General features: G+C 38.4%; 1 protein-coding gene across 1 annotated transcript; it reads left to right on the top strand.

Moving 5' to 3' along the window:
• The first annotated feature begins 43,220 nt into the window (after window positions 1-43,220).
• On the top strand, window positions 43,221-122,875 carry LOC308653392 (actin-binding protein WASF3-like). The gene is made up of 9 exons (XM_081301973.1): window positions 43,221-43,292; window positions 66,856-66,998; window positions 102,859-102,993; window positions 105,463-105,543; window positions 109,439-109,602; window positions 114,612-114,787; window positions 119,210-119,476; window positions 121,063-121,430; window positions 121,877-122,875. Exons 2-9 carry the CDS (start codon window positions 66,866-66,868, stop codon window positions 122,032-122,034), a joined length of 1,482 nt encoding a protein of 493 aa, XP_081158099.1. The 5' UTR covers window positions 43,221-43,292; window positions 66,856-66,865; the 3' UTR covers window positions 122,035-122,875.
• Window positions 122,876-144,179: the final 21,304 nt, after the last annotated feature.

Below are 144,179 nucleotides of genomic sequence, written 5' to 3'. Positions count from 1 at the left end.
CCACTGTTTTTGGTGGAAGCACAAGGTAGAAAAAACTACTTACCTCACGGTGGTTGGGAGGCAAAGAGAAAGAGGGAAAGGGATTGGTGTCCCAATCTCCCCTTCAGGGACATACACCAGGGACCTAACTTCCTCCTGTAGGCCCCACCTCTTTAAGGTTCCCCCATCTCCCATTGGAGTCACAGCCTTGCAACCAGGTTTTTAGCCCATGGAACTTTGGAGAAGATTTATCCAAACATAGCAAACAGCAGGAATGGACACACAGCAGAAATAACCAACTATTTAAGACATCATAACAATAATGTCATTGAAAGTTTAAGATGATTATAAGACCCTGAAAGGTATGAACAGGGAGTGCCGCAGTCTTGGCTGGGCACAGAATCACGAGCCACCACACAGCTTTGTAGATTCAAACAGCAAATCTTTATTCCCGAACTCACACCGGCCTCCACACACGTTCTCTGGCAATCCCAGTTCTGCTGCCGCCCAATTCACCTACTCCACGAGGCTTATTTCCCAAAATGCTCTCTGAATCTCACGAGAGTTCAACAGGAGCTTAGGCAGCAGGAACGCCCTAATTCCAGCAGCAATAATCCTCAACATCGAACTTCCCTAAAATCCAAGGTCTTAAACTGGGAACGCCTTGTCTTAAACCGGGAACGCCCTAAACCCAAGGATTGGGATACTTCCTCAAACTGCAGGATACACCCTAATCCTGGATCCACCCTCGTCCTTGGGCAGGGTCACCTAACATGCAATGTCAACAGCGAAATTAACATGGGGTACGCTGGCAAGGAAATTTCCTACTTGGTAATGGCCCTCAGCATCGGGAGTGCTATGAATATGTGTTAAACAGATCCCTTGAGCTGTCATATGGAAAATGGGATGGAAAGGTCAAGGCTGGAATCAGGAAGACCAGACAGGAAGTACTTGTTATTCACTAGGCGAGAAGTGAGGAGACTTGAGGTAGGCAAGGGATGAGGATAGGGGCTAGCATGGTGGCTCAGTGGTAGAGCACTTGCCTAGCGCATGTGAGGCACTGAGTTTGATCTTCAGCACTGTGTAAAAATAAATAAATAAGATAAAGGTATTGTGTCCATCTACAATTAATATAAAGAGATGAGGTAGCCACAGATCCTGGGTCATCTGGTTTGCCTAGAACTGGCCCAGCTCACACCTGTTGTCCTGGAGCCCCTTTCAGTCAAAAACACATCCCTTTTGAAAACTCCAACAGTGACAGGGAGACTGAGAGAAGCCAGGCTGGATTTGAGAGGTCTTTGGTACAAGAGCCCTGGACCCCTTCAGGCTTGGTGACGGGTAGATGTCGAAGGGCAGGTTGGCTCCCAAGGCAGTGGCATGGGCAGCTGATAAAGGGCTGCACTGCTGTCTAGGGTCCAAGCAGCACCCTGCACCTTGCTGGCTCCAAATCTTTTAGGTTTACTACTTTAGGAGATTCCCCACCTTCAGGGATGAGCAGGAAGGGGAGGAAGAGTTTTCCAGAAGAGAGAATAGCAGGTGCAAAGGCAAAGAGAATGTTATTTTGGGGGAAAAGTCCAAATAGATATTATGTAATATGTTACACTGGGTCCAGGGCTGTTTTGATGAAGGAGGAGGAGGCAAGGCATGATTAGGGCCAGGAGCACAATTTAGCATGGCTGTGTAGCCTGAGACTTGCCTTCAGTTCCCTGTGACTCTGTGATTAAGTCTTGCATTGCATTGTGATTGGAAGTGATGCATATAACATCCTTGAAAATGACTGTGTGAGTTCTTCCCCTATCTCTCCTTCCTCCAGGTCTTTAGTGAGAAACTTTAGCACCCAACGTTTCACCAAGCAAAGGATGGCAGAGGTGTCCCACAAGCCTGAAGCACCTTATCTGAACAATTACAATAAAAAAGAACTTCTAAGTTATTTTGGTCTCTGGGTATTTATTGTTATTATTGTTGTTGTTGTTTTTGATTTTTTTTTCAACATCTTTATTTTATTTTATGTGGTGCTGAGGATCAAACCCAGCGCCGCGCACATGCCAGGCAGGCGTGCTACTGCTTGAGTCACATCCCTAACCCCGTTGTTGTTTTAATTTTTGTTGTTGGTACAAGGGGTTGAACCCAGGGTTGTTTAACCACTGAGCAACATCTCTACCCCTTGTTAGATTTTATTTTGAGACAGGGTCTTGCTGAGTTATTTAGGGCCTCACCAAATTGCTAAGGCTGGCTTTGAACTAGCAATCCTCCTGCCTCTGCCTCTGCTTCTGCCTTTTGAATTGCTGAGATTACAGGCTGGTCTTGTTTTAAAATCTTTTTGTTACAGCAAGTAATCTGTGTGTGCAAATGAAAGAGGTGTTTAATAAACTGTGTATAGGTTTTACTTATAAGTACCTGCTCATCACTGACATGTTATCCTTAAATAAGTTTAATCTCTTAGATTTCTCAAGTCCTGGACCAACTATAGGACTTTTAAAAAATTTATTTTTGTAGTTGTAGATGGACAGCATGCCTTTATTTTATTTGTTTATTTTTATGTGGTGCTAGGGATCGGACCCAGTGCTCACACGTGATAGTCAAGCTCTCTGCAACAGAGCTACAGCCCTAGCTCTTTTGTCTTGAACTTTTACCAAATGATCTATAGGACATTTGTATGTCCTATAGATCATTTGTTAAAAGTCATTATGTCCTCAGGAAACAAAGACGGGAGCCTGTATCAGTCAGATTTGCAACACTATAATGAAATACCCGATACAAGCTACTCGTGAAGTAAAGAGGATTTATTGTGGCTCTTGGTTCTGAAAGTTCAAGACAAAGACAAGGCAGCTCCATGGTTTGGGCCTCTATTAAGGGCAGCAATCACTGTGGGAATGAGTGTTAGGGAAAGCAGTTATATGGAGAGAGAGAGAGAGAGAGAGAGAGAGAGAGAGAGAGAGAGGAGAGAGACAGAGAGACCATGGCCCCACAATCCCTTTTGAGAGCATTCTCCCAGCAGCCTAAGAAACCCCTACTAGTCCCTACCTCTTAAAGGTCCACAGTACCTAATACCACTAACCCTGGGGACCAAGCTTGTACATAAACACCTTTGGGGGATACCAATTCAAATCATAGCAGGACTTAAATGCTGAGATTAGCTAGAGGTAGGAACCACTTGTGGGGGCTGGCTGAGGGCAGCTACAAAGCTGTGGTTGAGCCAGGTTTCCTCATTAGGTGTCTGTGAATGTGCTGAGCCACATGGTATAAGCCATGGTGGAAAGTCGGTCAAGTTTGGTCATCCTTGTGAAATTAAAAGGGCAAGTAAAATAAAGTGATGAATGATGGATGGGCTGCAAAGATCTTGGGGGGTAGCGCAGATGCCCCTACCCACCTTGCAGATCTTCAAAGAACAGTCCTTTTTTGTGATGAAGACTTCATGACCTATGGGAATCAAGAGGCTCCTCAGGGAATGAGTGTTTTATTCACTGATTACTGTGTAGTACTCCACCAAGTAGTACTCCGCATGTAGTATTCACTGAGTACTGACTGTGTGCTAGGCAGTGGAGCTGGCATGAGGAAGTGCAAAGCTGAATAAGACAGTGCCCTGACCATCAGGTAGCACACAGTGCAACGAGGAAATGGGAAGATGAATAACTATCTGTGGCCAGCTCTTTCAGTCCTCCTGATTGATGGAAAACATCCTGGGAATCCCACCCTCACCCACAGTGACGTCTGCTAGCCCATATAAGACTCAAGGATAAGATTGCTGCTCCACTCTGTAAATAAATTCCACTATTAGAGATAGTGCACTCCCCTCCACTCCTACCGCACAACTCAGAGAAACATTGGCTGTGTTGACTCTGACTTCAGGCACCTAGGATAAACCAGTCTACTCCTATCATCTTTCACCGCCTTTCCATTGACAAAGCATCAACCCTCAAATTCAGTGTCTTGCATGTACCGTCCAATGGGTTGATCTCATGGTTTTACTTGATTGTCACAGAACTTACAACAGCACATTTTTATACTTAATGGAACATCTTTATTTCAGCCTTTCAGTCCATTTTTACTCAAGGTTCATTTCTTGCATTTTCTGATGGTAGCCTGCCAATTCACAAGGCTAGGATTTTAAAGGTGCAATCTCTGTGGGTCACATCAGGAGTAGGCTACATTACAAATGCTCGGCTTTCATCCCAGCATATTCCCCAGCAATCAAGAAAAATATGTAAAATGCATTAAAAGAGCATCCCTCCCCTTTGGCTTGTAATAGATGACTATGAAAATAAAGAGGAAAAAATAAAAGGAGGAGTCCTGAATGTATATGTGTAAAATACATACATGTGCTATGGACTGAATATTTGTGTGTCCCTCCCTCAAATTCATATGTTGAAATCCTATATGGTTGAAATACTCCAATACCGTTGTATTGGTAATTGTATTGTATTGTGCCTTTGGAGGTAATTAGGTTATGAATAGGATTGGAACTCTTATAAGAAGAGAGATATGAGAGCCTGTTTTCTCTCTCTCTCTCTCTCTCTCTCTCTCTCTCTCTCTCTGCCATTTGTTGATATAACAAAGAATTAACCTTTTGTTTTGCTTTGTTACTGGGGATTGAACCCAGAGGGGCTTACTCACTGAGGCACATCTCCAGCCCTTTTTTGTATTTTATTTAGAGACAGGGCCTTGCTGAGTTGCTTACAGACTCACTAAGTTGCTGAGGCTGGCTTTGAACTCATGATCCTTCTGCCTCAGCCTCCTGAGCCCATGGGATTACAGGTGTGCATCACTGTGCCAGGCCTAAGAATCAATCTTCTGCTAACCAGGTAGAGGACTTACTGAAGAACCCAATCACGGCTAATCGGATCTCTAAATTTCAGCCTCCCAAACTGAGAAATAAATCTCTTGTTTAACATACCAGTCTATGATAATTTTTGTTGGTGGTGTTTTGAGACAGGGTCTCTCTATGTTGCCTATATTGGTCTTAAATTTCTGGGTCAAGTGATCCTCCCACTCAGCCTGCAGAGAGGCCTCCTAAGAAACTAGGACTATAGACAAGCACCACTACACTAAGCTTTCTGTAGCAGCCTGAGCCTATACACACACACACACATACATACATATATGTTATATAGTATATATTCTTCATTCTATATAATATATATTCACATTGCATAATATGTATTCTGATTCATGTATTCTTATTCACTCATTCTTATATGAATTAAGCCAGTCACAGAAAAACAAATACAATCTATAATCCCATTTGTATGAGGTATCCCAAATAGTCAAATTCATAGAGATACAAAGTGCAACGAGGGCTGCGAAGCTGAGCATAGTGGCACACACCTGTAATCCCACTGTCTCAGAGGCTGAAACATAGGATAGTGAGTTCAAAGTGAGCCTCAGCAATTTAGTGAGGCACTAAGCAACTGGTGACACCCTGTCTCTAAATAAAAGACAAAATAGGGGGTGGTGCTGCGGCTGCCCTGTTTTCTGCCAGCTGGGAGGGGTTGGGTAGGGGTTCTGTGGGAGCCCTAGGAGGTTCTGAGATGATTGAAACCCAGGAAGATATCTAGTAGGCTCTATTGAGACAGATCAGGGAGTGCGGGAGCAGGTGTGTTTCTAGGACACCCGGAGGCTTCGAGATGGGGCTGAGCTGCCCCGGCACTGCTTCTCCTGCACGGATGGCTACCTCCTGGTCTACAGCACAGATAGCCGAGGGTCCTTTCAACGTGTGGAGCTACTCAAGAAGGAGATTGACAAATCTAAGGATAAGAAGGTGGTCACCATGGTGGTCCTGGGCAATAAGTGTGACCTACAGGAACAGTGGCGTGTAGACCCAGATGTGGCTCAGCATTGGGCCAAGTCAGAGAAGGTGAAGCTGTGGGAGGTATCAGTGGCTGACCGCGGCTCCCTCCTGAAGCCCTTTGTCTACCTGGCCAGCAAAATGACCCAGCCCCAGAGCAAGTCTGCCTTCCCTCTCAGCCGCAAGAACAAGGGCAGTGGCTCCTTGGATGGCTGAAGAGTTACCATTCCTTCTTCACCCTCCCAACCCTTCTGGAACTCTAGTGGATAAGCTAAGTGCAAGGCCGGTATGTAGGCCATCTGTTCTTCCCAGTTAGCAGGGGGAGCACCCCAATAGCCTAGGCATCTAGGCTATCTCAGGCCCATGCCACTTCTCTCTCTGAACTCTGAAAAAATGCAGATAATTTTGATTAGTGCCCTCTTCCCATACTCTCCCCTCCTTACCTTCCAATTTATGTCAGATTTTTCTCTGCTGTTTGTTGCCTTGAGTTGTGGATCAGCATCCCTTCTATTTGCCCTAGACAGGAAATAGAGCTATCATACTAAAAGTGTCCAGTTTAGGATTTGGGTCCTATTATAGGGTCCCAAATTCCTGAGTTTCCTGCAGGTAACACACACACACACACACATACACACACTTTCTCTCTCTCTCTCTCTCTCTCTCTCTCTCTTAAGGCACTATTCTGGACTTTGAGAATGGGTATCCAGGTATTGTATGCGTGGTGTACATGTGCTTACATGTGTTAGCATTAGGAGAAGCTCCATCCCTCACCTAACCTTTTTCCCGGCCTATCCTTGGCTGGAAGAGGCTAGTCACCTAGGAGTATCATTTTCTGTATGAATTCTTCCCCTGCTCCCAATTGTTTCACTTCCTCTTCCTGTTTGGAGAGCAGATGGGCCACTTTGGTTGAGGATGAATGGAGAGATGACTGGGCTAAGCAGCAAGCTATGACCCAGCAACGTCATTCCCCTCTAGGTGTTGGTTTTCTCATCTGGAAGTTGACAGGAGTTGCTTAGATAATCTACATCCTTTCCAGTTGGATGACTTTCTAAGGCCAGAGGCTTGAGCCACCTGTGACTGGCCCCCTTGCTTCTCCCTCTTCAAGGTGCTATGCCTGCCAGCCCTGGAGGCTGGACACATCTCTTCCTCTAACCACCAGGGGGCAGGAGTACACTCTCCACTCTCAGTTGCCAGAGTGGCCACTCAGTGCCCAATCTACCCACCTGCCCTTGAGGGCTGGTCTTCATCCCTTCCTCTGGATATTTTCTGCTAGTAGCTGGACTATTTATATCACCTATATTTATATGCTTGCTGCCATGGTGAAGGCCGAACAAGGTGCTTCTCTAGCCCTTCTTACCTCAGATGTCTGAACAGAACCAGGCAAATCACTAGCAGCTTCCTAGGAGCCCCCAGGCCTTCTGCTGGGGCTGGGTAGGGTAGCTACTCACGCAGATGTGCTATCAAGTGAGCTTAAAACCTCCAACCTTCCAGTGCCCTCTTCATGCTTCTGGTATGCACACCTAACAGGTGAGACGCTAGCCAGGTGACATCCAGTACACGCCCCTTCTCTCCAGAATGGGAGAGGTAAGTAGGGGCAGGTGTCTAGGGTTGGGCAAGGAGAGGGCATCTACAGGGTCAGGCTCAAAGTTCATTTATTGATATGTTGGACACAATAAAACCATAATTTCTATTATAAAAAAAGACAAAATAGGGCTGGAGATGTGGCTCAGTGTCGAGTGCCCCCGATTTCAATCCCTGGTATTAAAAAAAAAAAAAGGATGGGAGTTGCCAGAGGCTGAAGGGAGTTGTTATTTATTGATTACAGAGTTTCAGTTTTATAATATGAATAAGTTCTGGAGTCTGCTTCGAAACCGTGAGAATATACTTGACAATACCAAACCGTGTGTTTTAAAATGGCTGAGATTATAAATTTTATTCTATAGTTGGGCACAGTGGCACACACCTATAATCCCCAGCTACTCATAAGACTGAGACAAAATAAAAAATAAAAAAGACTGGGGATGTAGCTTAGTGGTAGAGTGCCCCGGAGTTCATTTCCCAGTATTTAAACAAACAAACAAAATTTCTAAGTTATGTGTTTTTCTAAAATATTTTTTAGTTGTCAAAGGACCTTCATTTATTTATTTACATGTGGTGCTGAGAATAAAACCCAGTTCCTCACACATGTGAGGCAAGTACTCTACCTCTGAGCTACAGTCCCAGCCCTATGTTTTCTTTCTTTCTTTTTTTTTTTTGTTGTTATTTTTGGTTTTGGTACTGGGGATTGGAAGTTATAATAAAAATAATGAACTCAGGGGCACTTAACCGCTGAGCCACATCCCAGTCCTTTTTGTATTATATTTAGAGACAGAGTCTCACTGAGTTGCTCAGTGCCTCACTTTTGCTGAGGCTGGCTTTGAACTTGTGATCCTCCTGCCTCAGCCTCCAGAGCCATTGGTACTACAGATGTGTGCCACTGTGCCTGGCTCCTGTGTGGTTTTTTTTTAAACCACAATTTTAAAAAAAAGTTCCCAATACCTAATTATTAATTCTTGATACCTTGTGGGGCAATTAATATCATGTGAACTATTATCAGTTCACCTACTGTTTCACGTCCTGATTCCATATACCCAGAGTTGTTTTAAATTTGAAGATAACCAATACAGTGTAGTCATCATCGTAAAGTACCCTTTAATTCTTCACTCAGTGAAACAATTTGAGATTTAGAATGGTTTTACTCGTTGTTTATGATTTGTCTCTCTCTTGTATTTAATGAAATCTCAATTTTATATTGTTTTAAAATAATCAAATATGCATAGAAATCTAAAACCATAAATATGGGTCAAATTTACTGTTTTGGGAGTTATAATAAAAATATAGTATTTTTGGTTAGTTTTTCAAGACTTTCACTTTAAATTTTAAAGTTGTTCTCATTTAGTGTCACTCAGATGTGTGCACATATAATCCAGTGGAAAGAGATGCAGGATGGCTTGGAGACCATCAAATATAGTCTAGCAAGTTTTAATATAGATACAAATAACAGTTTTGGGTGTTTTAGACTGACACCTGTAAAACTCAGAGGTTGTTTTAGTCAGATTTTTTCACTCCTATGACTAAAGAACTAAACCCGCACAATTGTACAGGAGACAAGGTTTATTTAGGATTCACAGTTTCAGAGGTCTTAGAAGGTAGAAGGCTGCCTCCATTCCTTGGGGCTTGACATGAGGCGAAACATCATGGCAAAGTGTGGCAGAGGGAAGCAGTTCCCACGGTGATCAGGAAGCAGAGAGAGAAAGACTCCACTCACTGGATACAAATATATACCCCAAAGCCAGCCCCAAACACTTTAATAACCACAATAAATCCCTCTCAGGAGATTAATCCACTGATTGGGTCAAGACTCTCAAAACCAATAATTTCTCCTCTGAACCTTCTTGCATTGTGTCACACGTGAGCTTTTGGGGGACACCTCACATTCAAACCATAACGAGTGAATATAAAAAAAGGTTCTTAATGGATTGGAAAAATAAAATAAGCTGAAATTACACAAATGCATCTTTTCTTTGTTTTCTTTTTTTTTAAGAGAGAGAGAGAGAGAGAGAGAGAGAATTTTAATATTTAGTTTTTAGTTTTCGGTGGACACAACATCTTTATTTGTATGTGGTGCTGAGGATCGAACCTGGGCCGCATGCATGCCAGGCGAGCGCGCTACTGCTTGAGCCACATCCCCAGCCCACAAATGCATCTTTTCTTGAGAAAATGGTACATTGATGTCTTTATAGTTTCAAAGACTGAATTGTTTTATATTATGATTCAATGGTGGGAAATTATTTCCCCCCGGGGTTTCTGGTTTTATTTGGCTTACTACATTTATTCTCAATTTCTTTTATTAGTTAAATATAATTTGAGAAGTCGAATTTGAGATGAGTATAATGGCACACGGCTATAAGTACAGCAGCTCAAGAGGCTGAGACAAGAGGATTCCATGTTTGAGTTCAGCTTCATAACTTAGTAAAACCCTGTCTCAAATTTTAAAACATAAAAGAGACCTGGGGGAGTAACTAAGTAATAGAACATTCCTGAGTTCAATCCCCAGTACCCCTCCCCCCACAAAAGTGGAATTTGGATAAAATAAAAGCATTTTACAAAAGTATATTTGTAAAATATACTCTGTATAGGTAACTACTACATGTCTAAACTTGATCTCTCACTAAGGCTCTGTGATAGTCCATGTTACTTGGTTGCCCATCACAAACTCAAGCCATTTAAAACAGAAGTATCTAAAAACTCCTACAATAGATGTGCCTTGACAATTTAGCTGAAAGGAGATCAAAGAGATTAGCTTACACTCAGGTCTTTGAGTCCCTCTATAGCTTGGATCTGGAATGTCCCCCAAGACCCATGTGTTAATGACTTGGTCTCCAGCCTGTGACTCTATTGGGAAGTAGTGGAATCTTTAGGGGGAGGAGCCCAGTGGGAAGAAGTTAGATCATTGAGCACATGCTCATGGAGAAGGTATTGGATTCTGGACCCTTCCTCTTTCTCTTTCTCTCTCTTCTTAGATGCCCTGAGGTAAGCTGTCTCATTCTATCACCTGCTGCCCAATATAATGTTCTGACTTGCTCCAGTTCCAAAAACATAGCCAACTTACCATAATCTATGAAACTGTGAGCCAAAACCTTTCCTCTTTTCAAGTTATCTCAGGTATTTTGCTACAGTGATGAATAGCTGACTAACACTAGTCCTTGACTTGCAGGAAGGAGACTAGAATTCCCATATAAAGTCAGTTATTAACCAGTAAGACTCTAGAAAAACCTTCTAACTCCTTTGGGCTGAAGTTTATTCATCTATAAAATTAAAGTGGTTAGACTATATGATCTCTAATGTCCTGTCCTGATCTAAAATTCTATGATTTAATTAATTAAGAGGACTTCTGGTAGGTCTCTTTCCTCCATCTCTTTACCCTTCCATTCCCTACACCCATACTCCATTCTGCCAGTTTATCATTCTCATAGTTTTAACTGTACCCTCTGTGTAGGTAACTACTACATGTCTAAACTTGATCTCTCACTAAGGCTTCTTTGATAGTCTGTCACTTGGTTGCCCATCACAAACTCGAGCCATTTAAAACAGGAGTATCCAAAAATTCCTACAATAAATATACCTTGTCTTTCAGCCTCCCTGACCTAGTTCACTGATCCCTCCCCCTATATAATTGTTCTGCTTATTGGGCTTTTAAGGGCACAAGGAAGTCAGCTGCCAGTCCTCATTATTTACCCACCAGTCTCTGAAGGAAGACCATTTTCTTGTTCAAGTACAAGTGTGATTGAGAGCAACAGTGCTTGAAGTTGAGATTCCTCAGGGTCTCAAGCATGTAGGCAAGTGCTCTACCACTCAACCACATCCATGGAGATTGAAGTTAAGATTCTATGTTGTAGAGTGCAAAGAGTACTAATGAGCAAATTCAGAACCTGGCTCTGTCTTTAATCAGTTACTAGGCATATTAGGAGTCTGGCACACAGGAGAAATAAAGCCAATTCCCTTCAGTAAAATTTTCAGAGCATTTCCTGTACCTAAAGCCCTACTTGTCCTTCCCCTTCCTCTCTCTGCACTCAGAGATCTACCCTGCCTGGTAGATCTCCTATTCTCTGTGAGACTTACTGGGCCAGTGAACTAAAGCAGAGGCTGGGTTATTAATAGATGAGAACAAGGTATTCTTCTCCACCTAGGCTCAACAGTGGAAAGCCCAAAGTGTGTAATTTTGTCAAGGGGGAGCTAAGTGACCCAAAAGGAGCAAACATCATTCAGAAGGCAATAGGAGGCTTGACACAAAAGAGAAAGTCAAGACTAAGAACTAGATAAAACTGCAAAATAGCAGAACAGAGTCAAAAAGGAACCGTGGCCTGGAGTCCCAGAGGAGAGGTCCACCCATGACACTGTGGCCTGGACATCTGGAGGAGAGGCCTGCCTGATGCCCAGAGATACATGGTGAGCCACCCTGTGCTGGGGTTCCTTATTCACCAAAGCGTGGCTCCACAGCCCAACATCAAGGTACATATAGGCTTGAGGCTGCCACCACCATGAAACTGGGATATTGCCGCTTCTACCAAGGGACAACAATAAGGATCTGGTAAGACATCACCAAGGTCCCTGTGGGCCTGGCTCCACCAGAGGTTTCTCTGTTTGGGGTGCTAACAGTTATCCTGTTGCTGAGGTAACAGGGAATCTTGCATGAGGCTGCATATCTCTTGTTTCTCCTACTAATAGCCAACTTCTTATGATTACCCTCTCACTTGTCATATAATCTAATACATCCATATTCTCACATCCTACCCCATAAACATCTCAGCCAACCTCCAACCCCCCTTATACCATTAGAAACTGTAAACCATTATGCAAACCTATTGACTATAAGGTAGAAGATAACCCAACTCATCATTTCTTATTATAGTGACAAAACTGTAAATGTAAAAATAGAAGCTAATGGATATATGACTTCACATTGGGTACATTGAATGCTGTAATATTGATCTCTCCATTAAAAGTGAGGTATTGGTAACCTCTAGGGACACTATAAGACAATAGAGCAGAAGCTGTAATACCTCAGATCTACACTGCACGAGAAGAAAACTCATACATATCATGAAAAATCAAGGGAGAAAAGTGCCCCAAACAAACCAAGATACTACAACAATAGAATCCATAGATAGCACTGTAGGTGAAATGTCAGAGAAGGAGTTCAGAATATACATAACTAAAATGATTTAGGAATTAAAGAATGACCTAAGTGAGTAGATACAGGCAAAAATTGATCACTCCAACAAAGAGATAAGAGAACAAATACAGATTGTAAGAGATTACTTCAAGAAAGAGATAGAAATACTGAAAAAAAACCCAGAAATCCTTGAAATGAAAAAAATAATACGCCAATTAAAAAACCCAATAGATAGCATCACCAACAGAGTAGATCACTTTGGATTCAGGATCTCAGACAATGAAGACAAAATATACGATCTTTTATTTATTTATTTATTTATTTATTTATTTATTTATTTATTGTTAATAGACCTTTATTTTATTTGCTTACTTATATGTGTTGCTGGGAATCGAACACAGTGCCTCACACGTACAAGGCTCTACCACTGAGCTATAACTTCAGCTCCAAAATATACAATCTTGAAAATAAAGTTGACCTCACAGTGAAGATAGTAAGAAACCAGAAACAGAATATCTAAGAATTATGGGATACCATCAAAAGACCAAATTTAAGGCTTATTGGGATAGAGAAAGGTTCAGAGATTTAAACCAAAGGAATGCACAATCTATTCAATGAAATAATAGCAGAAAATTTCCCAAGCACAAAGAATGAACTGGAAAATCAAATACAAGAGGCCTATAGGACACCAAATGTACAAAATTACAACAGATCTACATCAAGATACATTATAATGAAAATGCCTAGCATATAGATTAAGGATAGAATTTTAAAGGCCACAGAGAGAAAAATCAGATTACTTATTAGAGAAGACTAATTTGGATCGTAGCAGATTTTTCAACCCAGACTCTCAAAGCCAGGAGATCCTGGAACAACATAAACCAAGCTCTAAAAGATAATGGATGCCAACCAAGAATTTTATATCCAGCAAAATTAAGCTTCAAATTTGATGATGAAATAAAAATCTTCCATGATAAACAAAAGCTAAAAGAAAGCCTGCACTACAGAACATTCTTGGCAAAATATTCCATGAGGAGGAAATGAAAAACAACAATGAAAATCTGCAAAGGGAAGAACTACAATAAAGGAAAAGCCAACCAAAGGAGAAATCAAGTCAAGTTAAATACCAAAAATAAACAAAAATGACAGGTAATATAATTCATGTCTCTTTCAACCCTTTTGGGTGAATTTTTACACATAAAAATTTTAACTAAAATATCATATAATTTTTCAGGTTTCTGTTTATTTTGTATTTTTTTTTTTGTTTTCCATTTATCTCCACAAAGTTACACAAATATTTTCTTTAAAAGTTTTAGCATTTTCTATGTTATATTTTAATATATAATTAATCTGGTATGTGTATATACATTGCCTGAGATATGAGATGAGGTATATTTTACTCTCTTATAATTAAAGATCCATTATTCAAGATTCAAGGGTGAAAAGGATCAATCAGAGTAAAAATTGTTTAATAAGGTATTTATAGAGTTAAGGGCAAGGTAGAGGGAAAATAACAAATTTTGTGAAGCACCTTTCCTTTCATAAACTTGGAGAGGTAGGAGGTGAAGTAAGAGAGAGCCATTATGAAAAACTTGTAGGAGAAGGTGACCTAACAGAAGCTATTCCCACCAAAAGCATGTAGAAACCAACTCACAGTCTAATAGAGTCTTATACGGAGGAATAAACCACCTCGCTCTACTCTTGTATACTCTAAGTTCATCTCTTTGGTGTCCCTTTCTGATGGAACTCAACAAGAAACCACATAACGAGGGACTTATCATGCAGCCTACAGCATATGTCTCACCAAAAGGTGAAAGGTGGAGAAAGGAGCCAATATGGCAGCCATTGGATACATGAGGTTACTGAATATTTGAAAAGTGTCTAGTCTGAATTGAGGTGTGATATGTGTTAAATAGACATTAGATTCCAAAGAATTACTAGGACAAAGAAAATGAACATGAAATATCTTACTAACAATTATTTTCTTTGCAAATTATGTTGGTAACCCATTGGGTTAAATGAAAATATATTAAAATTAATTTCTCCATTTGTTTTTAAAAAAGAAAGAAGTAAAGGAGAATAAGGTAACATACTCTGTATCTTTGCTATAGTACTATATATCCATATTTATATGTTGTCATTTTTTATATTTGTGTTATCAAAGTTCATGTAACTATAAAACTAAATAGGGCAAATGATACCATATATAAATTATGTCTCAACAAACATGACTTTAAAAAGAAATCTAGTTCACGAAATGTTTTAACAGTAATATTGGGCACATACTAACCACCTAATAAATAACGGCTATTATTATAATTCATTAAAACCACCGGCATCAAGCTGTTTCATAGTGGGGTAGGGAGGCAGAGCATGGGAGGAATAGACAAACTCTAGATAGGGCAAAGGGATGGGAGGGAAAGGGAGGGAGCATGGGGTTAGAAATGATGGTGGAATTTAATGGACATCATTATCCAAAGTACATGCATAAAGACATGAATACAACTAGAAGAAAAAAAAAGAATCAAAAAGAAGAGTCAATAAATTTAATGGATTCATAAAGTTTATATCTGGGTACTCTTACAATTCAATTAAAATCCTTAAAGAGTTTTTCCTATTCAACAATTAAAAACAAAGTAAAAGAAAAAAAAAAGAAGCAAAGGATATGAAAAAAATCTAATATAAAAGACCAATATGCTTTTTATTTTATTGTATTTTACTTTTTGGTGAAACCTAGTTTTATTTTAAAATTAAGTGCATAGCACTCATCTAATTTCATTGGTGTAGACTTTAGCACATAAGTAATATTCTGTTTAAAATTAACTTTATTGATATAATTAACATGATGTACCCATCTAAGTGTACTACTCACTTAAAATAATGAACATTTAAATCACACCAAAAACAATCCATATTAATCCCTTGAGATATAATCTCTTTATATCCTGGTTCCAGACAACCACTGATGTATTTTCTGTCATTTATGCTTTTTCTAGTATTTCTTATAAATGAAATAAAAAGATTTGTATTCTATTGTTTTTGGTTTTTCTTTACCTAGCAAAATATTTTTTGAGATTTGTTCATGTTGTTGTTGTATCTAAGTATATTTCATTGTATGAATATACTTCAATTTATTTATCTATTTGCCTGTTAATAAATATTTGAGGTCTTTTTAATTTGGATTTATAAATATCTGTGTACAGCCTTTGTGGACATACATTTTCATTTCTCTTCAAGTGGAATTTTATAAACAAACCTGATAAGAAGCTCCAAGCTGGTTTTCAAAGTGGTTGAATCATTTATACCTCTCTAGCAGTGTATGAAAATCATAGTTACAACATATCCTTGCCTTGGTATTTTGTTCTTTTACATTCCATACAGTTTTAAAAATTCAAGACTGGAGATACAGCTCAGTAGTAGAGCATTTGCCTAGCCTAGCATGCATGAGGCCCAAGGTTTGATCATTAGCATTGCTTAAAAAAAAAAAAAAAAAAAAAAAAACAAGCCAAAAAAACCTAAAAATCTAATATGTGTGTTATTTTAATTTGCTTTTCCCCGATAATTAATGATGTTGAATGTTTCTTCACATGCTTATATCTTCTTTTGTAAAATGTTTATTAAAATCCTAGCTGGGGGGCTGGGGATGTGGCTCAAGCAGTAGCGCGCTCGCCTGGCATGCATGCGGCCTGGGTTCGATCCTCAGCACCACATACCAACAAAGATGTTGTGTCCGCCGAGAACTAAAAAATAAATATTAAAAACTCTCTCTCTCTCTCTCCTCTCTCCTCTCTCACTCTCTCTTTAAAAAAAAAAAAAATCCTAGCTGGGTATGGTAACACACGCCTAGAATCCCAGCAAATTAGGAGGCTGAGGCAAGAGTATCGCAAGTTCAAAGCCAGCCTCAGTAAATTAGGGAGGCCCTAAGCAACTTAGCAAGAACCTGTCTCAAAATAAAAAATAAATGGGCTGAGAATGTTGCTCAGTGGTAAAATGCTCCTAGGTTCAATCACAGTACCAATAAATAAATAATTATCTTTTGCTCACTTTTCTATTGAGTTTTTCATCTTGTTTAACTCTCTTATAAATACCAGTATTTTATCAGTTTTTAAAAAATGTTCTACAAAGACCATCACATCATTGACAAATGATTACAGTTTGGGCTTTCACTTTCCAATATAACTCACTTATTTTTCTTACCTTATTTCATTATCTACAACTTCTAGCAAAATGTACTCTCACTATAAATCATAGTAAGTATGTTCATCATGTTTCTGACTTTAATGAGAAAACTTTATCATTTTATTATTTTGTTTATTTATTTTTGGGTAGTGGGGATTGAACTCAGGGGCACTCAACCACTGAGCCACATTCCCAGCCATACTTTTTCTTTTATTTAGAGATAGGGCCTCACTTTTTGCTGAGGCTGGCTTTGAATTTGCGATCCTCCTGTCTCAGCTCCCTGAGCCACTGGGATTACAGGCGTGCACCACGTCACCCGGCTTGTCTTACTATTAAATATGATATTTCTGTATGTTCCTGATGGCTATGCTTAACTGTGGGAGGCCTACTAGCATGTGACCATGTCTGACTCCCCTGATGAACAGTGTGGCATCCGGTGGTCATGCTGTGATCTGGATAGCCCCAGTCTTCTAGGAAGTGAGCAACTGTGTCTTCGTGCATGGGTGTGCCTTCCTAAAGCTATGCTCACCTGTTCCTTTGTAATATTACCCCTTACCCTGTTTAGGATAGAATGTTCCATGGAAACATTCTTTGTGTGTCCCCTTCTCTTACTCTGCCCTTGGGTGTGTCCTACCTAGGTGTCAGTCAACCTGCTGACAGCAGACATGAAGCTAGACTCAGCCCCCTGAAATCTGAACACTTGCCTCATTTGAATAGCTTCTGCTCAATAAAAGGGGTCAGCACACATGGGCTCTCTCTCTCTCTCTTTCTGCGGACCCTTAAGGTCAGAGACGCCGTCACAGCACCCCCAAAGGAAAAGGTATTTCTGTCTCTTGTGTGGTTATTTAGCGAGGCCCAGTTAGCCCAGTTCCCCTGGAGTGACCCCTGAGTGTTTTAGTTGAGTGCAACCCAGCTCTTTACTAAACTAATATGAAAACTTCTTTCTATTGTTAGTTTGATAAGTTTATCAGTTGGGAATTCTTACTAATAAATGCAAGTAGACTCTAAATTTCTCTTTAAACACAATCTTGGAGGATTTCTTAGGATATGATTTTATTTTTAAAATAAAGAAATGTGATGTTATTAAAAAGATATATAGGGGCTGGGATTGTGGCTCAGTGGTAGAGAACTCGCCTAGCACATGCAAGGCCCTGGGTTCGATCCTCAGCACCACATACAAATAAATAAGTAAAATACAGGTATTTTATCCAACTACAACTAAAAAATAATTTAAAAAAAGATATATAAACTGTGACATGTGATGTTTCTAATTTGATTTATAACATAAAGAAATGTGATTTGGGGGCATAATTTATTTCTGTTACATGTCATAAAAAGCAAACAAGCAAAAACCTCAAATCTAATGGCTACAGATCTATAGAGGAGCCAGACTCAGTGGTGCATGCCTTTAATCCCAGGGACACATGAGGCTGAGGCAGGAAGATTGCAAGTTCAAGGTCAGCCTCGGCAATTTAGTGAGGCCATAAGAAATTTAGTGAGACCTTATCTCAAAATTAAAAATAAAAAAGAGCTAGGGATGTGGCTAAGTAGTAAAATGCCCCTGGGTTCAATCCTCAGTAACCTCCCACCCCCACAAAAAAAGTAGATTTATAGAAGCACAGAATGAAGAAAATACATTTAAACTTGTTTCCTGGAGAGTCCTAGTAAGAGAAGATCTTATAAGAGAAGCTGCAAGTTCTGGAGATCAACCAGGTCTCAGATTATACTTGCTTATAGTAATGGCTATGGATGGTCAGAGTGGCAAATCCTATAAGGGACTATGAACCTTGAAAACATCCTGATCTCTTAAAAGGAATATCTGCAGGACACAGGATTTGATGGTTGGGCTGCAGGGACGTTGCGTGCCTTGGTAGAAGCACCCAGGTCCATCCCATACAGATGCTCAGGTGCATGGGTGCATTCATGCCCAGCAGCCCAGAAGGCATCACACCTATACAGCATCACCTTTCTTCCCTGCAGTCTACCCCCTACTCCTACCCTCCTGCAGTTCCTGACACTTCTACCACAAGGGTGTTTACTACACCCAGACACTCCCTAATGCCTCTCACTAGCCAAGGAACACATTTACTCAATCAGGAAAAGGCCAGCCTTCCTTCAGAACCCTTACTGCCCCCTGCAGGAAGACTGTCATGGTCACAGTACCACTTCCTGGTGATTATGAGAACTGAGCTCATAAGAAACAGCCCAAGCAGAGGTCATACAACTGAGGGCAACAGATTTTATGGAATTTATGCAGGGATTTTACTCTGTAGTGAATCTTTCTGAGATACCCAAGTTCTGCCACTTTGACTGACTGACAATAGACAAACTAGTGGATCTTTTTATTGAACAATATGATATTAATGCCAATAAGCAATCAAAACTAAGCTCCTAAAATTATATCTCACACAACTGCTCTCAGAAGTACAAAAAGTAGTTCCCCTGTGACCCTCATACCAAAAACATATCACGTACAAGCACTAAGTGCCAGGCACTGTGCTTTGCAAATATTACTTCATTTAATTATTATTCCTCCTCCTCCTCTTCCTCCTCCTCCTCCTCCTCCTCCTCCTCCTCTTTATTGGTGTTGGGGATTGAATCCAGGAACTTGTGCATAAAAGGCAAACACTCTACCAACTGAGCTATATCCCCACCCCATAATTTAATCTTCTTAGTTGGTATGTTATCTCAATAATACAGAGGTGAACTCTGAGGCACAGAGTCTTAGTTCATTTTCTGCTCTCATAAAAAATACCTGAGACTGGGTAAGTTTTAAAGAACAGAAATTTGTTTTCTCAAAATTTTAGATACTAGGGAATCTGAGAACAAGTTACCGACATTTGGTTTGCTGAGGAGGGCTTATCCTCTGGAGAGCAGGAACACTGTTTCCTCATACAGAAGAAAGGGGAAGCGCAAGTGAGTCTTTTAAACAAAAGCCTCAATCCCATTCATGAGGGAGGGACCTTCCTAATCATGTTTTAGTGGCCTCTCCTCTTAATTCTGTCACATTGGCAAAACCTGAATTTTGGAAGGGACACATTCAAATCATTATACCAATTAATTTTTCCAAGGCACCCAGGGCTAGAAAGTGTCAAACCATGAGCAAATCCAGGCAACTGGCCTAGTTTCTTATCTTGAGTACTGCATTCTGCTTTCTTTTATTTAAAAGAAAAAGAAATATCATTGGGTGGAAATATACATAAGTCCAAACCACATGTTGCACAGCTGTGCCATAAACAATTCAGAGAACATTCTGGGCAGCTTGCATATGCAGCCCTGGTCAGATGATAGGTCACTGTCCAGGTACAATCTTACACCAAAGAAGATTACCCTACACTGAGATCTGAAGCCATTGTCTAAATTTTCAGAACATAACTGTTCCTGCATACACAGGGTTTGGGGACAGTAGCCAAGTGCAGCATCATATGTATCAAACCTAAATCATTAACAAAGCCAAGGTTGAAATCATGGGAAGGAGGTCAAGCATCATATTCAAAACTTGAGGCAAGAGGGCTGGGGATGTGGCTCAAGTGGTAGCGCGCTCGCCTGGCATGCGTGCGGCCCGGGTTCGATCCTCAGCACCACATACAAACAAAGATGTTGTGCCCGCCGAAAACTAAAAAATAAAGATTAAAAAAATTCTCTCTCTCTCTCTCTCTCTCTCTCTCTCTCTCTCTCTCTCTCTCGCTCTTTCTTTAAAAAAAAAAAACTTGAGGCAAGATAAAAATGAGACAAGAAACATCCATCTGCCGTAACCAAGAGACTCTAGAAGTGAGATGGAATTGCTTAGGGAGACCAAAGAGTAAGTGTGTGTTGGAGCTTCTCTACTTAGGTGTCTCTGTAGAGCTGACTGCTGAAACCTAAAGTGTCTGTGGTGAGTCTGGAAATAAAGGATATGCATTCATGGGGCTGGAGGTATAGCTCAGTAATAGAGGATTTGCTTCACCTGCACAAGGCTTTAGGTTCAAAGCTCAGCAACACACACAGACACACACACACACACAGAGACACACACACACACAGAGAATTTGCATTAAATGCATTGCCAGAGTTAATAGAACTTTGCTACTCCCAGTGGACAGCAGCAGCAGCGTTGTCTGGGGGAGTTTCAGAATCTCAGACCCCGACTAAGACCTACTTATATCTACCTGCATCTTAACAAATCTCCCCAGGAGATTCATGCATGCTAACTTTTAGAGTTGGAGAGCATTGTTTGGAGACTGGATCAAAGAGGGACAGGTTTAAGGCAGGAAAGAAAGGATGCTTAGCAGGAGAAAGGAGCAAATGCCCTATGTGGGACATCTGGGATAGCTACTGCCACAAGCATCACTCACTTTGAGCCAGTGAGTTTTCAATCATCCCAATTTTTTGGAAAGAAAAACTAAGTTTCAAAGACAATACCCAAAGTTACACAAGTACATAAAAGAGTTGTAATTCAAATTCAGCCTTTAGGGACTGGAGGTGTAGCTCAGCAGTGGGTAGAGTGCTTGTCATGCACAAGGAACTGGTTTTGAGCAGCTTTGTACCACAAAATACAAGCCAGTAAACAAACCAAAACAACACACAGTGTTGAGGATTTGCTGGCCTGCACAAGGCTTTAGGTTCAACACCCAGCAAAACACACACACACACACACACACACACACACACACACACACACGCAAGTGCACAGAATTTGCATTAAATTCATTGCCAGAGTTAATGGAACTTTGCTACTCTCAGTGTAGAAATGGGTGTAAGTCTGCACCCAAACCTCTCTCACAGGTCCTTCTATCTTCATGAGAAATTATGAAGGCACAATCTAATGTGTACACCTAACTCTGGGACTCCTGGTGACTATTAACTCATCGTAACTCATTTCTTATTTCCATTTTTATTTTATTATTTCTCTTCTTTTCATTTCCATATAATGAATATAACCAAGAGCCTAGAACAATCTTTATATAGGCATCATAAACAGATACAATTTTAAAAGTTTAAGTCAATACAAATGGTCTTGAAAATTTTGCAAATGGAAGCAAAACTAAAATGACTGAAAAATCTTACTTTTGTATAAACTAGATTTGGAAAGTCAAGGTGTGGGAATATCAATATAGTATCTCTTGTCCCTGAATTTCTGCCCTGGGACCACTTACCTGCCCAAGAATGAAGATTGTCACCTGAACTTCCCCTTTGGGCAGCAGCACCTCTCCCACCCAGCTGCTGCTACAAAGATGCAGTCTGGCTATGCTTCAGTCAGGGAATTCCAGTTTTGCCTTATGTTTGTGGCAGCCCACCAGAATCCAAGGAGGACCAAAGTCAACTGTCCCTTGTAACTACTCTTTTTAAGGAACTATTTTACCTGTAGCAGTAAGTAGAATCTCTTAGGGCTTCCCATTAGAAGTCATTCTGTTTATCAGGCTATGATGACATCATGGTCTTATCAATGACAGATTGTGCACACATGAAAATTGTAATGTAGATCTAGGTTTTGGGAATTTTGTACCTTGCTATTAGTAGAAGTTTAACTCAAGACTTACCTGAAACAATCACTTTTTCTTTATCTTTACTTTCCCTTACATTGTTAAGTGTATTAAGTAGGACCACTTTGTCAGTCGCTCATTCATTCATTCATTCATTCGTTTGTTTATACACAGTTTCAACCACCATTTGTCAAATGTTGGATCTCAGCTACAAGCTAACCCATAGGACATGAGGAAAAACAATATAAACCCTACCCTCTAAGAGAAGGAAATAAACCCGGTGTGATGGCTCATGGCGGCATATGCCAGTAATCCCAGTCGCTTGGGAGGAGACAGAGGATCATGTGTTCAAAGCCAGCCTCAGCAATTTAGCAAGGCACTAAGCAACGTAGTGAGCACCTGTCTCTAAATAATACACCAAAAAAGAGTAGGAGATGTGTTTCAGTGAAATGCCCCTGAGTTCAATCTTGGTACCAAAAAGAGAGAGAAAGAGAGAGAGAGAGAGAGAGAGAGAGAGAGAGAGAGAGAAGGAAATAATATTTAATAAGTGTCATTTATTTCATGCCTGGTGTTGGCCTAGAAAGACAGACTTGGTTGCATATAATTAGAATAGCGTTTAAAAAGTTCATAAAGTCACTATTCAATATGGGCACATCAGGAAGGGAATGATACAGTGTCCTGGTACCTGAAAACACAGGCAATATTCAGTGGTAGAGCACTTGCCTAGCATGCCTGAGGCCCTGGGTTTGATCATCAGCACTGAAAATAAAACAAAAGAACAAATCATAAATAACAGTTTATCTGTTCTGGAGCCCCTCAGTGAGCACTGCTTTCCTTCCTTCCTTCCTTCCTTCCTTCCTTCCTTCCTTCCTTCCTTCCTTCCTTCCACTGAGCCACATCCCCAGCCATTTTGTATTTTATTTAGAGACAGGGTCTCACTGAGTTGCTTAAGGCCTTGCTAAGTTGCTGAGGCTGGCTTTGAACTTGTGATTCTCCTGCCTTAGCCTCCCAAGCCGCTGGGATTATAAGTATGTGCCACAGCACCCGGCTTTGTTTGTTTTCTTAATTACTTATGTTAAAACTTATTTATCTCTTGCTTGAGTGGTTAATACACCTACATGGTTCAAAATAGTATACATACACACATAAACAAGGTATACTGTCTCTCTAAGTAACTAGTTTCTCGCTGGTCTTTTCTATGTTCGTGCATTTACAAATAAATGCAAAGGCTCTTACTTACCCACCACTTCTTTTATGCATAAAATGTAGCACATTATCTACAATACTCTGTATCCAACTTTTCATTGTTTTCAATATATCCTGGACAATGACAGTGTCTGCGTTCTTTTTTAATTGCCACATTATACTCCTTTTTGTGAATGGGCCACAGTTCATTTAACCAGACCCTTACGGATAATCATTTGGGTTATTAGTCTTAAGTCTTAGTTCTTTAGTTTATAAATATAGCCTTTTGTGTGCACACACCTGAATCTGAAGATTAATATTCAGAAATGGGGGTGCAGGGTCAAATGCATTTTTGCTGTAGTGGGGAGGGAATCCCTGGCCTTGTGGATGCAAGGTAAGCACTCTACCAACAAGCTACATCCCTAGCACTTTTTATTTTGTTTTGAGACAGGGTCTCATTAAGTTGCCCAGGCTGGCCTCCAATTTGCAATCCTACCTCTCCTTCCCCAATAGTTAGGATTACAGGTGTGTACTACATAGAATGCCTTTCAAATGAATTTTTTTTTCAGTTTATCAATGAACCTTTATTTTATTCATTTACTTATAGGTAGTGCTGAGGATTTTGAACCCAGTGCCTCATACATGCTAGGCAAATGTTCTACCACTGAGCCACAACCCCAGCCCTCAAATGCATTTTTAATAGGACAAAATACTGTATTAATAAGGCATCCCTCATGGGGTTAGTACCACTTTATAATCCCATCAGCTATGCATTGAAGTTACTGATTTCTTCAACACTTAGAGGTGAAAAGTGAAATCTCAGTTGTTTTAATTTGCTTTTTTCTGATAATGGGAGAGGATGAGCACTTTTTCATTCTTTCAAGGGCCCTTTGTATCTCTTTTTCTGTAAACTCTTCCTGTCCTTTGCCTGTTTTTCTTTTGGATTTTCCTTTTCTATTTCTAAGAACTTAGTATATGTTAGAATAGTACTGTGTCTGTGGCATAGTTTCCAACAATTTTTTTTCTGGCTTGCCCTCTCTCTCTCTCTCTCTCTCTCTCTCTCTCTCTCTCTCTCTCTCTCTCTCTCCCTCTCTCTCTCTCTCTCTCTTTGACTTCACTTATAGTGATTGTTTTATATATAGTGAAAATTGCTATTTTTTTACTTTTGTAGATTTTTAATCTTGAGTAATAATTAAAAAGGTTTTTGCCATTCTGAGGATGTAAATGGATTTACTGGACACCATTTATAAAAGAGTCAACCAATCTTTTGTCTCTAAGAGACAGGAAGCCTGTACCTACTCTACCTGCATGTTATAGACAATGCTCAGCTGGCACTTGAAAAACCTATTATTCTTACTTTAAATTTTAGTATTTTTTTAAATACATCAGATAGGAAATTTTAGTACTCTTTAAAAAATTTTAGTACTCTTTTTTTAAAAAACAAAACCAAAAAAACCCTATGTCTTCTAAATCATTTAAATTCCTGTCTTCAGTCTGAGTCACTTGCAAAAGCCATAACTCTCTCTCTCTCAGACCAACCTCTGTCAGCCTCAGCAATTTAGTGAGGCCCTAAGCGACTTAGTGAGGCCCTATCTCAAAAGAAAAAATAAAAAGGGCTGGGAATATGGCTCAATGGTTAAATGCCCCTGGGTTCAATCCCTGGTACAAAAAAAATATTTTTATTTGACAAAAAAAAAAAAAATCTACTTATGGGGTATTGTATCTACTTATTGTACTTATGTGTGAACCACATCTTTTTAGAATTATTTCTTTGTCACTACTGCCTAGTAGTTATAAGAAAGTTTTTCTTTTTTCTTTTTTTATTGCTCTTGATCTATTTTTCTGAATTAAATTTTTTTGGGGTACTAGGGGTTTAACCCAGGGGTGCTTAACCCCTGAGCCACATCCTCAGTCTTTTAAAAAAATTATTTATTTTAAAATTATTTTTATATATGCTTCTAGATGTTGATGGACCTTTTATTTTATTTTGTTCATTTATTTATATGTGGTGCTGAGAATTGAACTCAGGGCCTCACATATGCCAGGTAAGCACCTTACCTCTGAGCCACAACCCAGCTCCAATTTTTTTTTTTTTTAAATTTTGAGACAGGGTCTCCCTAAGTTGCTCAGGGCCTTACTAAGTTGTTGAGACTGGCTTTGAACTTGTGATCCTCCTGCCTCAGCCTCCTGAGTCTGCTGGGATTACAGGTAAATGCCACAGTGCTCAGCTGAAGTAAAATATTTTTAAACTTCCCACCTGATCAAAGTAATATATGTCCATTGTATGAAATTTGAAAGTTACAGAAAAGAGTAAAGAAGCAAGAAAAACATCATCCATAGTTCTACCAACCCGGGGCAACTACTGCTAACCCTTGGCATATTACTTTAAATTCTCTCTCTTCTTTTTCCATAAATTGAATTACCTCTTTTTTTTATTGGTTGTTCACAACATTACAAAGCTCTTGACATATCATATTTCATACATTAGATTGAAGTGGGTTATGAATTACCTCCCCAAACCCACCCCTCCACCAGGGATTTAACCTAGCAGTGCTCAACCACAGAGCCACATCCCCAGCTTGTTTTTTTATTTTTTATTTTTTTAAGACAGGGTGTTGCTAAGTGGCTGAGGGCCTCGCACAATTGCTGAGGCCGGCTTTCAACTTGCAATCATCCTGCCTCAGCTTCTGGAGCCACCAGGATTATAGGTGTGTGCCAGTGTACCTGGCTTGAAATACCTTTATTATTTTTACAGATAATATTAGATCAAAGATTAAAACATGAAAGATAAATCCTCCCTTGGACTAGTTTTTGATTCCAAGGAGACCAAGAGGGCCAAAAAGAAAAGTACAAATCAAGGAGCCATCCCACTAAGAACTAGGGAGGTACTAGAGTCCCATGATAGCATAAGACCCTCCAGAGCCAAGGCATGCACATCTTTGGGCTCAGACCTTCCTGCAGCTTGGCCAGTAGGTGTCCAGGGGCATTGTTGGTTTTTGGCTGAGAGAACCCCTCTCACAAGAACGTCAGGGCTTTCCAGGAAGGACTCAGAGGATTGTGAATGGTTCCAGGTTCCCACCAGTATTTCACAGACTTCTTGCTCTCTGTGGATAACATTTGAGCCCACCCTTGGGAGTTGCCGATTCTGATCTATAGTCTGGAAAAAATGAGGAGATGGGCTTAGTAGATCTTGAGAACATTCCCTTAAAATGCATCAACCTGAGATGATATTACTCAGGGCTTCAAACAAGGGAGAATACATCTCCCCAGACGAGAGAGGAGAGGCTGCCACAGCTGTTAAAAAATAATTAGTGAAAGTGAGAAATTTGGAGTACCCACATCCATCCAAACGTGCCCAAATGCCCCATCTCAATTCAGAGTCCCTGCTTTCTTCATCAAATCCACGAAGTTTACAAACAACTGGCAGGCAGTGAATTCAACATATTCCATACTTCTATAATCCACTGGTTCAATTTTCAGGTCTTTTGCAGGGGCTATTGGAAGAGGTATTAGCTCTGCAGCTACAAGAAACAGAAGGTTGCCGTTCTCAGGGGCTCCGGAGGTTGAGGCAGGAGGATCATGAGATCAAAGTCAGCCTCAGCGATTTAGCCAAGACTCTGTCTCTAAATAAAATATAAAAAGGGCTGGGGATGTGGCTTAGTGGTTAAGCATCCCTGGGTTCAATCTCTAGTTCAAAAAAATGAAAGAAAAAAAAAAGCAAGAGTTTCTTTTAGGGTAATTATTGAAGAACTCTGGTTTTCTGATTGTGCCTCAAAAATTACAAGCTCTGAGCTTGAAGTTTTCTTTTTCTAAGCTTTTTGTGCAGCCTAAATAGGTGTCACATGCAGGGGCTCAAACCCAGTAAACAAGGTTGGGGCTCAGCAGGTGGAGAAAGATGCAACATGCAGTTAGGGTAGTAGGCGCACTTTATTCAGAGGTAGTAACAGCCTCCAGCTTCAGCTTTAGCCCCGAGGCAGTTCCATTTTAGCCGTCTTTTAGCCCTTATTTTGTCCCTAAATCTTTTCCATAGGCCTTTTTAAGAAATGTGTTTTTTTTTAGTGTAGATGGACACAATATCTTTGTTTATTTATTTATTTTTATGTGGTGCTGAGGATTGAACCCAATGCCTCACATGTTTCAGGCAAACATTCTACCACTGAACTACAACCCCAGCCTCTCCATAGGCCTTTTTTATATGCCAAAGGCGGCATGCTGCCAATAGATTACATAAGGGGGCGCATGCTCACAGGTTAATGTTTATGACCTTGAGTCTATAAGCTGAATCAGAGTGTTTCTGGCCTTGAAACCATAACATAACACAGCTGATTCCAGCCCTGGCTATACACTATAAACATCACACAGCAAAGTCTCAACTGAAGCTTAACTTCAGCCATGGGGGGCCTGCCCCAACAATAGGCAAGCTTACTCTCCAGTCCTTGTAGGCCCCATTCCCCTCATTGTGTCTTTTGGAGGTAGAATCTTCGTGCTCAATAAAAAAGAGCAGTAACCATTCTAGATGTTTTAAACAGGAAGGGATGTCACTTACAGAATCAGATACTTTAAAAACTGTTGGAAGCCAGGCACGGTGGCATACACTTGTGATCCCAATGGCTCAGGAGGCTGAGTCAGGAGGATGGCAAGTTCAAACCCAGCCTCAGCAACTTAGTGAGGCCCTAAGCAACTCAGCAAGACCCTATCTCTCTAATAAAATATAAAAAAAGAGCTGGCGATGTGTCTCTGTGGTTAAGTGCCCCTGGTTCAATCCCTGATTCCCAAAACAAACAAACAAAAAAAGTGTCAGAGGCTATCAGCCAGCAGCTTGGGAAACTGAGGCAGAAGGATCATAGTCTAAAGCCTGCCTTAGCAATTCAGCAAGTCCATAAGCAATTTAATGAGGCCCTAAGCAACTTGGTAAGACCCTGTTTCAAAACAAACAAACAAACAAACAAACAAACAAAGGGCTGAGGATGGCTCAGTGGTTAAGCACCCCTGATTTCAATCCCTGGTACCTGCCCCCCACCAAAAAAAAGAAAACATGCTGGAAAGACTAAAGAAACAAAAGGCAGGGAAGCAGGTGTTAGTTAGCAGGTTCATCATGGCAGCTGAGACCAGCTCAGGAAACTGCCTTGAGAAACCCCTTGTTTCCTGGTCAGGACCCCTCACAGCGGTTACACCCCTAACAGCAAGAGCAGGGTGCCTCCTCGGGAAGCCTGGGGCTGCAGCAGAGCCTCAGAGGGTCTATGCTCCTCACAGTACCCCTGCTCCTGGCTTCTGCATTTCTTTGCTTTTCAAATAACTCATGAGTACCTGTCCTTGGCAGAATGAAAGTCCTAGAACCCTGGCGGCAAGGGGACCTGGGAAATGTAGTACCCAGGCATCCTAGGAAAGCAGCCATTAATGGTGGTGGAAGATAAAAAGAAGGAGAGAGGCTGGGGGTGTGGCTGGGTTGTAGAGGGCTTACCTCGCTCGCACAGGGCCCTGGTTCCATCCCCACATCCTAAGCACTGGGGGTGGGAAAGACAGTGGGGAGGGGAGAGAAAGCCCTATAAAGTCTCACACACCCCATCAAAAAAACCTTTATAAGTCAGGAATTCGGCTTTCTTAACTCGCTCTTCCTGTGGAAAGCCCCTGCCCTGCCCATTGTCTGGTGTTTCTCAGTCATTTGTCCACAGGCCAACTGCATACCACCCAAACCTATCAAAAAGTATTCTCTGGAGGTGACCTTATAGGGACTTTAAGTACATTTACTACCCAAACTAGTGGCAGTCCATGCTGTCTCTGAGAGGCTTTCCTTTTCTTTTGATGGTAAAGCTCAAGTTTCAGAAGTGTATTGTTTGGTGCAAAGTCCCCGAACTCACTGAGCATGTGTCTGCCCACTCGGGGGCTCTGCCCAGAGCAGCAACTTGAGTGGTAAGTGTGTATATGTGTGTGTGTGTGTGTGTGTGTGTGTGTGTGTGTGCATACAAAGCAGGAAGTGCTGGCTGCTGTCTCTCCCTCTGTCTAAAGACAGACACACGGTTCACAGTAGGGTCCCAGCTGCTACCTAGTCACTCACAATTCATATCTTCTGTGTAAATTATGAATCACTCTATATACCATAACAGAGCAAAAAAAAATGAGCTGAGTTACAAACTAGATGTTATTAAAGACCCAGAGATTATGGAAGAATTATAAAGAAAAGCATACTCTTTTAATTCTCAAGCTGAATCATTTTTCAGGACATGAAATTAAAATTTAAAATTGTAACAACAACAACAAAAATAGAGGCATTTTATCCTACCCACCAAAAGAGAGTAAGTAAAAAAATGGATCTTAAAAATTCTTGAGCGTAGACCTGGATAAATAAAGAAGAGGTAATGTGCAAGGCCTTGGTAGCCTTACACAGAAATCACCTACCTTCTCCAGGTATAGTGAAACAGGTCTGTAATCCCTGCAATGAGGGAGGCTGAGGCAGGAGGATCAAATGCTTGAGGCCAGCTTTGGAAACTTACCAAGTCCCTATCTCAAAATTAAAAATAAGTGCTCGCTTCGGCAGCACATATACTAAAATTGGAACGATACAGAGAAGATTAGCATGGCCCCTGCGCAAGGATGACACGCAAATTCGTGAAGCATTCCATATTTTTTGTTGGAAAGCAGTATGGAGATTCCTGGGAAAGCTGGGAATGGATCCACCATTTGACCCAGCTATCGCACTTCTCGGACTATTCCCTGAGGACCTTAAAAGAGCGCACTATAGGGATATGGCTGCATCAATGATTATAGTGGCACAATTCACAATAGCTAGACTGTGGAACCAACCTAGATGCCCCTCAATAGATGAATGGATAAAAAAATGTGGCATCTATACACAATGGAGTATTATGCAGCACTAAGAAATGACAAAATCATAGAATTTGCAGGGAAATGGATGGCATTAGAGCAGATTATGCTAAGCGAAGCTAGCCAAGCCCTAAAAAACAAATGCCAAATGTCTGCTTTGATATAAAGAGAGCAACTAAGAACAGAACAGGAAGGAAGAGCATGAGGAAAAGACTACAGTAAACAAAGACGAATGGGGGGAGAGAAAGGGAGAGAGAAGGGAAAGCATATGGAAATGGTAGGAGACCTTCAATGATACATAAAATTATAAGAGGATATGAGGGGCAAAGGGAAAAAAAAAGGGAGAGAATTGAACAACAGCAGAGGAGGTAGAGAGGGAAGATGGGAGGGGAGGGGAGGGGAGGGGAGGGGGGATAGTAGGGGATAGGAAAGGTAGCAGAATACAACAGTCACTAATATGTAAAAATGTGAATATGTAACAGATGTGATTCTGCAATCTGTATTTGGGGTGAAAATGGGAGTTCAAAACCCAATTTGAGTCAAATGTATGAAAGATGATATATCATGAGCTCTGTAATGTTTTAAATAATCAATAAAAAAATAAAATAAAATAAAATAAAATGAACTGGGGATGTGGCTCAGAGGTGAAGTGCCCCTGGGGTCCATCCCTAGTACAAAATAAATAAATAAGGAAAGAAAGAGAGAGAGAGAGAGGGAAGTTGCCTAACTTCTTGCATTTAAAAACTTGTACTTTCCCCAGTCAGTGAGCATGAAGCTTGGGTAGTGATTCCCAGTCCTGGGAGCTCATGCAGCTGCCTAGACCCAGGGTTTCCCCCAGATAGTTTCTTTTGTTCAGCTGGTTTTTATTGGTGTTGTTTAAAGTTTCTTAGGTGATTCTGTGGACAACCAGTATTGAAAGACCTCTGGTTTAGAAGTTACAAAAAAAAAAAAAAAAAAGCATCTAAATGAAAAATGCCACTCACTGTTGTTTAGATAAAATAGGTCTCTTAATCATTTTCCTATTACTACTTCACTGCAGGTACAACTCCTAGAAATAACCTGGTGACTCTTTCTGGTGTCATCACCCTGGTGCCAATTAAAGCTGTTTTCACGGGGCCTCTAACTACCACCTGTTGGTCTCCTTTCAATAGTCCAGGATTACAACTGATCTCTGTGACTTTCCTTAGTAAACAGCAAGTGTGCCCATTAGAGTTATTGTCTCTCCTGGTTGTTCGTTTCTAAATGTATTCTGCATACAACCTCTTTCCTTTCTCCTCTCTTTTCTTGGCTCAGAACAGAGTGGGTTTTGTTGGTTGCTGTTGTGTTGCTTTTGGGGAGGAGTTCTCTCTCTGTTACCCAGGCTGGCCTTGAACTCCTGGGCTCAAGTAATCCTCTGCCTCAGCCTCCCCAGCAGTTGTGGGACTACAGGTGTGTAGTCCAACTGAACTAAGCATTTTGGAAGAAATTGTTTGAAAGAAATATTTGTCTGAATTTGTACTTGGTTGCCACAAAGGTAAGTCACAACCCTAGAGAGAAAGACTCAGCAGTAGAGAAACCAGCTCAATGGAAGTGAGTCCTCAGATGTCCCTACCAGAGCACATTTCCATCCAATAGGTAAGCGACTGCTTCTGTTCTAAATAAATTGTCTTCTTTCTATAACATGCAACATTTTAAAGTGTGACATAATGTTTAGTCATAGAATAAGAAAACACTGTGACCACCGGTTTGGTATTTAAGATATGAATATGAACAAGGGCACTCATAGCTGTTTTCCATCGTCTTCTGTTCACTGTCTACAAAGTGGATAAATGACTCAAGTAGTCAGTGCATCATGATTGGCCTAGTGTAGTTGTAGTTATGCTTAAAATGCCCCAGAGGCACCTTGAACACAGAGACACCAAACTTTTAGCAATCCTGTGTTTGTAGAGTCTCTGGGCTCCAGGAGATGTGCATGCCAACCCTTTGGAATTGATTCCGGTGCCACAGCTGCGACTTTCTGCTCTTGTTCTGGGAGACAAGTCTGTGTATCCTGCCCAGCCTCCCTGGGTGATTGCTTGTCTCCCCCCTAACCCCCCTGCACTTCCCCACCCTAACCCACCCGACATCTGGATCTTTAGATGCACAAGTTGTTCTTGAATTCACCATCCTCCTGCCTCAGCCTTCTGAGGAGCTGGGATTACAGGTGTGGCCACCACACCCGCTTGATGGCACATTTTTCAAGCTGATTCAGTCAGCCTTTGTGGCAGTTTTGTGAGTTTTAACATCTTTTCAGTCAATGGCTTTTCTTAAATGGACCAGAGTTTTTCCTTGTTTGTAGTAAGAATCCCAACTACTACTACTGTCGTTCTTATTCCATCTAAATTTCAAACTCACACCAGGGTCTCTATCAGGCAACCTGGTCTCTGCCCACCTCCCAGGTCTCAGCTCATCCTTTGTCCTCCCTGCTGCACCCACCTGACTATTTTTCATCTCCCCACATTCAGTCTTGCTCTAATCAGCCCCTACCCAGAGATTGATCACCTTCTGCCTGCAACCAGCATCTCTCAGACCTTCTCCTGGCTTCCCCTACTCAGCACACATTGCCAGGGCTGGGGATGTAGCTCAGTGACTTCTTGCCTAGCATCCTTGAAGCCCTGAGTTCTATCCACAGCACCGACACCCCCTGAAAAAAGAAAACTCCAAACCAAAAATCATTGTCCTATTTGTTCTGTAAAAGGTACCCTGGTTTGAAATTAAACACATGCACACTGTGTGTACATGTATCACCACTGATTAATGATGGGGCTATATTCTGAGAAATGTGTCATTAGGTGTTTGTGTTGTGTGAACATCATGGAATATACTTACCCAAACTGGAATAGCTGTGACTCCATAGGTAATATAATCTCATTAAATCACCACTGAATGTGTGGCCTGTACTTGACAGAAACAGTCCTTATGTCACTGGTTGCATGTACAAATGGGTGTGCTGTTTATTTTCTGCCTCCTTGACCCAAATGTCCTAACCACAAGGGCAGAGAATTTGTCCTTTTTTTTTAAACCTCTTAAGCATATCATGTAGTAAGTTGCCGCAGTCCAGCTGGGCAAATAACCAGGAGGTGACAAGCAACTTGAAGGTTGAAACGGGAACTACTTTATTGCAAGTGAACTCAGTGGGAACTGAGCGAGAATTCAAAGTAGCGGGCACTGGAGGTAGCAGGAGCCCCTTCTCTGCTGGTCAGCAGAGGTATATATACTTAACTAATTACACACAGCTTAACTCAATTAACATCATCTAGATACAGCAATCAGCCAATAAGGAATCCTCACCATCTTAATGGCTCGCTGGTGTTGCTTCACAAACCACTCCTCCTGGCAAAGTGCCAGACACCATCTTGACTTGATTTGCTTCCCCAACATCTCCTCCTTTTTGTTTTATTAAACAACAAGTATATGGCTTAGGGACTGTGCCTGTTTTAGGTTGTCCAATACTACATATGGTCCTTACCCATCATTGGATGGTCTGACCTCAAATCGTCACCCTCCTGTCTTAGGTTGGTCCATTGTAATTGGATCTTACCCATCTTTGACTACCGGCCCAACACACTTAGCCATACTTGTGGATAACAACCATAGTGGTTTTCACACCATAAACAACCTGTTACAAGCAGAAGGAGGAGGAGACAAAATGCCATGATATCAAGCCATTGACGGCTGCAAGTGAGAAACCCCTGGAAAAACTGTACCACCGATGACACTGTCAGCAAAGATACCCTGGTACTATTACAATTTGTTGTATTAGTTCATAATGCATATAAGTGATACACATTCCAGGTGAGTTCTGTAAGCAGCTCAAAGCAGAGAAGTCCATTAATATGTCTATTTCTTCTCAAAGCAAATCAACTGTTTGATTGAGCATTACTTGTTGAGTTACATTATTCATTGATGCATCAGTTTATACAGTTTGTGTAATAGCTATTCCAAAAGTTGTAGTGGCAGCCGCAAAACAGCAACAGCTGTGATGATGGTAGCTGTAATTCCGAAGTCTCATTTAGTTTTTCAGTAATACTGGAAATTCTTCTATTTTTGTCTTAAGGTAGGAATTCTGGCAATAATGGCTAAAGAAAATTGTGCAGCATTCCAGCAAGCATTAAGAAAAGAATTTTCTGAACAATTTAGTACATTATTCTGAACAGAATTATTAGATATAATGAAAATGAAAGGTGGAAGTAAACAAACAGATCTGTTAACCTCCTTTTTTGTTCACATATTAAAACAATACCCAATTTAAATTAAACTATTTAAATCATGTGAATAAAAGATATTTGGATCCAATTTTTTTGTGAGCGCTCCTGATATATGGACATACGCACATACAGACATACAACACATAACACAAGTGTGCACACATAACACAATAGTAAAGGCCTTGTAGCTTTTCACAGGTGAAATCTCCATTGCAATGTTTAAAAACACCACAGTTGATTAAAAAATAAAACTGATCAGAAAAACATTAACCTAGGTCTGTATGAGCTCACAAAATAAAATAGAAAAATTCTTCTTATAACTTGCATATGGGTTTGAAGGTATTCCCACAAGTAAGCCTCAAGGTTTTTTGCATTTGAAATAGGCCTTAATGGTGCTATTATTCATTAGCCTCCAGGTGTGAGAACCATTGTCGCAGATGTAAAGATAGCTAAGCTGGAGTTCTGGATATCAGCTGTTATGGATTTTGAGCCAAATCATCTTCTTTTTGGTCTGTAGAAATCACTTTAGTTAGTCTCTCTGGAATCCAAATCGGCTGCTGTTCTCCCTGTGGAAACACACAAACAGACCCCCGACTCCAGACAACCACTGGGTCAGGACCTTTCCATTGTCCAGTTAGAATATCCTTCCAAAGTACCTTTGGCTTATGTACATTTTTTGGACACATATGCCTTTCCGCAGCACTAAGTCCTGATGAATCCAAATTTAAAAATTTTAAAGTAAAAAGGGTTATGTTAAGTTTATCTTTGGGGGATTTATATCTTTTTGCTTTAGTAAGTACATTTTAATAGTTTGATGTGCTCTTACAACTATGCCTTGTCCCTCTGGATTGTATGGGATTCCTGTTATATGAGTAATGCCAAATGATGAGCAAAATTGTTTAAAAGAAGCAGAAGTATAGCCAGGGCCATTATCTGTTTTTAACTGTTTTGGAACACCCACAGTGGCAAAATTTTTTAAACAATGAGATATAATATCTTTAGTTTTTTCTCCGGTATGAAGGGAGCCCATTAAATATCCGAAAGAAGTATCAGCTGTAACATGTAGATATTTTAATTTTCCAAATTCTGGCAAGTGTGTGACATCCATTTGCCATATATGATTAGGTATCAGTCCTCTAGGATTTATTCCAAGATTAACTTGTGGTAAAAAGGTCACACAGTTTTGACATTGTTTTATTATATGTCTAGCTTGTTCCTTAGTTATTTTAAAATGCTTTCGTAAAGTATTATTATTAACATGGAAGGATTTGTGAAAATTTGTAGCTTCTTCTAGTACAGAAAAAATATGTATGTCATGTGTTGTTTTATCTGCTAAATCATTGCCCAAACTAAGGGCTCCAGGCAATCCTGTATGTGCCCTGATATGTCCTATAAAGAATGGATCTTTTCTGTCCCAGATTAGAGTTTGTATAGCAGAAAACAAAGAGAAAACGGTAGAGGAAGGGGAAATCCTACCAGCATCTTCAAGGGAATTTATAGCATTAACTATATACAAACTGTCAGAAAATAAATAAAATACAGAATCTTTAAACATTACAAACACTTGTAATACTGCATTAAGCTCTACATTTTGAGCTGATTGTTTGGGTACTAAAAATGTAAACGCTTGATCAGGGGTAATTACTGCTGCTGTACCATTATTTGATCCATCAGAAAATATATTTGGAGCATTCATGATACTTGTTTTTCTTGTCATTTTTGGAAAAACTACAGGATGCAAGGACCAAAAAGACAAGAAAGGATTAGATGATAAGTGGTTATCAAATGAACAAATAGATTTCCACATAATTATTGCCCAAGTATTTAACTCATTAGCTAACTCCTTAATTTGATCCATAGTATATGGAGTGATGATTTTATTAGGAGAAATTCCAAACACTCCCTTTGCTGCTTTTATTCCTTTGAGTATTAATTGTCCTATAGCCTCAGGATACCTAGTAAGAATATCGTTAGAAGAATAAGATAAATGTATCCATAATAATGGACCTTCTTGCCAAAATACTCCTGTAGGAATATTTTTTTGTTGGTAGTACAATAAATAATAAAGGCAAACATATCAATTCTATCCAAATGCATATTTTCCATATATGTTTCAATGAATTTTAATGTCATTCTTGCTTCAGGTGTTAACATTCGGGGTGAATTTGGATCCGATGGACCTTTTAGAATATCAAATAAAGGTCCTAACTCTCCTGTTGGTATGCTTAGATAAGGCCTTATCCAATTTATGTCTCCCAATAACTTTTGAAAGTCGTTAAGTGATTTAAGTTGATCTACTCATATTTGAATTTTTGGTGGACGGACCATTGAGGATAATAGAACTCCTAAATAATTAATTGGAAAATTTAATTGTACTTTATCTATTGCTATCTCTAGATTATAATTTTTTAATAAGTTTGTAAGTGTGGCATAACATTCTAGCAATCTGTTTTTATCTTTGTGTGCTAATAATACATTGTCCATATAGTGAAATATTTGTAGTTCAGGATTTTGATTTCTAAGTGGCTGGATTGCTTTGTTAACATAAATTTGACACATAGTTGGGCTGTTAGCCATCCCTTGAGGGAGTACTTTCCATTCATATCTCTGATCAGGACCTTCATGATTCAGCGCAGTGACAGTAAATGCAAAACATGGACTATCCTCAGGATGAATTGGAATTGAAAAAAAAAACAATCTTTAATATCTATAACTAACACATACCAGGTTTTTGGCAAAGCAGACAATTGAGGAATCCCCGATTGAGCAGGTCCCATGATAACCATCTCATTATTAATGGCTCTTAAATCTTGCAATAATCTCCATTTACCAGATTTCTTTTTGATGACAAAAATGGGAGTATTATGGGGAGATACAGAAGGTTGTATATGTCCCTCCGCTAATTGTTGTTTGACCAGGTCATGGGCTGCTTGTATCTTTTCTTTAGTCAGGGGCCACTGAGGAACCCATACTGGCCTTTCTGATTTCCAAGTAATTTTGATTGTCTCAGTAACCCCTCTGAAAACCCAATCCATGTCTATCTGTTCCTTGATCTATTTGTATTGGTGCCACTATACCTTGTCCTTGTTCTCCTAATCCTTTTCCTTTCCTAAAACCTTGTCTAGCCATAATAGTGGGTGCATTTGAATTGATGTTATTTTTTAATGCTAATCCTAATTGATCTAGAACATCTCGTCCCCATAAATTTATAGGAAGATGATCCAATACATATGGCTGTATAGTTCCTTCACATCCTTCAGGATAATTCCAATCTAATACCATTGCACTTCTATGGGGATTAGTTGCCACTCCTAGGCCTTGAAGCATTTAAGTGGCTTGTTGTAACGGCCAATGTTTTGGCCATTCTTGACTAGAGATGATGCTAAGGTCTGCACCTGTATCAAGTAGCCCATTAAATTCATGTCCTTGAATATTTAGTTTTAGCATTGGGCGAGAATCTAAATTTAAAGACAGCATAGCCCAATCTACACCTGTGGAGCCTAATCCCCTGGAACCTCTTTCTATAGTACTACTGGAAAATTTATCATGCAGGCTGGGTATTATTAATAACTGTGCTATTCTATCTCCTGGTGAAATTACTGATATACCCCTTGGAGAACTGGCTATAATTTTTATTTCCCCTTCAAAATCAGGATCAATTACCCCAGGACTTATCATAAGTCCTTTTAGAGTAGAAGAACTGCGTCCTAATAATAAGCTTACTGTTCCTTGGGGAAGAGGTCCTTTTACCCCTGTGGGAATGATTTGAACTCCCATCTCTGGAGACTGAGAAGGGTGAGGGCCTTTCCTGCAGGCCTGGGTGGTAAGTGTGGCTCTGAGCAGCATCTAATGGGACCAGCTGGAGACCACTGGGCAGTCCTGCCTCAGATCCCAGGAAACTGGTAAAGTTGTAGGGTTCCACAGAATCTGGGAGACCAGGAAGTGCTGGTTTGAAGTTATAAGGATGTAGGCTTTCACTGAGTACAAAGGAAGCCTTATTTCAGATAGTGACATTTAATGACTGTGGCTACAGATCATGAACTTCCTCTGCCTCCACAGTGTTCAAGCAGAAGTAGGTGGGCTGTTGTGGAGGGGAGCCTCAGTACATGGGGTGTATGGTTCTCAGTCTCTTTCACTATGTGACATTGTTTCAGTCAAATATATGGTCCTGTGCATTTCCTTGAAGATGGATGGACAATACAAGCACTATTTTAAGAGCAAGCTCTGTATCTGTCACTTGATAGCACTGTATTTACATGGTGATGAGCATTTATCTTTACATTAACTTTGTATAATCTGTGCATCTGAAAAGACAGAAATCAGTCTCTTGATGTCACTGTTCTACATGCAAATTTTAGATCTTTCTTGTTTATTGCAGATGGAATCAGTTTCTGCATGCCTGTCCCTGACCTCACACTTCACACTCTCAGGTCTGTGTGGTATCTTCCTGTACATAGCTTCATCTTTGTGAGAGTCATGGCTACATTCTGCAGCATAGTAGGAGGCCGGTGTCAAAGAGCAGAATTATAACAAATTTAAAGATCTAACTGGATTTTATTTGTGATTCTAGAATCAGGCAACATTTCATTGTATAAAGACAAAATGACTGTTTTCATGAGCTGAGCAGAGGAGGCAGTCTTATGGACAAAAGTGGGTTGAAGACTATAGAAATAAGAACGGAAGAATGGGTTGATTGCTTCAGTTACTTTCCTTATAGAGTTAAAACAGATGGAACTTTATTTTATCATGCCAGCCCAAGTAAACTGGGCCTTTTTTGATTGGTTTCTGTGAATCTGTATTTAGAAAACTGGCACATTTCAGAGTTCAGTTTGATCACATGGCACCTAGCATGAGTGACTCAGTTCTCAGATTCTCATTTGGTTTGATAAGCTGGAGCCTACTGTAGAAGCTCAGTCCAAAATAATGATCTCCCATAAATTTTGTTTAACACTACTAAACATTTGAATGAATCAGTGCCCAGAACTTTATCTGGGCTATTAGATTATCTGTCCAGGAACTGTTAACCCAAAGATATGAGGCAGGCATAATACATCTCTGCAGAGTTATATTACATCAGGAATTGATTGCCCTTTCTTCACATCTTTCCTAGGCATTTATTGTTCTTTAAATGAAAGAGGAAGAAAATGTTGTTGACCCTTGTATTTAGGTCTGTGATAGACAAGTTTTAAATGCATAAAATACTCAAAACTGGGAGAATTATGTGGTTTTATTAATAAAATAAAAGTGCACATAGTGGTTTAGTAAATGTCAGCTAACATTTTTATTTTAATTGATAGTGGTGTTCCTTCTGTTACTTATTTTATTTGTATTTGTGTTTGTTTGCCACTAATTAAATAAAGGGTTCTAAGGGCAAGGACCTTAACTTATTACCTAAGATTGTTTTTGCCTCACTTCCTCTTAAAAGTTTATGTATGTGTTGACTAGGGTGGTGGTGGGGTCTGTTACATGTCTTCATGTGGCTCTGCTGTAAAGATGCAGGACTGTTCTTGGAATGGGAAGTTGAAGCTAAGATAATCAGAGAGGGGTGGGGTGGGGGAATTGCTGTTATTTGTGCTACTCATATGCTTTATACCAAAATTTTGTATTTAACATTTTAATAAGATATGTTTCTCTGAAGTTCATAGTGGCTAAATGTTCTATACAGTTTGAGAGTCTTGTAAGTACATAGAACTTAATGTGTGAATAGTTAGGATTTGAAGAGAATGTAGAATTTGAGCCTGGTTAAAGAGGTGGTTCTAGGGAATGAAGTACGGAACAGTCTTTCTGTAGAGAGCCTGTGTAAACTCTGTATGTGCTAGCTTCTGATTTCTGGAAAATTCAGAGGCTTAAGAGAGATGGCAAGGACCAAAATAGTAAACAAATCCAAATACAATCAGATTAGGAGAATATCGGTAGATTAACAGTCTTTTTGACACAACCTATTCTCAGGTTAAACATTTTCACATCACAAGATTCTTTATTTCATATTGACTCTAAATGTAGTGGATAAGTAAGACTATGGGCTTATTACTAGGGAAAACCTTAATATCATTGACCTTATAAAATGCCTTCTAGAACAAAATTAAATATTTTATGAGAAAAATTTAGTTGTCTTTTGTGTCACTGTGCAGAGAAACATAACCAGAAAGTAATTTGTATGCTTCGGAGGCGAATAGTTTGTAATGCAATTGGAATTTCCTGAACTCATGTTATTATTACAAACGGTCTGGTCCTTCCACCTTACTTTTAGAATTTTTTTTTTAATCAGGTGGTATTATCCTGGCTTGGCTTTGGTCTATGGTTGTTCCCTAAATTATGATTTAAGGTCAGGGTTAGTTGATAGCATTGTGCAGAAAATATAAGTACATCTTTGGTGGGATTTTTGAGGGAGTGTTTCCTTAAATATAAGTTTGTTCCTTCATTCATTCTTCTAATCAACAAATAGCTAGAAGGGAGGTGGGCCTTATTGTCTGATAGAGCATCACAAACACAAGACCAATTTAGAAATTACAGGGCAGGTGTGTTCTTGTTCCATAGGGGGGCACTGCCAGCACAATGTAGAGATTAAACCACAGATGTGAACAGAATTGGAATGATGGTGTTTCATGGAAATGTGCACCTCTGAGCTGGCAGTATTGTACCTCTTAGTAGAGATGTTGTGTTTCATACTTTATAACCTTGATCTATAACTTCAAAGGACTGATGCTTGTCACTTGGCAATGAGGCTACACACTTAAAAAGGGAAGTTAAATTCTTCAAGACCTTTGTGGTGCCTGACTTAGGTATGTTAGCAGCTGGATAAGAAAGGGGAGGGGAGCATCTTTATTTATCCAAAAGGAGACAGCCCAGTATAGTTAAAAACAGTGACTCTAGTTGGACAAACTTGTCCTGGCACTTCTTTTTCCCCCTGGCTGTGTGATCCTGGGCAAATCACCTTCTGTTCCTCAAGTTCTTCATTTTTAATGGAAGAACTTGCCTCTCAAGACTTAAGTTAAATGTATGTGAAATATTAGTATTATGATTGGTCCTGACTACAGCATTTACCAAATAATAGCTAATAACAAAAGTAATAATTCTAATAATAATAATAATAATAATAACAATCCAATAACAATAATAATAATCTAATAAAATTATTTATTTATTATTATATTAATTTATTATTAGATTATAATAATAATAATAATAATATTAATAACAACAACAACAAAAGTAATAATGGAAGAATTCCTAAACATCCAGAAAACATAGCCGGCATTGAACACTTTCCTCACTCTTAGGCACCATTAGCTAGTTGTAGCCACATTAGCTAGATAAAACCATCTCTAAAATAGGTTTTAATAGGGCTTATAGTGCTGGTTACTTTCAGAATCATCAAATCAGATCAGCTGATTAATGGAAGACAAATGAGGCCTGAGTAATCTAGGACCGTGTATTATTCTGTATTTATAAATAAGGTGATGATTTAATGCAGATTACCTAGGGAAAAGCTCCTTTTTCCTTTTACTCTGTGTAATCAAGAGCATGGTGTACAGCTGCTCCTAAGAATGAGAAAGAAAGATGTGTGATGCTTTTGATTTTAAATAAGCAAAATAGGATACGTGTAAAACAGAGTAGAATTGAACAAATATTCATTCTGAATTATCAAGATACTTTTGAAAGGATAGTGGCAGTCGGAACTATCTTCTCAAAATCTATTGAAATAAATAATTCATACATGTTCTTATAATTATTTCTAGTAGACTCGGGAGTGTATTAGGCTCTTTTTTTTTCTCCCTATGGAAATGGCAGTTTCTACTTTTTCTTGCCTGGCCTGCCTTTCCCAAACCTCAATCCTCTCTATCCTTAGATTCTCTGAAGCTATTTGACATATTCCAATACATTATTATTAGGCTGTCATGTTATCACTTTTTTGCATCTACCTTATAACATTAAAATTGCTTGCATGTATCTGACAGTTTTCTTTTTTAAAAAATATCTTTTATTTATTTATTTATTTTTATGTGGTGCTGAGGACTGAAGCCAGTGCCTTGCACATGCTAGGTAAGCACTCTACCGCTGAGCCACAACCCCAATCCCCTGTCAGTTATTTTCTTACTCAATTTTGTTTAAAGGGGCTGACTTATACAAGATGCTTGATAAAGTTTTGCTGAGTGAATTAATGCCTATTCACTAAATTTTTTTTATTTGTATTCATTCCAAGTAAACTATAACTCTGAGTAGGAAACCGCATTTTACGGTTCACTACCTAATACTATAGCACATAGGTAAACATTATTTGCCAGATTGCTGCATAGCCTGGCTGCTAATACCCAGTATCCTGGAAATATTTTTTTGGGTTCATTCAGCAGGTATAAAATCTTTACTACTTTATCCTTAGGTGTACTATTAAATATTTATGATATGATCCCTAAGGTGTTTATTAAGTTTAAATCTTATTGTGGGAAACATTACTACAAAGGCTCTCATCAGGTACAGGTCTTCCATCAGTGATCAATATTTGATTGATTCTGTAGGCAGTAACAAACCCTAAAATGCATGTTGTGGTTGAATAAAGGAATTGAGTGGTTCAGTTGAACGTATCTATAATATACCTTTAGCTCTTATTAACTATGAGTCCCTGAAGTTAATTTCAGAGTTTATTCCAGGATAGGGAGTTGAAATTGTACGGGAATTCATATACCATATCAGCTTCTTGCTTAAACCAATTAGAAAAGAACTGGTTCTGGGATTAAGACTCTTGTTAAAATTACTGAAATATGAAATTTTAATTTAAGGCTTTTTTGAAGACTTGAAAGCTTTTGCCTATTGGCATTTAATTTTGTTTTTATTTTTTTTCCTTTAGTTTTAATTTTGGTTGCTGTTACTACTGATATCTGAGCCAAAGTGGTGCTGCTAACTGAGGGAATCTCTGCAACCTGTAAGTCAACAATTACATGGTAAGAATGTGTGTCTTTACCTTTAAAGCCATTTCATTTCTATAACATTATAGTTTAGAAATTTTGTTGGAAATAGGATAGCATAATGTTTTTGAATATTTACTATTCAATTTTAACATATTTTAATATAATAGCATAACATTTTAGAGCTTTTTATCCTAATCGATAATTAGGACATTAAAAGAGAAAATATATAACTTGATATATTTATTTCATGTTAATTTTTTATGGCCTAGTAAACTGAGATCATATTTACTTCCCTATGTTCTTTGCTAGTTTGCTTTTTCTTTTCTGCAGTTTAGCCAATTCTTTGTTGTCTGAATCTTGCTAATAATAAATCTGTTTAAGAAGTCAAGATTTGGGCTGGGGATGTGGCTCAAGTGGTAGCGCGCTCGCCTGGCATGCGTGCGGCCCGAGTTCGATCCTCAGCACCACATACAAACAAAGATGTTGTGTCTGCCGAAAACTAAAAAATAAATATCAAAAAATTTTCTCTCTCTCTCTCTCTCTCTCTCACACACACATACAAAACAAGATGTCAAGATTTAAAAACAAACTAGTCAATTTTACTATAATTCACTCTGAACTGAGGTTGTGGTAATTCCAACTATAGCTAAAATGAGATTTTTAAAAATTATTTGTGGATTTCATTGATCTATATTGCTGTATTTATTTATTTTATTTATTTATTGTACCAGTAATTGAACCCGGGGCGCTTCATCACTGAGTCACATCCCAAGCCTTTTCTTATTTTTTATTTTGAGATGAGGTCTCATCAAGTTGATTAGGGCTTTGATAAATTGCTGACGCTGGCTTTGGACTTGGGATTCTTCACCCTTACCTCCCAAGTAACTGGATTACAGGTGTGCACATCCACACCCAGCTATATTGCTCCATCTTTGAGAGCAATATCTTTGAGAGATAAGTGAGGAGTAATGAGACATTTGAGAATAGTAGGGCAAGTCATTCCCTTCAGCTCCAACTTCTCCATGTGCAAAATAATATCATTTGTCTTGCCTACATATAGAGTTGTAGTAATCAAATGAGATGCTACATGTGGAATACTTTTATTTATTTTTTTTCTTTTTAAAGTGAAGGGAACGAATAACAAGTCTTTTGTTTTGAGACACAGTTGAGAAAAAACATGTTAGTAGAAAGGATGCCATACAAGAAGCTGAATGACTCTAATTTGGGCATGTCGTTATAGTTATTTAACGTAGGAAAATTGAGTTTGATTTCTCTTCTTTCTCTTTAGAGGTATTTTTTAAAGAAATATATCTATGTTCTCTACTACAGTAGAATTAAGCTAGAAATCAGATTCAGATAATTGGGAAATCCCCAGGTATTTCAAAATAATCATCATATTCTGAAAACTCATAGGCCAAAGAATAAGTCATAAAGGAATAAAAAAAATGAAAATGAAAACACAGCATATCAAACTCTGAGAGATACACCTAAAGGACTACTCTTAGGTGAAATTTACAGTGTTAAATGCTTATATTAGAAAAGTTTTGAAGCAGTCATCTAAGCTTTTACCTTAAGAAACTAAAAACTAAAGAACAAATTAGACCCAGAAAAAGAAGAGGAAGGAACTGGCAGAGAGTAAAGTCAATGAAATGGAAAACAACAACAAAAAATGTGGATTTAAAAAAATTCAGTGAGGGGCTGGGGTTATAACTCAGTGGTAGACCACTTTCCTAGCATGAGTGAGGTACTGGGTTCGATCCTCAGTACCACATGAAAATAAATAAGGGGCTAGGATTGTGGCTTAGTGGTAGAGCGCTCACCTAGAACATGCAAGGCCCTGTGTTTGATCCTCAGCACCACATAAAAATAAATAAAATAAAGGTATTGTGTTCATCTATAACTAAAAAATTATATTTAAAAAAGGAGGAGTTTTTTAAAAAAGGTAGTGAAACCAAATTGGTTATTTGATACAGAGTAAAATTGATAAGCCTCTAATCAGACTAATAAGGAACAAAGAAACAGAAAACAGAAATTCCTATTACCAGAAAAGAAAGTGACACATCACTACAGATTCTATAGATATTATAAGGACAATAAAGGGATATTATCTTGTAATGCATTCGATAACTTAGATAAATGGGCAGATTCCATCAAAGACACAAACTTCCAGGGGCTGGGGTGGTGCCTCCGGATAGAGCTCTTGCCTAACATGTGTGAGGCACCGAGTTTGATTCTCAGCCCCACATATAAATAAATAAAATAAAGGTCCATGTACAACTAAAAATTATTGGGAGAAAAAAAAAAGATACAAACTTCCAAATTGCTGTTAAGAAAACATGGATAAATCTCTATTAAGGAAGTTGAACTTGTACTTTAAAACTCTCCTACAAAGAAAGCTCTAAGGTTACATGGCTTAACTGGTGAATTCTGCCCACCTTTGATACTAGTTAAGCACAAACTCTTCAAAAAAATGGAAGGGAGAGAACATAATGTTATTTTAAAAGACCAGTATTATCCTGATACAAAAAAATATGTTATTTAATAAAATATTAGTAAATTGAATACAGTTAATGTTACTAAACTAAGTCTAGCTGCTCACCTAACAGCAGGGTAATTAAGTCAAGAGACAAAGTGTTAAGGCAAGGAAGGCAAATTTATTTTGAAAGTCAGCTAAAGGAGAAGATAGAAGACTCTTGTCACAAAGCCCATCTCTATAGAAGCTGATGTAGGGTGCTTTTTGCAGGTGCTTTATAGGTATCTTCCCATAGAGGGTGGGCCAGATACTTGCTATCTAATCCTTCTTGCCTAGTCATGAAATGTTTTTAAGTTCTTCAGATCTCAAAAACAGATATCATTTTTTCCTCAGGCTAATTCTGTCACAAATTATTTATGTGTTACACATTGTATAAGCTAGAGGCTGGGTAGTTTCCTAAAGGCCATCTTGTTGATTGCCAAATTACCAATAATGAAAGAAAACATCCTTAATGCTTGGTCTCATTAGTTATATACTACAAACTTCTGGTAATGAATAAAACATCCTGAATGCTAAATTTCATTAATATGAAAAGGATAATCCATCCTGGGTAAGTGCCATTTATTTTATAAGTGAAAGATTGGTTCAGTATTTGAAAATTGTAGTTCAAAATATTAACAGAATGAACAACAGAATTTTAAAAAACTGTATGGTCATCTTCATAAATGCAAGGGAAAAGGCATATAACAATACTCATTATCCATTCATGATAAAGCTTAGAAAGATAGGAATAGAAGGCAAACTCTCACAAACTTAAAAATAGGAGCTTTCTCAACTTCATATATCAAGAGATCTATGTAAAACTGTAGCTAATATTGTAATTATTGGTAAAAGACTAATGCTTTCACCTAACATGAGGTGCAAAGCAAGGGTGGTCACTATCATTACTATCCAATATAGTACTGTTAATATAATAAAGCAAGAGAAAGAAATGGCATTCTGTTAAGGAAAGACAAATAACAAATCAAAGTCACAATTCACTTAGCAAGGAAGTCTAGGAAATGTTGATTTAGACTTTAAGTCTCATGTAAGGAGGCACACAGAAGGAGTTGGGAATTGATGCTGAATGCTACAGTTACCAATCAGTCAGGGGTTCTTTTGCTTGGTTTGGATGGAAATCATGAAAAGGTAAAGTGCATCTCCCTTAGTGTTAGCAGCTCTGAGTGCCAGCATCCCTTTACCCTTAGAGTAATCTTATCCTCAAGGTGTTAATAGCTGTCCCAGCCACTCCTGGCAGTGCCTTTGCAACCAGGGTAGTATCCCCTGGCAGCTTACGGGAGCACATCTAGTGATCAGAGCTAGCAGCTTCTAGCTGTGTTTTCTCACCTCCTCCACAGCTCTCCATTGCTCTCTAGAGCTTTAAGCAGCTCTCTCTGTTAGGCATTCTATAGGGCTAGTAGACCTTGTTACCAGCTTTTAATGCAAGCAGTTCAATCTATTTTTTACCCCAAATCGAAATCATGCACAGTAGTAGAACCATCTCAACAAGGCTTTATTGGAAACTATACTCCAGCATAGGGAGTCCATACACAGGATGCAGGTCTCAGACTGGCCTGATGAGGAAGTCTGCTTTTTAGCCAAATAGGGGTAGGGTAACACACGTGCACAGTCTCCTGTTGGCTGACCTGCTTAGTCAGGCCAGCCTGCACAGGTATATTAGGCTCACTTGTTCTGGCTGTTGTGGGCTGGAGAGGTGCTCCTTTTCTGCCAGTATGGGGGCAGCTGAAGGTGGGTGGAGGCATCCAAAGTGGCTACAGGTTGGAGACCTCCTGGATGACTAACTGTAAGTTGTCTGAAGCTGCTATAGCTGAAGCCACATCTCCTGGAACCTCTTCAGGACAGCTGAGCCTGCAGCCATCCTGATGACAGTGGGGTTGGACCACTGAAGAAGTAGCTGTTTGATTGACAGCCCCATGGCTTATGTAGTAGTGGCAGGGCTGAAAGTCTGATGGGACCTCAGGAGCAGTGGCAGCATTCATTATAACCCAGTTAGATGAAGCAGCAGCCCCCAATCTCTACCTTACCAAGCCAACCATCTGTCCTCCTTCCAGGGCAGTGAGAATCCAGAGGATGGGCTACTGTAGCTCTCATTGGAACAGATCCAGTGGGGCATGATGGTTTCCCTGGTAACCAGGAGAGCTGTGACAGCTTTTCTGGCACTTGCATAATTGGGTTAGATTGTGCTTTCATGGCTAGTCATGCCTCCATTTGATGGACAGGCCCTGTTGCATTTGCAGAAGCTTTGGTGCTAAGTCCCAGTAACTCCCTCTGATGAGAATCCAGGAGTGGGGCCATTGATACTAGTTCACCTGGGCTTGGGGGCCCCATCTGTACCCATCTGTACCCCAGTATGGCCCTATCTGTACCCAACCTAGGGCTGCTGCCTGTTTGTGTACCAGGGTAGCATCAGCTGCAGTTATGAATAGGGCAAGGATTTGACAGTTGTCAGTCAAATACCTGGGTAGTTGTTCACTTCCACCAGCTCAGGGCTTGTCTGTCATTAGCAAAAAGTCAAGTCAGAAAGGAAGTTCCTTTGGGGAGGGTCAGTTGTGCTTATTCTTGCTCTCCAGCAGACCCTTCCCACTTTTTTTTAAAAAATGGACACAATATCTGTCTTTATTTTATTTATTTTTATGTGATCATGAGGATTGAACCCAGTGCCTCACTTGTGGGAGGCAAGATCTCTACCACTGAGTTGTATCCCCAGCTCCCTCCTGACTTTTGATCTGAATCTGAAAGTCCTAAAAGCACTACAACATTTTTATCACTGTGGTTTTAAATTGGTATTTCCTTTAAAGTTAAAAGTGGGCATCATCTGGAGGAAAAGTTTCATTTAGCATTTTCTTCTTTATGCTAATGTAACTGAGAAAATTGTGTATAGTCCTTCAAAGGTATGCATTGGTTTAAATTCCATTAAATAGCTTTTGCTTTTAACTTAAAGAGGATTGCTAAAACAATGTTAAAATGTCCTCTTAAATTGTAAGATGGCAAACAAATTTGTTAAATATATTACAGTCATCGTTTAGCTTCAGATGAGTTAAAATTTAATGAAGGTTTTGTAGCTGAGTAGAATGCTTAGAAATTTAAACAAATACATGTTTTAATAATTGTGTGACTTTCTTTTTTCTTTTTTTGGTACTGGGAATTGAACCCAGAGGCATGTAACCACTGAACCATATTCCCAGTCCTTTTTAATATTTTATTTAGAGACAGGGTCTTACTGAGTTGCTTAGCGCCTTGCTACATTGATGAGGCTGGCTTTGAACTCACAATCCTCCTACCTCAGCTTCTTGAGCCATTAGGATTACAGGTGTGTGCCACCCACCTGGGTATGACTTACTTTTTTAATGACATATTATATACCTTACCTTTGTTCCAAGAAGATCTTTGCTGCAGAAACAGCATAAGACTTTGATGTTTGATAGAGCTGATTTTGAATATAGGTTCTTTAATTTACTAGTTACATTAATTTGGGTAAGCTAGGTAACCTATTTGAATTTTGTTTCTTTATCTGTTAAATGGGTGCAATACGAGACTAAAGTTGTAGTGAGATATAAATGATACAATGTATATAAAATGTTTATGTGAAATGTTCTCCTATTTCATTATTTAACTAATTCATTACCATTAGCTTTATGATTTTGATATTTTAACTGATTTTCTATAGTTAGCCCCCTTGACTAATGCTTTTTGATGGTGATCCCACTGTTATTCAGTGGAATTTGTTCAGAAGAATGGAGCTGATTGGATGCTAAAGTTGGATGTTTGAGAAGAAGTACATAGTTTGTACACTTGAGATATTTTATGGTTTAGTATTTCTCTTCCTGCTTTTGATGGCTTAGAGAATTAGGAATATTTATTTAAAATAACCATTTAACTATTTTAAAAACTTTATTTCATGAGTGCAGTTTTAGTTGCCAGAAATAATGCTATCATAAAGCTTTTTGTTATAAAAAATAGAAACTCAAGGTTGGTAGCATTCACACTGGGAACTGCCAAGTGAATTACACAAATTTACTACTTTTTTAACCTTATCCTGTTTTATTTTGTCCATGCATATAAAATTGTAAATTTTTGACCAACATTAATGAACAACAGTGGTGATTTGGGGGTTGGGGTGTAGTTCAGTGGTAGAGCTTGTACTTAGCATGCCTGAGGCCCTCATTTCAATCCTACCATTGAAAGAAAAGTCATCTCCTATAATTCAGTTTCATAATTGGGGTATGGCGACAATGTTTTCTTTACCTACTTGGCAAACTGTCCAATTTTGTATTTTATAATTCTTTGTTTTCCTTTGGAATTCAGATTTATTTTGGGTTTTGGGTTTTTGGCATTTTGGGTTTTCTTTTGTGATTTACATAGTCAATGTCATTTTCAAGTAATTGATACCCAAAAGTTAGAGAAAAATATGTGATAAATATATCATTCTTAACCAAAAGAGTTAATGCTAATGACAAGACTTATAATTTTATGGTTAACTACCTAATTAGAAACAAAAAATAGATGTTTTTGAGAATTAATTGGATTGGAAGAGGTCATAGGGCTTTATAAGTCCGAATATCTAAATATCTAATAAAAATTGGGAATTTTTCAAATTCTTTGAAGTAAGTATTTTTCAGAAAGTCAGATCTCTCTAGCAAGTGTTAAAATACTTTCAATGGTTTTAGCATTAGAATATTTATTGATGTATTTTAATTGTAAAAATAATGCAGCTCTAGCTAAATTTTGTGTTTGTAAAATGCTTTTAAGTTGTGTTTTTATTATATCTTGAATAAGGAGCTAATGATTTTATTTAAAAGCATTAATCTGACAAATATTTAGTGTACATTGTAAATAATAATAATGTAGTGAATCACTTATGAGCTTTTCATATACTTCACAGTATGATTACAGACTGATTATAATGTTGATAAGTAGCTTCTTCCTTTTCCTATGCTATTAATAAGAAAAGGAAGGTAGTTAAAAATTTTAATTTGTAAGGCAAACATTTATTTTTTGAATACCATATAGTATTTATATTCCACTTTATAACTTTTAGGGGGATTTTAGATGTTTTATCTCATTGCAGCCCTTTCAGATAGCCAGATAAATTATTGTTTCTATATTTTAAATAAGGACTTGAGGTTCATCAGGGTCTTAAATGGCTTACCCCAGGCAGTTATAGCTCCTGAAGAATCTTGAGGCTTCTTCCTGTATTACCATCTGCTTATTTGACCACTGGGCTGGATTTCCAGGCCTCTTACAGAGGAGCTGTTTAGGGATCAGGCTGTTTTAAGACATATATTCTGTAAATTGTTAGAACAAATTCTTTTCAGATGAGGGAATTCTGTATAAAGAGGAAGACTTTTGTTAGGAATTTGGTTAGCATTTCTTTTTATTGTTCTTGTCATATCCTTTAACTGTGGCCCCATGTATGTACACTTGGAGATGTGCCTAATTGCTAAATTTATCTTTCAGGTTTGTTTTTTGTATCATAATATCTAGTGTGGTGTCTGGCGAATAGTAACCTTTTTACTTGGCCTTCATGTTAGCATGGAAAAATTAAATAAATGTACATTTATCTTCTAATTTTCACTCAGGAATACCTCCACTGATTGAATTTTAAGACTTTTTATTGAGGCATAATTGATTTACAATAAACTGTGCTTATTTAAAATGTACCATTTGATAAGCTTTGAAATGTATATACAGTGCCAGTCTGACTAGGAGTCTTTGCTCAGTTAATGACAGAAATGAAGAAAAGGCAAAGCAGTACCACCCAAAAGAGGCTTTTCTGGGGCTTATGCTTTCTGAGCACAAGGAAAACAGTACATGGCATAGGGCTCTGGGACTGGCTTCCTGAGGATGTAGTGAGTGAAGCTTATATAGCCAAAAAAGATGGTCTCACAGAGGCACACAGTCTGTTGTTACACATTTCTACACTTGTTTAGTCGGATCTTTGCTGTGGGTACCAGGAGTTGTACTTGACATGGTGATCTATTCATGTGCTCTTGGCTCCCAAGAGATGATGGAGGTGCTTACTACTGTTATCCCTGGAGGCTGCAGGAAAATCCCTTTATGATTCATATGCTGGGTCTTAGCAGTGGTAGCAGAAGCTCTCTTAGTGGCAGCAGTTTGGCTGGAAGGGAGACTGTGGAGGGTGGGGGGGCTGCCTTGCAGAGTCAAGTGTCCAAGCTGGGCTGGAGGCAGGTGCACTGGGACTTGTCCAGTTCTGGACAGACATGCTCTGTGGGGCCAGAGGGACTTGTGATCATTACCTTCCTCTGCACTTGCTGGCACAAGTTGTTGCCACAGCTGGTTGCTGAGCAGGAAGATGGTCAGGACCCCATTGCAGGTCCACAGGGAGGACAAACTTTTCCAAAGTGATTGCATGGCACATGAGAGTACCATTTTCTACACATCCTCATCAATATTTGATATGGTCATTATTTTTAAGTTTGGTTATTCTAATAGTTATACAGTGATATCTTGTGACTTTGATTTTCTCTGTGTGAGGACTATTACTGGTGTTGAGCATCTTTCATATGTTTATGTGCCGCCTATGGGTCCTCTTTGGAAAAGCATCTGTTCAAAGCTTTTGCTCACTTAAAAAGTAGTTTTTAAAATTGAGCTTTGACAGCTCTTATGTATTTTCGGTATAAGACTATTTCAAGAGTTATGATTTTTACTTTTCATTTTATTACCCCCTCCCCCACACCCATCTTTTTACCTCAGAAAGGAATTCTTGGGAGAGAGATGGTTAAAAAAAAAAGTTAGAAATTAAAAAAAAAGACTGTCATTAATACCATTCACACCTAAAGACTGAATTTTATCTGTTGTGAAAATGAACTTCTCTCACTACACAGAAGTAATAAATATGGTAGTCAGTTTTGTATTTAGAAATGTATTGGTAGCAGGGATGTTTTCATAATTTTCAGAGATTATGCATTCTTCATGAATACTTTTGTATTGCTGCTTGCAAATATGCATTTCCAAACTTGAAATATAGGTGTGAACAGTGTGTACCAGTTTAAAGCTTTCACTTCATTTGTGTTTTTTTTTAATTAAGGATTTAGATGTTCCCCCAATTAAAAACTGGTTTTAAATATTGGACATAATATCAGTTTTAATACCTGCTTTGCATTTTCACACATGGTCAGCTGGAACCCCCACCATAATTAAGCTTCTTGTCAGCAATATCTTACAAAGGGTATCAGTGGGATTTCACAGGAGTTCTGTGGCGAGCTCAATGTGGTTTGAAGCTTCCTCTTTCTTATAAATGCCAGGTTTGCAGACAAAAGGTATGCAGATTCTGTCTCAAAGAGAGTTTGTTATAAAAAAATTTACTATCTCCGTTTTTAAAATTTTTTTGTAGTTGTAGGTGGACAAAATGCCTTCATTTTATTTGTTTATTTTTATATGATGCTGAGGATCAAACCGAGTGCCTTATGCATGCTAGGCAAGTGCTCTGCTGCTAAGCTACAGCCCCAGCCCCCTATCTCTGTTTTCCTTGGCAAAAACTTGTGAAACCTCTGTCTGACCTGAAATATAGGACAAAGAGTAACTGGAAAATAGCCACCCACTGTCACGTAACCACTCCATAGACTATAAATCTAAAAGAATTTCCAGACCTGGGATGCAGAGAATTTTAGGCCTTAGCCCCTCTGGACTGCTACAGTGTAATTAAACCTGCTTCCTGAAAATTCCTCTGGTATCCAGCCTCATCTGTCCCACATCAATAATTTCCCTTATGTTTAATTAATTCAAATGGTAATTAATTATTCAAAACCAGTAACTATTTATTGTGGGTTTATAATATAAGAAGTAAAATATATGGTAGCATAATACCAAACATGGAGGGAGAAAATAGAAATATAATGTGTGTATTAGTAAGGATTCTCCAGAACAAAAGAACCAATAGGATACAAGGTTATTTATAATGAGAATTGTCTCATGATTTATGCAAGCCAAGGAGTCCCATAACTAACCTGAGGTGAGAAGGCGGTTGTCGGTCTAAGTCTTGTAGTTTGAAGGTCTGAGGGCCAGGAGCTTCAATGTCCAAGGGCAGGAGAAGATGGCTGTCTCATGTCAAGAAGAGAGAATTTGACCTTCTTTCACCTTTTTGTTTTATTTGAGCTCTCAAAGAATTGGATGATGACCATCCACAATTGGTGAAGGCATATCTTCTTAAACTGTTCTGATTTCAGTGTTGCTCTCCCCATATACCCTCACACACATTCACCAGTAAGTAATAGCTTATCAGTCATGTGTGAACCCCTTAAATCTACCAAGTTGGCTTATAAAATTAATCACCAAACTCTTTTAAATTATGCTAGTAGTTCAGTATCCTTTGAGGGTAGATGTGACAAGTTAAAAATGTTGATTTTAAATTCTAAGGAGCCTCTTTGGGAAAAAAAAAGTGAAGAAAAGTCTTAAAGTGACATCATGAAAATAAATAAATAAGTAAAGCAGAAAAATAGCTTTTGGAACAAAGAACAGATGGCCTTAATAAAGAACCAATAGCAAAATGAAAGGTTCAAATTCAGTTGTATTAATAAGTACATTGAATGTTAATGACATAAGTACTCCAGATAAAAGTCAGAGATTAGAATATTGGATTGCTATCTCAATTAAACTTAATTGAAATATAAGATTAAAATAGAGAAAAAGTTATACACTACAAACACCAATCAAAAGGACTGATTATATTAATATCAAAGTAGACTTCAGGATAGGAGTTACTACCAGAGTAAATGGGACATCACCTCATTATAGTGGGGTTCTTTCACATAATCTTAAGTGTGTGGATACTTCAAAAACAGAGCTTGGAATACATAAACAGAAACTGCTAGAACTTAGAGAAGTTGATGAATACACAATTATTATTGACATCTTCATCTATTCTCTTAATAATTCATAGAATATGTACCCTGAAGATGAATTAAGGACCTAGAAGATAATCAATGACACTGTCAGCACAACGGAATGCATATTCTCTTGAAGGGCATGTGGAATTCATCAAGATTTTCTAGGCCATAAAGCAAATCTCAGCAGATTTAAAATAATTTAAATCATACAAAGCATGTCCTTTAAACACAATGAAATTAAAATGATAGCAACAGTAATATGTTTGTAAAAAATCACTGATTATTTGGGTTACCAAGATGAACCAACATATCACAGGATCTTCTGGATGGTTCATTGTGGACAAGAGTAGACATGGAAAAGGACATTTAGAGAACTTCATACTGTTGTAAACATGTTAGATACATGTTGGATTTTTTTTAACCTTTTCAGGGAAAAACAGTTGCAATTAAGTCATGCTATAATAGAATTGAAAAGTTTCACTACTGGGATTTTAAAAAAAGGATAAATAGCCAGGTGCAGTGTCACATGCCTATAATCTCTGTGGCTCAGGAGGATGAGGCAGGAAGATAGCAAATTCAACGCTAGCCTCAACAAAGTAGTGAGGCCTTGACAACTCTGTAAGATCCTATCTCTAAATAAAATACAAAAAAGTACTGGGGATGTGGCTCAGTAGTTAAGTGCCCCTGGGTTCAATACCTGGTTCCAAAAGAAAAAAAATGGATAAATGAATTATTGGGAGATAGGATAGTTGACTTAGAAGTAGAAAGCACATTGTTTTTTTTTTTCCTATTCTGTAATCATCTGACTTTAATTATAAGAGTATCATTTGGAGAAGTGAAATGCCAATCTTTAGGCAGTTAGTTGCATAACACATAACATTAAAGGAAAAATTTGGGTTTAATTGTGCAATAAGAATTAGAGGGAAAATATTAGTATTTTGTTTTATTAGTGAATAATATTAATTAAATTAGTAACATCAGTGTCTTTTTAAAATTTTTTTGTTTGGTTTTTTAGTTGTAGATGGACACAATACCTTTATTTAGTATTTTTTATGTGGTGCTGGGATTGAGCCCAGTGCCTCAGGTGTGCTCTACCACTGAGCCACAACCCCAGCCCAATATCAGTGTCTTATAGTGAACATTTTTCTTGGCCCAGCACACATATTCTTTTGTGCGGGATCAGGGAAAATACTGGAGATTGTACCCAGAGGCACTCTACCATTGGGCTACATTGCCACTTCTTTCTATTTTTTATTTTGAGACTGAATATCATGGCTTCAAACTTGAGATCTTTCTGCTTCAGCTTCCTGAGTAGCTGGCATTACAAACATGCACTATGATGCCGAGCCTAGCATACATTTTCATATGAGTGTCTCCATAACCTATAAAGAAGATAGATGTGTAAGTGATATTACTCAGAGGGATTTATTGGGGGTATTTTGAGTAGACATTTTCTGATTTATATTCAACACTGTCTACCACATTTTTTGTGACTAATATCCTCAATATCTTTCTCATTCTTTGTTTGTTACCTTTCTTCTTTTAGGTTTTTTGCCTATACTGAGTCAACTATTGATATGTGTCACTATTTCTTCATTCAGAATACATTTCATGAGACTGTAACTTGTGGTGGTTGTTCCAGTAAGGAAGAGATGGCAGGAAACAAAGCTAGAAATTCTTCAGATTCCTCCCAAGTTACAATAAAAATTAGCTATTCAAGTTACTATAAATACATGAATATTGGATAAAGTATATCAAAATATATGTGTGTATCTGAGTATATTTTAAAACATTGCCATTCTTAAAAAAAATCAGGATGCTGATCCATAATATGCTGGGGGGTGGGGATAGGAGGATTAAATGAAGTCTAGATAAGGCAAAGGGGGAAAGGGGAGGGAGGAGAAAGGAGGGGGATTAGGGGTTGGAAAGATGGTGGAATGTGATGCTTATCATTACCCTAAGTACATGTAAGACACAAAGGATGTGACTCTACTTTGTGTACAACCAGAGATATGAAAAAGTGTGCTCTATATGGGTAATATAAGTTGTAATGCATTCTGTTGTCATATACAACAAATCAAAATTTAAAATTAATTAATTAATTAAGGAAAAAACAGCAATCTGACCATAGGTGTTAGGAGCTAAAGGAGTAGAAGGGATGCATACTGAACTGGGATTGGAAAGTAGGGTCATACAGAAATGGGTGTTGGAGCAACCTAAGACAGTGAGCTAGTACTGAGTCCTCAGAATAAATGCTGGGATTTTTAAAAGGAAAGCTGAATAGGAAAAAATGTGCTCAGCAACCTAGAGAAATAACTTGGCCATTTGCTGCCTGGGACTCCAAATAGTAAGAAACAAACAAGCACCCCACCCCCGGAAAAAAAAAAGTTTTTAAAGGAGAAATGAGAAACTCAACTCTGTGCTAGAGTCTCTGAAGAAGAAAACAAAATTGTTCTGTGAGAAAGCCTTCTTTTAAAAGGTACAGAGAGCATGAGAAAGGGTGTATTATTTATTAGGTCATTTAGGAAGTATCAGCAAATGCAGTCCCTATCTCATATGCCCACATGTGCAGTACACCCCCCCCCCACACACACACACTCACACACAGCACAGCAAGTACTGGAGTAAGTTATCTGAGTCCTCTCAGGAGCAGACTCCAGGGTGTGTAAGGGTAGCCAAACATCTGTGTTCCTCCCTGCTGCTTCTTACCCCTTTGTGTAATTGCAGCCCTGCCTCTTCTTGCTGGTCAGAGTCAATTTCCTCTGCCATTATCTGACTCATTTTCATTTTCTGTCCCTTGGTAAAATGAGTCCAAGTGTCATGGTGTCATCCAGAATTCACAGTTCAGTGGGACCCTTTTGCTTTTTTCCCCGACAAGAATGAGCCATGTTTGAGAACCCCCATTCTGCAAAGTCCAGTAATGCTGGACTGGGAACCACAGAGTACCCTGGTGGGCTCTTGGCATTAATGTCAAGTGGGATCACTCCTGTTTCCACCTCTCAGCTCCTAAACCCATCTACACTTCTTGGGGACACAGTGCCATATTACTGCATCCATCCTTTCAGGGTGCCTTTTAGCTGGTATTTTAGTGTGTCTTGAGGCATCCCCAGCTTTTATTGATCCAGTTTGCTTCTGGATGGTCTTAGGCCTTATGGACATTGGCTCATACCATGATGGTTTCTGTCAGCTTTCCATCACTGTAACAAATACCTGAGATAAGGAGAAAAGTTTATTTTGGCTTATGGTTTTTTAGTTTCAGTCCATGGTTGGCTGACCCATTGTTTTGGGGCCTATTGTGAGGCAGCACATCATGGCAAGAGCATGTATCAGAAGAAATTGCTCACTTCATGACAGCCAGGAAACAAAAAGAAGGGGTTAGGTCCCAATATTCTCTTCAAAGGCATGCCCTTAGTTACCAGAATTCTTCCACTAAGCCCTACTTCCTAAAGGTTTCACCACTACCCAATAGGTCTTTAGTGTATGGGCCTTTGGGGCACACCTACCAAACCATAGCACAAGCCCACTCCCAACCTTTTTCTTTTATAAGGTGGGTCAGATGTTATGTGTGTGAATCCATCAGGTCAGTTCTGAGGATACCAGTGAAACTCAGGTTGGAAATTTTGTCTATGTTTTTGTTTAGTGGGGATTAATTTGTCCTATAGAAGTCTTTACACTAGTCAGACTCTCAAATTTTGACCCACCTGCCTTTTATGAAGTTTCCTATTTCCTACCTCATAGTCCCCTGGCCACACAACTAGGCTATTGGTCACTGATCAGGCATCTATACATGTCTTCAGCTCCAAATACTTCTCTGTAGGACCAAAGTGGATACATTAGTTACTCTCTACAGCACCCTACCTGTTGTACAGATTTTCCCTTATTGTCTCCAAGAATCTTTCTGAATGCTGCTGTACTAGTACCCCAGTTGTTTTTGATAGGCACCTACATGCCAGTCTCACTCATCTGAAAACCAAGCTTGGACTTTTCTTACTTTTCTAACTAGATGTGTGGGGCCTATACCACCCCTCTGGGTAGGAGAGGGGCACAGTAGCAGTAGTCATGTGACTTACTTGTGGTCCACATTTCTATTCTGTTTTGATCACAGATGTTCCATTTTTATGTCATGATAGATTTCTGCTGGTTCAAATTAATAGCTTGACAGAACTCAGTTAATTATGGAGAGCCTTGGATGCCTATATCCTTTGTATTCTGTGGTCTCTGGGGTCCTAATAATACAACTGTTTTTTTCCAATGGCCTGTAATTCTCTGAGTGGATGGCAGAATCCCAGTGGCATCATGATTCTCCTGGTGGAGTTCACAAGTTCCATACTGTGTCTTTTCTCTCCTTTGCACCATACAGAATCTGCTGGATCATATAGCCCCCACCTGTCTGCCTGAACCTGCTATAGGGGCCGCTCTCCAGGTCCCACTCAAAGCTGACAGTGTGTGGGCCAGAGTAGTAATGCCAGGTGTATTGTTCCCAGAACAGATAATGGGCTTTCTTCTTAGTAGTACTGAGTACATGATGCAGCAATGTGTTTTTTGTTTAATAGGAGGTATCCCAATGTGCTTCTGAGTACTTAGTCCCTCAAACTTTACTATAGTTGCCAGATCCTGAATCTTCATAGTGTTATTTGCCAACCTCTGGAGCCATGTACCACCAAGGCTTCAGCATACCAGCCACCATGGGCTTGTCTCATCAACATGATGTTGATAAATCTCTTTCTTTCTTACATTGCCCATCATTTCCCAAGCTGAGTTATCCTGAGATTTGTCCCTTGGTTATGAATATGACATACAGGAAGAAGAGATGTGAGTAGTGCCTTCAGGGGGCACCTGTTGCCTTGTAGGGGAGAAGCTTCTGCTGCATCTTGTAGCTCATTAAAGAGCAAGGCAAGAAAGTCCTGGAGGGGGTTGTAGACAGGTGTTTGGATTTACTAGTGTCATGGGCATCCTTTTGGACGTCCTCATATTAGTCTCCAGGCTGCCTGTTTTTCTCTACCAGGGCTCAGCCAGCATACACCTGCTTTGGCTTAGCATGCAGAATTTCCATCTTACTCTCACAGTTCATCTCTTTCTTCAACCCACAGTTCCCCATTGTATCTGCCCTTCCAGTACAGGTCACTAATAGGACTACTTTGTACCCACCAGGAATGCCCTATGGTTCTTACACTTAGCTTACAGTCTCTCATTATCCTTATGCTGGGTATCAGTACAGTTTCGCAGTTACTACTCAACCTTGCTGTATTTTAGGTCAAAACTCTGAAACTTCTGCAAACAAGTGTCTGCACTGTTGTACCTGCTAATGGTACATACTCCTTCCAGGTCACCAACAGTTCACTCTTCAGCAATTGACAGCAATTGAACCATGAAGTGTGCCATGGACTTTTTGGCCCCCATCCCTCAGTCAGAATAGCATCTTCTTACCTACAGTAATATGTGGGCAAGTCTTAAGTCCCCATCTTACCACCTACTTCCTCAGATAATTTCTTGGGTCATTTGTGTTTGTCTGGGTCAGAGAAACAAATGCCAAGATGGAATCACAGGTGAAAGGATTGGGTTCTTCTTAATCAAAAGAAAGAATATAGAGTGGGGGCCGAGGAAGCTTAATTGAAAGGAAGCACAATGCAAGTCTGTCCCTTGAAGGAAGAGGGGAGAACACTGAGCGGGAGCGTTCTCTGCTAGTTTGCCATGAGATCTAAAAGGAGACTCCACAAAGCCATGGGAGTCCTTGTTTTTGTCTTTGCCATTTGCTCAGTTATTTCACTCTAATTTCTCACAGCAGACTAACTTTATCAATCTATTTCATGTGGTCTTAGAGATGTGTATCTTCACTTTTAAAGAAAGCAGCCAGACCACGCTGGACATTGTGGTTCCACTTCTAAATTCCCAGGGAAAGATCCTGGCCCAGTTTCAGATGTGTCTGGAATCTAGTTCACAGTTTTGTGAACCAGATTGTTTCTCACTAAATTGAAACATTTCCCAGAAAAGTGGGACAAACTTCAGACCTAATACTAATACCTTATGCAGACTTTAATAATCCTTAAACATTTTTTAGCAATCTTTGTTTCATTTTTATAGACTGACTTGGAATAATGATTTTGATGGATCATAGTTCTTCTAATAAAGGAATGGAGAGGCATGCTCAAGTGTTCATTGGTGAAAATTAGAATAGTTTATTGCATGTTTGTGTTTGTCATTGCAAAGTATTTTCAAGAGCAATGACTGACCCAACATTTTTTTCTTTACCTTGTTTTTGCTCTTCAATTCACTTAAAACTGAATTAGTGTCAGATTAAATTAAGGCTGTCTGGGGAAAAAATACATCTGTGTATGTAAAATACTCCAAGAGTAGTTTTCACACTGAATGGGAAAGACATAAAAAGCATTGCTAAGTGATTGGAACTTTAAAAAGGAGCTGCAAAACCCATTTTCTAAAATTATAGACAGATGGCATGTCCCCTCTCTGTTGTTGTTTGTATTTAGCCATGTATGGGATCTCCAAATAAAGGTATAATAAGAAATGAAAGCTGGGATTATTCAAGGCTGAAATACTGAACAACAATAGGCAGAGTGCCCCAAGGGAAAGCCAAAAAGAAATATATATGTGTATGTGCTCATGGGTACTCCTGTACCAAAGTCTGCTGTTGGGCCAGTTATTTACTGTTTCTAGGAGTTGGTAACTCTGGGAGGGGCAGGCTCTCTCTTCACTGTCAGCAAGACTGAGATATGAAAGTATCAGAAAAAAGAAGATAAAAGACATAGTTACTACAACTATTAAGGGACTGAACTTTATCATTTGTGCCCCAATAATATCTTGAGCAAGTGTTTAGGTCAGCACTCATAGCAGCTCTACTAAGCATACTGTGAACCTGCCAGTACTGCCATACTGTTTAGTGAGCAGTCCAGTGGAATAGAGAAAGGGATGTCTTACAGGCAGAAACAAAAGCCTTTGGAAGTGGTGAGGTGAGTATCACAGGACATGGACTTGTAGAGATGAATGACAGGAACAGACATTCCCTACTTGGGAATTAGCCTGAGCTAGCTCCCAAGTAAGCCAAAATGACTGGCATATTTGATATTGGGGAGCTACTCAGCTCAGGAGAAAATGGAGGAGAGTATTTAACTTGTTTTGGGGATGTCAGTAGGACATCAGAGTGATTAGTGTGTAAATCTCCAAATAGTTATAGGTCTACAAAAAATAGGAGTGGTAATTGGGGAGAAGCTGTACATTTTGGGTCAGTGCAGAGGTTTAAAAATAGGAGGAGGCAGCAGACATTTAATCCTGAATAAAGGCAGAATAAACGTGGAGGAGGAGAACATAGTACACCAAACTATCATGAAATCTTTTTGAGAAATTGTTTAGAGGATAAAGAACACCTGGGCCAGTCTTGTAAACCAGTGCTATAAGCAGACTGTGACCAAGTTCATACTCTTAACAGGCATCTGGTTCATTAGCTCATCTGCTTTGTCTTTAGAAGGTTTATGCTACCTCCTTCTCTGCTTTGATTGCTCTGTGCTTCTTTATGGACATTGTTATGGTTTCAATGTGAGTTGTCCCTGAAAAGCTCACATGTGAGAGAATGCAAGAGATTCAAAGGAAAAATGATTGGGTTGTAAGAGTCTTAACCTAATCAGTGAATTCATCCCCTGTCAGGGATTAACTGAGTGGTAACTGAGTTGTAGCATGGGCTGGAGGCGGTGGGAATTAGTGCATGGCTTTGGTATATATTTTGTATCTAGACAGTGGAATTTCTCTCTTTCTACATCCTGATCACTGTGATGTGAGCCGCTTCCTTCTGCCACCCTCTCCTGCCATGATGTTCAGCCTCACCTTGAGCTCAGAGGAATGGAGCCAGCCTTCTATGGACTAAGACCTCTGAAACTGTGAACCCTCAAATAAACTCTTCCTCCTCTACAGCTGTTCTGGTCAGATCCTTTAGTCACAACTGTGAAAAAGCTGACTTAAACAGAAATCATCTTTTTTGTTGCTTGATTTCCTTCTAGTTTTCATGCACTAGGTCCCTATTGATCTGTTCATTATTTTTCTTTGCTGTGCTTTATGTTTTATTAAGCTTATAATAATCGGTCTTCTTTTTTATCTTTCATGAGGAATCCTAGTTTTCTGGGTTATTTTATTGTGATAGATTATTGTCCAATTACTTGAAATAAATCTCTGAGAAAGCAGTAACAACACATAATAAATCTTTTTTACACTTTTACTTAGAAACCTCCCTATCTAGAATTTTCACAGCACCCTTCCTTGGGTGTGTGTTCTTCTTCCTTTAATGATTTTTGTGTGTTACTATCTTATAGGTTAGACTTTACACTCAAACCACAAATGACAAACAGTTCTTGTTTTATTATTACAAATGGAATTATTAGCATTATAGAATCAACATATAAGATAAATACAACAGGCTAGGGGATGTATGTAGCTCAGTGGTAGAGTGTTGCCTAGCATGCATGAGACCCTGGGTTCAATCTCCCCAATCCCCCCAAAAGACAATTATTATACAAAAAAGATACAATTGCTATAATTAGTCACTTTTTAAAAGTGTTACTGTATACCAGGCCCTAGTCTAAGTAACTTATGCATATAGTAGCTGAGAGGTTGGTACCTCCCCATTGTCAGTGGGGGGAATTTTATTATCCCCCATTTTACAGGGAGGCAGCTGAGGCACACAAAGGTAAAGTGATGAGCCATGGTGATGCACCTCTCAATGGATGAGCCAGTGGTGTGGGAATCTGAAAATGTGGTTATTGTGTTCAACCACCTATCAGCCAACATAAGGAAAAAAATATCAAATAAAGAATTGGGATTCAACAGAACTTTTCCTTGAAAAATCTGCTGCTTTTGCCCTCCTCAATTTCATTCCCCATGTTCCCTCTGCCACAGACCCTTTTGTGAACTGACCCATGTGTGTCCCTGAGGTTTCAGTTCAGTTAAGTCTAAGAGAGTGTGCCCCTGACTCCTGAGACAGATCAGCACCCTACCCCTACATGGTTTCAGAATCCCCAAGCTACTCTTCATAGCACTGATCAAGTGGAAGGTGAGTGAACCTCAGTGACTTGCTCAGAGTTCTTCTTTCTGCTAGAGTACAGTGCCTTGTGGGAGGTGTCTTATCCACATTCATTCACCATTGCATCCACATCACTTTCCACACCACTGGCTATGAAGTAGGTGCTCAGTATTTAATTCATTTATTGAATGAATGAAGCAAAGGTTAAGAAGAAAGGAGGAAGAAAAGCAAAGATTATGTTCTTACTACATTCCAGGTTCTCTTAAGTGCAGTTTGTCATTCAGTAATTGTACTAGCTGGAAATAGGTTATATTTCACACAACAGAAAACCAGCTGTGGTCACTTAAACAAATAGGATATTAATTTATTTATAACAAGAATTATGGTATTTTAGTGCTACTTTGTTCACTAACACATGTCATTCAGGTACTAGGCCTTTGTTCTGTGTTTCTGTTGCTGCAAGTTGGGTGGTGGGATAAGCTTGGCAAAATAAAAAGTACATCCCAGTCAGATATTTGGGTGTTACATGAGGAGTGGGTTTGTTGTTTGAGTAGAGGGCTTGAGATTCCATATACCTCCTTAATTAAAAGTTGAGGTTTTATTTTATTTTATTTATAATGTACTTTTTGAGGAGAGAGGAGAAAAAGGAATCCTGTCATGTTGGACTGGTCTTTCCTTATGTGCCTGTTTTTGTTTGTTGGTTGGTTGGTTTTTGTGATTCCAAAGCACTAAAAGCTGATGCCAGCAATTACAGTAGAAGTCACTTCTCCAATGCCCATGTTTGTAGACCTTTTCTCTTCAAACATTCCCCAGGGAAGAATGTTCTAGCAAGTCTTTGGGTAGGGAGTAAAATCCTGGCTGCTGCTGATCTGGGAACCAGTGGAGGAGGAAGCTGAGCTCTGTGTGTATGTGTTTGTGTGTGTGTGTGTGTGTGTGTGTGTGGGTGTGTGTGCGCGCTTGCACACACGTGTGGGTGTGGGGGGGGGTAGTGAGGGCCATCTAGCTCTAGACTTCTATTTAAGACTCCTGTTTTCAGTGCATTTCCTACCACTGTTTCCAGCTATACCTACTGTCCTAAGTTTGCATTCTCTAATCCAGCTTTTCCATAAGTGGAGGAGGGTCAGCCCAGAAATGGAAAAGGATTTCTTTTTTCTTGTAGATACACATGACAGTAGAGTGTATTTTGACACATTATACATATATAACTTATTCTAATTAGGATCCCATTCTTGTGCTTATACATGATGTGGAGTTTCACTGGTGGTGTATTCATAAAGGAACATAGGAAAGTTATGTCTTTTATGTTCCTGTCATACCTCCTTCCCTTCATTCCTCCTTTGTCTAAATCAGTGAACTTCTGTTCTTCCCCTCCCTCCTGACTTGTGTTAAATCCACATACCAAAAGAAAACATTCAACCTTTGGTTTTTTGGGATTGGCTTATTTCACTCAGATCCATCCATTTACCGGCAAAAGCCAGTAATTCCATTCTTCTTTATAGCTGAGTAATATTTCATTGTGTATATATACAAATTTTCTTTATTCATTCATCTGTTGAAGGGCATCTATGTTGGTTCCCTAGCTTAGCTGTTGTTAATTGAGCTGCTATAAACTATAGTAAGTTGATTTTAAGACCTTTGGGTGTATACTGAGGAGTGGGATAACAGGGTCATGTTTTCTGAGGAATCTCCTTACTGCTTTTCAGAGTGGTTGTACCAATTTGCAGTCCTATTAGCAATGTATAAGTGTACCCTTTTCCCCATATCTTCTCCAACATTTATTTTGCTTGTATTCTTGATAACTGCTGTTGACTGGAGTGAGATGAAATTTCATTGTAGTTTCAATTTGCATTTCTTTGATTGCTAGAGATGTTGAACATTTTTTCATATATTTGTTGATTGATCTTATAAATTCTTCTAAGAAGTGTCTGGTCAGTTCTTTAGCCCATTTATTGATTGGGTTATTTGGGGAGGGTTTTGGTGTTAAGTTTTTTGAGTTCTACATATATCCTGGAGATTAATGCTCTATCTGAGGTGCATATTGTAAAGATTTTCTCCCATTCTGTAGGCTTGTTCTTCATGTTCTTGAGGAATGAAGTTCCTAAGCTGACATGATATAGTGTTGGGCCTACATATTCTTCTGTTAGGCACCGGGTTCTCTGGTCTAATGCCTAGGTCCTTGATCCACTTTGAGTTTTGTGCAGGGTGAGAGATAGAGGTAAATTTTATTCTGCTACTTGTGGATATCCAGCAGGAAAAGGATTTCTTAGATGGATTTTTAAAAGCTGTTTCTCCTGTTTTATTCCACTCCACTCCTGTTTCACAGATACCTAAGTCTTTAGTAGGGAAGGTAGGGAAGTTCTGGAGCTTGGTGGACTTATTTTCTGCCACCCCTTATTTGCAGTCTAGATAAAGCCATTTCTATCTTATAATCTGGTTATACTTTCTCCGTAGTTTTATAACTATTCCTCCTCTCCTCCTCTTAGTGGTTGTGTTAGTCAGCTTCCTATCATTATAACAAAGTGCTAGAGATAATTAACTTTTAAAGGATAAAGTTCTATTTGGCTCAGAGTTTTGGAGGTTCCAGTGCATGATTGCATGGCCCTGTTGCTTTTTATTGCCTTTGGCAAAACACCATTCATGGCAGAAGCATGTGGTAGAGCTGAACTGCTTGCTCATTTCCAGGAAACAGATAGGAGGGGTCAGGGTCTCACACTCCCCTTTAAGGGGATTTCCCCAATGACCTTAAAGATCATTGACCTCTTACTAGGCCTTACCTCTTAAAGGTTCCATCATCTCTCGATGTCATCCCATAGGGACTAAGACGTTAACACACAGGATTTTAGGGGATGTTTAGGTTCCAAACTATAGCCATACTTGTGGACTTGACTTTTCTATCTTGTCATCATAGAGGGAAAGAGGTAAAAATGCACTATTCAGTCTCATGCTTTGGTGGAGATTTAGCATGTATTATTTTTCTAGAAAAGGAGAATTATACTATCCATATATCTGAAATCCATAAAATTAATTGAAATAATCAAACATTCACTGCATGTTGCATTTTATCTATACTCTCATGTAGAAATAATAGGATAATGAAATTCCTAGGGCAAATTGAATTTTCAAAAGAACTAAAACTCTATAGATTTTTTAAAATATAAATATGAGCTTTTCAAAAATTATCTTTTTAATTTTCAGATTGTGAGCCATGCCTTTAGTGAAGAGGAGCATTGAACCCCGGCACTTATGCCGGGGAGCTCTGCCAGAAGGAATTACCAGTGAACTTGAATGTGTAACCAACAGTACTCTTGCTGCAATCATACGCCAGCTAAGCAGTCTGAGTAAGTCATTTCTTTTTTTTTTTTTTCTGGTTACTGATGACACATTATTAACTTTACATTATCAAATTGATTTCAATTCAATAGTTATGCTATTGCAGATGTAAAGGAAAGAACCCTTCTCCCTTCACATTTTCCAGTGTGTAACTAATTGTTTTGCCCACTGGGCTTGTGATACCCATCACTATACAATGAAGATATAATGCTACAATTACCAGCTCACAAATTATTAGGTAAGACCAAACATGTAGACTCAAAATAGTGTTAATTTATTAAAGCTTTTTCAAATAGTGTTAATTTTTTTAACTTTAGTAAGTTATTTTGTTGAACTTGAGTGGGAGCAATCATTTTTTTTTAAATGTAATAGATTGAAAACTAATTAATACTCGTAATATTTCTGGTACATATGAGGTGCTCAATAAATATTTTTGATTGACTTATGTTCCAAATAAGTCATAGAATAAAATCCAAAGCAGTAAGATTTGCTGGTTTTAACCTACTTAAAATTAAAATGCAGGTACTGGCTTCCATATTGATAAGTTAACTATACATGTACCATATTTATTTTGTATGTGTAGATTTATTGCAAATACAGGCATAAGGAAGGAAAGACTTTTTATTCTAGTTTTGACTGTTAATTTTTAAAACCCAAGAAAGATTCTATTTCCTCAAATATGCATAAAAATGCTTTTCCCTTCAAAGCTTTTTGAAGTTGAACTATTTTTGCCTAACTTACATTTATATCGTGATCTTGTTTTCTCACTTCATCCCACTCCTTTTCTGTTGAGAGGGTTGAGGTAGCATTTCTGGTGACAGGTTTTCACAGTTAAATTTTTCAAAAACTCTGCTAATGACCAGAAAGGCCTTCATGAAATTCCACATACTGGTAGTCTCAAGCATAGGAAGAGTTTTAAAAATTTATTTTGAAGAAGAAACGCTGCAGATAAATATTTCTTTTAAAGAATTGTATTATACTGTGCTATTATTGGTGTATTTTTAGTAGATCTGCACTCATTGACCAAGGAAAAAGTAACTTGGAAATTACTTAAAATGTATTTTAAAGTAAATTTCTTCTGGAGACTAATTATAATTGATTTTTAGTAGTAGTTATGGATAAAATATACAAATCAATATAATTAATTGCAGGAAAATTCCTTGTAAATTATTGAATGGTAGAAATATTTCTGTTTACATTCATATATATTTGCAGGAATTATTTAGTCTTTTGTTTTTATGGCTTAAATGTCTGTTGACAAAGTGAAAGTGATTAAAATGAACAAGCTGTTAAAATTTGAGTAATCTACATGTCATGCTATAAAAATATTCAGCATAGTGTTGTATTGATTGTTTATAGTGCCTGCCCGGCCATAACTTCCTGTAAGCAAATCTGACCACCCAGTGTGTTTGTTGTACATGGACTTCATAATGGGCAGAGTCCATTCAAATATGTCAGTATCCTTAACTGTGGAACCTGTGGGTGTATTATGTTCTGTGCAAGGGTGGATTAGGTTAGGCAGCTAATTTAAGAGAAGGGGATTACCTTGGATTATCTGTTTGGGCCTATTGGAATCACAGGACTTTTTAGAATGTAGACCAAGGATATAGAAGAATCAGTATCCAAGTGTGCGCTGTGAAAAAAGGCTCAGCTGGCTTTTGCTGACTTTGAAAATGAAGGAGAGGACCACAAGCCAATGAATGCAGACAGTTTCTAGAAGCTGCTGAAAATAAGGAGATGGATTCTCCCTCTCAGCCCCCAGATGAAACACAGCTTCACCAATATCTTGGTTTTAATACTGTGAAATCCATTTTAGATTGAAGACCTTCAGAAATATGAGATTATAATTTGTGCTCTTATAAGCCACTCTGTGGTAATTTGATATAGCAGCTATAGGAAACTCATATACCACTTACCCTCAATCATGTTGCATTTCATACGATCCTCAGTACCTTAAGGTTGCATCAGTGAGAAACATTTACCTCAAGGACAGTCAGTCCCTAGTGAGACACTCTCAGTGGCCCCAACTCTGCCTCTCTACCAGGATCACTAGGGGAACATTAAAACAAGATGCTAGGAATCCCCCCAATGATGGTGATTGGAGTATGCCTAAGAGATGCTATCCACCAAATTAGTTACCTGTGTGTCTGGATTGAAAAAGTGAGCTAGGTTGGTCAGATTCTTTTAGGACATTTGAACTAGGAAGAAGCACATGAATTTGCTAGTTTATTATAGGTCCCACTGCTGAAATGTAATATAGGGCTAAAGAAGCCATGACCATCTATAAGCCAAAGTTGTACAGGCCTGAGCCTAGGAGAAAGCAGAGGAAGTCAGTGGCAGGAAAAGGCAAAAGGAAGGACAGGTAGAGAGAACTGCACATGAGAGAGAACATGAGCCCCATAAGGCAGAGAGAGCAGCTGGTCCCTAGACTTTCCCAGGATGGCCTCTCACTGCTATTCAAGGTGCAGTTTTTTGGTGTCCTCAGGGTGAATGTTCCCTTCAAGTTTTCTGCCTGCAACTAGGGCGTGCAACCCAAAAACCCTTTATAGAAAGAGTATATGCCAGGTGTAAATTCTAGAAAAGTAAGAAAAACTGAGTGTAGTGGACTGATTGTTTATGTGTTCACAAAATTCATATATTGAAATCTTATTTCCAGGGTTGTCTTATTTAGAAATAGGGTCTTTGTGGGAAGGTGATAGATCCTGAAGATGAGATTATTGCCCTTACTTAAAAGACCTGAGAGAGACCCCATGTTCCCTCCATGTGAGGACTCAGAATAGGGGTGCACCCTTGAAGCAGAAAGAAGAGCACCCAACAGATATTGAATCCACCAGAACCCTGATCTTGCACTTCTCAGCCCTAGAACTATTTAAAACCACAGACAGTCTGTGGTTTTCTTATCATAGCCTGAACTGACTGAGATGCTGAGGTATTAATTGGTCATAGAATAGCAAATTAGATTTACCATTTATTTATTTGTTTGTTGGTTGTAGATGGACACAATACTTTTATTTTATTTATTTATTTTTATGTGATGCTGAGAATCAAACCCAATGCCTCACATGTGCTAGTCAGGTGCTCTACCACTGAGCCACAACCTCAGCCTTTACCCCAGTACTTTATTTATTAGTGTTTATTCACTTAGTACCTCTGTAGGTGCAACAAACAGGAAGTAATTGTTTCCTGTCTAGAAGTCAAACACATTTTTAATGTGTTTATACTTTATAAATAAAGTATATTTTCAGTATGGTTTTAAAATAGGAAATAGATATGCAGTCATTACAACCTGTAAGAAAACACAAAAAACATAATAATATCTACATAGGTGAATCTTAGTTTTTGTGATTTCTCACTGAACAAATATGCTACTGGATATATGGAAAGTTATATACAATTTTTTTATGATCTAAGTTTGTTAGGAAGCATAAGAAAATATTTTAAAAAAGAATATTTTGGGGCTGAGGTTGTGGCTCAGTGGTAGAGTGCTCACCTAGCACGTGTGAGGCCCTGGGTTCAGTCCTCAGCACACATAAAAATAAATAAATAAAGATATTGTGCCCAACTACAACTAAAAATAAATAAATATTAAAAAAGAATGTTTCATGTTACTTTCTATTTTCATAATCATTGAGGTATTTTAAGTTTTAAGAATGCATGAATCTGTAATATTAAAAGTCTTTTTTTTGCTGACTATTCATTCCTATGATAAAGTCAAAACAGAATCTTTAAATTTTCTTGTGCACCTAACCGTTATTCAGTGGGTCCAGATTAAAATGGACTGTGTTAAGTCTCACTTCTGTGCCCCACAACACCTCGCCCCCCATCTTTCAGCATCTACGCTCACACAGCAGACTCATTTTCAGGTGTGGTGATAGGTGATATAGAGTTATCTGGATTTCTTGCAAGCAATATACAGAGGCTGGACTTTGTCCTTCTGTGCCATCTTAGGGGCCGGGTTTAGGGGAACTTAAGGACCTTCCTTGAGCCTGAATGGTCCTGCCCACCTGAGAATGGCTTGCTTCAAAAGAGTCAGGGTGACAAATTGTCTGGCAGTTCTAAGGAAGACAAAACAGATCAGGACTCCAGAAGGAATTTCTTTGCTCTTTTCCAATAAGGATGACTAGCAGTTGACATCCTCATTCATCAGGTTATTTTGCTTCTCATCACATTTATTAGGACAGTTCAGAGTCATGAAGATATAAATGACTTTGCATAAGGCAAGAAAAGAATCTGGTTCTGGATGCTAATTGGTCCTCTGTGAGCCCTGTAACTAACTACACACCTGTTGGGAAAACTGGGTTTTTAAAAAACATATTGCCATGTTCCCATTACATCCAAATCAGACACCTGATGTCAAGGCTCAGTAATTTGGAAGCATTGGATTCTTAATAGGATTTGTAGAAAATTGAAATCTTCTCAATGAGAATATACTGATTATTGGTATTGAGTTTAGGGATAGTTGTAGAAATGAAAGAGAGGAAATTTGTAACCTGGCAGTCTTACAGTTAAAGGATCAGAGGCTTTCAGAACTTCATCCACCAAAATAAAAAAAAAAATTAGTCTTTATTAGCTTTCAGATTTTTCTCATTATTTCAAACTATCTAATATGAAAGATCAGAGAAATGGTATGGTGGAGAAAAGCCACTTGCTTTGTATTTTTTATTATATTTTTGGTAATTTTGATTAATAGTGTGTCACTTGGTTTCCATCTAGGGGATATTGATATTTTTTCTTCAATTAATGACAGTTTAGTGCAGCAATTAACACTAAATCAGAATTGCTTTTTCATCATTTCCTTGATTAATAATCTGAGTGCTCTTACTCCTGTCAGCTAGTTGCTCAATTAAAATTATAGTATATTGCAATCAAATTCTTAATGATATTCTAATGCAATTTTAATATACTTTGCTTTAAAAAGGAGGTAAGAAGATAGGACATTTGTGTCATCCTTGGCACAATTTTTTATACCTCATAGGTTGGTTTTTATTACTTTTCTTTGTTCTTGAGATAATAGCTATCTTCCCCTTTCTCTTCTTAATATGATATCACAAAGAAAGCAGTAAGAGCCACACATGCCAAATCCCAGCGGCTCCTCCCTCCGGCTCCTCTGATGCAGGAGGATCAAATGTTCACAGCCAGCTTCAGCAATTTAGCAAGGCCCTAAGCAAGTTAGTGAGGCCTTGTTTCAAAATAAAATATATAAGAAAGGGCTGGGCTATGGCTCAGTGGTAAAGTACCTCTGGATACAGTATGTCCCTGGTACAAAAAACAAAACAAGAAAGGAGTAAGAATTAGCATGTCCCTCTCCACACAAAGTTATTGGTTATATTTGATGATATTAATAAGGTGATATAGAAAATTTAACATAAAAATATGCAAAGGAAAAGATGAATAAATTGCAATCATCAGAGAAAATTATTGATAATGTTTTATCTGTGTGTATTATATATGCACACACACATACATTTATCTTTATAAAAACGGTATCAAGGTAGAAATGGCATTGTAGCCCATTCACTATATAGTATATATTTTTTTATTGATTCTCTTAAGACACAGTTTTTAATAACTGGAGATTCTTATATTGATATGCCATATTGTTTAGACATTTTTGTCTCTTTTTTTTTGTTTTCAAATGAAGTTTATTTCAGTCATTTTATAAACCGAATGCATGATGTTGTTGTTGTTTTAAGATACAAAATCACAGAGAACAAACAGAAAAGCCTGCTAATAGTTCATAATTCCCCTAACCTAAAATCCCTATTGTTGATATTTTGGGGTTTTTTAATTTGTTTATTTTTGAAAACAATTTTATGAGAATATTTATTTTGCATTTGCATCATATTATTAGTGTACTATTCTGCTTTTGTCACTTGTGGGTTTTTACTTGGTTCAGTTTTTTAATAGAATAGGAATTTGATGAAACTTTGTGGAATCTGATTTTTTTTTGTAATTTGTGTATAGTGGATGTATATGCTGGTGAGATTCATTGCAGTATACTCAAATATATAAATAAGAATGTTAGGTCAGATTCATTTCACCGTCTTTGTTTTTCCCTGTCCATCCCTCCTCCCTTTCCTTCATTCACCATTGTCTGCTCAACTGGTATTCTCTTCTCTTTTTTTATGCCTCCTTTTTATGTTGGATTAACTCCTGCTTATCAGAGAAAACATTTGACCTTTGACTTTTGGGACTGGCTTATTTCACTTGTCATGATAATCTCCAGTTTCATCAATTTACTAACAAATGCCATGAAGTCATTCTTTATGATTTAGTCTTTTTTTCTATTCTTGAACATAGAAGTTATTTCTTTGTCAGAGGCAGGGGCACTTATAAATTATTGTACAAAATAGCTGCATATGTTTTGGTTGTTTATGATGTTTTAATATACTTGTCTTGTATCTTAATAATCCAGACTTCTCATAATGAACAAAAAGAATCTCCAAAAATTGCCTAAAATTCTATAAGTCTATTAATTTTAAATTTGTCTCTCTTTTTTGTAATCATTGCAAAATCGATTTTTCCCTCATTTCCATGTTTGGTGTAATTATATAAATGAGAAAGGAGTCTATTTTCTTCTCCTATACTTTAAAAAGTAATTGTTTTTATTAATTCTCCCGAAGGTACAGAATATATTTCATATCAAATTGAATGCTAAATTGACATAAATATTCTTTTTTAAGGGCTCACACTCTTATTTCTTAAGGGTTTGTACTTTGATTTCATGGGCTTGCACTCTCATGCATTTGCTCTGTTTTTGGATCTGAAATTTGGACCTAATTCCATTAAGTGCAGTACTACTGAGAATAGAGGTTTAAATATTTTGAAGGCATGCACTTTATACATTTCTTAGATGTTTTTATCCACAGGATTTTTGTGGGGGGAGGAAAAGGATAAAACACACTTTGTAAAGGTTAAAGATCACAAGTGTTTTTCTGTGTAGGTTAAGGCTAAGGGTAAGGGTAAGTTAGGATATTGATATATCTGCACAGAAGTTGATGTAAGAAGCACAACAAAAATTTATGAAGTTTTTTAAAAAAAAATTCTTCTAATTACTTATATAGGACACATTGTACACAAATGGAACACAACTTCCCATTCCTCTGGCTGTACATGGTGCAGAGTCACACCAGTCCTATAATCATACCTGAATATAGGGTAATAATGTCTATCATACTTCACCATTTTTTCCCACCCACAGGCCCCCTACCTTCTGCTCACTCCCCTCTGCCAATCCAGAGTTCCTCCATTCTTCCCTACCTGCTCCACCCCCATTATGGATGAGCATCCGCTTATTAGAGAAAACATTCAGCCTTTGTTTTGGGGGGGGGGGTTGGCTTATTTTGCTTACCACGATATTCTCCAGCTCCATACATTTACCTGCAAATGCCATAATTTCAGTCATCTTTCAGGCTGAGTAATATTCCATTGTGTATATATACCACAGTTGCTTTATCCGTTCATCTGTTGAAGGGCATCTAGGTTGGTTCCATAGTTTAGCTATTATGAATTGAGCTACTATGAACATTGATGTGACCACATCACTGTAGTATGCTGATTTTAAGTCATTTGGATAAAGACCAAGGGCTGGGATAACTTGGTCAAATGGTGCTTCCATTCTAAGTTTTCTAAGGAATTTCTGTACTGCTTTCCAGAGTGGTTGTACCAATTTGTAGTCCCAACAGCAATGTATGAGTGTATCTTTTCCCCCACATTCTCGCTAACACTTATTATTGCTTGTATTCTTGATAATTGCCATTCTGACCAGAGTGAGATGAAATCTTTGAGTAGTTTTGATTTTCATTTTTCTGATTGATAGATAAATTGAACATTTTTTCATATATTTGTTGATCAATTGTATATCTTCTTCTGAGAAGTGTGTGTTCAGTACCTTAGCCCATTTATTGATTGGGTTATTTACTTTTTGGTGTTAAGTTTCTTGAGTTCTTTATATATCCTGGAAATTAGTGCTCTATCTGATGTGCATGTAGTAAAGATTTTCTCCCACTCTGTGGGCTGTCTCTTCACATTATTCATTGTTTCTTTTGAATCCATCCTATTTATTAATGCTTGATTTTATTTCTTGTGCTTTAAGAGTCTGGTTAAGAAAATCAGGACCCAATCTGACATTATGAAGATTTGGATCTACTTTTTCTTGTATTAGGCGCAGGGGTCTCTGGTCTCATTCCTAGGTCCTTGATACACTTTGAGTTGAGCGTTGTGCAGGATAAGAGATAATGATTTAATTTCGTTTTGCTGAGCATTGGTTTCCAGTTTTCCGAGCACCATTTGTGGCAGAGGTGATCTTTTTGCCAAGGTATGTTTTCGGCACCTTTGTCTAGTACGAGATAATGGTATTTATGTGGGCTTGTCTCTGTGTCTTCTATTCTGTTCCATTGGTCTATACGTCTATTTTGGTGCCAATACCATGTCATTTTTATTACTATATCTCTGTAGTTTAGTTGAAGGTCTGCTATTCTGATGCCTCCTGCTTCGCTCTTCTTGCCAGGGATTACTTTGGCTATGCTGGGTCTCTTTTTTTTTTTTTTTTCAAATTAATTTAATGATTGCTTTTTCTATTTCTATGAGAAATGTTTTTGGGATTTTAACCGTAATTGCAGTAAATCTGTATAATGTTTGTGGTAGTATGGGCATTTTGACAATATTAATTCTTTCAATTCAAGAACATGGGAGATCTTTCCATCTTCTAAGGTCTTCTTCAATTTCTTTCTTTAGTGTTCTGTAGTTTTCATTTTAAAGGTCTTTCACCTCTTGTTAGATTTCTTCCCAAGTATTTTTTAAGGCTATTGTGCTTAGGATAGTTTTCCAAATTTCTCTTTTAGTGATGAAACCACTGATGAATAGAAGTGCACTTGATTTATGGGTATTGATTTTATATTCTGATACTTTGCTGAATTAATTTATTAGTTTTAAAAGTTTTCTGGTGGAATTTTTTGGATCTTCTAAATATAGAATTGTCATCTGTAAATAGTGATAGTTTGAATTCTTCTTTTCCTATTTGTATCCCTTTTAATTTCTTTCATCTGTCTAATTGCTCTAGCTAGAATTTAAAGGACTGTATTGATTAAAAATAGTAAAAGTGGGCATCCCTATCTTGTTTCAGTTTTTAGAGGGAATGCTTTCAGTTTTTCTCCATGTGGAATGATGTTGACTTTGAGCTTAGTATAGATAGCTTTTACAATGTTGAGATGTGTTCCTACTATCTCTAGTCTTTCTAGTGTTTTGAACATGAAGGGGTGCTGTATTTTGTCAAATGCTTTCTCTGAATCTATTGAGATATAATTCTTTTCTCTAAGTCTATAGATGTGATAAATTATGTTATTGATTTCTATATGTTGAACCAAGCTTCCATCCCTGGGATGAACCCCACCTGATCATGGTACACTATCTTTTTAGAGTGTTTTTGTATACAATTTTCCAGAATTTTATTGAGAATTTGTGCATTTATGTACAGGACATTGGTCTGAAGTTTTCTTTCCTTGATATGTGTTTGTCTGGTTTTGGTATCAGGGTGATACTAGCCTAATGGAATGAGTTTGGAAGAGTTCCCTACTTTTCTATTTCATGGAATGATTTGAGGAGCATTGGTGTTAATTCTTCTTTGAAGGTCTTATAGAACTTGGCTGTGAATCCATCTGGTCCTGGGCTTTTCTTTGTTGGTAGGCTTTTGATGGCATCTTCAATCTCATTTCTTGAAATTTATCTGTTTAATTTGTATATGCCCTCCTGATTCAGTTCTCATTATAATGTACCTTGGTGTGGATCTGCTCTAATTTTGTACATTTGGGGTCCTGTAAGCCTCTTGCGGTTGGTTTTCCATTTCATTATTCAGATTTGGGGAATTTTCTGATATTATATCATTGAAAAGATTGTGCATTCCTTTGGTTTGTATCTCTGTGTCTTCATCTGTCCCTATAAATCTTAAAAGAATTTTTGAAGTTCTAATGCTTCAAGACTTACATAAGTGTTGGCATTTCTCATGAATAAGGTAGAAGGTTATTGAAGGGAAGGAGGATACACCATATATTTAGGAGACTAGAGGTTGAATTTTCCTTGGGAATTCAGAAGTATTTCAGATTTCAGATTTTTTAATATTTGCCTATTCATAATGAGGTAACCTTGGGAATAGCACTAAGTCTAAACAGGAATTTCATTTATGTTTCATATATACATCACTTGCAGATACATTTATACAGGTATTTTTAGTACATTTACACTTCAATTATGACCCATCACTTGAAGTCAGCTGTGGACTTTTTCATGTGTGGAATCATTTGGCATTCAGAAAATTTCAGGTTTTTGGGCATTTCAGATTTTCAGATTAATGATTCTCACCCTATTTAAGATAAAAAGACCCATTAGCCATAGAATTGGAGGGCAGTGTAAGATGAGTTCCCCTCACCTTAAGAGAGGTAGGATTATATGGGAACTAGTCAAATCTATTGATCCACCATTTGACCTGGAATATTGGAAATACTTTCTTTGGGGCATTATAGAAATAATTATTAAGTTACTTTTAACTTATCCTTTCCCTGTATAATTTTCAATAAAACAAGTGTTAATCCTGCATTGTTCTTAAGAGCACAAGTTAGAGAGTCAGCCAAACCTGAACTTTTATTCCTGGAGATCACTCTGGTTATGTCATCTATATTCTTTCTATTTCATGAGTTTCAAGGCTTATGGTAAAGTATCTCAAGTGATTTATAGATGTTCCTCTAATTGGTTTGATTTACTCTTATCAAAGCATATCGCCTAAAACTTTGAGGGAAAATTTTTAAGGTTTACTTTTTAAAAAAATTTTTTTATTATAGCCACTGTCATCAGATGTATGATTGTAATTATGAGCATCCTAAACTAGTATTCTTCCTTAATGGATGCCCTTTTATGGGAATAACCATTCTCTACTTTATCTTTCATATTCTGTTCTTCATCTTTTGTCCATAAAAAGAGAGTGAGAGACACACAGAAAGAGAAAAGGGAAAAAGAAGCAGAAACCAAAGATGACCCCATTTTTTGGAATTAACTGATATGTACTTTAAAATATTTAGCTTTTCTGAGCATGGTGCATACCTGCAATCTTAGCAGCATGGGAGGCTGAGGCAGGAGGATTGCAAGTTCAAAGCCATCTCTAAGCAACTTATGGAGTTCCTGTCTCTAAATATAAATAAAAAGGGCTAGCTACTTGGGTGAGTGGGTTAAGCACCTCTGGATTTAGTACCTGGTACCAAAAAAATATAAAAATCAATAAAAGGATATAAGCATATATAAATATTAAAATTTTAAAAGTGTTATATGACATATATACAATATATACATGTATTTTATATACAATGTTTTATGTATTTTATATACAATGAAAAATATATTGAAGGAACTTTCAGTTTCTGGTCTAGCTTTTAAGGGACTTGGAAGTCACTCCTATTATCCAATAAAAGAAAAAAACTGAACAAAATAAAAACACCTTTCTTAGATCATCAGAGAACTATGGTCAAAGGACAAACTGATGCCCCAAATTAGTGAGATGCAGATACAGAGAATCACGCAGAAACTCACACATAGAAGCAAAGGAGGACCATTCCAGGCTGAAAAGCCTGTGCTGTGATTGTTGAGTTGTTGGAGACTTAGGACAAATGAGAGATTTAAAAGATCCCAGGGTGCCCAGTCTTTTTTTTAATATTAATTTTTTAAATTTATATATGACAGCGGGATGGATTACAATTCATATCACACATACAGAGAACAGTTTTTTATATCTCTGGTTGTATACAAAGTGTATTTACACCAATTCATGTCTTCATACATGTACTTTGGATAATGATGACCATCACATACCACCATCATTTCTAACCCCATGCCCCCTCCATTCCCCTCTCACCCCTCTGCCCTATCTGGAGTTTGTCTATTTCTCCCATGTTCCCCCTCCCTACCCCACTATGAATCAGTCTCCTTATATCAGAGAAAACATTAGGCATTTGTTTTTTTAGGATTGGCTAACTTCATTTAGCATTATCTCCTCCAACTCCATCCATTTACCTGCAAATGCCATGATTTTATTCTCTTTTATTGCTGAGTAATATTTCATTGTGTATAAATACCACATTTTTTTTTTCCATTCATCCATTGAAGGGCATCTAGTTTGGTTCCACAGTTTAGCTATTGTGAATTGTGGTGCTATAAACATTGATGTGGCTGTGTACCTGTAATATGCGTTTTTTTTTTAAATTTTTTTAGTTGTTGATAGACCACATAAAAACAAATAAATAAAATATGCTGTTTTTAAGTCTTTTGGGTATAGATCGAGTAGAGGGACAGCTGGGTCAATTAGTGATTCCATTTCCAATTTTCCAAGGAATCTCCATACTGATTTCCATAATGACTGTACCAATTTATAATCCCAACAGCAGTGTATGAATATACCTTTTCCCCCCACATCCTCGCTGACACTTATTATTGTTTGTATTCATAATAGCTGCCATTCTGACTGGAGTGAGACGAAATTTTAGAGTAGTTTTGATTTGCATTTCTCTAATTGCTAGTAATGATGAACATTTTTTTATATATTTGTTGATTGTGTATCATCTGAGAAATGTTTCTTCAGATCCTTGGCCCATTTATTGATTGTTTTTGGTGTTTAGCTTTTTGAGTTCTTTATATACCCTAGAGATTGTGCTCTATCTGATGTGTGAGGGGTAAAAATTTGTTACCAAGATGTAGGCTCTCTATTCACCTTACAGATTGTTTCTTTTGCTAAGAAGAAACTTTTTAGTTTGAGTCCATCCCATTTATTGATTCTTGGTTTTAATTCTTGTACTATAGGAGTCTTTTTAAGGAAGTTGGGGCCTAATCCCACATGACAGAGATGAGGGCCTACTTTTTCTTCCAATACACGCAGGGTCTCTGGTTTTATTCCTAGGTCCTTGACCATTTTGAGTTGAGTTTTGTGCATGGTGAGAGATAGGGGTTTGTGAACGTCTAGAGCGTTCAGGTCCCTGGGTAAGGGTCGCGAAATAACCGGGACACAGGGGATGCAGAGCAAAGGCAGCAGTTGCAACTGCATGCTGAGGTTTATTTGCAAGTTCCTTTTATATTCTTCTTCTAACAAAGCAAGCAATTCTTCAGTAACACTTTACCCACATTGCCCAAATATCATGCCTCAGCAGGTACACAGAGCTAAATTCAGATCGTTCCTGTTCATTTGATAAGTACCCTCCCAAAGTTCTTTTTTTTTTATTGGTTGTTCAAAACATTACATAGTTCTTGATATATCATATTTCACACTTTGATTCAAGTGGGTTATGAACTCCCATTTTTACCCTGTATACAGATTGCAGAGTCACATCAGTTACACTTCCACTGATTTACATATTGACATACTCATGTCTGTTGTCTTCTGCTGCCATTCCTATCCTCTACTATCCCCCCTCCCCTCCCCTCCCCTCCCCTCTTCTCTTTCTACCCCCTCTACTGTAATTCATTTCTCCCCCTTGTATTATTTTTCCATTTCCCCTCACTTCCTCTTGTATGTAATTTTGTATAACCCTAAGATTCTCCTTCCATTTCCAAGCAATTTCCCTTCTCTCTCCCTGTCCCTCCCACCTCTCATCCCTGTTTAATGTTAGTCATCTTCTCATGCTCTTCTTCCCTACTCTGTTCTTAGTTACTCTCCTTATATCAAAAAAGACATTTGGCATTTGTTTTTTAGGGATTGGCTAGCTTCACTTAGCATAATCTGCTCTAATGCCATCCATTTCCCTCCAAATTCTATAATTTTGTCATTTTTTAATGCAGAGTAATACTCCATTGTGTATAAATGCCACATTTTTTTTATCCATTCGTCTACTGAAGGGCATCTAGGTTGCTTCCACAGTCTTGCTATTGTGAATTGTACTGCTATGAACATCGATGTAGCAGTGTCCCTGTAGCATACTGTTTTTAGGTCTTTAGGGAATAGACCCAGAAGGGGAATAGCTGGATCAAATGGTGGTTCCATTCCCAGCTTTCCAAGAAATCTCCATACTGCTTTCCAAATTGGTTGCACCAATTTGCAGTCCCACCAACAGTGTACAAGTGTACCCTTTTCCCCACATCCTCGCCAGCACTTGTTGTTGTTTGACTTCATGATGGCTGCCAATCTTACTGGAGTGAGATGATATCTTAGGGTGGTTTTGATTTGCATTTCTCTGACTGCTAGAGATGGTGAGCATTTTTTCATGTACTTGTTGATTGATTGTATGTCCTCCTCTGAAAAGTGTCTGTTTAGGTCCTTGGCCCATTTGTTGATTGGGTTATTTGTTATCTTATTGTCTAATTTTTTGAGTTTTTATATACTCTGGATATTAGGGCTCTATCTGAAGTGTGAGGAGTAAAGATTTGTTCCCATGATGTAGGCTCCCTATTTACCTCTCTTATTGTTTCTTTTGCTGAGAAAAAACTTTTTAGTTTGAGCAAGTCCCTTTTGTTGATTCTAGATATTAATTCTTGTGCTATGGGTGTCCTATTGAGGAATTTGGAGCCCGACCCCACAGTGTGTAGGTCGTAGCCAACTTTTTCTTCTATCAGATGCCTTGTCTCTGGTTTGATATCAAGCTCCTTGATCCATTTTGAGATAACTTTTGTGCATGGCGAGAGAAAGGGATTCAGTTTCATTTTGTTGCATATGGATTTCCAGTTTTCCCAGCACCATTTGTTGAAGATGCTATCCTTCCTCCATTGCATGCTTTTAGCCCCTTTATCAAATATAAGAAAGTTGTAGTTTTGTGGGTTGGTTTCTGTGTCCTCTATTCTGTACCATTGGTCCACCCGCCTGTTTTGGTACCAGTACCATGCTGTTTTTGTTACTATTGCTCTGTAGTATAGTTTGAAGTCTGGTATCGCTATACCACCTGATTCACACTTCCTGCTTAGCATTGTTTTTGCTATTCTGGGTCTTTTATTTTTCCATATGAATTTCATGATTGCTTTCTCTATTTCTACTAGAAATGCCATTGGTATTTTGATTGGCATTGCATTAAACCTATAGAGAACTTTTGGTAATATCGCCATTTTGATGATGTTAGTTCTGCCTATCCATGAACAGGGTATATTTTTCCATCTTCTAAGATCTTCTTCAATTTCTCTCTTTAGGGTTCTGTAGTTTTCATTGTATAAGTCTTTTACCTCTTTTGTTAGGTTGATTCCCAAGTATTTTATTGTTTTTGAGGATATTGTGAATGGAGTGGTTGTCCTCATTTCCATTTCAGAGGGTTTGTCGCTGATATACAGGAATGCCTTTGATTTATGCGTGTTGATTTTATATCCTGCCACTTTGCTGAATTCATTTATTAGCTCTAATAGTTTCTTTGTAGACCCTTTTGGGTCTGCTAGGTATAGAATCATGTCATCTGCAAATAGTGATAATTTAAGTTCTTCTTTTCCTATTTTTATGCCTTTAATTTCTTTAGTCTGTCTAATTGCTCTGGCCAGTGTTTCGAGAACTATGTTGAACAGAAGTGGTGAGAGAGGGCATCCCTGTCTTGTTACAGATTTTAGAGGGAATGCCTTCAATTTTTCTCCATTCAGAATGATGCTAGCCTGGGGCTTAGCATAGATTGCTTTTACAATGTTGAGGTATGATCCTGTTATCCCTATTTTTTCGAGAGTTTTGAACAAAAAGGGATGCTGTACTTTGTCAAATGCTTTTTCCGCATCTATCGAGATGATCATATGGTTCTTATTTTTAAGTCTATTGATGTGGTGGATAACATTTATTGATTTCCGTATATTGAACCAGCCTTGCATCCCAGGGATGAATCCTACTTGATCATGGTGTACAATTTTTTTGATATGATTTTGTATCCGATTCGCCAGAATTTTATTGAGGATTTTTGCATCTAGGTTCATTAGAGATATAGGTCTGTAGTTTTCTTTCTTTGAAGTATCTTTGTCTGGTTTAGGAATCAGTGTGATGTTGGCCTCGTAGAATGAATTTGGAAGTTCTCCCTCTTTTTCTATTTCCTGAAATAGCTTGAAAAGTATTGGTATTAGTTCCTCTTTAAAGGTTTTGTAAAACTCTGCTGTATACCCATCCGGTCCTGGGCTTTTCTTAGTTGGTAATCTTTTGATGGTTTCTTCTATTTCCTCAATTGATATTGGTCTGTTTAGGTTGTCTATATCCTCCTGTCTCAATCTGGGCAGATCATATGACTTAAGAAATTTATCGATGCCTTCACTATCTTCTATTTTATTGGAGTATAAGGATTTAAAATAATTTCTGATTATCTTCTGTATTTCTGAAGTGTCTGTTGTGATATTGCCTTTTTCATCCTGTATGCTAGTAATTTGAGTTCTCTCTATTCTTCTCTTCGTTAGCATGGCTAAGGGTCTGTCGATCTTATTTATTTTTTCAAAGAACCAACTTTTAGTTTTATCAATTTTTTCAATTGTTTCTTTTGTTTCGATTTCATTAATTTCAGCTCTGATTTTAATTATTTCTTGCCTTCTACTTCTTTTGCTGTTATTTTGCTCTTCTTTTTCTAGGATTTTGAGATGAAGTATGAGATCATTTATTTGTTGGTTTTTTCTTTTTTTAAGGAATGAACTCCATGCAATGAATTTTCCTCTTAGAACTGCTTTCAGTGTGTCCCATAGATTCCGATATGTTGTGTCTGTGTTTTCATTTATCTCTAAGAATTTTTTAATTTCCTCCTTAATGTCTTCTATAACCCATTGATCATTCAGTAACCTGTTGTTCATTCTCCAAGTGATGCATGATTTTTCCTTCCTTCTTTTATTGTTGATTTTCAGTTTCATTCCATTATGGTCAGATATGATGCATGGTATTATCTCTACTCCTTTATATTGTCTAAGAGTTGCCCTGTGACATAATATATGATCTATTTTTGAGAAGGATCCATGTGCTGCTGAGAAAAAAGTGTAACTGCTTGATGTTGGGTGGTATATTCTATATATGTCAATTAAGTCTAGGTTGTTAATTGTGTTATTGAGTTCTATAGTTTCCTTATTCAACTTTTGTTTGGAAGATCTGTCCAGTGGTGAGAGAGGTGTGTTGAAGTCTCCCATGATTATTGTATGGTGGTCTATTAGACTCTTGAACTTGAAAAGAGTTTGTTTTATGAACATAGCTGCACCATTGTTTGGGGCATATATATTTATGATTGTTATGTCTTGTTGGTGTATGGTTCCCTTGAGCAGTATGTAGTGTCCCTCTTTATCCCTTTTGATTAACTTGGGCTTGAAATCTATTTTATTTGATATGAGTATGGACACTCCTGCTTGTTTCCGAAGTCCATATGAGTGATATGATTTTTCCCAACCTTTCACCTTCAGTCTATGTATGTCTTTTCCTATCAAATGCGTCTCCTGTAGGCAGCATATTGTTGGGTCATGTTTTGTGATCCATTCTACTAGCCTGTGTCTCTTAATTGGTGAGTTTAAGCCATTAACATTTAGGGTTATTATTGAGATATGGGTTATCCTTCCAGCCATATTTGTTTATTTATGTTACTGAATATGGTTTGTTTTCCTCTTTAATTATTTTCCCCCCTTTACTGTCCTGCCTCCCACTGTTGGTTTTCATTGTTATTTTCCATTTCCTCTTCCTGTAATGTTTTGCTGAGGATTTTTTGGAGAGATGGTTTTCTAGCTGCAAATTCTTTTAACTTTTGTTTATCGTGGAAGGTTTTAATTTCATCTTCCATCTTGAAGCTCAATTTTGCTGGATACACAATTCTTGGTTGGAACCCATTTTCTTTCAGTGTTTGAAATATGTTATTCCAGGATCTTCTAGCTTTCAAAGTCTGTGTTGAGAGATCAGCTGTTATCCTGATTGGTTTACCCCTAAATGTAATCTGTTTTCTTTCTCTTGTAGCTTTTAAAATTCTCTCCTTATTCTGTATGTTGGGCATCTTCATTATAATGTCTCTAGGTGTGGATCTCTTATGATTATGCACATTCAGTGTCCTGTAGGCTTCTAGGATTTGGAATTCTGTCTCATTCTTCAAGTCTGGGAAGTTTTCTCGTATTATTTCATTGAATAGATTGTTTATTCCTTTGGTTTGGAGCTCTGTGCCTTCCTGTATCCCAATGATTCTTAAGTTTGGTCTTTTAATGTTATCCCATATTTCTTGGATGTTCTGCTCATGGTTTCTTAGCAGACTTGCTGAGCTGTCTATGTTCTTTTCAAGTTGAAATACTTTGTCTTCATTGTCTGATGTTCTATCTTCTAAGTGATCTACTCTGCTGGTAGTATTCTCAATAGAGTTTTTAAGTTGGTTTATTGCTTCCTGCCTTTCTAGGATTTCTGTTTGTTTGTTCTTTATAACTTCTATCTCCCTGTATAGTTGGTCTTTTGCTTCCTGGATTTGTTTATGTATTTCATTGTTGAAGAGATCTTTCATTGTCTGATTTTGCTGTCTAATGTCTTCCTTGAGACTCCAGATCATCTGAAGCATGTATCTCCTGAATTCTTTATCTGACATTCCATCTGCTGCAGATATTACCTCTTGTAACGTTGAGTTGACCTGCATTGCTTGTGGTCCTTTCTTTCCTTGTCTCTTCATACTGTTGGCGTTTCTTTCTGCTTACTGAGACTGTTGTGTTGTTGAATTTTCCCCCTATATATTTGTATTACTCTTGTATAGTTGCAAAGTCTCCCGCGCAGGTGCGGGCAGGGGCTCTGCTCCTCCTCCAATTCGGGCACTGTGCCTACCACATCAGCAGGCCGCTGGGCCTGTTCTGCTGGTTGGTAGCAGGTGTGCCTACCTTGCAGGCGCGTGGGGCAGCTCTGCCACTCCCAGGTTGCTGGGCCTGACCTGCTGGTGGGTTGCAGGTCCGGCTACCTTGCAGGCGCGGGGGGAGGGCGCACACCTATTTGTATTTAGACAGTTATGCGAAATGGAGGACGTAATGCTTGGGATGAAAGTTAGGGGGAAGGGGAAGGTAGGTGCTCTTGAAAAGAAAGAAGGAGAGGGAGATAGATAGCATAGAGGAAAATGGAAAGAGCAGTAAAACTTGGAAGGGGAGAGAGAGAGGGAAAAGGGAGAGAAAAAATTAAAATGAAATAGGAAATAAAATTGGGTCTTAGATATCCATTTTCTTCTCTTCCTGTAGGCAAAGCTGTGCCCTCCGGGCTGAGTTTTGCCCTCAATGTGTCAACAGCAATCCCTGTAAGGGGGTTCCTGGGAGTCTCTCAATCCTGTTGGTCCAGAGCTGTTTCACTTCTACAGCCCCTCCTCCCCTTCCTCCTGCCAGCCAGCCAGGTCCTGCTCACTGGAGGCAGTTCCCCAAGGATTTGGTTACACTTTCAGCCCCACCGAGTGCTCTATTTCCCTAACTACTGAGCACTCTCGCTGTCATTCATCTAAGCCCCAGTGCTGTGGAGCTGTAGTCTGGGAGTCAATTGTTTAATTTTTCCGGACCCCTTTGGTGGGCCCACCTTCGGAATCTGGCAGCTAAGACCATTGGTGTCACTGCTGGTGGTAATAGGAGTTGGGGGTCGAGGACCCCCTCTACTTCCCTCAGCCCCTACAGTCACAACCACACTGCTGGCGGTAGGAGGAGTTGGGGGTCTGGAGTGTCCTCTGTTTCCCTCCGCCCCTACCGTCATGCCCTCTCAGTTCGCGGTTGGGGGAGTTGGGGTTGGGGAGTCTTCTCTGCTTCCCTCTGCCCCTACAGTCACGCCCTCGTCACTGGCAGTAGGGGGAGTTGGGGGTTGAGAGTCCTTTGATCCTTACGGTCACGCCCACGGAGAGATTTTGAAGTTTCCCGGTTGTTTGTATCTGGTGTGAGTGGGAGTCACACACCTGCTAAAGTAGATTCCGCTGGGAAGGAATCTCTTTGGCCAATCTTTGGTGACTTCCCCTCTCTGCTATGGCGGGCCCCTGGCTCCTTGCCGGAGTGTCCGAAGGGAGGGGTGTAACTGGCTTGTCTCTGGTCTGACACAATCTCTGGTTTTAGTTCCCAGTTCGCTATTTCGTGAAGGGTTGGTTAGATTCCCTTCACGCTGTCTTGGGGGGGGGGAGCCGTTCGCCAGGTGGGCGGGGCTGTTAGTAGAGCCGGGAGGGTACGGGCTATCTTCTGGGCCAGGCGGGGACACTTCTCGCTGTGCCGGGCCGCTGGGGGCTGCCTGTAGAACCGGGCAGCTGCGGCTGCGTGGCTAAGATCCGGGCGGGTGGAGTGGCCGTTCGCTGAGCGAGAGCGGGGCCTCCCGGGACCTCGAGGTGGCGGGTGCGGTCTGCGGGTTCTGGCAGGCTGCGCCGCTCGGGGCCGCCAGCCGCTTTCTGAAGCGGCGGGACTGGACCTCCGTGCCCGCGTGGCCGGCCAAGATCCACTTGTCTGGGACAAACTGACACTTCTAATAAACCTACCAATTCCTGGCAGGTCCCCTCTTCACGGAATTTTGCTAGAAGTTCCTCAGTAGGTAGACTGCCGCTGTTCCAATGGGTCTTTCTGATCCCGTTAATGTGGAGACATTGGAATCGCTGCTTCCTGCCGGCGGCCATCCTCTGCCTTCTCCTCCCAAATTTCTTTGTAGACATTATCTAATCCCCGAATGTACTGTTCCCAGGTCCAGTATGCAGGAAGCTTCTTCCTCTTGGCCAAACCTTGCAGAACTTGTGACTTGCGATAAGGGGAAGTGAACTTTTCCTCCTCCTAACTGAGGTTTGTCTCAGCTGACCTAAATCACAGCCACAGCTCTTGCAAAATGTCAGGCCTGAGGGAGCTAAACTCTGCAGACTCAAACCCCAACAGGGGTTTAATTTCATTTTGTTGCATATGGATTTCCAGTTTTCCTAGCACCATTTCTTAAAGAGGCTCTTTTCTCCAATGCATGTTTTTTGTACCTTTGTCCAAGTATTGTAGTTTTGCGGGTTAGTCTCTGTGTCCTCTATTCTGTACCATTGGTTTACCAGTCTGTATTGGTGCCAATACAGTGCTGTTTTTGTTGCTATTGCTCTGTAGTATAGTTTGACGTCTGGTACAGTGATGCCACCTGCTTCACTCTTCCTGCTAAGGATTGTTTTAGCTATTCTGGGTCTCTTATTTTTCCAGATGAATTTCATGACTGCCATAGGGTTTGATTGGAATTGCATTAAATCTGTACAGTGCTTTTGGTAGTATGGTCATTTTGATAATATTAATTTGTCCTATCCAAGTGCAAGGTAGATCTTTCCATCTTTTAAGGTCTTTTTTGATTTCTTTTTTTAGGGTTCTATAGTTTTCATTGTATAGATCTTTCATTAAGTTAATTCCCAAATATTTTTATTTTTTAAGGCTATTATAAATGGAACAGTTTTCCTTGTTTCCCTTCTGAGAATTTGTCACTGATATACAGAAATGCCTTTGACTTATGGTGTTGATTTTATATCCTGCTACTTTGCTGAATTCATTGAGTTCATTTACTAGTTTTAGAAGTTTGCTGGTGGAATTTTTGGGGGGGTCTTCTAGGTATAGAATCATATCATAAGCAAATAGTGCTAATTTCAGTTCTTCTTTTTATATGTATATCACTTTAATCTCTTTCATCTGTCTGATTTCTCTGGCCAGTGTTTCAAGACCTATATTAAATAGAAGTGGTGAAAGAGGGCATCCCTGTCTTGTTCCAGTTTTTAGAGGGATGCCTTCAATTTTTCTCCATTTAGAATTATTTTGGCCTGGGGCTTAGCATAGGTAGCCTTTACGATATTGAGATATGCTCTTGTTATCCTTAATTTTTCTAGTGTTTTGAACATGAAGGGGTGCTGTATTTTGTCAAATGCTTTTTCTGTCTCTATTGAGATGATCCTATAATTCTTATCTTTAAGTCTCTTGATGTGATGAATTATGTTTATTGATTTCCACATGTTGAACCACACTTGCATCCCTGGGATGAATCCCACTTGATCGTGGTGCACTATCTCTTTGATATGTTTTTTTATTCAAATTTTATTGAGAATTTTTGCATCTATATTCATTAGAGATATTGGTATGAAGTTTTCTTTTTCTTTTTTTTTTTTTTTGATGTATCTTTGCCTGGTTTTGGAATCAGGGTAATATTGGCCTCATAGAATGAGTTTGGAAGTGCTGCCTCTTTTTCTATTTCCTGAAATAAATTGAAAAGCATTGGTATTAGTTCTTCTTTAAAGGTCTTGTAGAACTTGGCCGTGTATCCACTGGGTCCTGGGCTTTTCTTGGTTGGTACGCTTCTGGGATGGCATCTTGTATTTTCTTGCTTGAAATTGATCTGTTTAAATTGTGTATATCATCCTGATTCAATTTGAACAAATCATATGTATCTAGAAATTTGTCAATGCCTTCAATATTTTCTATTTTATTGTAGTACAAGTTTTTGAAATAATTTCTAATTATCTTCTGTATTTCTGTAGTGTCTGTTGTGATATTTCCTTTTTCATTACATATGTTAGTAATTTGAGTTTTTTCTCTTCTTCTCTTCATAAGAATGGCTAAGGGCCTGTCAGTTTTATTTATTTTTCAAAGAACCAACTTTTTGTTCTGTCCATTTTTTCAGTGTTTTTTTTTTGTTTGTTTGTTTCAATTTCATTGATTTCAGCTCTGTTTTTAATTATTTCCTATCTTCTACTGCTTGTGGTGTTGATTTGTTTTTTTTTTTTTTTGTAGGGCTTTGAGATGTAATGTTAAGTCATTTATTCGTTGACTTTTTTCTTCTTTTAAGCTATGAATTCCATGCAATGAACTTTCCTCTTAGAACTGCCTTCGTAGTGTCCCAGAGACTTCGATATGTTGTACCTGTGTTTAATCTCCTCCTTGATGTCTTCTGCATTCCATAGCATATTATTTAGTCTCTAGGTATTGGAGTAGCTTTTATTTCTTATTTTATCATTGATTTCTAATTTCATTCCATTATGATCTGATAGAATGCAGGGTAGTATCTCTACTTTTTTATATTTGCTAAGAGTTGCTTTGTGGTATAATATATGGTCTATTTTAGAGAAGGACCCATGTGCTGCTGAAAAGAAAGTGTATCTGCTTGTTGTAGGATGAAATATTCTATATATATGTCAAGTAAGTCTCTGTTATTGATTGTATTATTGAGTATATAGTTTCTTTGTTCAGCTTTTGTTTGGAATATCTATCCAGTCATGAAAGAGGTGTTTTAAAGTCACCCAAAATTATTGTGTGGGTCTGTTTGACTCTTAAACTTGAGAAGAGTTTGTTTGTTTGAACTTATGCTCCATTGTTTGGGGGATATATATATATGTTTAATTGTTAAGTCTTGTTGCTGTATGGTTCCCTTGAACAGTATGTAGTGTCCTTCTTTATCCCTTTTGATTAACTTTAGCTTGAAACCTACTTTATTTGATAAGAGGATGGAAACCCCTGCTTGCTTCCACAGTCCATGTGAGTGGTATTGTTTTTTCCAACCCTTCTCCTTCAGTCTGTGGATGTCTTTTCCTATGAGATGAGCCTCTTAAAGGCAGCATATTGTTGGGTCTTTTTTTTTTTTATTTTGATCCAATCTGCTAGTCTATGTCTTTTGATTGGTGAGTTTAGGCCATTAATATTCAGGGTTAATATTGAGGCATGATTTATATTCACAGCCATTTTGGTCTGTTTTTTGTATTTAACATGTCTTGTTTCTCCTCTGATTAGGTTTTCATATAGTGTAATACCTCCCTCTGCTGATTTTCATCCTTGTTTTTCATTTCCTCTTCTTGGAATATTTTGTTGTGGATGTTCTGTAATGCAGGCTTTCTAGTTGTAAATTCTTTTAACTTTTGTTTATCGTGGAAGGTTTTTATTTCATCATCAAATCTAAAGCTTAGTTTTGCTGGATATAAGATTCTTGGTTGGCATCCATTTTCTTTCAGAGCTTGGTATATGTTGTTCCATGATCTCCCGGCTTTGAGGGTCTGGGTTGAAAAATCTGCTGAGATACGAATTGGTGGTCCTGAATTGAATACGTGTGGTCCTGTGCCAGAGGCTGGGCTTCGGTCTCCCCCTATATGTGATCTGACTCCTCTCTCTTGCAGCTTTTAAGATTCTATCCTTACTCTGTATGCTAGGCATTTTCATTATAATGTGCCTTGCTTTAGATCTGTTGTAACTTTGTACATTTGGTGTCCTATAAGCCTCTTGTATTTGGTTTTCCAATTCATTCTTCATGCTTGGGAAATTTTCTGATATTATCTCATTGAAGAGATTGTGCATTCCTTTGGTTTGAAACTCTGTGCCTTCCTCTGTCCCAAGAACTCTTAGATTTGGTCTTTTGATGCTGTCCCATAATTCTTGGATGTTCTGTCATCACTGTGTGATCAACTTTATTTTCCAGATTGTATATTTTGTCTTCATTATCTGATGTTCTTTCTTCCAAGTGATCTAGTCTGTTGGTTATGCTTTCTATTGAAATGTTTATTTGGTTTAGTGTAGTCTTCATTTCAAGGATGTCTGACTGTTTTTTTTTTTTTCAGAGTCTCTATCTCTTTCCTGAAGTAATATTTTGCTACCTATATTTGTTCTCTTATCTCCTGTTGGAGTGATCATTTTTTTTTCTTGTATTTGCTCATTTAGGTCATTCTTTAGTTTACAGATTATTTTAATTATGAACATTCTGAACTCCTTCTCTGACATTTAATCAACTTTGTGGTCCATGGGTTCTGTTATTGTAGTATCCTGGTTTGGGGCACTTTCCTCCCTTGTTTTTTCATATTCTCTATGTGTCTTCCTTTCTTACAGTATGGATCCTGGACCCAGGTCCCTCGCAGGCTGGTGTGGGCAGATCTGGGCTGGGTCTGCCCTCCTGTTGTAGTCTGCTGGTCAGAACGTGTGGTCCTGTGCCAGAGGCTGGGCTTCGGCAGGTGTCTGCAGGTTATGAGATGAACCGGGGCTTACTATGAGCCTGGGTCCCGCACAGGCCTGTGTAGGCAGATGAGTGCCTTCTTAGAGGGGATACGAATTGATCTCCCCCTATATGTGATCTGATTCCTCTCTCTCTCTCGAAGCTTTTAAGATTTTATCCTTGCTGTGTATGCTAGCTATGCTCATTATAATGTGCCTTGGTTTAGTTTTGTTGAAACTTTGTACATTTGGTGTCCTGTAAGCCTCTTGTATTTGGTTTTCTAATTCATTCTTCATGCTTGGGAAATTTTCTGAGATGCAAATTGGTCTCCCCCTATATATGATCTGATTCCTCTGTCTTGCAGCCTTTTTTGTGGTTCTGTGTGTTTTACTGTTGGGAGCCTTACCATGTTCTCATGATAAAAGCTGAAAGAAAATACCCCAAGTCTTCAGTAGTGAAAGGGGAAAAGCAACCATTTTGAAATAAGCCCAGAACATTTTTTCTTCTTAGCATGCCAGCCCTCAGAAGAAGCTATTTTTATACAGCCTAACAGATCAAGGTTTTGATAGAGCCTAACAGTTTTGGGGGAGAGAAATAACCAACTCCAGCCCCCTGTAATCTTCTTGTCTCACCTGAGAGGGAAGAGAAGTGAGACCCAGGGGCCTAGGCTCACTAGAAGACTGAGACCTAACTATAGACTGTAGAGCACTTCTCTTTCCCAACAACTTACCAATATATCACTGGTCTGTGTACTCCCATTTTGTTTTGTTTTGTTTTGTTTACCAGTGTGTCATGTCTGGCTTTTATCAAAAAATTACAAAGCATGTTAAATGGCAAAAAACACAGTTTGAAGAGACAAAGCCAAGCATCAGAATCAGGGAAGTTCGAATTTTCAGACTTGGAATTTTAAATAACTATGATCATTATGCTATGGGCTGTAAAGAAAATGTAGACAACTTGCTAAGGGTTAAGGAGAGGTAAAGTAATCAATAGAAATGGAAATTCTAAATTAAAAAATTTATTGAAGAGCATGTGAGCAGACAACTTGTATGGGGAAATATGAATTTCAACAGAGAAAATGAAATTATTTTTTAAAATGCTGGACTGGAGAATACTGTATCAGAAAGAAAGAATTCAATTGATGGGTATGGGAACAGACGGCACAGTGATCAGTGAAATTGAAGAGAATCCAATAGAAATTGTTCAGACTGATCACCAACAGAAAGTGAATTTACAAAAATCAGCTTAGAGCCACCAAAATACTGGTCTAGTACATATGCAATTGGAGCCATGGAAGACAAGAGAGAAAGAATAAAGCAGAAAAAATAATGGATGATAATTCTTGACTCCTGATGATATCTGTCAACCAACAAATATAAGAATCTTGGCAAATTCCAGAACTTATAAATTATAGAAAAAACACATCATAGTAACATAGAACAAAGTTAAAGAAAAACATTGGAAGGAGCAAGAGGAAGGATGCATATTATACATAGGGAGGTGTTACAGTTTGGATGTGAGGTGCCCCCCCCAAAGCTTACCTGTTGGAAACTGTATGATGATGAATTAATCCCCTGATAGGAATTAACTGAGTGGTAACTGAAGGGGCAGGGTGTGGGTAGAGGAGGTGGGAATTGGGGGCATGGCTTTGGGTAGATATTTGTAACTGGCAAGAGGAGACCTCTCTCTGGTTCCTGATCATCATGAAAGCTGCTTCCCCCTACTACACTCTTCCACCATGGTTCTACCTCACCTGGAGCCCTGAGGAATAGAGCCTGATATCTGAGAATTGAGTCCTCTGAAATTGTGAGCCCCCAAATAAACTTGTCCTCTTCTAAAGTTGTTCTGGTTGGGTCTTTTAGTTACAGCAGCAAAAAAGCTGAGTAAGGTAGGAGGAACAGTATTAAGAATGACATCTGATTTTTCCTTAGAAACAGTTGAGACCAGAAAACAATGGATAAAGTCTTGAAGGGGAAAAAATGTTCTATAATCTCTAATCAATGAAATATCCTTTGAAAATACAAAAAAAATGATGACATATTTTACACAGAATCTGAAAAGAATTAGTCTCCCAGTAGAACTTCACTACAAAAAAATATATTTAAAAAGTTCTTTAGACCAAAGGGAAATGATACTAGATAGAAATGCAAGAAGGAATAAAGATTACCAAAAAAGTAAAAATGGACCTGGGTATGGTGGTACACACCTACAGTCCCAGTGGCTCAGCAGGCTAAGGCAGGAGGATCACGAGTTCAAAGCCAGCCTCAGCAACTTAGCAAGACTGTAAGCAACTCAGTAAGACCCTCTCTAAATAAAATATATAAAAAGGCTGGGGATGTGTCTTAGTGGTAAAGAGCCCCTGGGTTCAATCCCCAGTATCATAAAAAATAAGTAAATATGGAAAGAAATAAAAATATTATTAAAATTTATGTCTATTGTACATATAAGAGACTATTGTTTAAAAGTTATTGTGGAGTTTATAATCTGTGTGACAAGAAACTAAGTGATAATAAGAACTCTGAAGGTACAAGGGAGTGAATGGAATTATACTCTAGTATTTTATATTGTTTGTTAATACTGTATTATTTGAAAGTTGATTGTGATGAGTTAAGGATGCATATTGTAATTTCCAGTAACTATTAAGCATAACTTATAAAAAAGATAAAATGGAATCCTAAAATAATTATTTTATTACCCCAGAAGAAGGCAGGAAAGAAGGAACAAGGAACAGAAGGGACAAATAGAAAACAAATGCCCAGGTGATAGAATTAAATCCAGCAATAGGCAATACATTCTTTAAATAGAAACATTTTGACACTCCTCTTAAAAGGCAGAGATTATCAGTCTAAATAAAACAGCAAGACTAAAATATATGTATTTTAAGAATAAAGATAGAAACTTAAAGAAAATAATGAGAAAAATATGCCATGTAAATATAAAGCATAAGAAAACTGGTTTGGTGGTGATAAGATAGACTGTAAAAGAGATGAAGGACATTTTGTCACAGTAAAAATCAGGAACACTGAACACCAGTCTTAAATGTATATGCGTATAATAAGAGGACTCCAAGGATACATAGAATAAAAATAAACAGAACTAAGGGAAAAACTAGACAAGCCCAAAATCCTAGTTGGAAATTTTAATGGGAAACCCTCACTAATTGAAAGCACATGTAGACCATAAAGAAATAAATACTTGCATGCATGAATGAATGATGTAGAAGGTTTGAACACTACCAACCAATCTAACTTAGTTGATCTGTATATACTGAACTCCCAAACTGTGGAATGCACATTCTTTTAATTTCCCATGGAACTTCACCAATATGGAACATATGCTAGGCTGCAAAAGAATAAGTTTAAAAAGATTAGTATATAGAATGTGATGATAATGGAATAATAATAATAGTTTTAGATAATTCTCAATTATTAGAAAGTCAAGCAGTATCTTTTTACTCACTGGATCAACAAAGAATTCAAAACAGAAATTAGATATTATTTCTAGTGGTAATTAAACACAAAATATCAGTGTATTGTGAGATTTAGCTAAATGTTTAGAGAGAAATTTGTAGCTTTAAATGCTTATATTTGAAAATAAAGATCTAAAATCATATGTACTTTGTTCATTTGAACTCTTATTGTTGCTCAACAATACTGATATAATTTCTTAGTTTTGGTATTCTTATCAGAGTGCTTATTTCATATCTTCTCCTTAATCCTGTACTACCCCACTCTGATGGCCACTCTGATTATTTTATTGGTAAAATAAAAGCAATCAGGAAATCTTGACATCTGTGTTCTGACATATCAACCCACTATGAGGGCTGTGTACTGGTGTATCCTGCTCACCCTCCTTTAAAATGATAACTTGTTCCTACTCCTATCCAAACCATCTCTTCCACTTGAGCACTGGATCCCACCCCCTTGTGCTCACTCTAGGACTACGTTTACCTTCCTTCCTTCTTCTCTGCATCTTCCCCCAACCCCCACTTATATATATCCTTCCTATAAAATACAACATGTAGGGAAATCTCTCAGCTTAAACCAGATTGTCCTCTCCCTGTTGTCCTATTTTTTGCTTCCTTTCACTGCAATAGTCCTTCAAAGAACTATTTATTTCTCCAATATCTCTGCTTTCATTATTGTCTTTGTCCCAGTTAAAGTTTTATCCTTTCCACTCTTTTGAAACTGTGCTTGTCAACATTATCAGTGCCTTTCAAGTTGCTGACTCTAGCGATCAATTGCAGTCCTATGACTTAATCTGTTAGTAGCAATGGATTATTGATAACTTCCTGCCTTTGAAGAGACTTGTTTCATCTGGCTTCTGGACTACCTCACTTTGGTGTTTATTGTGCCTTACAGCTATTTGTTATTACTTTCCTTTGTTGGTCTTCCCAACCCCTGTAAGTTGGTGTGCTCCAGAGGTCAGTCATTGAAATTCCTCTCTGCCTGTTCCCATTCAACTAGGCAAGCTCTTCCAGTGTCATGGCTTGAAATACAATCTTTATGCTATGACTTCCAAATGTACGTGTTCATTTCTGATCTCTCCCCTAGACTTCAAACTCACATATACAGCTACCCATTTGATAGCATCTTGGATTTCTAATGGGCATCTCAGATTCAACTTGTCTAAAACTAAATTTATCATTCTTTTCCTTTCCTTTTCCCCAACCCCTCTGTCTTAGCAAATGAGCACTCTACCAGTTGCTTTTGGATTGTCTCTTCTGTCTCTTATAACAGATATCCAATCCAATAGCAAATGATATCAGTTATATTAAAAATATTTGCCAATCTGTACACCTGCTGCCTGTCTCACTGCTACTATTCTAGTCTAAGTCACCATCACCTCTCACCTGCTAGTCAGGATCCTCCCAGATGGTCTCTTTACTCCCACTGTAGTCACCCACCCCTCAAAGGAGAGGGCATTTATTTTTCTTCTCCACCACTCACTGGCTTCCAGCCACATTGGCCTCTGTGATATTGCTCACACATACCAAGCATGTTTCTGTCTTCTGCCTGGAAGATTCTTCCCCTGTATACTCCTATAGAATATCTTCTACCACTCTCTAGTCTCCTACTGTTTTCTTCAGGGTGTTAGTTATCAGCTGTCACATTCTCTGTTTAATTGTCTGTTTCCCCCAACTGTAATATGTGCTTCATGAGACTTTGACTGTGTTCACTGCTGTGTTTCTTCAGTCCACTGAGATAATGCCTCTCACATAGTGTGTGCTTGATGAGTGTTTGCTGAATAACTGAGTATGTTTAATAACCAGTGTTCATTAACTTCTTATAAAATGCTTAGAAAGAATATTGTTGAAATCCATGCAACATTTTTATGTGGGGGTAATTGGAACATAGATTTCTCAAGCTGGAAACAAGTTCATATGGTATGAATAAGTCCAGAATTGTAACCTTTGCCAGTAATGAATGAGTAAGTTACATTTCCCTCAGTATGGTTGCTAATTCAATCCAGAATTATTTTAGTTTAACTATTAATGGACTTGCCATTGAAAGAGTGAGTTAGGATTCTGCTTTTAAAATCTGTCGCTGTTTGCAAAACTGAAGACTATAATTGCAACACTTTATTCTTGTTCATCAAAAAATGCAACTCCTTCCATTTCCTTCCTCTTAGTCACTTGTCAGCTTTCAGCAGCTGGCAAAATATTAATTATACAAGTGTTTAATTTCTGTGTTTCTCTGTAAATCAAGAGCTTCCAAGTGGAACTATAGTATCAATTGCTTGCTTTTCAAATAGAGCTATGCATTGATAGGAGAGGGCACATGTTACTTATCCTTTTCTGCTTATATAGCATCTAGCAGAGAGTACAGAGAGTTTTTCTCAATAATAGTCACAATGCTTTGCAAATGCTGCTATAACTTTTGCAAGAGGCTGTGACATACACTCCCATCTTTTTGGAGATCTATTTTCTCCCTCTAAATTAGTCTTCTGTGTAGTTAAAGGGGAAAGGATAGGAGATTGTGAGATTGCACTGAAATATATATGTATATATTTATATAAAATATGTAATGAATATGAATTGTCAAGTAGGAAAACAAAAATTAGTTTCACCTGACTATGTCACATATTCAGAAATAAAGAACTAACCACTGGATACGAAAGCATTTAGAACATGTGCTCATCTGCAAGGCACCCAGCATTTACCAAGAGAGTGTTATAAAACAGCAGTTCTGAAAGATGTGACTAGGTGTTTCTAAGCCAGGTCACTTTGAAAGCATGGTATGCTAGAATCCTCTTGGAGATTCCCAGCACATACACATATTAGCCTGTTAAAGATTTTGAGATGCCCTAAGGGATAGGAACATGTTTAATCTGTTTAGCTCAGCATTTTCCAAACTTCAAGCAGAGAACATTAGCTGGCAGTGTACTTGTTAACAAGAAGACACTGGTTTAGATCACTGTTTTTGCTCAGTGACAGAGAGTTTTTGCTCAGTGACAGAGAGTTTTTGCTCGGCAAAAGCAATATAGAGTTCAAAAGCTTAACTAATGCCCTCAAAGAGCTTAGGGAAATAAAGACTAGAGTTATGAGAGTCATGGGATTGAGGTAGGATTAGAGTATTGTGGGAGCCCAGAGAGGACATCTATTCTTACAGACCCTAGTCTGCATCCTGAAGGGTCAGTTTTAAATTAACCGGGTGATGACTCAGTCAATGCATTTTTATTCATATATTCCAAAATATTTTCTGAAAACCTATAATCAAGGTGTGCTGTAGCCACAGGGGATTGACAGAGCAGTGCACAAAACTGAGGAGAATTCTTGTCTTTGTGGATCATATGTTTTAATGGGGAAGATAGATGATAAATTATGAGAACACATAAAAGTACCATACTTGATTGCATGGTAATAAGCACTAAAGAGAAAACTCCAGCAGTGAGGAGATGAGGGAGGGGGTGTGATGATGTATGTGATGAGGTGATACAGTTAGCTAGGGTTGCTAAAAAGTCTCACTTAGAAGGTGACATTTGAACATACAGCTGGATGAAGTGAGAGAGCTAAACAGAAATGACCTGGGCAGAAGGAATAGGAAATGCAAAAGACTGGGGAGAAGGAGTACACTGGCATGTCTGAGAAGCAGTGAGGAAGCCAGTGTATGGGAATGGAATGTGCGTGCAAAGGGGTATGGGAGATGAGGCCAGGAGAGTAAGTGGAGCCAGATCATGGAGAACTGTATGTCATTTCCTGGTCTTTGGCTTCTAGTCTAAGTGAGATGGCAAGGAACAGAAGGGACTTAAGAATGCAGAAAAGAACCAGGATCTAACTTAAGGTTGATAAGATGACTCTGCTGCTCTATAGGAAGTGATCTGAAGCAGGCATGTGTCTGGGTGAATAATGGGAAGTGAATTCCTTGGCAGTAAGTGATATCCAGGGGAAAGGTGAGTGTGACTTGGATCAGGGCGGGATTCAGGGAGGTGGTGCAGGATGGTCAGGTTCTGGGTCTATTCTGCAAAAGTATGCTTGGGGAGGGTTTGCTGGAGAGTCAACAGATGGGAGAGAACAAGATGAGTCAAGGATGACCCCTAAGGCTGTGGCATGAGTAACAAGAAGGATGCAGTTGTCACTTTTCAAGCATAGAAGATGATGAAAGGAGCAGGCTTGGGAAGGAAAATGAGGAATTCTGTTCTGGAACATGAGTTTGGATTGTTCATTAGACACCCAGGTGATGTTGTTCAGTAGAAGTGTAATATATGAGTGTGCCTTTCAGGCGGAGTGCACCTTGAAATAGAAGTGAGGAGTTATAAGCACTGAGAGAGTATTTGAAGCCATTAGACTGGATTAGATACCCAAGCGAATGTTGACAGGAAAGGGAGGAGATTGAAATATTTGACATGGAGATCTATTTTTGTCAGTAGTTTTTTTTCCATGTTTTTTTGGTAGTTGCAGATGGACATAATGCCTTTATTTTATTTGTTTATTTTTATGTGGTGCTGAGGATCGAACCTAGTGCCTCATGCATGCTAGTCAAGCGCTCTGCCACTGAGCTATAGCCCCAGCCCCTGTCAGTAGTTTTTAAGAGCAAAGTTCTTGGAAATATTGAAACACTAGGTTTAAGCACAAATAACTTTTTTTTTCTTTTGCCAAATAGCAAAAAAAAAAACCTTCTATTAAATAAAAGTAAACCCCCAAGACCCTGAGCCATTGGTTTATATGAAGAAGTTTCTAGTCTGGGCAGGGGAGGAAGCTGAGGAGGAGCCAACAGATAGGATTTAGGTGTGAGGCAGGCAAGTGAGCAGACTTGGCAAAGGGGGACATGGCAACCATGGACCAGATAAGGCCCAGAGTTGGCCCTTGACTTAAAAAGGAAGTGGTCTTCCGAGGCAGGAGAACTGTTTAATAGAGTGGTAGGGCAAAAATGCCAGGAAGAATGGGGAAAGGGACTTGGATAGAACATAAGCCACTCAGTATCATCTGGCAAGTCCTATGACCAAATTTCTGCTTGATAATTGTTCTATCAATACAACATTGTTCTTGCAGTCCCTAAACCCATTTGCTTCCTCCCACCATATCTGTGCCTTTTGTGCAAGCCCCCCCCATCAACTGTCAACTGCCTTCACTCTCTTTCTTAAACTAATCACTAAATCACTAGCATTACAATGCATGCAATGACAGCCCAAAATCTAAGCACTTTACCTGCTTTTTCTTTTCTAACAAATCTGCTGTGATTTTAGTCATCTTAAAAATAACTGAAATCTCTCTCACCACCTTATATCCTACTATCAAACTAAATAAACAAGAGCTGGGGTTGTAGCTCATTGGTGAAGTGCTTACCTAGCACGTGAGAGGCATTGTCTTTGATCCTCAGCACCACATAAAAAAAGAGATAAAAAAACATAATGTTTGGGTTGTTATTTGGAATCATTACTGCAGAAGAAATAGAGAAAGAGGCTGTTAACAATTCAGAGTAAAGAGGGGAATAGAGGTTTGTTTCAGTGTAGAATCCTTAATTTTTATGATTTTCTTCTGAAACTTTTAAAATTTTCATCTAAAAAACTTTTTAGTTGTGAATGGACCTTTATTTTATTTATTTTTATGCGGTGCTGAGAATCAAACCCAGGGCCTCACACATGCTAGGCAAGCGCTGTACTACTGAGCCACAACCCCAGCCAAAATTTTCATTTTTAATAGTGATAAAATATGCATAACTCAAAATTTACCACCTTAATTTTTAGGTGTACACTTCAATACTGTGGGAATGTTCAAATTGTGCAGTAGATCTTGAGAATTTTTTTATCTTGTGGAAGAACTGAACTCTGTTCCCATTAAACAACTCCCATTCTCTTCTTTCCCCAACCCCTAGCAAGTACCATTCTACTTTCTGTTTGTAAGAATTTAACTTCTCTAAGTAATTCATCTCAGTAAAATCACAGTATTTATCTTTTTGTGACTATTTCCCTTGTTATCAAGGTTCATCCATGTTGTGTCATGTGTCAGAATTTCTACCTTTTGAATGCTGAATATTTCATTTGTGTATCCTTTCACCTGTTGATGGTCATATGGGTTGCTTCCACCTCTTGGTTGTTGTGACTAACACTTCAATGAACCTAAGTGTACAAGTATTTCTCAAGTCCCTGTTTTCACTTGTTTTGGACATGTACCCAGAACTGAAATTGCTGGATCATACTGGTATTCTATGTTTAATGTTTTGAGGATCTGCCATATTCTTTTGTATTTTGTGGCCAAGTAGATTCAGTGAAGTAAATGATAAAAGCATAGATCTAAAAGTTAGTAGACCATGATTTTGTTTCATCTGCTTTTGCCACTTGCCAGTCAGGAGATTTAGAAAGATTACTTTTCTGATCCTCAGTTTGATTACCTGGAAAATGAAAAACAGTAATTCCCTGATAGCCTCTGGGCCTCACTCATTTACTTGTTGAAGGGGTATGTGTGTGGGAAGCCTTGCTCTAGGACTGGGCCTGCAACATTGAGCAGACAGATAAGGTTCTTGCTCTTCAGAAGTTCACAGTCTGATGGATTTTAGCACTGAGAACAGAAACTGGCTATGAGAGTGCTCAGTAAACTGTAAATCACCAAGAAAATGTTAGTATTATGCTTGCTCCATTGAAGTTTTCTTCTGGAATGTTTGGGTTGTTATTTGAGTGATAAATTGATGGAAAAAGAAAATAAAAAGAACTCTGTCATAGAAGTTAAGTCCTTACATGAAATAGGCAGATATTAAATATTTGTTGAATGTGTAAAGGAAGGTATTGGGATTTGGAAATTCAGTGTAAGTAGATCTAAATTTTATGTCTCTTTGTTAAATCTTCGGAAATATTAAATCCATTTTAAGAAAAGTTGGGAGTTATATCTAGCACTCAAAGGAACATAGAGTTGACCATACAGAAAAAAAATTAACTCAAAATTCAAAATACTGATTTTTAGAGAGCGTAAAATCACACATCACTGTCTCTAGATTTCCAAATATAAATTAGAAGAACTTAATGCCATTGTAAAGAGCCAACCAGGGCTGGGGTTATAGCTTAGTAGTGCAGCGCTGCCTAACATGTGAGAGGCACTGAGTTTGGTCCCAGCAAGCACCACATAAAAAATAAAATAAAGGCATTGTGTCCATCTAAAACTAAAAATATTTTTTTTAAAAAACAACAGGACCAAATATCTAATGTTTCTCATTGTGAATGAGGTAAATTTAAGGTCAAATATGATTTATTGAATTATTTTGAGGGGTAAAAGGGAAGGTTAGTTCCTGAAATTGTATTTATACTTAAAACATACAAAATGAGAATTTTTTTCTTCCTTAAAGAAGTCACATTTAGCAGGACACAACTTGAGTGATCATTCAGGCAGTGATGAAGATTCTGTATTATCTATTTTAGAATTCTGCCACTTTTCATCAACTTTTCAATTATATAAATATCTAATAAATTCCCAAAGTTCTAAGGCTGTGGACTGTGATACTTCATTTTTACACTCATTTGCACAGGACCCTGGGTGTTGACACTAATTAGCACTGGTGTGGCTGTGCAGGGGCAGCTCAACAGCTCCTTAGCAGATGGCTTTCTCCATTTCTTCTCCTCTACAGGCAAACATGCTGAAGACATATTTGGTGAGTTGTTTAATGAGGCTAACAACTTCTACATCAGAGCAAATTCTCTTCAAGACAGAATTGATTGCCTTGCTGTCAAAGTTACCCAGCTGGATTCCACAGTCGAAGAGGGTAGGTAATTGCATGAAAGCAGTGAGCTAGAAGTGATGTTGACAAGATGGTAGTAATTAATTGCAGTGTAATTACTGCTTTTTCCTTGAAGAATAGTGAGGAAAACCCTACAACATTGGGTTAATTAGTGATGGGAAGATTCATATCTTGTTTATCTCATACACCATGCATTTGCTATTTTATATATATATTATATATAAATAATATATATATTATATATATATATATGTACTACAATTATATATAAACATAGTATTTGTTCTAAAGGCTTCTTCAAATATATTCAGTAGTAGAAGTCCTAATATAGGTTAATGGTAGTTATTTTGAAAATACATTCTTGCCTAAAACAGAACCATCCAAAGAGATAGTCCAACCAAGAGGGAGGGTCATAGGTGTATCATGCCAAAGAGCAAAACCTTTAGCCTAATTGTTAGGGTTGATGCTTATGGATAATCTTGGTGATTCTGCCAATTTAAAAAATGTTATTAATCTCAGAAATAGCAGTTACCAAAGGCCTTTAAGCTCAGGTTTTAAAATAACATTAACCAAACACTATGTAAGTTAACTGAAAATCATTTTGATTATATTTCCTAAAATTGTGGCAGTTGCAATAAAATTTAGACCATCAGTAATTCCATTTTAAAAATTTCATTTTCAGTATTTTTTGAATGAAAGACTGAGATTAGACTGGAATAAATTTGCTAAAAAATTGCAAGATACACCATTCATATTTGCTTTGAGAAAAACATTCAAGTTATGAAATAATTTTAGAATTTCTAAATTATTTTAGAATTTCTCTCACTGTTTTAAAATGATCCCAGCATTTGATTTTTGTATTTATAGTAGTATCAATAAAAATAAGCTGTAAATTAAAAAAACATAGTTTATTTGTGAAATTTATCCCTCATTATTTTAAAAAGTATATTTGTTCGTGCTCAAAGGTAAAATTAAATTAGTATCAATATCCATTATGAATGTTCTGACTTTTCCAACAATAGGAAGCTAAAAACATGCTCTTTTAAATCAGATTTTTGAATTTTATTTTCTAGTTAAAAATAAAAATTTAGGGCTGGGGTTATGGCTAAGTGGTAGAGTGCTTGCCTAGCATGTGTGAGGCACTGGGTTTGATTCTCAGCACCTCATATAAATAAGTAAATAAAATAAAGGTCTATCAACAACTAATAAAAAATATTTTAAAAAATAAAAATTTAAATGGCAATTTTGTCAGTTGAGATAAGGAATTCATAACATCTTAAATCAATTATTCAGTTTTAAAATTGATAGCACAGGTGATTGTTTTTTTTTAATTTAGCTTTAGACGGACACAATACCTTTATTTCATTTATTAATCTTTATGTGGTGCTGAGGATTGAACCCAGTGCCTAACACATGCCAGGCAGTATTCTACCACTGAGCTCCAGCCCAGCACAGGTGATTTCTCATATTCAACTTTATTAGGTTTTTATGTTGGCTTTTTGAATTGAAATGATTATGATAAACATTATGCTGGAAAAGGTTAATCTCTAGATGAAATTTTATGACATTTTATAGTATGTGTATGTGTCATGTCTTTACAATCCCTTTTCAATTAGGATTTTACCTTATTATTTTCCTTGATATGGATATGAGAGTGGAAGAGATATTTGACTGAAATATAGGAAATATAGCTCACCTTTTTTTTTTTTCTGGGGGGGGGGTGAAGGCTGGAAGATGTTGTAAGTGTCACATAACAACCTGAATTAGTTTCAGTGGCCAAGCTGGTGGGTTAATAGGACCAGTGTACTCTCCACAAAAAGTTTATATCAAGGTCAGATGAGTGAACAAATAAAATGTAAATGCTGTACAGACACAAGAAAGAAATATATCTAGCACTGATATTTTGGCTCCTTTGTATAGTTTTGTTTCATAAGTCAAGCTACTCAGTTTCTAGGACTTTATGTTAAGAAACTTTTGTTGTCTTTCCTTAATGTCAGTGTTGTAAAAGCTTAATGTATTATTTACACTTGTGCGATTTTTGCACAAGTATAAGGTATTATACTTAAACTATTATTAACTGAGGTTTTCCCCTAGGATGCTGAAATCTATGTATTTACATGCCTTTTATACTCATAACTATATTCCCATGTGGTTTCTGAGAAAGACTGTTTAAAGAATCTGAAGCTCTACTACTTAGGTCCAGTGAAAAATTTGATCTCTACAGAGGAAGAAAAGCCATAATTTGACCATATTTTAGAGAAAACTGTTACCTCTAAGCGAGGAGGGATGGTCATTTTCTTTAAGCATGGTTTTAAATGAACAATTTAAAAACCCATCATTTGGTTATTACAGGAGATGTTTACTATAGTGGGTCAATTGATACTTATTCCTAAATGGTTAAAAATTCTATATAATTTTATATATATATATTATATTATATATATATATATATCTCCGTATATAATTTAATTTGGGGGACTTTTCTCTAAACAGTGTCACTACAGGACATCAACATGAAAAAAGCTTTCAAAAGTTCTACAGTTCAAGATCAGCAGGTGGTTTCACACCTTACAGGTATGGCTTCCCACATCCTCAAAGTGTTTTTAGTCATTGTGGATGGAGAGTTAGACAGTGTTGGAAACACACTTATGTACTGGATGTATCCTGGATATCTCATTTGGGTTAAAAGAATTCTTTCAAACTTTGAAAACAATAATGCTGTTGAAATTAGTCCCTGGTGCTGGATTACTAAAGTTCTGGTATTTCAGGATACATATCACTTACCAGGAGAAGTTTGAACTCTGATTTTAACTCTTAGACTTGAATCTTTTAAGTAGAGGTGGGCATTTTATATAATGGCTTTATGTGTGATTATCTTGTGTTTACTTATGTTCAAAGCCAGTTCAAAAGGAGCAGCACAGTTTATTTATAATGCAGCAAAATATCTGTCTCAGTGCTTTAGCACTGCAGAGACATTTATTATTAATTCAGAAAAATGTATGCTACAGTGTTAGGGGTTTTTAAGGGTGAAAATAGAGTCACAAAATTAACTTTCTGTTATTGTTAAAATGGTAAAATACATTATAAGGAACAAATTTCTAAGAAAAAGGACAGAAAAATTTTAAAGGCTTCTTCCTCTGTCCATCTTTGTTCCCTGTGTTAGTCAGCTTTTTGTTGTAGTGACCACAATACTTGATAAGAACAAGTTGGAGGAGAAAAGATTTATTTCGGCTCATGGTTTCAGAGGTTTGAGTCCATGATCAGCCTTCCATTTCGTTGGACCTGAAGTGAGGCAGAGGATTGTGGTGGATGGGCATGGCCGAGGAATACCAGGATACCAGGAAGCAAAGAGAGAAAGGAAGGGACTAGGGGGAAGATAAAACCTTTTAGGGCACACCCACAATGACCCGCTTCCTCCAACTAGGTACCACCTCCCAAAAGTTCATTTAACCATCAGTGGATTAGTCCACCTATGTGGTCAGACCCCTCATGATCCAGTCACTTCTCAAAAACCCCACCTCTGAATACTGCTATATTGGAAACACAAGACACTGGGGGACATTCTGGGTTCAAACTACAACACTCTCCTCTTTGGAGGCCACTTATTTCACCTCTGCCCAGCACACATTGTGGAAATCAGTGGCCCTAGAGTCAGTGCTGCCAGCTGATGCTCCCACAAGGCCCTTGGAGAATACTGTGTGTTCTTTGTATGTGTCACTGCCTTGACATTCCTGTCTGCAGGGCCCTCCTCAGGGAGAGATTAGAGTTTCCCCAGTCTCATTTTCCATCCTTTATGAGCTCAACAAGGCTTGGAGATACCTTTTATCACAGCTCTATCAGGATAGGGCAGTTGAAACTGAGTCCCTTTTTTCCTGCATAGACAGAAAAGATTCTCTCAAAACAAATGTAAGCGCTCCCTATAAACTGATGGGAGATGAGCAGGATTCCCCCCTAAGAAGTTTGTATAAAAATGGAACAAGTATGCTTGCTGGAGATTATAGGGCACAAATTTTAAAAATATATGATACATATGAATAAAAGCATGGTAATCCTGGTGTATTGATCAACTTTTGCATTTCTGTGACCAAAAGACTGGACAGAAAAAACTTAAGTGGAGGAAACTTTTACTTTGGCTCATGATTTCTGAGGTTTAATCCATGGTAAGCCAACTGCATAGCTCTGGGCCCAAGATGAAGCAGAACATCATGGCATAATGGCATGGTGGAGGGACATGGAAACCAGGAAAGAGAGAGAACTGTACTCACCAAGGACAAAATATAAACCCCAAAGGTACACTCCCAGTGACCTACGTCTTCCAGTCACCTACTTGCCTACAGTTACTGCCTAGTTAATCCATGCCAATGGATTAATCCACGATTAGGTTATGTCTCCCATAACCCTAAACATTCTTGCGTTGTTTCACACATGAGCTTTTGGGGGACACCTGATATCTAAACCATCACACCTAGTATTTTTGTCACTGCTTTCATTTTTTTAAAATTATTTTTTGTAGTTAAGATGGGCAGAATGCCTTTATTTGTTTATTTTTATGTGGTGCTAAGTATCAAACCCAGTGCCTCACACATGCTAGGCAAGTCCTCTTCCACTGAGCTATAACCCCAGCCCCTTGTGACTTCTTTCATTTGATAAATGTTTTTCCAGGACAATTTCAGTTTTATTTAGTGCTGGCAGCCGCACTATAAACACTGTAGTGTGAGGGCTTGCTTATTAGAATTCTCCTACCTGATATTATTAAGGAAGCTCACTAAAAATTCTGTGTTAAAGGAAATAAAATAAATAAAAAATAAAAGTAATATCCAGTGAACCACATGTATTTGACTAATCAATATCACGATTAAATATTTGTAGTGATTTAAATTTTAATTGCATAAAATGATTTTATATATTATTATAATGTACATAATATATATAATGTGTACAAATTCAGTCTTTTGGAAAATAAAGCATGTCTTTGGTTTTTTAATAATGTGTTTTAAGATTAGCAGTGGCAGCCCAAATCTACCTTTCATTCATAAAACAATAATTGAGATACATAAAACATAAAATTATGCATTTGAATTAAATGTGTCACTGTGACATGATGAAAAGTGGTTAGATGATGATAAACATTAGACATATCTGCTTTTAGTCTTAAGTCAGGATTGGCATTTGTTTACTTCATTGAGCTTCTATCTTTATTAGAGTATTAACTGCATTTTTAAAAGCAAGAATGTGCATTTTAGACATCTTTAACTTTTTAGCAAGTTCCTCAGTTTTCCTTCAAGGCCTTAGTGTCTTAGGGAACCAAATTTGCTTTTTCACAATTATGTTACTAATAAAATCTCTATCATGCAAGCTGCTTACAAATTGGGAAACTAGAAGAAAGGAAGGATGTTAAATAATCCAAGGTTAAAGTATATATAGAAAGAGTTGCACTGGTTTGTTAGTGATCTTCAGACACAGTGACTAGAATAGCCATGGTAGGAATATGGGCCTTAGCATTTTATAGCGAGAAGCCTGCAAGAGATGACGTAGCAGGAACTTTAAGGATAGACGTTTTCCCTTTTTTCTTCCTGTGTTAGCTTTCTTTTCTTGGGCATAAGCTCTTTCCTGTCTATACTCATTTAACTGATTTTGCATCTCAGTACCTTAAATGACTTACTGAAATATTAGTATGAAGTATGAATGTACTGCTTCCTCTTGGGAAGTCTACAGGCCACATGCTTTTTAAAAATGTTAGTGTTATAGAGAGTTTACTTTGCATCATGATTTTTTTGAACATTCCTATTGATTTATATTACACTTTGGATTCATATTGGCTACATTGTTCTTGGTTGCATGATAAGTGAGTAATTTTTTATGAGGCCTTTGAAATATTCCTAAAACCACAGTATTTGAAGACGTACTTGACACTAAAATGACCACAAGTGAATGAACTTGCTTTGAAAATATATAGTTTATTGCTTTTTTTCCTAGTTACAGTTATATCCCATGAAAATTTTCTTTGCTGATTGAATTTCAGATATTGGGCAACCTGGTTAAGAAGAAGAGACAGCACTTTATAGTTTTTATTCTAATAATATTGAAGCTCAGAGTAGAAGTAAATGTATCTGTATAAGAGTCCATTCATCCCTGCGTATACCTCCTTGTTGGAATAAACAAAATATTTACTGAAATATTAACACTCAGTATTCATGAGCTTCATTTTGATTTTTACAGAGCAATTTTCTATTCTTAATTCTGAGTGTGCAGGAATACTTTTGTTATTCTGGAACAAGTTGCTGTTTGTACATTTTTCCACATTTTTTCAAAAGGAAATTTAGAGAATTAAAAAGTATAGGATAGTTAAGATGTCCTCTGCAAATGTTACAATGCCATGAGTTAAAATTAAATTCACATTAAGATGTCCTCTGCAAATGTTACAATGCCATGAGTTAAAATTAAATTCACATTAACATGCATATGAAAGTATCTAATAATCTTTTTCCCCTTACTTATAATACATTGATTCGTAGAGATGATAAGAAGGATGGGCTGAAGTTCTATACTGATCCTTCCTATTTCTTTGACCTATGGAAAGAAAAAATGCTACAGGATACAGAAGACAAAAGAAAAGAGAAACGGCGTCAAAAGGTAAGTAATCCCACTGTGGGAAAGCTGCATATCACTATGGATTTGGGATTCTTGTTTAGAAGTAAGTAAATCACTAAGTGCTTTATTTAAATGGTTGAGTTGTTTGATTTAGTACTCAAGGTTTTTATAGAGGGTAAAGAAGATCCTGACAATTCAATTTAACACAGTCATACTATTTTTCAATAACTACTGATTTATTCTCCAGCACTGGCTTTGCTTTAATAATAGTAGTGACTAAAATTTCAGTTTTCTTGGTAACCATGTTTTATAGCTTCTCTCCTTCTGATCCCTCAATTTTTCATAAAGCAGTCAGCCTTCCATATCAGATACAAGGATGTACTTCTGTCTATTTAACTTTTTTGGTGTCATAAATGTGACACCTTGGTGAAATGTGCGTAGTGGACTGGGAAGCATGTGTAATCTGGGTTCAGGGATGGTATTTACTGAAAATGAGCTTCTGTTTGTGGGTAGCCATAGGCAAGAGAATTGCAAGTCAGAATGTTGAGAAACACCTGCCTTATAGGCAGTCATGCAAGCATAATTCTGCTTGCTCAAGTTAAGGAACTTCTGCTTTGAAAATTACCCCTTTGGGGCCCAGAACTCAGACTAAGCCACCTAGAAGAGTACTTCTTTGAGGACAAGATTTTGCTAATATTTTTATATGTAACCTGTGTTTAAAAGTGATGTATAATAAGAATTGTAAAGCATTTCACTGTCATTTATGTTTAAAAAAAATCAATTAAAAAAAGTGACCACCCAGTTTTGTTGACAAATATTACAGTGCATTATTTAGGAGAAACATTTAGCATTCTGTGGATTGGCCTTTAGGTTTTGGCACATTTAGGTATATTTGTTCAGTTGGAGAAAGAAGAATTTGAGGTTTTAAAACAGGATTTTAAAAAAGAGAAGATATGGAGCTGAGGATGTAGTTCAGTGGTAGAGTGCTTCCCTAGCATGTGGAGGTCTTGGGTACCAGCCCCAGTACTACAAAAGAACAGAGGGAGAGAGCAGGGGGAAAAGGAGGAAAGTAAAGAAACTGGACTCTGGAAAAAGATGCAAAAGCTGTGAATTATTTGAATACTCAATTACAATAAATTTTGCTCATGGCTTAGAAAGATTTAATTGGGAATTTTGAAAGAACTGCTGAAGTTCTTCAAAGTATTCAACCAAAGAATAAATGGAAAAGAAACAAGTATGTGTTTATCTCAATCCCTATACTTTTTGACAGTAACTGGGCAAAACCCTAGGACTTTTGAGAGTACCTTCTTTTAAAACTTTCTGTCCTTTTAAAAGGCAGTTTACCTTCTCAATGATTCTTTGGGGAAGAATATTTAATTTTGTGACCTTTTTATTTTGAAGGGAAAATCATCTTTTATGTATGATTATTGTGTCTTCAAAATCATTTGTCATTTCATTAGTTATTTTTTCTCATTTATATTCCTCAAACACATACAATTCTGATCAAAATTCCTGATTCATTCATTTATGTAATCATTTTTGTTAAATGCTGGGTAAGCAGTGATGGAGAAAACAAGACTGTCACACACCTGGTTTACAACACAGTGAGGATCCCTGGCCTTATGCTGTCATGAGCCTGGAGCTCATACAGAGAGAGAAGTTCAACAGTGTCAATGCCAAAGTGCTTCACAGTGGAATAAAAAGAAAATGAAGCATGGTAGCCTTCATTTCCAGGACTTTAGACACCAAGTCATGTTCTATTTTCTTTTGACAAACTTGAAGGAAGAAACTAATTTAGAAAATTTGGGAATAAAAACAATCCATTGTTTCTGTATTTCAAGTTTCCTCTACTTTTGATACTTTTAAATCCTAAAAAATTCTGTAAATAAATATGAAGTGTTTTGTTTTTTGTTTTTGTTTTTTTTTTGAGGGTACCAGGGATTAAACCCAGAGGGGCATTAATACACCCCCAGCCCCCTTTTTAAATTTTTTTTTATTTTGAGACAGATTCTTGTTAAATTGTTGAAGCTGTCTTTGAACTTGTGATCCTCCTGTCTCAGCCTCTCAGATTGTTGGGATTACAGGCATGCACCACCATTCCTGGCCAAATATGAAGTTGTTTTATTTGTTTGTTTGTTTATACCAGGGATTGAACTCAGGGGTGCTTAACCACCAAGCCACGTCCCCAGCCCTTTTTATTTTTTGTTTTGAGAGAGGGTCTCACTAAGTTGCTGAGTCTGGCTTTGTATTTTGGATCCTCCTGCCTCAGGCTTCAGAGCTACTGAGATTACAAGTATGGGCCACCATATCTGTAGATAGTTACACTGCTGCCAAGTATTATAAAGTACAGAGTTTTGTGGGTGAGATGACAAGTAAGGTGGCAGCATACATGCAGAGGAGTGTCAAGGAAGACCTTTGTAAGGAAGTGTTACTCAAGCTGAGGTCTAAAGAATAGATAGCTTTGCAGAGTAAGGGTATGGGTGAGGCATAGATAGTATGGAGGGGCAGAGGGCAGATGAGGCCAGTGTATTTTAGAATCAAGGGACCTGCTAGGCAGAAATAAGAGTATCCTGGAGTAGGAAACAGGATTTTATTGTAGGCCAGTGTTGTTAATATTTGTGGTTGATTCTTGTGTGAATGTGTATGTTTGTGTGTGTCCATCTTGCATGCATCTGAGGTAGAATTTAAGACATTTGAAGAAAGTAACACACTTAATTCCTGAATATTTCAGCATATATCTCTTAAAAAATAAGAGTAATAGTTATTAATTATTTTAACACAGTGGTTCCTCATTGGAATAACATTGAAACCCCCCCACACACATACTTTTTATTTTAATATGTAGACAATATATGCTGGCTATAAAATGCTCAACTAGCACTGAAGGAAATAAAGGCATTCCCTTTCCTGAGAGGAGCTAACTACCGTTTACAGTTTGGTGTGCATTTTTCAAATCTTGTAAGCACATATAAATACATGCATACACATTTAATAGTATTCTGTGTACATAAAATTGTGCTACATGATTTGTACACACCATTGACATTGTTAAAAATGTACTTTATTCTCAATAGTTGTGTAGTATTATGAAATATAAATGCTCTATCAGTTATTGACTCATTACTATATTAACAAATGTAAAAAGTTTCTAAATTGTTGCTTTAATTTAAAAATACTCCAGTGAGTAATCCACTATCCATGTGCAGGTATTTCTTTAAATTTGTAGAAGTCAAATTGATGTTAATGAAAAGAATGTTAGTTTTGAGATTTGAAAGATGCTATCGTATTGCCCCTGACCCTTAAAAGACAGAAGAACTAGTTTGTACTAACAGGTCCCCAGTCCCAAATACTATTTTGTTGAATGAGCGCCCATTCCCTATCACCTATAGTATACATCTTTTCATATTCTTCTTTGCCATTTCTGTATCTTCTGTGAAATTCATGTGTATATACTATGCCACTACATTGCCAAAATTTTTTGGTCCCCCCCATCCCCCTCCCAGGGACTGAACTCAGGGGTGCTCAACCACTGAGCCACACCTCTGGCCCTTTTTACTTTTTGTTTTGAGACAGGATCTCACTAAGTTGCTGAGGCTAGCTTTGAACTTAGGATCCTTGAATAACACTAAAAATAACCCAGTTCTCTAACTTGAGCCACCTGCCATCATCTAACTTCAGCCACCTTAGTAGCTTTCTAACCCATGCTCCTGTATTTCTTTTTAATCTGTTCTCCACAATGTAGAGGTCTTTTCAAATGCCTCCTCAAGTCAGCCCCTGCCTTCTCATTTTTTGGAGATTTCAGTTTAGCTTCTTTTTTTTTCTCCTAATGCAGAGCTCTCACTCCTCCTCAGTGGCCTCTTTTGCTGTGCAGTGGCCCATGATGTCTGTAGAATTAATGTCTACTCATGCTGCAAATCTGATCCCTAAGTCCCAGCAGGACACCTCCTGTCTTTCAGACTAGAAGGTGTTAGAGATATATGTACATATATTTAAACATATAAATACCTGTATATATCAAAATATAAGTATGTAAATATAAAATATGTATATGTAATATGCATTTTATATAAAATACGTTTTAAAAATATACATACATTTATATTTTATCATATTTTATAATGATACATTTATTTGTGTCATCTTGTAGGCTTTCTTGCTGGACTGCAAGCTCCTTGAGAGCAGAGACCCTTATTGTTCTTTCTTTCTTTGCCATTTGTGTCAGTCGAGCCTGGCCCAGTGCCTGGGATGCAGTAAGCTCTAGAAGCTCATTCTTAAAGCATGGATTTGATCATTTAGCCAGTATTTATTGAGTGTGTACTCATTATGTTGAGGTCCCTAAGAGGGAAGCATAGGAGGTAAGAGCACATAGTTCTTGTCCTTAAAGATCATATAATCTTATGAGGGAAGCAGCAGGAACTCATAGATATATCCATAGGAGTAACTGTCCTCGCCACTTGAAGAAGGACCTGCATAGGACTTAAGTGTTTATTCAGTACATTTTGCTGTCAGGTAGGGATTGAGCAAGAATGACTCTATGGGCAGGTAAGTTTTTATTTTGTTTTGTGTTAAGCTAGTTTCAGTGTTAAATATTCTATATTAATCTTTTAGGAATTGGGAATAGAAAATTCTGAATTGTTTTCTTTGAAAGATAATTGCATGTTAACAATCTAAGCGAACTTGTTTAGTTGTGGGAAGTGATTTTTCTGAAGGGTATTGCCAGTATTTTATGTGTGTGGTACATTTAAAACAGGCTACCAGCCTAGTGAAGTGCACATTCTTTACCAAAAATCATAGTAAGCAACTCTAGCAGTTGTAGCACAGTAACATTTTTTTTAAATTTAGATTAAAGAACTAAGTCTCAGTTACTTTCTGTTGAGTCTGTTGGGAACAAGTATGATGCTTTAGAATTTTCCTAACAGTAGGGTAATCAAAATGTGAATGTCTCTTGTGTGTGCGCCAAGCTTGTTTCCTATGCATTGTAACTGCATTTAACCTGCTGTTTTCCTTTCCCTTCTGTCTTGGCATGCTTTCTTTCTTTTCCTGGACGTCAGGAGCAAAAGCGTATAGATGGCACCACCTGTGAGGTTAAAAAGGTTAGAAAAGCCAGAAACAGGCACCAGGAGTGGAATATGATGGCATATGACAAAGAGCTTAGACCCGACAACAGGTTGTCTCAGAGTGTGCACCATGGAGCATCTTCCGAGGGATCTCTGTCCCCAGACACTAGGTGTGTGTGTGTCACAGCCTCCTACCCCATGCTTGGGGCCACTGTATGCTACCTGGTTTTGTTACAATTGGAAATATACCAGCAGTTTGGGGTTTATATGACACACAATATGTTTCAGAACTCTCCTTAAAACTTACTTATGTATATTTTGATTATTATTACCTTAAGGCAGTATTAATTTAAATTGGGTTGCTTTATCTGATTTTTAAAAAAATCTCTTTGATTTAAACTTACTCTTCAGTTAATCTAGAGATAGTTAACATTAATTCAAAATTTGGAGTAACTGCCAATGACTTCAATTTTACTTTAATAATTACTTAGTCCTTTATTTTTGGCTTTGAGTTTTGAATTTCCTTTGGTAACTTGTTATCTAAAACTGATCAGCAAGTGGTAATTGCTGTGACTCAGGAATACCTTCTTGAGCATTTTGATAATCCTCTGGAAGAATGATGAAGAAAAAATGATTTCTTACTTTAGATAACTAATTTTGTATATTCTAATTTCAGGAGAAAATTTCTGGTGGAGTTTATTTTAAAATGTTAGTGATTAAGAACAAATGTTTCTTTCAGGTGTGAATTAGTAGGTCACATTTGTCACAAAAGAGAGTCATTGGAAGAGATGATAAAAACTGATTAGCCAATTTTAACCTTCTGACTTAATTTCTTCCTTCTGGTTTTGTTAAGTTGTAGTTTTCCATTTGCATAGACTCTCAAAGTCATCAACATTTAAAGTTTTGAATAGAAAATTCTTATGTGATTCAGGAATATATCAAAAAACAGCAGTAACCTGGATCTTGTGTTTTATCTGTGTCCTTTTTCTTCTTCTTTTTATCTTTGTGGCTTGTCTTAGCAGACTTTAACATGTAGAAGGTGCTAACTGAATATTTGCTGCCGAGATTTATTTGGTAGATAGAGTGGCGTAAATATTCCTACTGAAGTAGATCTGTGTTTCATTGGTAGGATGTGAGGAAAGATTGAGGTCCCCCTCTTCTCTCCCCCTCCCCCTCCCTCTCCCTCTCTTTCTCTCTCTCTCCCCTGTTTTTGGTCCTGGGAATTAAACCCAGTACCAAATCATTTAGATGAGCCCTTTTTTATATATTTTATTTTGAGAAATGAAGTAGCTTAAGCCCACATTAAGTTGCTGAATCTGGCTTTGAACTTGAGATCCTCCTGCCTCAGCTTCCTAAGTCTTCGGGGACTATAGGCATGTAGCTTTTACAGCTGACATCTATTAAATATTAGAGAATTGTTGGAGCTTTCACTGACTTCTAGCCTTATATTTAAATATTTATGTGTTTATTTCTGTCAAAAGTTAAAATGATGCTATAGTTCTGCTTCTAGTTCTTTGGGGTAGGGAAGAATATGTGAATTTAATATCTCCCACTGATGTCAGTTTGCATTTTTCTTTTCCCAAATAATATAGTTGTTATTATTTATTCATGAAGAATTAATACTTTGTTTTTTCCCACATATAATCTTTTTTAACAGATGCAAATAGAAAACTGATGAATTTTTTTAAAAATCTCAGTTGATTGATTGATACTCATTCTAGCATCTGAGATGAGATTATTCCAAAGATGATTATTCTTTGTTGGGCACAAAGCTGATGGTTATTTGAATTATTTAGTATCTGACTTTGTATTTGTGTTGCTTAGATAAGTCTTCTTTCTCTTATTTTTCAAAAAGCAAATAGAATTGTTCATTTTATTTCTTCAGAATTTCGTTTTGTCTCATACTATTTCCCATGGCCTCTCACTTTTTGTATACATTATTTACTAAGAGATAAATAAGTTATATAATTCATCATTGAACTTGGAATATATCTCTTAAATTAATTTTAAAAGTTTTATATTTTTATTTTACTGAGTGTTAAACTTTTTCCTTATTATGAAATGAGATACACTGATTATACCTGGAAATTTTGGAAAAGATATTAAAATTATAAATAACCATAATTCCTCAGCCAGAAAAAGCACTGTTTCCATTTTGGTGTGTCTCTCCTTAGTCTTCTTTTGTCCTGGTGCATATTTTTTTTTCTTTTACAAAATTGGAATCACCATTTTTTAGCTTTTAAAAAATGATATTTTATGTCTTAAGTGTTATTTAGAAACATGACTTTTTAATGGCTGTATCCTCATCAATGTATTAAGATATTGAAGAAAATTTAATATCAAGTTTCATGATGTGTATGAGCCATTAATGTAACTGATATACTTTAGCCTAGTTCACATAAGCTGATCTTAAGTTTTTGCCCTCTCTCTGAACATTGTCAGACATGTTTTATTTCTAAGTATGAATTTAAGATATGAGCATTGATGAAATGCTTGCACTCCTGATAACCAGCTTTCTTTCCTTTCTTTCAGTGTACTCAGGAAGCATTACACCTCCATGTGTAACATCCTTGTTTTCTCTCAATTCTGGGCCCTGTTATTGGTGCTCTGACCCTGTGTACCTTAAAAACCCTGGAAATTTATTGGATTTTCCCACCATGCTGGACTGACTTCGTCCTGTTTCTTTATTGTCTTCACCCATCAGTTTTCTTTTCTGCAGCAGATGGTTACTGATGATCAGAGAGCTTCAGGACCACCCGACTCACCTCCACATTGACATCATAGCTCCTAGCCAACTTCCACCTTCCCACCTGAGTTAGTCTCCTATTCCTCCAGGCTACTATCATCTCCCTGTTCCCTGATCTTTCACTCTTCAGCTGACCAATCCCTTCTGCTCCTCTCATCTTGTCCTTGCAGTAGCCATTCTTCACCGAAGTCCTGCCCTGTAGAAATCTTCTGCTCTCATTTCTCCTTCAAACATTTGTTTCTTCTGCTTTTATGTCTGTCCATCTGGTTAACCCCCTTTTCTTGGCTTCATTTGGCTCTACATTGCAAAACAACTTTACCAGAATAGCACTTTCAATTATGCCACAACATTTACAATTTCTTGCCATGCATCTCATAAGAAGCACTTACACTCCATTTTTTTTTTCTGGATGACTATTTCCTTTAAAAAAAAAAATGGTGCACTGACACAGTTCCTTAGCATGAATCATCAATGACCCCAGAATTTTAGGTATTTATGTTTTTTAAATGTACTAAGTCTAAATATAGGCCAGATTCCTCTCCCATTAAAAATATTTTTAATGCATTTGCTTGAAGTTTGCAGAGTTCAGAAGACATCCTCAGGTGCACACCATAATCTAGAATTCATACTGCAATTAAGGAAGGAAAATGAGTTGTTGGTTATTATTATACCGCAATTAGGGAAGGAAAGCTGGGGCAGACTTTTTGATTTAGCAAGTTTTTCTATGCCACACAGAATTCCAGTTAGCAGAAGCTTCTGTCTAAAATCCTAGAGATGGAAATTCAGCTTGTATCGTCTTCCCTCTTTCCTTCACATTCCCAATGTGTTTGCCTGTTTCCTTCAGAGAGAGAAACACAAGCTGAATCCTAACAGGAACCAGCAAGTACATGTGAGAAAAGTCAGAACAAGAAAAGAAGAGTGGGAGAGAAGGAAAATGGGCATTGAATTTATGAGTGACGCAAGGAAACTGGAACAGGCAGGGAGCACGAAAGAGGACAGGATGCCCAGAGGGTTTGTCATTTTCTTTCTTTGGATTCCCAGTTTCAGGCCACCCCCTGCTTCAGTGTCATGAGAGGATGTGCAGTCCCTACTCACACGTGTCCAGTAACCCAGGCCAGGAGTGTGTGACTGTTACTAATGCCTGTGGCCAAGCTGCTGCCATATATTCAAGTCCATCCTCTCCTTCTGGGGCTTAGCCAGCATCCAGCACCTGGCATTTTTCTGAACTCTTCTCACTAATATGTGATTTCCATTTTCAGAGTTTTACACTGGACTATGTGTTCAAAGAAAGCAAGAAGGCCTTTCCATAGTGTACCACATTGCTTCTTTCTCTTTGGGTTAAATAATTGCTTCTGTTATGAAAAACATGGTTCACTTTGTTACATTCTGCATTTCTCTTTCTGTTCTTATTGTTAATATTTACCCAGTTCACCTGCCATTTTGTATTTTCTAATTACATACTGTCAGTTTCATTGCCACCGAAATCCTGTCTGAGATGCTGTTTCTAAATGAAATGAGATTCATCTTGTAGTCTTGTCTCTTAGAAAAGAAGTACATGAAATACTGTGAAAATGAGGCTCTGCTGGTTCCTGCTTGCTGGTCTGTCTGACTTATTCACTTCAAAGCTGTGAATCTGAATCCATGTAACACTGGGGCTTGCCGCTAAGATAGTAATTATGTTGTTGCTTGGAAGCTCTCATGGGACTAGACCTAGTTGATAGTTAAAGAAATAAATTTCTGATTTCTGTGCCTTGGCAATGTTGTTATTCATATATATGCTTCTGCCTGATAAGGGAAATTTTTTAAACAATTTAAATTTCTTTCATTCCTTTTTCTCCAATGTCAGATCCCATGCATCAGATGTTACAGATTACTCTTATCCGGCTACACCCAACCATTCTCTGCATCCCCAGCCGGTCACCCCTTCCTACACTGCTGGTGATGCACCATCACATGGGGCTGCAAACCAGGCCCCTGAACACGAGTACCGGCCCCCCTCTGCCTCGGTGAGGCACATGGCCCTAAACAGACCTCAGCAGCCGCCACCACCACCACCACTCCAGGCCCCAGAGGGGTCCCAGGCCTCTGCACCAATGGCTCCAGCAGATTATGGGTAAATCAGTATTTCTTGTACTTTAGTTGCTACTTGTTTTTGCATTTGAATCTTAATGTATTGTGGAAGAATTTTAACCTCGATATTTTAGATACCAGAATATAGTCAAGACTAATTGGATGTAGACACTTCAGTGGTGTCCTACTCTGTTAAATAAAGTAGGTGTGCTACTGACCCTACCTTATTACAGCTAAATTCCAGGTTGACAGCTGTGTTCCTGTATATGTGTTCTCTTTGCATACATACTTACATGTGTTTGAAAGGATCTTTAAATCAGGCGTTGATAAAGGATGACATGCTGTTTTGTGAAACTGTTCAAATACTCAAATTTCGCTACAGGTCCTGGGTGAACCATAGAGAATGCTTATCACGGATGACTGAATCCTGTAACATCACTTCTCACACTTGGCTCTATAAACTTTCTTGACCTCTGGGCCCTTAGATTGTTCTTCCCCCAGTGTGGTGAGCCGTTTCTTCGGACTATGGTCGCCATTACAAGATGGCGCTGGCTCCGCTGTGGTCTGTGACAAACAACTCCTTATTTGGGAGAGTTGGCACGTGATGTTTTAACACCCTATGAGAAAGCTCCACGTAGCAGCTTCGCATTGGGGCTTGGGATGCTTTATTAAGGCTGGGAGGGGCGTCCGAGAGAGAGAAGAAGAAACATCAGGGGCCTGAATAAACGGCTGAAAGAAGATTCCTGTTGTTGCGTCTTCCTTGCGGGCAAGGGGTCGCGACACCCCAGGCCCTCTCCTTTTCTGTCTGGGTTAGAATTCTAATACCTCTTTAAAAAGATCTTCCTTTTCACATGTTCATCAAATCAAGCTCCCTCCTTGACTTTAATAGGGTTTCTTTAGCTCTGTTTTTATCTTAGCCCTCAGAGTCAGTACCCAGAGAAGTTGAATATATGCTTCTGTAATGTGTGTTCTTTACGCAGAGCACTGGTGTCACTTTCTAAATGTACGTTCTCAGCCCTCAAAGGGGAGACCACACAGACTTGGCTATTCTTTTTGTGCCCTGGTGGAACCAGGATTCCCAGAGTGCTGCTTTCAGGCACAGAGAGGGCCTGTGGTCCAGTTGACTGGGAAAACCCTTGACTGAGCAGAAATCAGCTGATTTCTTGGCTTAGAACTTTTCAAAGCCTTTGACACGCTACTGGGTGCTGTGGTCCCAGGGCTTCCATGGAACTGGGCTAGAGAATATAGGATTTTCCTCATCTGGTTGGCCACGCAGCCCTCAGGAGACAAGTTTCTAAGCCCTTTGAGATGCCCAGGATGAAGGATGCCATTGCTCTTCTGCAGCAACTACATTATTTTAGTATTCACAGAAGTTGCTTTCCTCTTCAATGATTGTGTGTTTGTGTGTGTATGTGTGTGTGTTTCAATAAGTCTTGCATTCATCATAATGAATAAGGTAGGACTGTAAAATGACAGAACCACAGAGTGGGCATGTGCATTCTGCAGTGACTGAAGTCTGGCTGGTAGGGGGCATTGTGTCTGGGGGAACTTCTTTGATTAGGCATATTAGAACTCGGGGACATGGCCCTTTATTGTTACATTGGTGACTCTGTTTCATCTCTTTATTAGGATGCTCCCGGCACAGATAATTGAGTATTACAACCCTTCAGGACCACCTCCTCCTCCACCTCCACCCATGATTCCTTCAGCACAAACTGCTTTTGTCAGCCCTCTCCAGATCCCCATGCAGCCCTCCTTTCCTGCATCAGCTGGTTCCACATATGCAGCTCCTCCTTATCCGCCCTCAGCTGGGCTCCTCATCACAGCACCACCGCCTCCAGGTCCACCACCTCCCCCACCAGGCCCTCCTGGCCCCGGCTCTTCTCTTTCATCCTCCCCAATGCATGGCCCCCCTGTAGCTGAGGCAAAGCGTCCTGAGCCTGCACAGCCCCCGATAAGTGATGCTCGAAGTGACCTCCTTGCTGCCATCAGGATGGGTAAGTGGAGCACCCCACATACACAGCGTTCCTTATAGAGAGATTTCTTTAGGTCTCTAGCAAACTTCAACCTTGTTGCCTTCAAATGATAGCTCTACACATTAAATGATTTTTTGGAGTCAAAGGATGCTTGTTTGAATTTTTTTTAAATATTAGGAGTTGTTTTGTAGTTGTCAGGTGTGCATATCATGATAAAGAATTGAGAAGAGACTAGTGGCAGGCATATGAAACAGTGTGGCTCTAGAACTTTCCATTGAGGTGTTCATGTGCACCTTAGTCACAACTAATCTTCTTAAAATGGACTTTGCACACTCTTTTCTCCCCTCAAATTTCTAAAACCTTTTGTCCTTAAACTTAGAAAAACCAAGTCCAGTAGCCCTGTTCAGTTTTCTTTCCTTTTGGAGCGTCAGAACATTTTAATTCTCACCCCTATGTCGTGTCTCTAGGAATTCAGCTGAAAAAGGTGCAGGAGCAACGTGAGCAAGAGGCCAAGCGGGAGCCTGTTGGAAACGACGTGGCCACAATCCTGTCCAGACGCATTGCTGTAGAGTACAGCGACTCCGATGATGACTCTGAGTTTGACGAGAACGACTGGTCTGACTAAGGCCATACAGGGACGGTGGCAGGTGGACCACCAGTACAGTGTGTGTGGAAGTTCACTGGGGATTTCAGATGGTTTCAGCACCCAAATAGTGATATTATAATCCTGTAGCTTAGCACCTTTTGTATTAATAATGTGATATTGCTTCTGCACATCCAAAATTTCTGGGTTTTTTCAGTATTTACTGTGTAATACTTAAGTGCCACTAAATATAGCACATCGTGCTGCACACAAGGAGATATGCTGTAACTATTGCATTGTTCTGAAAACAGCATCTTGCTTCCCTCTTAGCCATGAAAATATTTACTTTACCCTTATTGATCATTAAGATTCTGTAGACTTGCTGTGTGTCTGTGAGCTGCCTGGTGTTAGGTCTTGGCAAGATTAATGACTGTGTCAAGAGTGATGTCTTCCAATCAGTAAGTGACACTCTTTTGCCTTTTTTTTTTTTTTTTTTTTCATTTTTACTATGTGTTTCAGAAGAAGTTGGTTGTAGAGGGAAAGGTCTAACAACAGGAGAATCAAATGTTTCTGCATTCAGTTTCTTGATTTGGTAGCTACTGAGTGAATTCAAATGTTCTACTGAATAATTTCATTGCCTTTTCATGCACTTGTCAAATGTGAAATTGGAAGGGCCCTTTTCAGGCTGGTTTCCTATGGATATTCACTTAATAAATGCTTGTTGGTGATTTTTGTATGAAGTTTCAGCGGCTCAGTTGTAATGCAAATGAACACAAGGTCCTTTTCCCTTTTAGGGACATTGGGTTCACACTTAAAATATTGGCTAGCCCTGATGGCTTGGGCACCAGGCAGCCAGAACAGCTGTGAGCCATCTAGGAGTATAGCCCCCAGATAGACAGAGCTACCACATGTGGCCCTGCGTGCAAAGGCAACCCACTCCATTTGGTCAGAATATTAAAAGCTTACATTTAAGTGAAAAATAGTGACAGCTATTTACTTCTCACGGTGCTGTGGCAGATTGGGGGTTAGCCCCATGCAGGGCCTTTGCCCTGTCCTAGAAGCACACAGTTCTCTTCTTTCATATTGTTGTTAGCACATTAAATTTTAAAAAATGTACCTCACAAGATTACCTTGATTTGATCCCTAGTGGTGGCAAAGCACCTTGCTTTCACCTCCACTCACCCTATTCCCCTTTCCACATGGTGATCCCATAGACCTGGCTCAGGCATACTACCAGGGAGACTCAAGAATGACAGCTTCTACTTTGTAATTCTAGATAAGGACAAATGCTTGTTTAGAATAAATAATTGTCCCAGGCTTGGGTTGTAGATATGAAAAATATGCTAAGGTCCTTCACTTGCTGTGGAGTTGTGCCTATCTGCAGTACTTCCAATAGGTTGCAGGTGCTAGGAACTCAGCTCCAACAAAGGAAAGAATCTTGAGCTGCGGCTGAGATGTGTGAGTTGATGGGAGAATGTTGTAACAAATGATTTTTGTTCACGAATTCTGGGGAAATCAGCCAGCTGCCCACATCACCCTGTGTCTCTGTGTGGATACCTCTTAACTTGGGGCAGTTGTTGTATGATGCCTGCCTGCACACTGGGTTTTGGTCACATAGATTTTGAAACTGCAAAGTCTCGTGTCTATACCCACTTTCCAAGGCTCTCCTTTGGCTGTGCATTCAAGTCCTCTCTGCTGCACAGCTGCTTGGGGTGTGCCTCCAGAGCAGGCCCTACCTGGCTGTCACTATGATTTTTTTTTTTAATATTAGTAACTATTAGTGAATTTCTAAATTTCTCTTTTTTTCCAATGCAGACTACTGTGTTGGCATTACTCTTGGTACTTTTACCAGTTTTAGTCTTATTTTGTGTTTATTGTAATAGTTTGCCTTCATTGTTACTGTTGAGTTAGGAGTATTCTGTATAATCAGAAACCTGGATTTAGCAATGCTTCTTTGTTTTCTGGCCATTCTCCTCTCTGGATGGAGGGAGCACCGTCAGCTACTATTCACTTCAGAATTTCTTCTATTTATTTCCTACTACAATAAAATTAGTGGCACTTTATTCATTAATATTCATGAGCCTATTAATTACTAGTTGTCTTCCTGTAGTTTAAATAAAAAAGTTATTTTTAATTTGTTTTTATGACTAGTGAGAAAGCTTTTGCCCTCTTGTGTTCTATTACCTATAAGAGAATGGAAAATGACTAAAATCCAGTCTAGATTATTTTAGAGTATCTTCAACAAATCTGGTTTGGTCTAAATTTAAATCTTCTAATATGGTATTCCCTACAAAGAACAAAGTGAAGAGTTTGAATTTTCCATTTCCATTTTTAAAAAGTATTTACCAAAACAAATGGAGAAAATCATTTAACAGTATATTTTATTTCTATAAATTTTACATTTTAAATTATAGTTATAATTTTAAGATTATTTTAAATTCTCCCCAGTTGTATTGCTCCATGTGTGTTAAGTTGAATATCTCATAAGCATTTTCCTCATGGCACAGACTCAGGCAGACAGGTTGGAAAGATGCCCGAATCCACATGTCACTGCACAAGCATGATGTGGCTGAACAGCAGGCAAATGATTTTTGCATTGTTAGCCCCAAACCATAAGATTTGGTACACTTCTGATTTTCTTTACATAGGACCCTATTAGAAAATTAATGTTTTCATTTCAGTAAATTTTTAGCACATCGAAATCTTTTATGAGCACCAAGTGGCTAGGTTGTAACATTTTTGTAATGATTTGGGACTAAAATACATGATACATTTTAATCCATTACAGACTAGTGGGAATGTATCAGCCAGAGTAGCAAGTAATTTTTGTTTTATGAAGCAGAGTATCTGTCATCTTGCAGTATTACCAATGCTGTTGTAAATTGAATTTAAAGTGGTATTAAAAAGATCCTGTCAAACAATTTTTATCTGTTTGTATATCTTACTATAGATTATGTACAAGTAACATCTAAATAAAATTACACTTTTAACCCTACAAAGTTCTGTTGTATGTTTGACTCTTAGGAGGAAGTTGGAAGTTGTATAAGATATTTATGTAGCATGTTCATTATCAGATAACAGAACATTCTACAATGATTCCACTTAAATTTCTGCATAATTTTTGTGTGACTGTAAGTCCAGATTGAATTCTGTGAGTACTACAAGGAAGCACTAGTATAGTTAGAAGAAGCCATTCTGGGAACAGAAGCAACATGATCAGATGTTAAAGGCTGGGGCAACGAGGGTCTTGGCCACATTTGGTCTGATGATAATAATGACTAGTACCCTGTAGTATCCATTGCTTGTGAATATTCATTGTTTACCCCTTAAAATCTTTTAAGATGGGCATTCTATTTCACATATGAGGAAAACTAGGGGACCATGCATGATATGAAACTCAACCTGGGGAAGGAATTTCATGTTGGGAGTAATGAGAATCCAGATTGGGTAGGTATGTTTTGTCTTGTTAGGAAAGACAGACTGGAACTTAATTCTTTGTAACAACTGCCTTGGACTGATGATGCAAGCAGTAGATATGTTTGCCCTAACACGTCACATGATATTGTTAGTTCTTTGTGTAACCTCCCACCAGACTGTGTGCTTTGTGTCATCCTTATTTGTCTTGCATCTGAGAGCCCCAGCACAGTGCCCAGTTAACTAGGCAATGAGCAACTCCTTGTTAAGTGATAAGATAATGGATGGATTTCCAAGTTACTTTTTAAACAAAAGGTAAATTGTGTGCAAATTTTAAGAACATGGAGTATTTTACCACATACCTCGTATATCCTCTCTGTATTGGGACTTGTTATTTGACATGACTTTCTCTTTATTTGGGTGTATGGCCCATCAGACCGAGCTCAGTGAAGAAGGCAGAGAACTCTGATTTACTCTGTTCTGTTTATTGCATGCAGTGCCTGGCATTCAATATTAACAAATAGTTTTTGAATAATTGTCATTTCTAGAACAAAATCAAAGGCTTCAACAAATATTTGAGGGACTAATAGGAGTTGAAATGCATGAATCTGTAAAAGCACTCAGAAGAGTGCCTGACATCTAGCACACTCAGTGAATGGGAGCTGTTACTATCATCTGCAGGTCCCTTGCTGGGGAAGAGTGAGCAGGCCAGTCCCTGCCTTTGTGGAGCTTCTTGTCTCATGAGAAGCATAGTCACAAAATTGTGAATGCTCCCTGACTTACAGTGAGGTTATATGCCAGTAAACCCATCATAAATTGAAAATGTCTTAAGTTGAAAATGCATTAATACATCCAAACTACTGCACGTCCCAGTTTAGCAACACAGCATACTATAGGCTATCAGTTCTTGCCTGCTGTGATTGCAAGGCAGGCCAGAAGCTGCAGTCACTGCCATGGCCAGCATCAAGAGAGGGAATTGGACTACATATTACTAGCCTGGGAAAAGATCCAAATACAAATTTTGAACGATGATGATTTCTACTTAATGAGGATTTTTTTTGCACCAACATAAGGTTAAATAAAAAAATCTTAAGTTGAAGTATATCATAAGGACATTCCATATTGCCAAATAAATAATGTCGATCACTTTACATGTACTCTAATTGGGAGTGAGGTAGAAAGTGGACGAAGTCTAGTCTGTGGACCAATGGAAGCTAAGACTTACGAATGAGCAGAAGTTAGGGGCAAAGAGAAGGGAAAGGAGTTTCTCAATAGAGGGATGGCATTTACTTTCCTTAAGGAGGAAAGGACAATGTATGGTGATCATGCAAAAATATTAAAATATGAGTGAGATGGAAGGACCCAGAGGAAGAAGGTACCACAAGAGGGACAGAAACGAGATGGTGGGAACCTCTCCTGCCCCTTAGTTAAGCCAATGAATGCTGCCACAGTAATATGTCTACCATAACTGAAATGTACAGAGAATCTATGTATAGCCTGTTGACTTTTCATTAATCTCAATATCTTGATGCTTTAGACAATACTCATATATAGAAAGGATCTTAGGTATATTGTGTTCATATATTTAGAAGACATCTTAGTGCTAGTCCAGCTGCCTCATATTAAAGATGGGAAAAGGCCCTTGCTTGCATTGCTAGTTGCTCAAAGCTCTTCGGTCTCTTAACTCTTATATTTTCAAACTGGTCCTCCTGTTTCACAGTGGGCCTTCAAGAATTACTTAACATTCTTCTTTACCCAACATTTTATTGTGCAAAAATTGAAACCTACTAGAAGGATGTTCAATAAACTTCCATCTGTTCATATCTATTCATCTCATGGGATTGAACTCAGGACCTTGTGCATGTGAGGCAAGCACTCTACCAACTGAGCAATATCCCCAGCCCTATTCATCTCATTTTTTATGCATTTCAAGGTAACTTACAGTTTGCCCCTGAACACTTCAGTGTACATATCATTATATTAGATTTTAATGTTTTTATTTAATATGTTTTAGTAGAACATACTTCAGAGTAAAATGAACACATCTTCATATATACCATTCAGTGAATGTTAGCAGTGCATAGTTACATAATGCAAATCGAGATGCACAGTATTACTGTGGCCTCAGCAAACTCCTTCATACCCTTTTGAAGCTGGTTATCCATCTCCGGTGTCAGGACAACCGACTGAATTTTTTTACTGTAGATTAATTTAGCCTGCTTTAGATTTTCATGTAGAGGAAAAAGTGGCATGTACTCTTTTGCATTTGGATGCTTTGAATGATAATGTTTTTGATATTCATGTTTTACTTGTATAAATAGTTATAATTTTTATCACTTAGTCATATTCTAGTGTAGGAACACAATGGGTTTATCTGTTCTCTTGGGTAAGATATAAGTCTTTTCTGGACCTCCCCATCATATATCTTGGATAAATATATTATACCATGTAATTGTCACTTTTTTTTTCAAAAAAGTGAAATGTGACCATTATGTGAAGCTTTCAAAAAAAATTGTGCTAGAATTACTTTAAAATGATTTATCACTTCACAATTTTGGGTGCAAGATTAGGATACAAAGAATACTTATAAATACATGTTAATGCAGTGGTAATGATTATGATGTGAAATACAGTACTAACAGTGAAATTGCTTGTTGTGTTGGGTGTTATGTTGAGTTTTATAGCAACTAGATTTTTTTCCCCTGCTATATACTAGCAGTATTGTTCCACATCTATAAATGTGGTTTGTGTGTTTGGGGGGAGGGAGGGCGGGTCTGCTTGAGGTTCACTGAACTGTAATCTGTAAATCAGTGTGTCTTACATAAAATTTAGGAGATATTTGGACATTTTTAATTCAAATTTGTGTCCCATTCTTTCTGTCCTCTCCTTATATTCCTGTTTCATGTTTGTTAAACCTTTTGATATTGGCTCAAGTACTTGAGGCACTTTCAATTTAATTGTTTTCTCTGTGTTCTGCAGATTGGGTAATTTTTATTAATATTTCTTTAGGCTCACTGACTATTATCTACAATTTATTCCTTTTTTTTTAATGGTGCTGGGGATTGAACCCAGGGCCTTGTGCATGCAGGGCAAGCTCTCCACCAACTGAACTATATCTCTAGCCCTACAATTTGATCTTAAGCACATCTAGTAAATTTGTTATTTCAAACATTGTTCTTTTTCTACTCTAGGATTTCTTATTGGTTCTTCTTTTTTTTTTTTTAAATTCTCTGCTGAGATTTCCTACTTGTTCATTTATTATAAACTTATTTTCCTTTACATCTTTCAGCACAGGCTATCTCTTTTAAAATTATTGCCTGATAATTCCAACATTTGGTCATTTTTAGGTTCAATATGTTTATTGGTTCTTCTCTTGAGTGCATGCCTAGTAGTTTGGGGCTATGTTTAGAATTTAGATGCATTTTAGAGACCCTGGATTCTGTTATATTCCTTTGAAACATGCTCATTTTTCTTTAAGGAAGTCAGTTAACATGGCCAGAATTAAGCACTGACCTCTTTGTCCTTATACACTCTGCTAGGGATAGCAGCAGAAAGTTTTCAAGTACTTTTAGTCTTAAGCTGCTAGGATTTGGCCTTGGAAGAGTTGTACACAGAACTTTTGGATCCCCCCTTATGGTTCTCTTTTCTGAGGTCCTCTATCACTTTATATCTGCTCTAGTCCCTCCAAACTTGGTCCTGTTTATTTTTGGTTGTTTGTTTTGTTGTTAGTTTTTAAGCCAGCAAAATGTGGGTTAAGCCAGAAAGACTGAAGATTTTCTATTCAAGCTTAGCCATCTTGCTTGGCAGAATGAGATTTGCCTTCAGTCAAAAAGCAACCCAAATCTGGAAACACACCCAAAGATATTCCTTCTTCCAAGCATCAACTCCCCTCTAGTGTCTATTTTTACTTCTATTTAATACCACCAATAGTTATGAAGTATATTTTGTTCAGTTTATAACTGTAGAGAGTTGGTTTGGAATAGATTAGACCTCAGTCCCAGAAAGCTCATTTCATATATACTGTATGCAATGTTTACTTTTAAATGTAAATTTTAAAATGCAGGCTGGTGTTGAATACAAATCATAAAAGATAACTAGCAGTTTAATTTTTCTGCCAGGTGCTCTTGTTTCTGCAAGGACCCCAAATAAAGCTTATAAGATCTTAATTAAGTGGTATCCAAGGGTAGCATGGTGAACTGTGAAACACTTGCTGTTTGTATCTCCTTATTTCTGTGAATCAGAATGTTTTCTGATACATGCAAGTAAAACCATGTATGTTAATAATTAGAGAGTTGAGACATTTTTAAAAAGTGTCAGCCTTAACTCCAGTCTCAATTTTTATGTTCACTGAATAATCATTAATATTTTCACTGAGTGCTATAAATTTAGATTCAGGAACATAAGTTATACAAATAAAATACTTCCCTTTTTTTCTTTTTCTTTTCTTTTGAAACTGTTAGGGGATGGAACTCAGAACCATGCATGTTAGGTAGGTGCTCTAGCACTGAGCTACACTACCCTCACCCCTAAAATACTTAAATTTTCTTATTAGGGTTAATTTGCAAAAAGGGTTCCACTACCTAAAAGCTTGAAAAGCACTATGTGATGTCCTTGCTACATGATTCTTTTAGCTTTAGAGTAGAAAGAATTCACATGGTTGCAGCACCTCATACTATATACTTTTGTATTCTGAAAAGAGTGCTAACAGGTGTGTCAAAGCTTGAGATGCTATATTTAATTTGGAATGTATAGGTAACTTGTAGAGGGATCCCAATAGGGACTTCAGTGCTAAAGAGATTTTCCTTCAAAGCATACTCTTCCCCCACTCCCCCTGCCCCATAGCTGACACCTGTAACATATATTTGCCAAACACAATAGGGCTGTCCTGTGAATATTTGCATATGTAGCCTTTTAAGTTCCCTACTGCATTTACCCTGTGCACCTGGGATTTGAATAATTAGCTTCAAATACAGCACTATGATTTGCTAGGGGTGGTAGGTTGATAGATGATTTACCATGAGGAAAAATTAAGAAAATATGCCGGTTGAGAGTGGCACTTACCACAAAGTGGCATTTAAAGTATTTAATATTCTAAGATGTGCTTCAGCTGTGCTGGCCTAAAACCAATTCAAATAGAAGCCAAACAGTTTAAGCATATGTTGCATACATGTCCTAAAAGTGTGAATGCCTTTGGCATTACAAGACAGTGCCATTTGTGATGTATGTGACAGTGGCTCAAAATGCACCTTCAACCCTTTGACAGTCCAGATACGAGGATCTTGATCATTCACCCTCAGCTCATTTCAAAGACTTGGGCATTGATTTGGTGCAATTTAGTTTTAGTGAGATGTGTGCTGAGGTCTAGGTCAGAAAGTAGCATAGTGAATCACCCTAGATAATTTGCCATCAAGGCCCCTGGATTGTTCCCCATCTGGGGGCACTCATGTTGTTGGCAACCATTCTGTATCAATGCAGTTCACTGTGTTGCATTTGAATGAGGTCACAGCTCTAGCAACCCTGTGTCCCTCTTTTCCCCATTTCTGAGTGGCTCACCATGTCACTCTATAAGCCTCCCTCCACCTGCACATCGATCATTACACAGGCTTCATCCTCACTCTGGCCAGTGGTCCTTATGGTCTCTGCACATCACCATGGCTCCTGCCATCCTTCAACTCTCCTGAGTTATCAGTGTGTGGCTCCATATTCTCTCCTCCCAAGCCTTCCATTTCTATTCTGGTGCAACTTTGGGGGTACAGAAACCCTAGAAAATAACTAAAGGACCAAACCTTCCCTGAAGTGGTTATAATGTTGTGTTTGAGCTGAGATGCTGCTGAATACCAGGGAAGGAGCCAGGTCCTCTTTGCTAAGCTGAAACTTGAGTTTTCTCCAAGGCTGGTTTGCACAACCCCTACATCAAAATTACCTGGGATATGGGTTAAAATGCAGAATTCTGAGCCCCATCTCAAAATTATTAGTCAAAACCTTGCACATGGGACCCTGGCAGTCACAGTGTATCCACTACCCCAGAGTGATACTTATTAGGTGCTCTGAAGTTCAAGAGACTCTGCTGTTCAATAATAGGAGCCCAAGGGTGCCACCAGTGGTGTGACCTGAGATGTGGGTCAGATGACTGATGGTGCCACATGGACTTGGGGCTGGTCCAGCATCCCCACTCCCCCCGGGTCCATCAGACTGTCCAGAGCTCGGCTTCCTGCTTGGTGGAAGACAGGGCCTTCCCCACATGGTTGAGCTAATGACTTGTTCATTTTCACCTTCAGACCTCAGGTGCAGGGGTGCAGAACTGCCATTCTAATGCCACATCTGGTTTTCCAATTTAATACTTTTTCAAAACAACTCATGCTTCTCATATGTTTTGGGTTTTTTTTGTTTGTTTGTTTTTTATTTTGGGTTTTTTGTTTTGTTTTGTTTTTGATGAGTCTTGGCTTCACAAAACACATGGGAGAGTTCATGGTCCTTTTCTTAATTAATTTTGTGCAGCTATTATGAGATACCCAAGATGGGGTATTTATCATGAACAGAAAATGTACTGGCTTACAGTTTTAGGCGCCACAAAGTCCAACATCAGAGTGCAGACATTTGGTGAAGACCTACTTGCTGCATCATCCCATGGTGGAAGGCAGAAGGACAAAGGGATGATGAGAGATTTAAAAAGGGCCTGAACTTTTTTTTTATTACCTTTTGTAATAAACCAGCTCCTACAATTAATGAGATCACTGCCATTATGGATAACAGCAATAATCCATTCATTCTGCCCTCATAGCTTACTCACCTCAACACTATTCTATTGGAGATTACATTTCCAACACAAGCTCTTTGGGGAATACATTTCAAACCATAGCAGACCTGGGACAGATCATTTAGGAAGTCATTTCATCTCTGGTCATCCTACCTGGGGAAAAGAGTTATGACCTTTGCCCAAGGGCTGGGCCCATCAGTGTCAATCACTGGATGGGTCTTCCCTAACTGGATCATTATTCTCTACTCTATTTCTATCACTGTGGTTCTTGCAGCAGAAATATTGGCTGGTGTGCCTCAGACAGACAGTTGCAAGTCAGTACCATTTTCCAGTCTCCCAGGGCTTCTCTCATGAACTCCCTGACCACAACACTCTTACGCCTTCTTTGTCTTCTATCCTGGCCCATATTTCCTTCCCCCTGACTTCTTCCCTCTTCTATTCATTTCATGGATCTCCCTCCACATGCAGTCAGCTCCCGACTGCATGAAAGTTCCCTCTTGCAGCAAGCCATGGAGATGGGAGAGGCAATGAATAACAGTGGCAGGAACTCCAGCCCTTGGCCCCTACTGGGACAGCAGCATCAAAGGACACATTAAATGAAACAGAGGCCTGCATTGATTTTCTCTGGGTCAGGCATTTCACAAAGATGCTTTTGTTGGGGGCTGGCTATGGTCTGACACACTGAGCAGGGCGGTGGAAAGGGGAGTTTTTCTCTCCTTCAAGTGCAATCAGACTGTTCCTGACCCTGCTTCCCTGGGCACCAACTGAAAGGTACTGAAGGGGCCCGACCCAGGGATTGGCTTTCCCATTCAGCTCATTGATTTAAAATGGGAAATGGAATAATTGTTCTTGATTATCTGCCCTCTGCTAAGACAAATGGCAGAGACTCATTTACACCCTGATGGGCCCTCGACCTCGCTCTGAAAAAGGCCCTCATCTGTGTTCACCCTGGTGGCCCAGGATGTTACAGGGAGTTGGTGGCCAAGCAGACTGAAGCTAGAGCCTGCCCCCTCCCCATCTCCTGCTGGACTCATTCCCAGCCATGTGCTGAAAGGGAGCAGCCTGTTTGTTCTGAGGCCTTTGGAAGGAAGAGATTGTGAAAGTAGGTTAGGACAAATGTCTCCCTCCAGGACTGGAGAGAACAGGGGGTGGGGTTTCCTGTACTTAGCTCCTCAGTGGATATTTTCAGGGAGCAGTGACAAGTATAGCCCGGGTGAGGAAATGGGGACCAGCCCACCTTTCTGGGGTCTGGGGCCTCACCCAGGGATGAGGGAACAAGCCAGAGTCCCCTGCAATCCAGCATGTCTTGGCTTGGTGATTGGGCCCTATAAGTACAGATCACTGTATGCTGGATCTTCAAATACTGCCCTGGAGGGACACATGGAACATTAAAATTGATCACTGCGTCCCCAGGGGCTTTCAGATGTATGCATAGCAGGGCAGGAAAAGAAGTGTCGATGGGGCTGCTGGAAGGAGATCTGTGGCCCCCAGAGGGTAAGTCTGCAGGGAGTGTGACCAAAATGCTCGCTTGTGTGCCTTGTGTGGAAGAAGGAGTGTTTTGCAGGGTAGTGTTCTAGCTATGGGCTGTGAAGTCAGAAAAGGGCCAGAAGAGTGTGGATAGTAGCCACATGCTATCCTGCTAGGCCCAGCACCTGGCTATGACTTATGCATTTTCTATCTCATTGAGCACAGAAACCATTTCAATGAAATGGCAACTCTCATCCATCTTACAGGCAGAAAACAGGGGACAAGTCATTTGCCCAGGGTCAGAGAATTGAGATTCCAAGCCAGGACTTCCTGATGCCAGACAAGAGCTCCTGTGCTCAGTCCCCACCCCATGCCATCCCATCTGTCTGGACTCTGAAGAAGGAAGTTGGTGTCAGCCTGAGACCTTAGCTGCTTTGCTGCAGCTGCCTGGAAACTCTGAGCTATGCTGCTGCATTGAAGGTGACAGGCTGAGACCCCACTGGAATCCCAGAAGTGGTGTACTCCAAGAAGGGGACCACATAGCCTCTTTCAATGTCAGGCTGCCGAGCTAGCTCAAGAGGCCATCCTGCTCCAAATCTGGCCTCAAAACCGATTGTTCAGCTTCCAGAGTGTGGTGTTGCTGCCCTGGCCTGACTTTTGGTCCTTCTAGGAGTTTCACCCTGATCGCAATGGTTGACTTCCAACATCCCAGACAAAGACAGGTCGGGGATATCGGTCCTTCTCACTTGATCTTTTAGAAATGGTGCAGGATGGAATCCTCCTGCCATTAAGTTGCACTGTGGAAGTGCCCTGCTTTGCTCTGACAGGCACCTCTGAACCCCCTGGGGGAATACCTGGAGCATAGGAGAGTGAAGTGTTGGAGAACAGGCTGTCAAGAGACAGGCAGCAGTGGACAGAGACGCTCCATGGGTCAGCCAGGTGGGAGCCCTGAGGATGGGGAAATCTTGCTTGATCCCTTCCCCCACCCCTGGGATGTCCCACTCAGGCTCCTCTGACCTCCCAGGACAGGGAGGAGGAGTTGGTCCAGCTTTGGGAGTGCGGCAGGGGCTGATGGAAAAGGGGCTGCCACTCAAAGACCACCGGACCCACCTCCTCTCCCCCTGCAGAGCAGCCAGCTTCTCTGGTTTTCCCAGGGCTGCGGTGGAGTGTGGGCATTCATGGGCTTAAAACTAAAACCCTTTGGAAACCTACCTTTGGAAGAATTGCAGCAGGGCCTCCCGGCTGCTGCTTGACCGACAGGTCGCCTGTGGTTTCCCAAAAAAAGGATTTTATCCAAGGGGCAAGGGCCCACTGTCAAAAGCAAAAGAAACGGTAAGCTGCCATTTCTGCCTTCCCTTTAATAGTATATTAAGGCATCCAAGTTAGGGATAATGATCCCTAACTCGGATGTTGGGGAGTTTCTTTTGTTTTTTTCTTCCTTCCCCTCCAAAGTCACTGAAGTGCTTCAAGCCTTTCAGAGGAGGGACTCCCTGCGCTTCCGTAGGGCAACATTGCCCTCCCGTGTCCAGGTGACGGAAGTGCGTCCTCAGAAGAACAGCTTCATAATTAGTCATTCAACTTGTTCCCTCGCCCAGTCCTCTCTGTCCAATCCTCCTCTGCGCCTTCATTAAACGAATTCGCATTTCTCATATGTTGCTGTTGGAAGTGAATTGGTACAATTTAATTGGAGGGCAGTTTAGGAAACCTCTATTAACATTAAAACTGTACTTATCCAAGACCACACAATTTCATTTCTAGAAATATACCCGAGGTGGACTGGATTGTTCCAAAATGGTGACAGCAGTATTCTTGGACTTACATTCTCTTCCAGAATCTTGTTTCTCCTTATCAAGACGTGGACTCTGTTTCCCTCTCCTGGAAACCTTTTGAACTGCTTGCTGAACAGCTGAAACCCTGAAAGAAGAGGAAGCTTCTCCTTTTGGAATGCCATTTCTGCACTGCAGCCCTTGCCTGTCTAGGAAGCAAAGGCCACCATAATTTAGTCACATATGAGGGTCTCCTGCCAGCTAAGGTCTTGGCTGGGGAGCCAGCCAGCATCCCCTGCTAAACCAGTGGTAACCAACTTCAGGGTCAGAGACCACTCAGCTCACTAAGTTCTGCTGGTGGAAGTGGAAGATCCATGAGCAGAAATAAGTGTGGTTAACTGCAACAGATATGTATTTGCACAAGCACAAAATGACATTCACGTCAGCATTATTTGAAATAACAAGACTGGAAACATTCCACTGTTCTAGCAGCAGAATATTGATTAAATCATACTCTACACAGTGGGATTGCAATTGTAAAAAGAACAAGGAGGTTTGCAATTAATCAGCATGATCTTCAGGATTTATTTTATTTTACTTTATTGGTATCAGGGATTGAATCCAGGGGTGCTTAACCACTGAACCACTTCCCCAGCCCTTTTTATTTTTTTTATTTTGAGACAGCATCTTGCCAAGTTGCTCAGGACCTTGATAAATTGCTGAGGCTGGTTTTGAACTCGATCCTCCTACCTTAGCCTCCTTAGTCATTGGGATTACAGGCATGCATCCCCATAACCTGGCTCAGGATATAGTTTTAAAGTGAAAAAAAGGAGTGGAAAATATGTTTATATGCTCTTTGTTTTTTTAAAGAATATAGTAACCAGAGATATATTCTGAAAATTGTGTTATTATGTAATATCTTTGTTGTGTGAATATCCTAGGGTGCATTTACACAAACCTAGGTGTTCTAGGTCAATCATAAGACCAAGACATAACCTCTGAATGCAATCAAGACACAAGGTGTGAAGTATTGTTGCTCAGTAGAGTTCTGTGGATGATAAATATTGTTTTCAGTAACATTTTTTAAAAGTAGAAGTAGTATATTCTAAAATAATGATAAAAGGTTTAGGTTATCAAATACTTAGAACAGTAATACTATCACTCATGATTATCAAGTATTATGGTCATAGATGTATATTCTACACTTTTTAAAGACTGGCAGCAAAGTTGGTGTGTTTACCTCTGCATGACCACAAATACATGAAGAAAATCTTGCTCTGGGACATCATGATGGTAGCAATGTCACTAGGCAATGGGGACTTTTCGGCTCCACTGGACTCTTTTGGAACTTCTGTTGCACACACAAACAATGACCAAAATGTCATTTTGTGGCATGTAACCTCAAGGGAGGCCACCTATGTATCTCAGGGGACAAGACTGAAGGAAAATCTCTCCTGAAGGCCTTTTCAGTACCTTTAACCTTGTGAATGTTTACTTATCTGAATGGTTTTCTAATTACTTTTAAATGTAAAAAGTTTCTTTAATTTACTCAACATGGTAATATAGAGATGAAAGACATAGTTCCTGCTCACCATCATATCCTGTCTCCCCATGGGGGCTGTATTACTAAGGGTTCTCCAGAGACACAGACAATATATCTACATATCTATATCTCCATGTCTATCATCTATCTATCTATAGGTTTATACAAGGAATTAGGACATACAATTTTATGGAGACCGAGAAGCCCCATGTTCTGCTGTCTGCAAGCTGGAGACATAGGAATATAGTATAATTCCAGTCCCAAGGGCAGGAGAAGATGAAGTGAGTTCTATATCCCCGTGCAAACAAGCAGGCAAGAAGCAAAGAGGGCACCTTTCTCCTTTTTCTCTACTCATGCCTTCATCCTATTAGACAATGCCCACTAACATTGAGAAGGGCCATTTGCCTTGCTAAGTCCACCAGTTTAAGTGGATTGCTCAGTGGACATACCCAGCAAGTGTTTAGCCTGGTATCTTAGTCTGTTTTCTGTTGCCATAACGAAATTCTGGAGAAGTTCTTTATAAAGAACAGACGTTCATTTGGTTTCCAGTTCTGGAGGCTGGAAGTCCAAGAGCATGCTGCTGCTGTCCAGCGAGGGCCTTCTTGGAGCATCATAACATGGTTCAGGGTACTCTATGTGAGACAACACACATGCTAGCTCAGGCCTCTCTTCCTCTTCTTATAAAGGCACTAATGCAACATTGTGACCCACCCTCATGGCCTCACCTTCCTAAAGGTCTCACCTCTCCAAAAGCCATTCACATGTGAACTTGAGGATTAAGTTTCCAACACATGTACATTTGGGGAACATATTCAATAGTGTTGATCCTTTGAATATATTGAGCCTTACTTCCTAGTTTTATATACAAACCATATTTGTGAATGTTTTGTGTGTACTTGAAGGCAATGGATGTTTTTCTCTAATATTTAATTAAATGAGCTTATTAGGCATATTATTCCATGCCTTTGGTTATTATTTGCTTGCTTGATTAACAGTTACAAAAAGAATATATTAAAATCTCTAACTCAATTTTTAATTTTCTTTTAAAAAATAATATTCTCTTATTTCTGATTTTTCAAATTTTGGGCTTAAAATTATCTTGATACTAAAATGATGTACAGTTTTCCCTTGGTTTATATTTGCCTGGGATATGTTCAAACACATTTTTTTTTAAAAAAATGTCTATATTCTTTTATGTTAAATATTCTTTACATACTCATGTACATGTATCCACACTCATATATGTATGGTGAATAATTCTATATCTTTTGAAATGTTTCTTCTTTTCTACTCTTTATTTTAAAACCTTCATAATGTTAATAAAGTTCCCTTATGTTTTTTTAATCATAAATAGATGTTGAATTTTGTAGCTCTGTGTTTACTTACATGTTCATATGATCTTTCCCCTTAATCTGTCAACTACAGACTGCATTATTTTGTTAATATTTTTCTTAGAAATTTTGTATTTATGCCCATGTATGAGATTAGTCTACAATTTTCCTTTCTTAAATTATTATCAGATTTTGAAGTTCTAAATTTAAGGTTTGGAGGAACTCAAGAGTGAAGCCCTCTAAGTTCAGACTTTTCTTTGTAGAAAGGTTTTTTTGATGCTGATTGGATTTCTTTAGTATTGTAGGACACCTCAGGTTTTCGATTTCTTCTTGACTCATTTCTGGTAAGTTACAGTTCTCTAGACATTAGATGGCTTGTGATGGGTCTCCAAAATTTAGTTGAAACCTATCTGGATTTCGGCAATGTTTAGGTGGGGCCTGTGGGGGAGTGATTGAGTCCTGAGGGCTGAATAGGATTAGTTCTTATAGATAAGGTTGAGGGGAGCTGCCTTCTCCCCTCTGCCTCATGAGGCTACAGCATCTGTATCTTCAGTCATAAGAGGACCCAGAAACAAGGCCCCAACTGTGGAGCAAAGAGCAGCCCTTGATGGCACCAAATCATGCTTGAACTTTCCAGCCTCCGGAACTTCGAGACATAAATTTCTATTATTTATAAATTGCTCAGCTATTTCTTCCAAATTTTGGCAGGAGCAGGGGAGTTGTTCATAATACCTTCTAATTATCTTTTTCAATGCCAGCAATAACTCTAGTGACCTCTGTTTGTTTCATTACTGAAAAAGGTTTGTTTCTTCTCTTTCTCCCTAATCAGTCTTACTGGAAGCTTCTCAATTTTATTAGTTTTTTTTTTTTGCCAAAAAAAGTTTTGGCTTTGTTGATTTCTATTATATTTGTTTTAAATTTAATTTATTTCTGTTCAGAATTTTATTATTTCCTTCTTCAGGTTTTTTTTTCCATTCTTTGTCTAGTTTTATGAGATGGAGGCTTGGTTCATTATTTTTAATTTTTCTTTTTCTCTTCAAGTATAGACTTTTTATGGCTATAACCTTCAAAAATTTCTGCTTAATTGAATTCTGTAAGTTGTAACACGCAGTGTTTTAATTAATATTCAGTTCAAGATAGTTTCTAATTTGCATCTGTGAATTATTTATTCAGAAGCATGTTCTTACTTTCCAAATATGAGAATTTTCTGCTTATGTCTTTATTTTTGATTTCTAGCTTTATTGCAGTGAATAACATGCTTGACATCATTTCAAACATGTGTTGTATGAAATTTGATGAGATTTACTTTAAGATCCAGTATATGGCCAATTTTAGAAAATAGTGTAAGTGGAATTTTTGGATGTACTGTTTTATATCAGTGTATTTATTAAGGGTCTTGTTTTTTTTTTTTTTTTTTTTTTGTATTGCTATCTTTTAAATCCTTACTGATTTTTTTTAAATCACTAAAAGAATGTATCCAAACACATGCACACACATTAAGAATTTTGACAAGTATTTTTTCACATGTATATTCTGTCAACCTTTGCCTCACATATTTTGTTGCCTGTTATTAGTCTTGTTAATTAATGACCTATTTATATGATGTATATGCTATATATACATACTAAACCCTAATTATAATGCTTACTGTGTCAATCAGCTTTCAGTTACTGAAACAAAATACCTAAGTCTTGTGAGAAGGAAAGCTTTATTTTGGCTCGTGGTGTCAGAGGTTTTAATCCAAGGTAACTTGCTCTCATTATTCTGAACCTATAGCAAGGAGGCACATCATGATTGTAACATGGGTAGAGGAACTGCTCACCTGATGTAGGCCAGGAATTAAAAAGAAAGAAGGAACAGGGTTCCACAATCCCCTTCAGGGCCATTCCCTCCAGTAACTTAACTTCCTCCCACTAGGCCACACCTCCTAAAAGTTCCACCAATTCCCAAAAGCAACACAGACTGACAACCAGGCCTTTAGCACATAGGCCTTTGGGGAACATTCAAGATTCAAGCCATAACATCCATGCCAATATTTACTGGGTCTAATTTATGAAATGCTCACTGTGTACACATACCAGGCATTGTTCTGATAAGCTTCAATACGCATTAACTCAGTTATATCCTGACAACCAGCCTAAAAAGTATGTACTATCATTTTCCTTTTTTACATGTAAGGAATTTGTTGAAGATATCAAATACTACAAGCAAAGCTGGGATTTGAACATCTAGGCTGTCTGAAGTCTGTTCTTTTAACCTAATTAGTACATATTTCTGGTGGATAACCTTTTATCATGATGACATTAGTTTCTTTCTAGTACTTTCCCTGCCTTAAATCTATTTTGTCTAATGTTATTAATGCACCCTCTTTCTCTTAATTAACATTGTCTTGGTGTGTTTTTCTTTTCTGGTACTTTCAACACTCTGTGTCCATATGTTTTAGATATTTTCTCTTGTTAACAATGATTCAGATTTGTTCTTCATTCTGACAGCTTTTATGTTTTCATGGGAAATATTCAAGTTTAATATGAAATATATTTTGTTCTCAGATAACAATTTAGGTTGTGCTTTCTCTTTGCTTCATCATTTTCTTCCTTTCTTACCTTTTTTAAAAATCCATGCAAATTCTTCTTTCAAAAAATCAGGACCTTATACAATGCTTCTTTTTTTTTTACTCAGAGGTTTTCAACACATTTTATTTTGCAGACCACTGGCATGCAGCTTTTGAGTACTGACATCTATATAAATTCCCATAAAACATCTGTATCGACAGTATAATGCTTCTTTAAAAAAATCTTTAAAAATTACAGTATGAAACTTAATTTATCAAAGTCTAAAGTTAATCAATTATTTACTCTGGGGCAATTAAAAATGTTTGTTAATAGCCAGTGTAGCTCACACATGAACCAACTGGAACACATACTGCCACTTCTGTGATGTATGAGACGTCCTGCCTGGATAAAGGCCCTGTCTTTTCTTTGGGATAACATGAGGGCCTTCACTTTCTTTGCCTCTGTCTTAGTCTGCTCAGGCTCCAGGACAACATACCACAGTCTGGGACTTAAGCAACCCACACATATTTTCTCACATTTATAAAAGTTAGAATCCTGCAAACAAAGTGCAGATAATTCCATGTCTGGTGAGGACTCTCTTTCTGGCTTGTAGACAGCTACTTTGCCTCTATGTCCTCACCTGCCAGAGAGTGTGAGCACTCTCTGATGTCTCCTCTTACAAGGACACTAATTTCATCATAGATGTCCTACCTAACCCCTTCCAAAGGCCCCATGGTGAAAACTTCAATATCGTTTTTGTGGCTTTTTGAAACATACAGTACATTGTTGTTATTCATATCATTCACTGGGCAATAGCACACTGGAGCTTCTTGCTCTTAATTGTAACTCAGGACCCATTGATCAACCTCTCCTGTTATGTTTGGATCTGAAATGTCCCCAAAGACTCATGTCCCCAGTGCAGAAAGGTTTAGAGTTGGACTTTTGGGAAGGGATGAATCACGAGGACTCTGACCCCACAGTGGATTAATCCTTCGATAGCTGAATGTACCATAGGGAAGTGGTGGGAAACTCTAGGTAGGTGGGGCCTAGTTGGAGGTAGTAGATCACTGGGGACCTGCCCTTGGGGACTGTATCTTGCCCCTGCCCTTTCTTCTCTCCCTCTCTCTCTCTGTTTCCTGGCTGCCATGAGCTGAGCAGCTATTCTCCACAGCACCCTTCTGCCATGATATTTCTGTTTTACAGTCAGTAAATCATGACAGAACCTCCAAAACAATGACCCCAAATAAAATTTCCCTCCTTTAAGTTGTTCTTAATAGGTATTTTGGTCACGGTGACAAATAGCTCACTAATAAAATTCCTCACCTCTCCTTCTGACTTCATGTTTTTTTGTTGTTGTTGTTGACTTCATAAGATAGAACTGTTTCATGCAGTCAATATTCTTTTATATTTAGCCCAATATTTATCATTATTTTTGCTAAATTTTCTGTAATTCTCATACCTCTCATTTAGGATCATTTTCTTTTCTCATGAAGTATTTTATTCTGAAATTTTCTATAATAGGGTTCTGCTGATTGCGAACTCATGTTCATCTGAATTATCCTTATCAATCCTCTATTATCAGCCCTCAAGATAGTGATTTTCTCTCAGCTCCAAATACCCCTTTCCACATTCTGCTTTATATACCAGACCTGGGACTCCAGCAGCTGCATTCCTGGTGTACTCAGCATCTCCATGTTCTGCTAAACTAATAGGGAGCTTGAACAGTCAGGGTCTAATGAAGAGACAGAAACTACACAAGTTATTTGAATAGGAATATGTATGTTCGTAGGATACATATGAATATATCAATATACGTGCAGATATATATCTATATGCATATACGTATACACATAGATATATATAATTTTAGGGCTATTAATTTGTTTATTTTTAGTTGTAGTTGGACACAATACCTTTATTTTATTTATTTATTTTTACGTGGTGCTGAGGATTGAACCCAGGGTCTCACACATGCGAGGTGAGTGCTTTACCACTGAGCCACAACCCAAGCCCTAATTTTAGGTTTTTATTGAATCATAGTGGTTGTACATATTAGTGAGAAACAGTGTGATATTTCAAAACATGTATACAATGACCCAGTCATATTTTCAAATGTTATGATCATCCAATCAGGTTAACTGGCATAACAGTCACCTCAAACATTTATCATATCTTGATGTTGGGAACTGTGTTAGCTTTCTGTTGCTGTGTCAAAATACCTGAGAAAATCAACTTAATGGAGGAAAGATATATTCCAGCTCACAGTTTTAGTCCATGATTACTGGGCTTTGTTGGTTCTGGGCCTGAAGTAAGATTAAACATCATGGTGTGGAGCACAAGTCACAGATAGGAGAATAAAAACCTCCCAAACATGCATCTGATGAAGGAATTGTGAGATATTGGGCAGTTATACTTGCAATGTGTGTGAGTGCAGTATTTAAAACTCTGTTTTCCATGGTGGCCATTGGTCCAGGGACATTGCTGGTTAGACTTCAGCTTCTGTGATGTATGGCACCAAAGTTTCATTGTTGTTCTTCTCTCACTTGGATTTGGGGGCTTTTCTCCCAGGTGTTCTGCCTGCCTGCCTCCCACAAATGTCTCTTCAGTGTTCGCTATGTTCCTGACACTATGTTAAGCAGGATGGATACTCCCATGACCAGGGCTTACAGAGGGCTCTGAATGATCTTGCATTGTGGGGAAGATGATTAGGACTCTGCACTCTCTCCCAGGGCTGATGAAGATCTGGGGAGCCTTGATGATCCAGCACAGAGGGAAGGGCAGTCTTTTACCACTGCTGCACAGCTTCTCCTGAAGGTAAGGAAGCTGTATGACAGTGTTATCAGTCATTTCCATTTTGACAGCTACTGGCAAAAGTTTGCATTGGCTTTCATGCTCTGGGTCACAAATTTGCTAGAGAGAAAAAGTCATATTTCCTAGGGGAGAAAATAGGTTTCTGGGGCCTGGCACAAGGCCACCCAGAGAGAAGAGTTCAAAGACTCAAGTTCAACAAATAAATGTGTAAGCCTTGAGTGCATGCGTGTTTGTGAATGTGTGTATGTATGCATATGTGTGAGCCTATGGGCAGGTATGTGGTTCCTGCATGTGTGTGCATACATGTGAGTGTGTGTGTGTGTGTGTGTGCTGGTGCATACACATACATGTGTGTGTTCCAGCCATTTGTCACTTAGCACAGAGGCTCAGCCTGCATCCTGAGACAGAGGCTGTGGAGGTAGTATGAGAGAAAAAAGGGACCCTGACTGGTCATGTGTCTGCCACTCTGCGTGGCCCTGTGTGTAGGTCCCCACTATTTCTTTTTGGGTGTCTTATCTGTTAAGTGGTGAAGAAATTATCCCCTTA

Source organism: Spermophilus citellus, assembly GCF_964194105.1.
Source record: "Spermophilus citellus genome assembly, chromosome: 1".
Taxonomy (NCBI): Eukaryota; Metazoa; Chordata; class Mammalia; order Rodentia; family Sciuridae; genus Spermophilus; species Spermophilus citellus.
This window is presented reverse-complemented; position numbering and strand designations above follow the sequence as displayed.

What these genes read in the sequence shown, in the direction of transcription:
- LOC308653392 (XM_081301973.1), top strand. Translation starts at nt 66,866, where the DNA reads ATGCCTTTAGTGAAGAGGAGCATTGAACCCCGGCACTTATGCCGGGGA. An exon ending in AAGAGAAACGGCGTCAAAAG is followed by an intron (nt 109,603 to 114,611) that starts GTAAGTAATCCC and finishes CCTGGACGTCAG; the next exon opens with GAGCAAAAGCGTATAGATGG. An exon ending in CCTTGCTGCCATCAGGATGG is followed by an intron (nt 121,431 to 121,876) that starts GTAAGTGGAGCA and finishes TCGTGTCTCTAG; the next exon opens with GAATTCAGCTGAAAAAGGTG.